The sequence below is a fragment of the Panthera leo genome, chromosome D2 (assembly GCF_018350215.1).
Source record: "Panthera leo isolate Ple1 chromosome D2, P.leo_Ple1_pat1.1, whole genome shotgun sequence".
Taxonomy (NCBI): domain Eukaryota; kingdom Metazoa; phylum Chordata; class Mammalia; order Carnivora; family Felidae; genus Panthera; species Panthera leo.
In genome coordinates this window covers 77,852,711-77,996,889 of record NC_056689.1, presented here as the reverse complement: position 1 = coordinate 77,996,889, position 144,179 = coordinate 77,852,711, and the positions used below count along the sequence as shown (strand labels likewise).

General features: G+C 48.8%; 2 protein-coding genes across 2 annotated transcripts; one reads left to right on the top strand and one right to left on the bottom strand.

Moving 5' to 3' along the window:
• The first annotated feature begins 41,082 nt into the window (after positions 1-41,082).
• Positions 41,083-42,758, top strand: CD2H10orf120 (chromosome D2 C10orf120 homolog). The gene is made up of 3 exons (XM_042909241.1): positions 41,083-41,325; positions 41,521-41,596; positions 41,986-42,758. The coding sequence occupies exons 1-3, from the start codon at positions 41,141-41,143 to the stop codon at positions 42,727-42,729; spliced, it is 1,005 nt and encodes a 334-aa protein (XP_042765175.1). The 5' UTR covers positions 41,083-41,140; the 3' UTR covers positions 42,730-42,758.
• Positions 42,759-65,999: 23,241 nt separating this feature from the next.
• Positions 66,000-136,361, bottom strand: DMBT1 (deleted in malignant brain tumors 1). The gene is made up of 38 exons (XM_042907807.1): positions 136,230-136,361; positions 129,250-129,306; positions 127,287-127,316; positions 122,023-122,052; positions 119,575-119,886; positions 118,268-118,315; positions 116,492-116,530; positions 114,419-114,448; positions 113,531-113,572; positions 112,480-112,803; positions 111,644-111,673; positions 111,027-111,053; positions 108,081-108,404; positions 105,240-105,563; positions 104,411-104,440; positions 103,763-103,789; positions 100,811-101,134; positions 97,970-98,293; positions 97,141-97,170; positions 96,493-96,519; positions 93,520-93,864; positions 90,700-91,023; positions 89,865-89,894; positions 89,217-89,243; positions 86,262-86,585; positions 83,415-83,738; positions 82,586-82,615; positions 81,938-81,964; positions 79,928-80,081; positions 79,444-79,646; positions 78,718-79,038; positions 78,046-78,066; positions 76,885-76,914; positions 76,522-76,672; positions 75,056-75,264; positions 74,043-74,227; positions 69,191-69,579; positions 66,000-66,620 (listed from the first exon to the last, which is right to left on the bottom strand). The coding sequence occupies exons 1-38, from the start codon at positions 136,330-136,332 to the stop codon at positions 66,323-66,325; spliced, it is 5,874 nt and encodes a 1,957-aa protein (XP_042763741.1). The 5' UTR covers positions 136,333-136,361; the 3' UTR covers positions 66,000-66,322.
• Positions 136,362-144,179: the final 7,818 nt, after the last annotated feature.

Sequence of the window (144,179 nt, the reverse complement as noted above, 5' to 3'; positions counted from 1 at the left end):
CTGGAGTTAGAAGAGAGATGGAAATCATGGTGCACAATGGAATTGTATTTAATAAATAAGTGTAGGAGGCAGAATTGCCTGATAAGTGGTATCTTCCAAAGGGAGTTATTGCCTTTGTTTGAGGACCACTGAGCATGTTAGTGACTAACACTTTGTCTTCAACAACAACTATATAGCAGAGGCAGAGTGCTAGCGTGTGTCTTTTGTTTTTCCCTCAATAGATACTTGTTGAGAACCTATTATGCACCAGGACCTGTCCTTGGTTCTGACATAAACTTGCTGAAAGTTCCTGCTTTCACAGGACTTACATTCTGGAAAGTGGGATGGGAGGGACATATGACAAGCAGGTGAACAAAAGAAAACTATAAAGAGAATCTCAGATGGTGTAAGTACTGTGAAGAGACAAACAAGAGGTTGACAAAATAGAACATGACTGAGAGGGAGTCTATTTTGGATTGTGTAGTGAGAGGAATCCTCTCTGAAGCAGTGATATTTTAGCTGAGACCTGATTACAAGGAGCCAGGTAGGAAAACTCTGAGAGAAGAGCTTTCCAGACAGAGGGAAAAGTCAGTGCAAAGGCCCTAGCAGGAGCACTCCCTTGTCAGTTTCAAGGGATGGGAAAAAGGCGAGTGGGGAGCACAGTGCTAGATGAGGTGTTTTCTCAGTGGTCAGAAACCCAGACAAGGATTAGATAATTTGCAGTCTTACTGAAAAAGACCTGGACAGTATTCCAAATATAAAGGTAAAACTTTGGAGGGTTTTGAGTTAAGAGCAAAGGTCTGATTTATGCTTTATCAGCCAGTTCTAGATTCTGTGCCAGGAACAGGTTACATGTGTGATGGAAGGGAAAGAGCCAATGCAGAAGACCCCTTAGAAATTTGTTGCAATAGTGAGGGTGAGATGCTGAAGGTTTGGAGACAGAGTAACAGCGGAGTTGGGAGATGCTAATGGGTTTAGCATACATTTTGGGAAGTGGAGCAGAATTTTCTGAGCGTTGGTTGTGATCATTGAGGGAAAGGGAGCAACAGAGATGGCTTTTGGTTCAAGAAACTAACGGAATGGGAAGACGAAGTCTGTTTTTTAACATCAACCCTCCATAAAAGCCAAGCAAGGTATCAGAGTCTAACAGATCTATGACCCTTGCTAACTTCATGGCCTTGGGCAAGTTGATTAACTTTTCTATGCTTCAATTTCCTCATCAGTAAAATGGGAATTACAATAGTACACACTTCATAAGATTGTTGTGCAAATTAAATGGGTCGTGCATGCAAAGTGCTTGGAATTTATTTGTCAAAGCAGGGGTCAAATCTAGCCCAGTGCCTGTTCTTGTAAACAGTTTTTTTTTTTTTTTTGAAACACAGGTATGCCCAGCAGTTTACAAATTGTTATGGCTGTTGCTTTCATGCTGCAGCAACAGAGCTGAAATGCAGCAGCGACCATCTTTTCCACAAAGCCCAGAAGATTTACTATCGGACCTTTTACAGAAAAGGTTTGCTGACCCCTGAATTAGAGAATCAAATAACTAATAACTACGCAGGCAAAGGTCTTAGAAAAATGCCTGGAATATCCTTAACACTCAATAAAATTTGGTTTTTGTTATCATTCTGCATACATGACCTCCTTTTAACCCAAACGGAGCTTTACAAATTAAGTGTTTTTATCCCCTTTAAATAAGAGAGTCAGTGGCTTGCCCAAGATCTCAGAAACTTAAATCTTCTGTTGCCAAACCCATTGTCCTTCCCTCATCCCAAAGCCCACCTGGGCTGGTACTCAGGCCTATCTCGAACATGTTGCCACTGGGCTTACTAATTTCAGATCTCATCAGCTTCCTAGTACACCAATCCATGGATAGTTTATGTATACAATATGTAATATGTTGCCCCCTCCAAATCTGGTTCAGCAATCCCAACAAAACACCTTTTGGTTTAAAACCAAAATTGCATTAAAAATTTGCATTAAGTAAGGACAAATACTACAAAGTCAACATGAAAATACTTCCTACCTTGTGGCATTGGCAGTGATTCCTGTGCCTTCTCTGCAGGGAGAAAGGGTGGACAATTCAAGTGACTGTTAGGATGTAAAAGTATTCATTCCCTTCTCCAGCCACAAGAGCCACCCAGTGGGAAAGAACATACGTTGAATAGTTGTGTAAGCTCTACAAATAATTTACCAAGGTATTTCCTTAACGTGGTGCATTTAACAGCAATTCCACTGGATGAAAAGATCAATACCAGAGAATAACTTAAAACCCACACAACTGAAATGAAAATAAAGCTAACTCTTGTGGAAGGAAGAAAGTGGCCCAGCCACATTTGCAACTTAATGGTACGATCATCTTAATGGCCCAAGAATGTGGAAATGGCAAATAATTGTCAGAATATGGCTATCTGAGCACCACCCCCCCCTTGATTCCCTTTATTCCTTCATGATCTACATCCTACCTGCCCAGGTAGCACTCAAAATGAAAAATGTCATGTCATGGTAATCCTCAGATCAATCTCCTAGGTGTTCAAAATGGTTTGGTGCTGAGCTAGCTGTGTTTCAGGAATGAGACAAGCTCAGCGTCCCCATGCTGCTCCACCATCTTAACTCTTCCCTGCTTTTCTGCTCGAAAAATGTCATGTCAATAAAGCAAAAGCATGCCGTTAACAACGCAGGCTTGAAATGCTCAGTCTCTGTCAATATGTGGGAAAAGAAAGATGTAACGTTGGAAAAGGGCGGTTGTTTCGAGAGATGCTTCAACTCAAAATGAATTTTAAAATGAAGGAATGGGGTTCTTAGAATGAAAATGTTGACTCTCTCTGCCTTAGCTCAGATGACTTTAATTAACCATCACATGCAAAACTGTTTATTAACAGTGTGTCTAACAACACACGTTCACCTGGCTGTCACTGTGCTGTGTCCTGTAACCCCTCCACGTGAGAGGCAAACATGTGTCACGTGAGACAGATGCGACCCTGTGGCTTTGCAGAATAGACTGGATTGAATCCCAAACCAAAAACCCAACTAAACGACTAAAATAAAACAAAGGCATATCAAAGGGGGGTTAAAAAGAGAAACAAAAATAAATGAAAGCAAACCAGAACACTTTCCACCCCTCCTCCCAGTATTTTATTGTTTGAATTGACTTATTAATTACCTTACTGGCATATGGATCCAGTCTTTCTAGCTGAATACAATTGGGATTTTTAGCAAGTGACCAAGTTCACTGCTCTAGACCCACTACATTATTTCCTTTATTTCCCACTGGCATAGACATTTATGTCTTTAGTGCTGGTAGTATAATGAAAACTAGTCACATATTTGGTGGATATTCATCAGTTTGTCTAGAGAGTGGTTCTCAGTCAGGAGCAAGCCTCTACCCTCCAAGGGACCTTTGACCATGTCTGAGGACATTTTTGGTTATCATAGCTGGGGGTGTCATTCACTATTCTTAGATGAGGGATCCTGTTAAACAGCTTATATTCACAGGACAGCCCCCACCACAAAGAATTATGTGACCACAAACATCAATTGTGCTGAGACTGAGAAATCTTGCTCTAGAATAATCACATAATCACTAATTGGGTGAAGACTTATGATTAACAATAGAGGGCCCAGACTCACAATGGGCAGGACAAAACTCAGTGCTGTTCTAATCTATAAACTCCCACTTTCTTTGCCTTCATTAGACTGCAAACTTGTAGTGGGAAAAACTTTATCTTCAGTGTCCTGAAGAAAGGTAGATTGCATTCAGTGATTGATTAATGTCGCTGTTGACTAATGTTGTCTTTTCCCAGTCATTTTGAAATCTAGTCCCTGTAATGGAACCACTAAGGTCTTCCATTCTTCTCTATAAAAAAAATTCCATTTCAACATCTTGTGGCTAGAAAATTCCTGAGCTCCAGGTGAAGCTCTCAAATTACCAACGTCTCTTTACTTTTGGCTCATACACATGGCCAGAGATGGGCTATGATTACACAGGTGCAAGCATCGCTGAGGGAATTAGTGAAAATGCCATCTGCTTAATGAGATGTGGACCCTCAGAGGGAGCGGTGACCATTACCTGAGCAGATGACACTGGCATCTTCTCCAGGACCGCAGTTATGGAGAGACCAGTCAGTATGAGGACACTGTCCCAGGAAGCTCTCTCTTCCTGTGCAAGCCACATCATCCAGCAGAAACTTGCCCTCCCCTTCACCAAAGTGGGCCTCAACTGGGGCTGCGAGGGCACGCCCACAGTTCAGCTGCCGGCACACCACATCAGCTTCGTTCATGTCCCAGTGGTCATCGCAAACCCTGCCCCACTGGCCATGGTAGAAAACTTCCACACGTCCAGAACATCTGCCTGACCCATTCACTAGCTGTAGCTGCGGCCAGTCTTTCAAAGACACAAAAATATTACATGTTAAGAGAAGGAACACATTCTGTGTTAACCCATTTGTTCAACCCTTCAACACGTATTTGTTGTGTTGTTCAACCCTTCAACACATATTGTTGACCCCTGCGGGGTCACAGCAGATAGCACTCCAGGTATTGTGGCTCACCAAACAGACCTGGTTTTGCTGTCACAGAGATGAGTCTAATCTGAGGAGACTGGAGGAAGTAATCACATTAATCCAAAATTAAGTTTACATTTACAACTATGGTAAATGCTAAGAAGCAAAGGGGGAGACGTCTGTAATGTTTGAGAATGCATAAGGGGCTACTCCAGGATATCTTTTCTAAGAAGTGATTACAGACCCAAGGCTTGGACAAAGAAGAGAAAAGAGCTAAGTAGACAAAGAAGGAGGCAGAGGCTTCCCCAGTTCATTGAAAAACAGGAGAGGTTTATGAGTGAGGTGAGTGCATAGAGATCCCCAGTTGGAATTGTTCTGTTGGGTAGCACGTGACCCACCAAGTCATATGAAATGAAGAGGTAAAAAACCTTGACTCACCACCAGGGAATGGTGTTAGGATCTCAGCATCTAAGAGCAGAGAGAAAGAAATGAGGCATCATTGCCATCCAAAGTGGCCCACCCAAGTTTATTGGGGGGCATCACATGTACTTGGTGGGCTCACAGGGCAGACACTGAGCTAAGGGTGTGCTTTGGGGACTGGATTCAGCAGGTTCATTCCGACCAGTGGCAAGTGAGACCTGACAGTGTATTTGAGTAGCTCAGAGTCCCTCACACATTATTTTAAACTGGGTTCTTTCTGGGAACATGGCTTCTGCCAGAAAGGTAGGGGGTCAGGTGCTTATAGAAGTGTATTCCTATGGCTCATAAAGGGACTTCTAAGGAAGAAAGGTGTTGAAGGGCCCAGGTTAACCAGAAACAGTGGGCTTTTCTCCATTCATTTCTGAATATGCTAGAAGTCTGAAGTTAGGATTTTTCTTTAGTACAATTTTGGCTCACTTATGCCTTTGAATGCTAACTTATTAAATCATATTCATATCCATAATTCTCTGAAATACATTTAGGCAACAAGAATGAAACAGTTTTGGGAGAAAACGTTTCCTCCATAGTTAAAGGCAGAGAAGCTACCTTTTTTCCCCCCTTCCTCTGTTGAGCCCTTTGATTAAATTCACTATTTGTCTTCTGCTCTCCCCCACCTCCATGATGAGTTCTGTTATACAGTCAGAGGATTGGGGTCATGTGGGGACGTTCCCTTAAAGATATACTGCAGGGTGATTCTTACCCAAAGCTCCTGATGTCTCATGTTCATATTCTGCGAGAAAGAAAAGAAAGTCAAATATAACTGGAGTCTATCAAAGATGATAACAATTCTGGAATGCCCTGTGCTTTTGGAAGGATCAGCAGCTGTCCCACTGCTATGACCTCAGTGAGAAAGTTCAGCCTGGAATTTGTTCTCTGTGTGATTATTCCAAAAAGTATGATTGGAAGGAAAGACTTTTTTTTTTTTTTTTTTACTATTTTCAATATTCGTTGAAATACAAACATCTTAGTCTAAACTCCATGCTCAGGAATAGCCCAATACATCCAGTCAGGGTTGGTTTGTCTGTTTCCTGCCCTGAGACTGAGACTGGGGACACCTACAGGTGGACAGGGACATCTTTCTATGGTGCGTCTTAGGTCACCAGTGTTACCTTATGTGAATGCTTTTATTTTTATTTTTTTTATTTTTTTATTTTTTAAAAATGTTTATTTATTTTTGAGACAGACAGAACATGAACAGGGGTGGGTCAGAGAGAGAGGGAGACACAGAATCTGAAGCAGGCTCCAGGCTCTGAGCTGTCAGCACAGAGCCCGACGCGGGGCTCAAACTCACGAACCATGAGATCATGACCTGAGCTGAGCTGAAGTCTGAGGCTCAACCGACTGAGCCACCCAGGTGCCCCTGTGAATGCTTTTAAACATTGGTTTTCATATTGTGATAAATATGATTGTATTGTAACCTGGAAATAAAACTCGGAGTGACTGTTGAAGACAAACAGTTTCCAAGGAGAGTCTGTGCTCAGGGCAAGCAACCCTGGGCTGTGCTGTTTGGGGCATTTGTTTGAGGGACATAGGAGCTGATTAACACCCGGACATTTGCTCTCTCATCGTATTGTTAATTGTTCATTTCCCCAGTTGACATTCAGTTTTGATAATCAGGGAAGGTGGGTCTGGAGGCTTTGGTTTCAATAACTTAGGGCAGCTCTACTCGAGGAGTACCGGGTATCCGGGGAAGGTGCCAGGGCTTGGGGTACATGGGTGGGTGGGGAGCCTAAATTATGAGGAGAGGGTAGGGCGGCTCACAGGGCAGCAAGACAACTTTGAACATTTGCAAATTTTGTCGAGATTCAGGGCGCTTTTCCAGCAGGTAAGGCATATTTGGTGGAGGGGACAGAGTACCAGAGGTGAGGTCCAGAAGCGTGGATATTTGCCATGTGACTTTGGTCAAGTTACTTGACCTTGACTTAACCTTGTCATTGAAGCTCAGTTTACTTATTTATGAATAAAACAAGCCTGTTTGAATTGTGTAAGGATGGGATGTGATAACAGACAGAAGACCTTGGAAAGCTGGAAATTGCTCCATGACCCGATGGGATTTGCACTTCGAGGCAGCCTCTATCGAGTGACTCAGTATGCCCAGACTTGGAATACATGGCATGCTAAGATTATAGTGAAATATCATACCTGAAAGATTTTAGGTTTTCTCTGCCCCCAAATGACAGTAAACGTAGTCAACTGTAATCAGTAGATAGGACAATTAGAGGAAATTATCGGAAGAAAGCTGGACTAAGGTTGATACTTGAGGAAGAAGCTACACCCAACTTTGTTTTCATTAGTAAAACAATTATTCATTGATTAACTATCAATTATTAATTAGCACACACTTGTTAAAACGAGCAAAGTCAACTTCATATGCTTAATTCCAAAGCAAGCTTTCTTTCTTTCTTTTTTTTTTTGAAGATTTTATTTAAAAAAATTTTTTAATGTTTATTTTTGACAGAGAGAGACAGAGCATGGGTGGGGGAGGGGCAGAGAGAGAGGGAGACACAGAATCTGAAGCAGGATCCAGGCTCTGAGCTGTCAGCACAGAGCCGACATGGGGCTCGAACCCACGAACGGTGAGATCATGACTTGAGCTGAAGTCGGATGCTTAACTGACTGAGTTAAGCATAAACTGAGACACCCAGGTGCCCCTTGAAGATTTTATTTTATTTTATTTATTTTATTTTATTTATTTTATTTTATTTTATTTTATACCTAATGTGTGGCTCAAACTCAAAACCCTGAGATCAGGAGTCACATGCTGTACCGACTGAGCCAGCCAGGCGCCCCAAAACCAGAGTTTCTTAAACTCAGCACTACTGATATTTTGGGCTGGAAAATTCTTTGGGGTGGAAGGCTGTCCTGTGCGTTGCAGGACGGTTAGTCCCTGACTTCTAAGATGGCAGCAGCACCCCCTAGTTGTGACAATCAAAAGTGTCTCCTGGGGCGCCTGGGTGGCTCAGTCAGTTGAGTGTCCGACTTTGGCTCAGGTCATGATCTCGGGGTTCATGAGTTTGAGCCCCACGTCGGGCTCTGTGCCTGGAGCTTGCTTTGGATTCTGTGTCTCCCTCTCTCTCTGCCCCTCCCCTGCTCATGCTCTGTCTCTCTCTGTCTCAAAAACAAATAAAACATTAAAAAAATTTAAAAAAAGTGTCTCCAGACATTGACAAATGTCCCCTGGGAGACAAAATCATCCCCATTTGAGAACAACGGTTTAAAACTGTGCTTACAAAGTGTTTTTAAATTTCCCTGAAGTCAGATTGTTATAATAATGTGTTAACTGGACTATTAGCCTCTCCTTCCCGCCAAGGTGCTGGACCAAAGGACGTACGACCTGAGACTGGCCGTGTCCTCCTTCCAAAGTCCCAGGCTGCCTGGAGCACCCAGGTAAGGCAAAGATGACTTCTGCCCAATCCCATCTGTCCTGGGGACTCACAGGAAGCAATTTGAAAAGCATCTGGAATGGTTCAACCACAGGTGGGTTCCAGGTGTTCAGGAAGTCAGGGGGGCTGGGGCCGCCTTTCCCCTGCAAGCCAGTGAAAGGGCTTGGGAATGTGATTTAATGGACCGAAACTCTCCTTCAGCCCTTTAGCCAGCTGTCGAGATAGAGCCACCTGCAGTGGGAAAGGTCCCAGCAGGGCAGGCTCTGGTCCCCGCCATCACCAAGAGAGGCGAGTCTGCTGCTTTGTGGCAGAAGCTGGCATGTGAAATAGTTTAGAAGTCAATCCAATGGGAAAGGGACATTGTGTTCACTTTCACTGCTGGATCTCCAAGCCTTCCTCAATAATATTTTCTGAATGAATGAGTGCTTGGCTTTTGGCTAGCTGATAATGTTAGATCCTGCTTCCTGGCGTGTCAGATTTGGGAGGAATGATCTGCGTCAGATCTCCTCTGACTCTGCCGTAGCCAGCAGCTGAGGATCAAGGAGGGGGCTGCCTCTGGCTTCTGACTCCAGAACTTGCCCCATCAGCCAGAGATGGTTTATTGGACACATGGCTACTTGGTCTCTAGGAGGTGGATGTCCTCAACAAGCAGAAATATCAGGCACAGCATCGTTGGCTATGAAATGACATGTTAAGGATAATAATGATCAGGTGTCTCCCTCACAGCAGGGAGAGAGGGAGGAGAGAGGGAGGAAAGCCATTGTTTTGGTTGCTATCATTATTATTTCCACTGTGTTAGATAAAAGTGAACTGTGGGGCGCCTGGGTGGCTCAATACATTGAGCATCCGACTTCGGCTCAGGTCATGATCTCACGGTTTGTGGGTTTGAGCCCTGCGTCGGGCTCTATGCTGACAGCTCGGAGCCTGGAGCTTGCTTGGGATTCTGTGTCTCCCTCTCTCTGCCCCTCCCCTGCCCATGCTCTGTCTGTCTGCCTCTCTCTCAAAATACATAGGCATTAAAAACAATTAAAAACAAATTTAAAAAAAGTGAACTAATGTACAAAAAGCCACATGAAGAGGAAGAGGAGGTGGGGGGGGGGGCGCATCGGTCAGGGAGGCCAGATGCTCCTGCCTCACTCAGGGCCCCCGCTCAGAGCTCTAACGCTCTGCTTTCACAGGTCTGGAAATTCTTAATAATTTCTGAAAGAGGAGACCCACATTGTCATTTTGCACCAGGACCTACCGCAATGTAGCCCATCCTGGGACCGGACGAAGACTTTTTGCTTCAAGCCTAGCATTCTTTGCGATATGATGACCTTTGGCTTCTCGAACGGACACAAGCAGACGGGGGTTAGATTTGGGGTGTCCAGCTGTGCTGGGGAGAAACTGAGGACACAACTGGGGGGGAGAAAAGGAAACTCAAGTCCCAGAGAAGTGAGCAAGACATTTACCCGAGCAGGTGACACCAGCATCTTCCCCATGCCCGCAGTTGTGGGTGAACCAGCCGGCGTGGGAGCACTGTCCCAGGTAGGCCTCGGTCCCAGAACACTGCACGTCGTCCAGAAGGATGGGGCCGGAGCCCTGGCCGAAGTGGGCCTCTCCGGGGGCGGACACGGCTGACCCGCAGCCCAGCTGCCGGCACACTGCCTGTGCTTCCTTCTCGTCCCAAAGGTCGTCACACACCGTGCACCACACGCCTTCGAAGTACACCTCGACGCGGCCAGAACACCTGCCAGAACCTCCCACGAGCTGCACAGGGAGCCAGTCTTCGGGAGAAAGGCATCCCAGTTGAGAACAGTTGTTTAAAACTATACTTAAAAAGTGTTTTTAAATTTCCCTGAAGTCAGATTTCTATAATAATGTGCTAACCGGACTCTTCTCAGCCTCTCCCTCCCGCCAAGATGCTGGGCCCTGGGACATGTTGCCTAAGAGACCGGCAGAGTCCTCCTTCCAAAGTCCCAGGCTGCCTGGAGCACCCAGGTGATTACCATGTCCCCCAACACTTTAGAGCACCTGACATAGGGGCCCTTAAGTCAGTCCTTCATGTATAAGAACCAGGAAATTAGATAAAGATCCCGGTCTTGTTAAATAGAAATGAAAACGGGGTGTCTTTATTTCCAAAGGTGAATGACTCATCCACGCCAAGGGGCGTTCACAGCTTCTCCACATCCTCAGCCCTGCAGGTGCCGCCTCAGGTGCCTGCAGGTGACTCTACCCTCAGCTCCACCTCCTCCAGCCCAAGGGGATGGTCAGGCTCTGACTCACCATCCGGCTGCTTCCCGGGTGAGCCTTGCACGGTGCTTCTCTTAGAATGGGCCTTCCACAGCCTTTCCCTGGGTCCTCTGACATCCCTCCTGGAGCAAACTGAGACGTACGGCCATGTTAGAAGCCGGGTGTTCATTTTTTTAAAAATTCTTTTTAAGTGTTTATTTCTTTTTGAGAGAGAGTGAGAGACAGAGCGTGAGTGGGGGAGGGGCAGAGAGCGAGGGAGACACAGAAGCCGAAGCAGGCTCCAGGCTCTGAGCTGTCAGCACAGAGCCCCATGTAGGGCTCGAACGCACAAACCGTGAGATGGAGACCTGAGCTGAAGTCAGACGCTTAACCAGCTGAACCACCCAGGTGCCCCAGAAGCCGGGTGTTCAGAACAGAGGGAAAGTGTCCTCCCCAGTGCGGCTACCCAACAGGGCCCAGCCCCAGACAGTGGCTTCCACGGCCCCCCTCCAAGCCCACTGACTCAGGCTCAGCAGAGAGAATCTGAGAGTCTGAATGTATAATCCAAATGATTCTGTTGTGCTGCCAGGTTTGAGAACCCATGTTCTGGAATCACTTTCCCTTAAACGCTTGCTTTGAGGCATATTGAATGTTATAACTTCCTTTTAATCAGATAAATGTTTATACTGGTTATTCCTACTATTTTCAGCCAGTATATTTTATCAGGCACCTTCGGCAATCTAGAGCTGATCTTGAAGCATTTTCTTTAAATTAAACTATAGTTTACATGTAAATTCAAATACACGTAAATGCTTTTTTAGTTTTAATGTGGTATTTTCCAGTATCTCCTGAATTTGTCTTTTTAAAACAAATTCCCCTTGTTTGTCTTTTATTTGTTTTTCTGTTTTTTTCATTACTGTTTTTACCTCTGGAAGGTTATTTAATGAATACTAGGTAATTAATTTTACCTGTTTGGATTTGTTGTTTAAAGATAGCTTTGCTCAGGGTGCCTGGGTATCTCAGTCGGTTAAGCAACCAACTCTTGATTTCAGCTCAGGTTGTGATCTCATGGTTTGTGAGATCGAGCCCCAAATTGGGCTCCACACTAACAATGCAGAGCCTGCTTGGGATTCTCTCTCTTCCCCTCTGCCCCTGCCCCTGTTGCGTGCATGCTCTCTCTCTCTCTCTTTCTGTCTCTCTCTCTCTCTCAAAATAAATAAACATTAAAAAAAAAGTTAGCTTTCTTGAGGGATGAGATGTTTGGGTGCCTCTCAATGGCTGCCCACAGCCGTCCTTTATTTCCTGGTTCCCAAGTCTTTCTGGCTAGGCATGATAACTTTTATCTAAGCATTGTCTTTGAGAAAACAAATAAGTGATATCCTCCAAAGCAACCCCTGTGGTAGATTTTGCACTGTGAACCTCTGTACCTTTCAGCTCGCACCTTCTTTCAGCCATTATAAGTGGAGCCATGCTTAGTAGACAAATCCTCCAAGAACATGGGCCATGAAGCTGTTGAGTAGATTTGCAATAGTCCATTTACACCTGGCGCTGTTGGGAGGGCCTGATGTTCCTTGTCATTGGATAAGGCCCTGGGGACCTAGCAGAGACACCCAGAGCCTGGTATTTGTGGCTGGAAAAAAAAATCTATGCTCAGTACACAGATTGAACACTAGACCAGACAGGATGTAATCCAGCGACTATATGCGTGATCTGGGCTGCAAGATGGAGGAGAGGTCCACCTGGGTAGAGGGGAGGCTTCTAGAAGTCAACTAAGTTGGCGTTGTTAATAATAATAGCTGACTTTTATTCTGCACCTTCTGTGGGCCGATCACAGATCGAACTGACTTGCAACAATTTACTTGACCGGAAAAGACTCTATTGTTGTTTCCATTCATATTTTAACAGATCAGGAAGTCAAGGCACAGGGAAGACAAGTAACTTTCCCAGACCCCACAGCTCATAAGAGGCCATCCTGGGATATGGTTCCAGAGTCTGAACATTTGGCCACTCGCTCCTTCTCCTTTTTTTTGTCCTCCCATACCTCCTACATCCTCCCACCATGTGGCTGAACTCTTCCACTTACAACGCCATTTCTGCCCATTTCTGCCCATGAACAACAATTCTGATGCCTACATACCCAGCTCTACACTCTTCCAAGCAGGCTCACAGCCATTAGCTCATTAGATTATCTGAGAAGCCCTGTGATGTGTGTTGCTCAGGCCCATTGAGTAAAATCTCTACGGCTGTCGTCCAAATCCACTGGGACCAGGACCACCCTAAACTAGGTTTGTTTGTTTTGTTTACTTTGTGTGTGGACTACCATGACCTTTTCTTGTCTTGTCTTGTCTTTTTTTTTTTTAAATCAACCTTCTCTAACTCAACCTTTCCTCACTTTAGTGCATGTCGCCTGACCACTTAGCTGAAAAACCACTGTGGATGTCATCCCCCTGCCTACTATGGCTCTTCATCATCTATTGGCTAAAGGCCCAAGTTCTTGAGGTGAATTTCAAAACCCTCCTTCTTCAGAGTCACAGGCTCCTCTCCCATGGGCAGCTGGCTTTCCTCCCCCAGAAGGAAGCTTCAGACTTTCCCATGACTCTGTGGGCTTTTCTTGAGTTCTTAAAATTCCTGGGATGTCATAACCCCTTGGCTATGCAACATGGTATCTTAGGCACCCAGGCAAGACCAATTCCCCATTGGAATCTTTTGTAGTTCCCCCTGCCCCCCCACAACTGGGAGCCTGAAGTCTTTATGTTCAGTTCATTCAAGTTCAAAGAACGTCACTGAGCACCCACTATGTGCTGAGCACTGGGAATACAATGGCAAATGATAGTGTCTCAATAGCTCGTTGGATATTTACGGGCTCAGGCTACCTGCTCATGTCTTGTCTCCCCAGTCAGACTGAAAGGTCTGAATGGAAGGGACAATGTTCCCTGCACAGTGCCTGGAATCTGCCGGGCACTCAGTAAATGACAGGAAAAATGAATTAATGCTGTGGGTATCAGATAGGCCTTGAAGAATGGGTGGGCTACATTTAGAGGAAATGGATAAATAAATAAATAGGAATGAGCCCGTTTCTTGGAGGGCTCGGTAAGGGGGCCATCTGGACTACAACAGCAGCTCTGTGCTGGAGGAAGAGTTATAAAGATGAATTGACACGAAAGATTTTTTTTAGGGTTGCTAGGAAGAGAGGCCTAGGCTTTTCACGTGACAGTGGAGGTGCCATTTGGGGTTCTTGCTCAGAGAAGGGACATGACAGACAGCCCAGCACAGGCAGAGCTGGAAATGAGTGCAAATTGAAGGTAGGGAGGGAACTGGGGTGCAGACGACTCCAGGGAAGAAGCCAAAAGATGCCATGTACTTGGCCTGTGACAGCAGCTCCAGGCACACAGAAGGGGGGAAATAAGATGTTGGATGATGTTTCTCAAGGTTGGTCTCCCAGCTGGCTTCATCAGAATTGCCCGAGTGTATAAGGGAGTATGGGTGACATAAGGAGCCCCGATGACAGGAAGACTTAACACTAGAGTAGGGACATAGTGGATGCCTTTGTGAGCGGGGGCGGGGCACTTGGGGACAGGGCATGTGGGTGGACAGGTGTCCTTTGGGCTGGAAACAAGGAAGGAAGAGTGGGGGGAACAGGCTGGTCCTGAGAGTGAGAGGGTGTGGGTGCACATGTGTGTATCAGTGTGCATGACTGTGTGAGAGAGCTCATGTGTATGAGAGTGTGTGTGTGCGAGAGTGTTTGTGTGTGAGTGTACGTGAGTCTGTGTGCATGAGAGGGTGTTGAGTGTGTATGTGTGCGAGAGTGCATTTGTGTGTGTGTGAGGCTTTGTGTGCATGTGTGTGAGTTTGTGCTAGAGAGTATGTGTGTTTGTGTAAAAGGTGTGTGCATGAGAGTGGGTTTGTGTGTAAGTATGTGTGAGAGACTTTGTGCACAAGAGTGTGCGAGTGTGTGTGTGTATCAGTATGTGTGAGAGTGTGTGCACAAGAGTGTGTATGAGAGAAAGAGCATGTGTGTGAGCGCATGTGTGTGGGGGAGGGGAGGCTGGTCCTCAGAGCCGTAAGACCTGTGAGCAGCATCAGGTGATGTGATATCTGCTGAGGATCTCACCCGAGACAACAGGGCAGCCCTGGTGGCTGTGGGGCTCTGCTGAGATGGGATATCGCGGGTTGCCCACCCACTATGGTGCTGGGGTTGGAGCTCGGGGGCCTGGGAAAGGCTGAGCAAGACCATGTGGTGCAGGGGCTGAGGTGTGAGGGCACGAGAGAAGGTTGTGGTCGGGGTGTCCGGCCTGCAGGCCCAGCACCACAGCTGAACGGATGGTAACTTGATCAGAATGTGGTTTCAGAGACTATTTTAACTATTGAACTTGGATTGTGTTGATCAGATAAATTCAACACCAGGGAACAACCACAGTTTTAGCAATAGTCTTCCTTTCTTTGGTTGTCAACAAACTGTCCTTTGTCCTCACATTTTCCGTGTGAGTTGCCCTAATATCAGCTGAGCTCCTGTGGCCCGCAGGTTCCCCAAATCCCTGCTGATGTCCAGGAGACCTCAGTGAACTGTGGCCACATTTCTGGGTGCTCGTTCCCAGGAGGTCTCACTGGCCTCATTGTCTGTAAGGCTCTTGTGCAATCAGCATGAGGAGACTAACAAAGCCAATGGGCCAGACTGTATCCCTAATCCACACACTCCTGGAAGCTCAGAAACACTCCCCTAGAAACTGTGGGGTGACACACTCATCTCGGGGGACAGGGGAGGTGGCAGTATGAAGTCTAGACAAAAGGATTGCAGAAGGGGGCAAAGAAAAGGAGGAGCCAAAGGGTCAGGGAGAAAATGGCCCCAGTGATAATTGATATTTGAAAATCATGTTGGGATGAGCAGCGGGTGTTGTATGTAAGTGATGAATCATGGGAATCTACCCCCAAAACCAAGAGCACACTGTATACGCTATATGTTAGCCAATTTGAAAATAAATTGTATAAAAAAAAAGAAGAAAATCACGTCTGTAAGATCTACTGAACCTTTCAAATATCCTTAGATTTAAGCAATCAGGAGACATAACCCTATGATCCTATTGTCTTTATTTTGAGAGGAACCAGTAAGCATTCATCAGTCAATGGTGTGATATTCCTGCTCCTTGATTTTTCACTCTCTGATTCAGACTATTTATAAAGGGCCCTCTATTGGGCCAGGAACTATGCAAAGAAAACAGGTCCCTAGGTCTTACACGGTGTGCCTTTGGTGGGCAAATAATGCTGGGATTTGCCAGTAATTTTACATTTTTCAAGGAAAGCAGGATAAGGCAGAGGAAGAAGGGAGTTGAATATTGGTGTAACTGGATCAACAATGTGATAAATAGCCCTTATTTTCTCTGATTTTCTTCACTGGGACTCGGTTTTTCAGTGTGATGAGAAGAGGGGGTGAGTCCAGAATTGAGGTTGGTCTTTGTTATCAGGAACATGCTGTCTCCAGCATATTATCAAGTAGTTATCACTGTGTGGTCCTAGGAGAATCGCTAAGCTTCCCCCCTTCCCCCATTTCCCAGAAATCATGAAACTCATTTATCCCAGACTGAAGTTTGTCTCCATTTTCTCCCCTCACATCTGTCCCAAATCCTTTGAACACCTAATTCCAAACAGATGAAGTCATAAGGCCATTTTCACTTAGCAAGAGTAGCAGTACACTTCAAATAGAGCCTGGGGCAGGGCTCATTACGATTCCCTCCAGATTGTTCCAGGGGTCACTTTCAACCACACCTAAAGCCCATTTGCTACTGGTGGCTTTCAGCATCCAGTCAGCAGCATGTCTGCCACAATGGGAACAAATATGACAAAATTTGAATTTTGAATTCTCTTGGGAATCTCCAAAAATGTTATGTTTCAGAAAGCCGCATCAATTTCCTACATATATTCAGTATAATTCATAAATCTCCAGAGTACCCATCTGCATAGTATTGATAGGCTAGAAGAAGAGAACTTCCCTGTTACACACGTTAAAAATATTAAGTCTATTACTTGAAAACTCCTACTGAAGTATTGAAAAATATCTTGGTTTCTTGGGGAATGGAAACATCATGATAAGATGTTATAATCTGAATCTGATAACTTTATTTTCATTTCTTCTCAGTTAAAAATACACAGTTGGAAATTTACAACATGTACAATAACAGTTGACATTGAATGAGCATTTCGTATGCCTAAGGTACTCTTCCAAGTACTGTACAAACATGATTTCATTAAATCTCCCAACAATCCAATGAATTATCCCCTGTTATGTGAAAGGAAACAGCAGCATGCAGAGATGAAAACACTTGCCCAGGCCCACATGGCCAGAAGGCGTGGAGTTAGGACCAGCTTTATGCAGACGTTTCTGGAGCTAAAGCCATATTCCCAAGCTCATATCTCATCGGACGTACAGATGAGAAACAAGGGGCAGAACCCAAAGGATTCAAGAAGTCATTTAAACCCTTCTTAACACCTTACTATGTTTTAATACAGCATATGTTTAATATGTTTGAGTAGCTGACATAAACATATCTATACAATTACAGAATGAAAGAAAGAGTTTGAGTATAAATTTGTAACTGAACATTGTTTTGTGGTTGGTGAGTTAAGTTTTTCTTGATTGCTAATAAAAATTATAGTCAAACTATTTTTTGGCTAAGAGTATTTCCAAATTTTCATTTGTCAGTATAAGTGGGAAAGCTATGTAACAAAAGACTTTACCAGTTTTCTCTGAAGCGACAAAATAATGACAGAAATAATTGAAATTGTGTAGATATTTCAGTTAGTTTAGTTTCAAATTAAATTAAGATTTCCTTAAAAGGTCTACAGATGAAGACTAAACTATCAAACTGATACCTTTTTTAATGGAAAGGTATGGATTTTCAGATTAAAAGACTTCATGAATCAAGTCTAGATAATTGTATGATATGCCAAATATTTCAGGCTAAGATATTCTCTTACTGTGCATTTTACAACTCTGTTCAGCAACAGTGAAGAAATCATGTCAGTGGGTCAATACCTCTAGTGCTAAATATCGATATCTAAGCCAAAGAGCATTTTCAAAACTCTTATTTAATTATCCTACAGCCAAATGTTCATTCTTTAGCCATCTCTCTCCACAATCCTAAAAACAGAGCCATGTTTTGAAAGAGCAATAAACTGGCTAATGCCTTGTTCTCAGATAATAAGTCTCACGGAAAATATTTGACCCAGCTCCCCTAAATTGATCATGATCAGGCATTCGGTGATTATCCGAGCAACACCTCGTCAGTGGTTGGGTTGCATTAAACACAGTAAAAACTCTATTCGTCTGGATTTAATCTTAAGCTTTCCAAGAGTGAGCTGGTGAACTATGTGCAAACATTCATCTTTCCCTTTGAAGCTTGGAACAAGGCATAAGCAAAATGGTGCTGGGATGTCAGCTGTGGTACCTGCTTTATGTAGAATAGTCGCGTGGGAGAGCAGCAGCCAAAGGAGGAGGCCTGGGCAGCCCATGGCGGGAAGGCTTCCAGCTACAGGGATACATGGGTTTCCCCACTTTATATGCTCTCCAGGGTCCCCTGTGGGGGCGGGGCCCGTGCAACCTGATGCTGTATTCAGGCTGGGCTTGGCAGGCATTCAGAGCAGGGGACAGCTCATTTGCTTTGGCATTTTGTGTAATATATGCTACTGGGAAAGGGTAAGAGTGCTTGTTAGAAGCCTTCCATGGAGTAGTCGGAAGGTGACGTCAGAGAGAAGGGACAAATTGTGTGCTGGTACCTGGCTAGGCAGGTGGGACCCTCTAGCTCCTTAGGGGGAGAGAAAGGCCACCAGGAGCGCTAGATTTCACTAAAGGCATCATTTCCCTTAGTGTGAGCGCTTCCTAGAGGAAGAAGCTGCTGACATCTACTCATTCTTCAATGCCCACACCTGCCTCTCCTCCCCTCTTATTTTTCTTATTCCCCAAGTACGTTCTCTGATTCCTACAGCACCTTCGTGGTACCCCTCTTATAACACTCAATACATTCTGCCATGCTTTTAGCTATTGGAGTTCTAGTCTTATTTCTCCATTAGCTTATAAACTCTTTGAGGGAAGGGCTTCTCTATAGCATTTATAGTCCTATTGATAACATTGCTTACTTATAATAGACTTAGATGATGCCTTGTATTTAAATATTTGTTGAATTGGACTTTGAAGGACTCACTGACATCTGATGCTTTTCAAATGATTGTTTCCCTAATGGATACTTTTCCTCAACTTAGATCATTGGCTTGTGGTAGCAAATTGCCCCATAATCACAAAGAATTCTCTGCTCTGAGCCTTGTTCCCTCCATTGTGATTTCAGGTAATGCACCTAGCTTCACTGAGCCTTCTTTCCCTCATCTTAAAAAGTGAGATAATACTATCTGTCCTGCTTACTTTAGAGGGCGATTGGGAGGATTTGATAAAATTAGGCGTATATAAGAGATTTGTACATTTTACAAGCAAGATTACTCTTTCTCAATAGAAGTCCTCATAACAGAGACTGAGTTTTTCTGACAGTCTCAATACCATTAAACCATAGAATAAATTTGGTCAAATTTAGCAAGGCAGGGAAAAGCAGAGGTATAGAGAGAGAGTGTGTGTTACAGAAATGATAGTAACTGGAGTTGGTATAATTCTTCCCAGGCCAAAAGTGAATCTCTGTTTGTTCTCCCACAACCCACCTCTCTTTGGAGCCCCCATTCTATCTAAGGTAAACTATAGAATTTAGTTAAACTAAGTTCAAATAAGCTCTGTCATTTCAGGTTTATTTTTAGTAAGTCTAGCGTTTTTCCTCCCCTCTTTCTAAGTCCCTGGAGACCTACCTCAAGTCAGGCCTCCAGTGGGGCATCCCTGGTTCCTGGATGTTGGCTTTTATCCATATCAGCATCTATTGTGTCCCTCCACAGTGGTGGTCAATACGATGTCCATGTCCTATCTGGTCCCAGGTTGTAGGGTCCTCATTGCTCTCCCCAGTCTCCCATCATGACCATGACCACGACCCAGGTCCTTCACTCATACTGTCTCTCTCCCTCTTCTAACTTCTACAGGGATGTGAACCATTTCAGAGCCACCTCAACCCTCTTTGCCTTTGGCTAACCACGCAGCTCTCTCTCCTCTTATCAAGAGGAGTCTTCCCAGTGGGGGAACTTCAACACGGGTCCTGCCACCCAAGTTTCCAGATGGTGGGAGAGACAGAAGTCCCTACTCTCCCAGACCCTAAAATCTCCCAAATTGTCTGGGGAGTCTCATCCCATGGGCATCAGGGACCCACCAGCATCAACCTCCTTTTTCACTTCTGTACTCTTAACACTTTGGAGGGCTTTTACCCAGATGGGTCTTCCTCCAAATATTTCTTATCTTACATCTTTTGAAGAAAAAGTCAGTAACATGTTTTTCCTTTCTAGTGCCACTGCCCTGCGTAGAAGCCAAAGTGAGGTGTATGAGAGACGGTAGGTGAGTACTTCACGACATTGTCTCATTGTAAAGTGAAATAGGCGGATCTTCCACCTGGAAACCGTCCTGCTGGTGAAACGGAGTGAGGCTGAGACACCAGAGTCCAGGTCTGATTGCAGCCCAACGCCCCCCACCCCAGCCGTTACTGTTCAGCTCTCTGCACCTCTGTTCTCTCACATGGAAATAACAACATGTACCTCGCAGGGTCGTTGTAAATAATCAAGAATGTGTATGGGGAACACCAGTAGAAGGCCTAGCACACAAACGGTAGCTGTTTCTAATTGTTATTAAGAACCATAGCCCTCCCTACCCATGCAGTTGATATAATTTTTTTTTAACGTTTATTTATTACAGAGAGACAGAGAGAGACAGAGCATGAGCAGGGGAGGGGCAGAGAGAAGAGGAGACACAGAATCAGAAGCAGGCTTTAGGCTCCGAGCTGTCCACACAGAGCCCGACGCGGGGCTCGAACTCATGAACCGCGAGATCAGGACCTGAGCCGAAGTCGGACGCTCAACCGACTGGAGCCACCCAGGCGCCCCACCCATGCAAGTGATATAAAACTACTTGACCTGATACATGTGGAAGAGATCTGAACTATCTGTATTACAATAAGCCTTGAGCAATTGCATTTACAAATAACAAACTGACCTGAGTCTTTGACATTCCAACCGTGAATTGAGAGTTTTGGATAAATTGGACAAAGCAAAAAGTTTGTGAGGAGAAACTCCCGCTTGTAAGGAGAGTCAGTTCTGGGGATCCAACATACAGCATGGAGACCAGAGCTCACAGTTGCTAGGAGAAGAGTTGAGAGTTGCTAGGAGAAGAGATCTTCAACGTCCTCACCGCACACAGACACATAAAAGGTAGCTGTGCGAGGCGATGCACGTGTTAACGAACTTATTGTGGTAATCATTTCATAATGCATACGTGTATCAAATCATCACATTGCACACTTTACACTTACACACTGTTGTACGTCATTTATACCTCAGAGTTGGGGCAATTTTTAAAAAGTTTACCAGAGGTGGTGATCCGCCACACCGTGTATTCACATACTGTGATGAGTCGTCTGATCACTTGCGATCTGGTTGCAACCAAGCCGCTGTGGAGGGCCTGGAATCTTCCCTTCAGAGACTCTCTGGGGGGCCGCAGTGGCCCTCTGCCCGGGGCTCTGCAGGCCCACGTGGCCTCTGTGCTGTCACGTGCTGGGTGGGCCTGGTTCCTCAGAACTTGATGAATCTGGAAAAGCACCAGCTCAGAGAAGTGAGGGGAGACTACACCCTCAGGGCCAGGGCGAGGCTCCACAGTGTCTGGAAGTGGCTCTAAGAGGACAGCCATCTTCAAGTGAGCAGGGAGGCATGCGGCTATTTACTGCGTTGGAAACGGGGAAGATCCTACCCCACCTCCCCTCTTTCCCTCTTCCCCTCCCCTTCCTTTCTCCTTCCCTTCTTTGCCCCTTTCCTTCTTCCTTCTAATAAATACCTACGGGGAACCTAGCTACTGAGCTGTAACCAGACCCCATCAGTCAACAAAACAGACAACACCCCCTGTGTTGTGAGCCCCAGGTTCTAGGGCAAGACGGACGATGCTGACCAACTAAGGTTGCGTCATTGGGTAAGCTCTTTGGGGAACAATAAAGCAGGGCAGGGAGAGGCAGCATTGGGGGAGAGGAGGGAGTCAACGAAAGCAGGATGGTCAGGGGAGGCTTGGTTGAGAAGCTAACATGTGATCAGGGACAGCTGGATGGGGCAGATGATTGGCCTTCTCTGCCTGGGGGGAGACCATGCATCCAGGCAGATTGATTCTGGACCTCCCTGGTGCCAGGGCTCTACAGGCATCCATGGGGCCAGGTCAGGTCGCGGATCAGGACATGACATGGGGTAAGGAAGACTAAGGCCCCAAGAGGCCTCCATGGCCTGGAAGGACAGAGCTCCAGTGTTCTTTGCAATATTGACAACGACAGGATATACACAAAAATGACAAATTCAAATGAGATAACGAAAGTCTTCCAATTTGCTCCTTTTAGATACCGCATTATCCCAGGGAGAATATAAATTCTAGGTTTCATAAACTTTGGGGAGTACTGACATAATAGGATTCTCACAATAAGAATATCTGAGTTCTAATCTGCCCTTCTGCTACTAATGACCCATATGACCTTGAGCCAGTGCCTTAATCTCACTTATTAGTTGCTCCTTCTGTAGAAGAGGGATAACAATGTTGCACCTGCCTGATTCAGGAAGCCATCCAAGTATATGACACTGGAGAACTTCCCCAGGACTAAACCCGTACCTTGTGTTCAGCAGTTTGTGTAAGGTTGTGGAACTGAATCAGGGTTGAATTCAGTCAAAAGCTGATATGTGTGTTATAACTTTCATTTGTTGGCATAAAGAAGGTTAACACATGTTCTCTAAAGGAAAAGTGTGTAAAGTACCTGAAAGCTTGCAGAAGAAAATAAAATCACCCCACTGAGCTACACATTGTCAGTGTGTTAGAATATTCACCCCTAAAGCTTTTTAGGGTGTATAATAAGCCTTTTGTTGTGCTGTTTTTATTAAACACAACAAACGTCACCAGTTTTGTGTTCACACGCTATATATGGAGGTATGGTTTCGTATATTGCTTAAAAAAAAACCCTTCCATTGTGCCATGAGAAATTTCTAGTTTTGAAAACATGATTCTGAATAGCTGTGTAAGATTTCATTCAGAGAATACCCCATAGTTTATTCCACTCACCTTTCATTGTTGGCAACTGGCATCATTTCCTATATTTGGCTAAACTGGATGCATTTGGAAGCATTTGAAACCTAAGGCTGTTTGTCTCAGATCAGCAGGTTGTCTCCAAATGGCCCCTGCCCCACCCTCTGCCCTGCACTGGATCCTGGGCAGCTGCCCCCCCGGCCCCCATCTCACTCTGGCTTCTCCCTGGGCCTCGTGGGTCTTCTCCACCTGTCTTGGCTAGGGCTGGGGCTGGGGCTCCAAGGAGCGGGGTGCGTTCATCACTGACATGGGGAAGGGGGAAGGGTCACTGGCGGAAGAGCTGCTCCTTGAAAAGTGGCAAGAATTAACAGAAACTCCTATTATGTTGTGTTCACCGTGTACAAAAGCAATAAATTCTCTCCTTGGAATAAAACGCAGCCAGGTTGCATTATGCGGACAGTTGAAGAAATTGAGACTTCCTGTGTTTCACAGGTGTTCAGTCAGTTCCTATTTCAGACCAAAGCCACATTTACCCCACTAAGTTTGTGCCCACCTTGCAAATATCACCGAACTTTCAGAAAGTTAGACCCAGGGAGAGGCAGAGATCATGGATGAAATCCTACGGGAATGGCCAGCCTCTTGGTTCCTGAGTCTCCAGTTGCCTGAGGAGGCTCGAGCCTCCTGAGGGGCTCACCTGGAAAACAGCTGACATGTGCCGAATGCTCCCTCCGTCCTCACGCCGAGCCTTGTTTTATGTGCATGCCACTCAACCTTCCCAGCCCACGGGGGAGGTAGACGCGGTATATCACCCATGTTACGGATCGCCTGTTCGTTACTGTCTCCGTGGTGCCTGGATCAGTAAGACTCAGTTAAGGCTTATCTTAAAAATGAAGTGCGTTTGTAGAAGGTCACAGCACTAGCTAGAGGTGTAGACAAGATTTTCATCCGGCGATCTTGGATTTGTTTGGCTGCATCAGCACAAGCTGCAGCCTGCATCTGGAAGACAATATGCACCCCAGGGCACCTGGGTGGCTCAGTTGGTTAAGTGTCCAACTTTGGCTCAGTTCATGATCTCAGGATTCATGAGTTCGAGCCCAATGTCTGGCTGACAATGCAGAACCTGCTTCAGATCCTCTCTCTCCCTTTCTCTCTGCTCCTCCCCTGCTCATGCTCTCTCTCTCTCTCAAAAACAAATAAACATTAAAAAATATATATGCGCCTAAGGGAACCTGGGTGGCTCAGTTGGGTAAGCATCCAACTTTGGCTCAGGTCACGATCTCATGGTTCATGAGTTCAAGACCCACGACGGGCTTTGTGCTGACAGCTCGGAGCCTGGAGCCTGCTTCGGATTCTGTGTCTCCCTCTCTCTCTACCCCTCCCCCACTCATGCTCTCTGTGTCTCTCTTTCAAAAATAAACATTTAAAAATTTTTAAAAATATGCACCCCAGAGACTGGTCAGGGCTAACACATTTGGACACGGAGAACACATCTTTAACCTGAAGGCGCTGGGGCTAGTATTTATTCGTGTGTGTGTCACCTCCTTCCAGAAGAAGAGTTCAAGGCAGTTATAAAAATGCATACAATCTAAAAAGATAAAATTCAAACAAATAAACAAATGGAGTGAGGAAGATGGGAGAAAATAAAAATAAGAGTAGGAGGGGCGCCTGGGTGGCTCAGTCGGTTAAGCGTCCGACTTCAGCTCAGGTCATGATCTTGCAGTCCGTGGGTTTGAGCCCCGCATCCGGCTCTGTGCTGATAGCTCAGAGCCTGGAGCCTGTTTTGGATTCTGTGTCTCCCTCTTTCTCTGACCCTCTCCTGTTCATGCTCTCTCTCTCTGTGTCTCAAAAATAAACAAATGTTAAAAAAAATTTAAAAAAAATAAGAGTAGGAAAAACAAATCAATATCAAGAGCAGTGTTGGAAGCAGGAAAATTGACTAAAAGTATCAAAGTGAGTTTGAAAATGGCATTTGCTAGGAGAATACAGTGACATCTGGTCATGAACCTCTGGCTATTTGTCTAGTTCTTGTTTATCGCTCAGTTTCTGGTTCATGTCACCGTGATTCTTCTAGTGGTTCTGTGAGTAAGCAGAGCAAATTGTCTTGTGTCCATTTGAGACTGAGACTCAGAGAAAGGACTGTCAGGCCGGTGGCGAGCCGGTGCGAGAAAGAAGTGTGGGAAGGGGGAAGGGAGGTCAGGCTGCTTCTTAGGTTCTCTGTCTCTGTGCCCTGGAGAGTCACACGAGACGGGCGAGGACTCTGTCTTTAAGGCATGTGAGCATTCTATTCTGATATCTGGGATTAGTTCAACTTCAGGTCTGTAAGTCTAGGGGAGGGACAATTGCTGCTCAAGCTTTGCGTTCTCTTTCACCCCCTCAAACTGCTCCCTCCTCAACTCTTGGATTCTTTTTAACCCACCTTCTGCAGGCTCTTATTCGACACTGAGGGCTTATCTAACAGAGGTCGATAGAGACAAGCATGCTCATTTGTCAAGATCAACAGTTTCCCTCTAGAACGTGGGTTTTACCTGGGCACTTCCTTCTGGAATTTTCATGATGTTATCAGTCTGTTAGGGTTTCCGTAACGGAGGGGTTTAAACTTCAGACATCTAGTGCCTCACCCTTCTGTAGGCCAGACGTCTGAGATTAAGCTGTTGGCGGGTTGTTTTTTTTCTGAAGACTGCAAGGAAGAATCCATTCTACGCCTCTCCCATAGATGTTGGTGGCTTGCTGACAATTTTTGGTGTTCCTTGGCATGTAGAAGCACAACCCCTGTCTCTGCCTTCAGCCTTACTTGGTGTTTTTTCCCTGTGTGCCTGTCTGTCCCCAAATTTCCCCTTTTCATAAGGACACTGTTCATGTTGGGTTAGGACCTGCCCTTATAACCTTATTGTAACCCAATGACCTCTATGAAGATCCTATCTCCAAGAAAGTTCACATTCTGAGGTAATAGGGGGTTAGGACGTCAACGTGTGAATCTGGGGAGACACAATCCAGCCCATAACCTATGGCACTAACTGGATGTTCAGCCACCACAGGCAAGGCTGAGGTCTTTCCATCAGCAAAGTCAGCACGCACGATCGCAAACTCAAAATCCTCACTTCCAGAGAGAAAGCCGTCAAAGGCACAGCGGAGAGCTCTGAGTCATGCGCCTCCTCACCACTGTGTTCTAGATTCTTCATCCCCATTTCTGCCATCCCATCCCCTCATCGCTCCTCCCGAGATGTGTTTGGCTTTCTTGGGATCATCTAGGTCATGAGTGCACTCAACTGCTTCAGCATTGACTTGTGTCCCTTGACATGCTGCTCTCAATGCTCTCCTCTATTGTCCTTGATGTTTCACAAATAGTGGACCTCCCTGGACAAATGTGTCCACTTCCTTCACACCACATCAGACATGTTGAAAGAGTGCCTGCCTGATGCCTCCATTGTCCACCCACAGTGGGATGCAGGACAGCAAAGACGATGGACACAACAGTGCCTGCTGCTGAGAAGACCACAGTCGACCAAGGAGATGGAGCTGAGACGAGGGTGGCGGTCGTGGTGGTCGCTGCCTCGGGGGGACCACGATGGGTGCTTGTGGCTGAGGCCATACAGCTATAAGAACCTCAAGCCTTGCTTGTGACTGAAAGGATGGGAGATACAGAGCAGCAGTACATGGTGAACCCAGCAGCCGCTGGAAAGTTCCACAGGTTGCTGTTTTTGTTTTGAATACCACTATTAAAAATATTAGCAATTGATTTCCCATTTATAGAACCAATGGACTCTTGAACAAAAAGCAGGCAAAGCATGGCACAACCGAGTTGTGCTCAGCCTGCCATTTTGAGTTTTTCAGCGATGGCCACTCAGGTCTCTTCCCAGGACTCTGTTCCAAGGCACACAGTTGAAAGATCATGAAAATACACTCTCCTTGGGGTTAGATCGCAAATAAGATATACTGTAACTCCCTCCCTCTTACCCCATGGAGTTCTAGTACCTGTAGGAAATGCTTTGCCAACTAGGGTTTTAAGATAAGGTGGTTTCATGTTTGCATATCGTAACTCACAAGATCTTTTTATGCATGCTCAGTTGGGTTTGGCCTTCTCCAAAGAACACAACTCCTCCCCAGGTGAGTCCCAGTTGGGGCAAGGGGTCTACAGGGGAAGTTCAGAGAGAGACAGCGCTCTACATTATCCTCTCATGATATGAAGGGCAGCCCAACTCCTCAAAAACACTCTTAAACTCCTCAGTTTGTGGAAAAGGACAGGGTTTCGTATAGACAATTGCAAACCCAAGAAAAGCATGCAGCAAGCATGCTTCCCGATAAAGAACACATCACATTTCCAGGTAGGAAGAGATAGTTGCTGGGGAGGGGTACTCTCCACATTGTATGAAACATATGGGAGATTCCACCACAAGATAAAGGAGATACCTGCTAAAGTTTCCTGAAAAACTGAAGGTGATTCAGGATTGACACTTGCCAGGAGTGCTGGTATTCAACCAGTACAGGTGGCTGTGGTTGCACAATTGTAAAAAATTACAGGTCTTTCTTACTGGTGGTCAGTGAGCCTCCTGAGTGCCCCCTATAACTACGTGGAGCCCCAGCCTCTTTCCTCAACTCAGACCTCCTCAACATAAGTATAAACACAGCACTAAGTCTGATCAGCACCCGGTGATGTGCCTGGTGCTGGGGCTCCGATATTTCTAATGCCACCTGCCTATCACATCAGATTATTAAGGCAGTTAATCTGGTTTGTTTTGGAAGCACATGCCTTCTAGAACTTTTGTTAATATTAATTTGAATATATATGTATATTCAAATGAGTTCAGGCATGGATAACTCATAGACTGGTGCCTGCTCATAACAAACGTTCAATGAATATTACATTTTATTGTTAATTTTGGTGGCATTCTCATTTCAGACCAAACCTGTTATTTGAGGGTGGTGACAGTGGGCACCGCTAAGCCTTGTCGCTCCGTGTTTTCCTGTGTGAATTTCCCCACCCCATATTGAGTTTCCATCTCCTTATCAGACCGATTTGAATTGTTCAGTCACCACACCATTTCCTGGGGAATCTAACCTCAGATTACATTGGGATTGGTGGTTTTTGGTTTTGTTTGGCTTTTTCTATTTATAAATAGTGTGACCTTGGGCAAATCATTGAAACTTTCCGCAGTACACTGGCTTCTTTGTCTGCAACCGCTCTGTAAATAGACCTCCGGAGAGAGAGTGAGTAGGAGGGCCCAGAGAGACCCGTGTCCTGGCAGCAGTGGGTCCTGTTGGGAGGGACAGTGCTAGCGGCCCATGACCTGGAGCTGTGGCCTGCCCTTCACACAGGTTCCCCGGTGAAAGGCAACTTCTGCCTTTTGCAGATTCACACATGGAACCTCCTGGAAGCAAAGACCTTCTAAATGCAAAATCTCTCTCATTTGCGACTTCTGTGCGAGGGAGGTGGTGGGAGTTGTTCTTGCTTTTGGGCGTCTCTCTTCCCTGTAATTTGATTCCAGTACAGTCTCCCCATTCATTAATTTCCTGCTGCATCACTTTGACTAAGCTCCCACAGATCTGGAATGGCAGAGCTGAGACTGGAATCCAGGACAAACCCCTTCACCGAGAGGCGATATACCTCTTCTCAAAATGAAAATGCCTGGGTGGGCTCTTCCTCTTCCTACTTCCTCACTGTGTGTCATTTGTATGGATCACTGTTGGTGTGACCAGGGCTCTGAGCTGACTTGTCAAGAGTCTTGGTCCCATCGGCAGCACAGAGTTGCTGCTGCCAGCGTGAACAGCCCCTAGTTAGGGGACTAAAATGTTTGTCTTCCTTATTTGCACTTAGAGTTAATCACCTTTATTTATTTGTTTTAAAAAACTGGTTTGTGTCTTTGGGTTTAGTCTGTAAAACAGATTATCTTTTGTTCTCACTTCCTGGAATACTATATTTTAATTAGACGTTAGAGAGAAGTATGTATGGATCTTGAGGAATTACAAGAGCACTTTATTCCGAAGCATAATGTAGCAAGTCTTGGTAGACAAGGACAAAAGTCTATATCCCAAGTGTCCTTCTGGCAATTTACATTGGCTCACCCTCAGATTGACTTCTGTCTTCCCTGACTCCATTCAGATTTGGCAAACACGTTCCATATCACTTTACGATACTGGTATTTGGGTGTTTTAAGATTTATTCAAAAATTAAGAATTAAAAAGACCCCTTGGAGTTGCAGAAACTCTCTCAGAAGTATTGCAGAATCAGATCAACCGACGTTGCAGAACAAACGAGGAGCCGTGGCCCCAGGAGCCACGAAAGTGCAGTGATTAATGCTACTCTTCTGTGCGTGGAATCTGAACTAAAACTTGTACATGAAATATTTAAGTCTAGCTAGAAACGCAGAGTAGGTAAAGTTACTGTTCGGTTTTCCCATGTACTTGAAAAAAACCTATATTGCTTTAATTTGCCTAATACTGATACCCTTTAAACTATAGCTGATCTTTTAAATATCTGGGAAGGAATTTACTAACCCTCCCAAGACAAAAATTTGTACAAATTGTGAAAGTTTGGAGAACACCATCTATATATTTTTCTTGGCATATATATAGAGAACAGTCTTTTCTGTGTCCTTCTATGTCTATTCTTTTTTTTTTTTTTTTTAAGATTTAGAGAAACAGAGTGAAAAAAGGGAGAGGGTCAGAAGGAGAGAGTGAGAGAGAGAGACTGAGAATCCCAAGCAGGCTTCATGCTCAGCACAGAGCCCAGCACGGGGCTCGATCCCACCACCCTGGGGTCATGACCTGAGCCAAAGTCAAGAATCAGACACTCAACCACCTGAGCCACCTGGGCGCCCCAAGAAATAAGGGAAATTAAAAAAAAATCAATTGTATATATATTGACTAGCAATAGTAATTGGAAAATGAAAAACAGTTACCATTTAAAATAGCATTGAGAGGGGCACCTGGGTGGCTCAGTCGGTTAAGCGTCCGACTTCAGCTCAGGTCACGATCTCGAGGTCTGTGAGTTTGAGCCCCGCATTGGGCTCTGGGCTGATGGCTCAGAGCCTGGAGCCTGCTTCCGATTCTGTGTCTCCCTCTCTCTCTGCCCCTCCCCTGTTCATGCTCTGTCTCTCTCTGTCTCAAAAATAAATAAAGGTTAAAAAAAATAAAAAAAAATAGCATTGAGAGCCCATAAAATTCATAATGGTAAGTTTAACGTAACACGTACAAGAACTACACATGACAAACCGTAAAACGCTGCTGAAAGAAATTAAAGGTCTAAAATGGAGAGATACACCATGCTCACCAATTGGACAACTCAGTATTATTAAGGTATCAATTCTTCCTTAAAGTGATCTATAGTTTCAATGCAATACATCAAGAAAATTCCTGCAGGCCTTTTGTAAAATTGACAATTTGATTTTAAAGTGAATACAGAAAAGCAAAGGGCCTAGAATAGCCAAAGCATTTCTGAAAAAGACTTTATTTAGAGCTAAATAGTCACGGCCGTGCGAGATGGATGTAAACAAGACGTATAGATCAATGGAATAAAGTCCCCAAATAGATTCTTGCCCACACAGCCATCGGAATTTTGGAAAAGGCACCAAGGTAATTCAAAACCTGGTGCTAAAACAACTGAACACCAAAGTGCAAATAACAAAAATAGCTCAACCCTTACCCACCACATCCAAAATTAACTTGAAGTGGATCACAGACCCAGGTGGAATTTTTGTGCATTTATTATTATTTCTTAATTTAATGTTTATTTATTTTGCAGGGGGGTGTGCAGAGACAGAGGGGGTGAGAGGATCCGAAGCAGGCTCTGCATGGTCAGTGGAGAGCACGGGGCTCCAGCTCACGAACTGTGAGATCATGACCTGAGCTGAAGTCGGACGCTTAACCGACTGAGCCACCCAGGCGCCCCTTGTGCCATTTAAATGACTGTTGTTGTTATCTCCTTTCACTGAGTGTCAAAATCTGAATTCACATAAATTATGTGCCTGATGGGTGAGTGTATACTTTAAAAAAATTTTTTTTTTTTTTAAATTTTTTTTTCAACGTTTTTTATTTATTTTTGGGACAGAGAGAGACAGAGCATGAACGGGGGAGGGGCAGAGAGAGAGGGAGACACAGAATCGGAAACAGGCTCCAGGCTCCGAGCCATCAGCCCAGAGCCTGACGCGGGGCTCGAACTCACGGACCGCGAGATCGTGACCTGGCTGAAGTCGGATGCTTAACCAACTGCGCCACCCAGGCGCCCCTAAAAAAATTTTTTAATGTTTATTTATTTTTGAAAGAGAGAGCGTGAGCAGGGGTGGGGCAGAGAGAGAGGGAGACACAGAATCTGAAGCAGGCTCTGAGCTGTCAGCACAGACCCCGACGCGGGGCTCGAACCCTCGAACTGTGAGATCATGACCTGAGCCAAATTCCGGAGCTTAACCTACTGGCGCCCCATGGGCGTGTATATTTTTTTAAATGCCTGTTTCTATTTGCCATTTCTCTGCCGTGTCACATTTTTTTGGGTGCCGCCTTGAAAGATGCCATCCGAGTTTTCTCTACACGACAGACCTAGTTTTAGATACCACCCACCATCTTGAGCCACAGGGACAAAGAACACAGGACAAAGTCCTGCCAGGAAAGGCTGGTAGTGATGTTTGCATTGAGAGGAGCTGATAGTTTGTCCCACCTTCATCGTCTAATATCCCAGGCCTGCTGGACCCTTGCCCTTCTCTTAAGTCAAAAACAATTTTCAAATGTCTCTTTGAAGGAAACTTTCATGGGACAATGGCAGATTTTACTTTCTTTCTCCTGTTGGCAAATCTCAGTCCTGCCTTTGTTCCACTGTAGGAGGGGCATGTGTGTGACCAGCCCTCCCTGGCATATCCTTCGGCAGCCAAGCAGAGACGTATCCTGCTTGGAAAATGCCTTCAACCTGCTTCTCTTGTCCACTGAAGCTTCCGGATGTGCCTCCCAGAGATGGCCAGTTCTCTACTTCCCACATTCTTTTTGGTGGTTTACTTCTCAGATGGGGCTTGTAGCAGCCCAGATAGGGGACAGAGCTGAATCAGAGGTCAGTGGGGCACGGGGCACAACGAGACAAGAATGGAATCCAAACTCTGCCTAATCCTCCCCATCAAGGGAGGGCAAGTGACACCACAACCCTTCTATCTTAACTTGAGATGGCTTCAGGGGGAAGGGTCTTTTCTCCTGTTTTGTTTGTATTCAGATGTCACAGGGACCGACAGGCTGGAAGGAACATTCCGAATATGGGAAATTTGCCCATCCCCTGTCTCCTGCCTTGTCTGGTTGTAGCAGGCCCAGCAGAATCACGGTTGGGTTTGCCTGGCGCCATTTTTGTGCCAGACTAACACAGGAAGTTGTTATTTAGAGATAAGGGAAACCACAGTTAACACCCTCCCTCTATAATCTGATAGAATCTCAGAACTGCAAAGTCATTTCTGTGTTAGCCTAGGGAAAATTAAGCAGATCTCCAGCTCTACTCTTTGGGGAAGCCACTAAGCCAAGAGAGCCCAGCCATTATCCCAGCTACAAGCTCAGGAAGCTGCAAGCTTCCGGCTTCATAAGAAGAGGGCAGGGTTCATGAGCATGGACCCAGTGGTGCCTCTGCTGTGACAAAGGAACAACAAAATGCCCACTCACTCCACAGCAGAGCACCAAGGAAGAGAGGGTCATTTAAAGCTAGAAAGGAAGGAGCTGATTTAAAATAAGAACACTTGAAGGCAAATCTATAGAGACAGAAAGGAGACTCGTTGACTAGAGTCTCCTGGTACTTGCCAGGAGATTAACTGTAAATGGGCACAAGGGATCTTTTTAGGGTGTTAGAAACATTCCAAAACTGAATTGTAGAGAGAGTTGCACACAACTCAGTAAAGTTACTACAAATCATTGAAGTATGATATCGAAAACAGGTGAATTTCATAGTAAGTAAAGTTTAAAAAAAAATTGTTAATGTTTATTCACTTTTGAGAGACAGAGCATGAGCAGGCAAGGGGCAGAGAGAGAGAGGGAAACACAGAATCCAAAGCAGGCTCCAGGCTCTGAGCTGTCAGCACAGGGCCCGACGCGGGGCTCGAACTCACAGACTGGGAGATCATGATCTGAGCCAAAGTCGGACGCCCAACCGACTGAACCACCCAGGTGCCCCCATAGTAAGTAAAGGTTACCTCAATAAAGTTGTTTTTAAAAAATTAAACTGTTTTGGGGTGCCTGGCTGGCTCAGTCAATAGAGCGTGTGACTCTTGATCTCCGGGTTGTGAGTTCAAGCCCCACACTGGGTGTAGAGCCTACTTAAAAAAAAAAAAAAACAAAATTAACAGGTGAGTAAGCCACCTCCTTCAGAGAAAGTTGTGATGCATGTCTCACTCTTCTGAGGGAAAGTGCCAACTTTTCAGTGTGGCCTAACAGGCTCTTCCCATTGTAGCTGTCTCTTTTTCTGGCCTTTCTCCCACCACATCCCCACACCCGCTCTGCTCCTACAAACCCACAGTGCTCTCAGCTCCCCTTCAAGGAAGGAGGAGCATTGACTCTTTTACGTGCATGTTGCACAAAGCGATGTCCTGCCAAAGAGTAACCTGGGTAAAATAGTTACTTTCCAGGGCAGAAACCTGACAGACATAATGAGAATGAGCACCAAAATCTGGGGATCTCTTCTCAATTCCATATTCAGTGACTTCACATTGGCAGCTTGAAATCAGCCATGGTGGGTGTTTTAACACCAAGGAAATTGGTAAATGCTTCATATCGAGGCTTTTATTTTTTTCCCCAGAGATAGGGTTGCCAGATAACATACAGGACACCTAGTTAAATTTGAGTTTTCAATTGAAAACCAATAATTCTCGAATAAGTAGGTGGAACATATCTGAAATTCACATTTAATGGGTTTCCCGTATTTTTATTTGTTAAATCTGGGAACTCCCCCCCGCCCCCGCCCTGGAGCCAGTTATTAAAATTTCTAGCATACCCACAACCATACTCTTGACCACTATACTCGAGCACATCTTTATCGTGAACATTTTATCAAAACCCATCAAAACAGTTAACCAATGCATTAGGGTCTTTACCTCTATGACCTCAACTGGCCACATTCTTAAAGAGAAATCTCTGTCTTGTAGAGCCATCTTTTTGGGAGTCTATTTGTTTGTTCTTAGCATAAACATCCCTTGAGATTTCCTTGAAGATGAATGCTTGCCATGTGACCTCTCCAGAGCCAAGAACCCAGGCTTTCCTACACTTCAGAAAACAATTTCTCATGCCCTGTGGTGAATATTAATAGCAACACAGGGAACCACAGGGGGATTCTCAAGCTCTCTTTTCAGAACCAGAATGTGGTGTGGACAATGGTCTCTATTAAAGGGTTAGCACTGGTCCCCGTTCTTGGACCCTGGTGTCAGTTTGATCCTCTTGTCCTCCAATGGGACAGATTCTATCAAAGATGGGGAATCCTCCTAGGTGAGTCTGCAAAGAACTCAGCAGAAATTCTGGTGGAGAAAACTAAAAACAACAACAACAAAAAACCCCGTCACCTTAGCCTAGATTCTCAAGATGGATTAAAACACCCTTCTGGGACTTTAACTTTTTTTTGTTATTTAATTTAATTTTTTATTTTTTAAAATTTACATCGGAATTAGCATATAGTGCAACAGTGATTTCAGGAGTAGATTCCTTAATTTCCCTTACCCATTTAGCCCATCCCCCCTCCCACACTCCCTCCAGTAACCCTCTGTTTGTTCTCCATATTTAAGAGTCTCTTCTGTTTTGTCCCCCTCCCTGTTTTTATATTATTTTTGTTTCCTTCCCCTTATGTTCATCTGTCTTGTTTCTTAAAGTCCTCATATGAGTGAAGTCCTATGATTTTTGTCTTTCTCTGACTGACTAATTTCACTTAGCATAATACCCTCCAGTTCCATCCACGTAGCTGCAAATGGCAAGATTTCATTCTTTTTGATTGCCGAGTAATACTCCATTGTATATATATACCACATCTTCTTTATCCACTCATCCATCGATGGACATTTGGGCTCTTTCCATACTTTGGCTATTGTCAATAGTGCTGCTATAAACGTGGGGGTGCATGTGTGGGACTTTAACTTCTACTGATAATAATCTATTGCTCTCCAGACAAAGTCAGCAACTCTGCTTCTTTTTTTAAATTTTTTTAATGTTTATTCATTTTTGAGAGACAGAGAGAGAGAGCATAAGTGGGGAAGAGGCAGAGAGAGAGGGAGACACAGAATCTGAAGAAGGCTCCAGGTTCTGAGTTGTCAGCACAGAGCCCTCTGTGGGGCTCAGACCCACAAACTGTGAGATCGTGACCTGAGCCGAAGTCGGCCACTTAACCAACTGAGCCACCCAGGCGCCCCAGCAACTCTGCTTCTGACATGTTTCCAGAGGTCCAACCATTTCCCAAAGGTCTAAAGGTGAAACAGTCTTCTCCTTACCCTTCGGCTCCACCATTCTGGGTGGACTTCCCAAAAAGCCTCCAAAAGGGCCACAGCTGACTCCATTCCTAAGAAACTGTTTGTAACATTTCTGCTTGAGCCACCGTCTCCCCAGTCCTTATGCCAGAAGGAGACTGGAGAAGCGGGGGGCTGGATTTTAGAAGCAGGGGGGTGTGTAGCAGTGTGAGTCCTGGCCACAAGCCCTCTGGGTGAACCCCACCAGTGACAGCGTGGAGGTTGTACAGCATCTGATTCCTCACAGGTGCCAACCAGCTTCCTTTTTCACTTAACCGTGCATGTGAATCACCGGGGGAACTTGCTGAAATGCAGACTGGGATTCAATAAATCTGGAGCAGCGCCTGAAATTCTGCATTTCTAACACGCTCCCAGGTGATAGCATGGCTGCCGGTCCACGGACCACACTTTGAATAGCACCTCATGTTGAGTGGTCCACGTTGAGTCACTACTTTGTGTCTCTTTAAACCAGCAGCGTTGGTGTCACCTGGGAACTCGTTGGGGGTGGTGGTGCAGATTTTTGAGTCCCTCCCCAGATCTACCAAATAAGACTGCATTTTAGCAAAATATCCAGGAGATTTACTTGCACATTGACGTTGGAGAAGAACTTCCCAGGGCTCTGATCTGCCTAGAGCTCATCGGGAAACCATGATTTTAAAGCACTCAGCTTATACAAAGACTGTATCTTATGCATTGTTAAAAAGGAGCACCATTCCCATAAATGAGGGGGCTGGCTATCGACATAGAAAATCTTAGCGCTGGAGAGAGGAGATGGCTGAAGGTCTTTGGAAAGCCACCTTGCAACGGGTGGCAAGATCCATCAGAGGGAGCCAAAGCCCACACGGTGACTGCTGGCAAGGATGTGGGGAGGAGGAGGAAAGTCCTCTAGGTTTTTGTGTGTGTTTCTTGAGAGGGCGCTCCGTGCGTACATAGGCACGGACTTCTTGGTAGCCATGTAAAATTCGGCTGGAAAATATACTTAAAGAAAAAAAGATGGGAAATAATTGAGCATTATAGCTAAAAAACTGAGAGTAGGAAGAAAGTTAAAGGAAAAAGAGAATATAGGAGAATGTGATTATGAACATACAAGCCACATAATCTAGGAGAGCATCATTTCCCCCTGGAGTAGGAAATGATTTCTTAAACAAGGCATGGAAAGCACTAACCAACCAGGGAAAGACTGATAAGTTGGAGTGCAGCTGGCACAAGTAATACCTTTGAGAAAGGAGAGGGCCGGGGTGCCTGGGTGGCTCAGTGAGTTAAGCGTCTGACTCTTGATTTTGGCTCAGGTCAAGATCTCACGGTGTGTGGGTTCAGGCTATGCACTGTGTAGTGTGGAGCCTGCTGGAGTTCCTTCCCTCTCCCTCTCTCTCTCTCTCTCAATAAATAAATACTTAAAAAAAAAAAAAAGGAGAAGGCCAAGTCAACAGTAGAAACAGGTGCTGGCCACATATTGAACCAACGTAGGGCTTGCGTCAAGAATACATAACCAAGTCCCACATACCAACAAGAAAACAAAAGCTTGTTAGAAAAAATGGCCAAAAGACTTGAACAGACATGTCACAAAGGGTAAGCTCGATGGCCAATAGAAAAGGTGTTCGGCATCATTTGCACCTGGAAAAATGCAAATTAAAGCCACTGTGAGATACCACAGCATACCCACCGGTGTTGACAAGGGGGGATTATTGTTGGGAGTCTATGATGGTGGAAACTTTGGAATGGAGCTGAGAATTTTCCAGGAAATGGAAGCTACACATACCCCAGGACCCAGCACCTTGCACCCCTAGATTTGCACCCAACAGAAAAGCATGCCCATAGCCCAAAGAGGCATGTATGAGATTATTCCCCAAATCAGAAGCAGAAGGCGGCTTGATAAATCATAACAAAATCATGCTAAGCAACAACGAAAATGAGCTAAAGTCAAACATATCAGTAAAAGAGTCTGAAAAACATAATGCTGAGGGAAAAGAGCAGACACAAGGGAATATATACTGTATGAGTCTTTTACCACACAGTTCAAAAATGGGTATGATTATGCATAATAATGGAAAACCTATTAACACTCTCTAAAAACCACTCAAACTCATCTGTTTTTAGTGCTTATTTATTTTTGAGAGACAGAGCACAGTGGGGGAGGGGCAGAGAGAGAGAGAAGGAGACACAGAATCTGAAGCAGGCTGTCAGCACAGAGCCCGACGTGGGGCTCGAACTCACAAACTGCGAGATGATGACCTGAGCCGAATTTGGGCGCTTAACCGACTGAAGCACCCAGGCGCCCAAATCTCATCTTTTTTTTTTTTTTTTAACGTTTATTTATTTTTAAGACAGAGAGAGACAGAGCATGAACGGGGGAGGGGCAGAGAGAGAGGGAGACACAGAATCGGAAGCAGGCTCCAGGCTCTGAGCCATCAGCCCAGAGCCCGACGCGGGGCTCGAACTCACAGACCTCGAGATCTTGACCTGAGCTGAAATCGGATGCTTAACCGACTGAGCCACCCAGGCGCCCCCCAAATCTCATCTTTAAAAACCTGGTAAATGTAAGTAGGTTTGATGGTTAATTTTATGCATCAACTTGGCTGTGCCCAGCTGTATTTTGGTCTGATCCATTATTCTGGATGTTTCTGTGAGGATGTTTTCTGGATGAGATTAACATTTAAATCAGTGGATTTTGGGTAAAGCAAACCCCTTTATGACATGGGTGGGCCTCATCTAATCAGTTGAAGCTATGACTAGAAGAAAGACTGACCTACCCAAGCAAGAGGAAATCCTGCCAGCATGTCTGAGCTGCATTAAGTGCTCTTCCCTGAGTCCCCAGCCTGTCAGCCCACTCTGCAGATTTTGGACTTTCCGGCCTCCCTAATCCCATAAGCCAATTCCTTAAAATCTCTCTCTCTCTGTACAACCCTGACTAATACAGTAGGTAAAAATAGAGATGTATGTAAAAGGCACAGGCTACGGGGCAAAGACATAAAATAAACATGAGAGTAAAAGATAGAGGATTAAAATGACAGGCAATGGAAAAGGAAACATGGACAACAAGCCAGCATATGAGGTTGATGACTGAATAAAAACAAGCGCAGGGGTGCCTGGGTGGCTCAGTTGGTTGAGCGTCTGACTTCGGCTCAGGTCACGATCTCGCAATTAGTGAGTTCGAGCCCCACGTCGGGCTCTGTGCCGACAGCTCGGAGCCTGGAGCCTGCTTCCGATTCTGTGTCTCCCTCTCTCTCTGCCCTTCCCCTGCTCATACTCTGCCTCTCAAAAATGAATAAATGTTAAAAAAAATTAATAAAACCAAAAAAGCAAGCACAAAAGCAGGTACAAAGGTAACAGGAATGCAACCTAATGTAAAACTGATCATGGAGAAATATCTTCAAAAAAAAAAAAGAAAAGGAAAGGAAAGCTTGGGAATGGCAATGAGAGAGGGGGTGGGGAGAAGGAAGTGGGCTAAAAGCCAGTTAGTGGAACTGAGTGCAGGAAGAATCAGTGTCCCAGTGTCAAGACCTGTTGCCATGGTGACACCCTCCCAGGCAGAGTGGCAGGGTCCTGACGTCTCGAGAAGCTGGATCCTGGCTGTGGTACCCTTTCCTGTCCGACCAGGCTGCTGGTACATGGGCAGACCTAGCGTATCCCCCATCAGCCCACAGCCCAGAGTAACCCCTGCTGATGTCTCTGCGTATTTCCTGCTAGTCCTTTCCCCTCTTGTTTATTTGTGCATTTATAGTAGCCATATCCTATTCTATGTAAATTTTGTATTATGCTTTTTTTTTTAAATTTTTTTTCTTAATGTTTTTATTTATTTTGAGACAGAGACAGACCATAAGCAGGGAAGGGGCAGAGAGAGAAGGAGACACAGAATCGGAAGAAGGCTCCAGGCTCTGAGCCATCAGCACAGAGCCCAATACGGGACTCGAACTCACAGACTGTGAGATCACGACCCGAGCCGAAGTCGGACACTCAACCGACTGAGCCACCCAGGCGCCCCTATGCTTTTTTTTAAAGCTCACATTGCATCAGAAGTACGTTATTGGAAATCCTGTCAAAGACTTGCTTTTTGATAGCTACGTAATATTCCAGCATGTATCACTCATTGGTGGTTTCGCAAATATTTGTTGAGTGTGTATAAGGTGTCAGGCTGTCGTGTGGCTTGTGCAAAGCCACTGTTCATCCGCAGCTAGTGTGGAGCAAATGGTTGAGCCACTGCACTGCAGGAGGTATTCGCATTACTGCTAAGAGGCGCTCCTTGCTGGTTCCTGGGTCTGGAACAGCTCCAGGTAACTGAACTTGCCTGTGCGAACAGGAGGAGCATCACTGTATCTTAGATGGCGCCCATGGGTGTGAGCACCAGCCCACGTTCTAAACCTCCCCACTCCGAATTTCCCGGCGGAGGCAAAGGCAAGTTTTATGACCGATGCTTGTCAGGGACCAACGATACTCTTCCGTGAGCTTCTGTTTTCCATTTTTTCAATGGGTAATGCACTCACGTGGTTCGGAATTCAAGACAGAATAATGTGCACAATGAAAAGGCTCATTTCACTACTTCCTCATCTGCCGGATACCCACCTCAGGTAACCATTTTTATTAATTTTTTGTGTGTATTAATCTAGATTTTCTTCATGCAAATTTGAATGCACATGCTTATTTTTTTTTCCTTTCCAACTTAAAAGGCAGTCTACAACTTACATAGTTTCGCACGTTGCTTTTTGCATTTAACCATATTTCTTGGAGATATTTCCATATAAATACAGACCTTCCTTCCTTGATCTTTATTACTCTTGCGTAGTATTCCAGTGTATGGTTGGCCATAACTCTAACCGATCCTTATTAATGGACATTTGAGTTTGTCATTAGGTTTTTTTTTTTAACTTTTAAAAATATTTATTTTTGAGAGAGAGAGAGAGAGAGACAGACAGAGCATGAGCAGGGGAGGGACAGAGCACAGAATCCGAAGCAAGCTCCCGGCTCTGAGCTGTCAACACAGAGCCCCGACTCGGAGCTCGAACTCATGGACCTCAAGGTCATGATCTGAGCCAAAGTCGGACGCTTAACCGACTGAGCCACGCAGGTACCCCTGAGTTTGTCATTAGGTGTGTTGTCCCAAGCAGGCTGTGTTGACTAACCTTGAGCATATTTTGTTATATACACATACTGCTGGGTCAAAGGGTAAACGCATTCGGAACGCTTATGTTGCCAAATTACCTTTAGTAGGGGTTGTGCTAAGGTGCATTCTCACCAGGGACGCTTTTGACCCAAGAGGATTTCTTACTGAGTCGGCAAGCCGAGCGTCTGCTCTACACGAGGCCCCGTGCTAAACAACAGCAACACACGAATAAGATGCCTCTGGGACTTCCTTTTGAGCAGAGGGAGAGACAGGCTTAGTGGACAACCAAGTCAGTTTGTGATAACGTGCTGGAGCATGGCACCGGGACCGTGAGAACGCGGACAAAGGAGTGATTTATCCCGCAAGGAAATCTTCAGGGGAGGCACAGGTGAGCCAGGCCCTGAAAGCAAGTTGCCAAGGGAGGAGAGAGCTGTCTGAGATACGGGGGAGAGGGGCGGCGGCGGGGGGGGGGCATGAACATAGCTGAGAAGCTCATTCCAAGAGCCACGGATCGAGCGCTTTGATGGAGCTTGAGGAATTAAGATTGCAGAGGCAAGCAAGGACCTGAGAGAGGCCGAGTCTTCACCCTGAAGGCACTGAGCAGTCTTTGTGGGCTCGTAAGCAGCAGCGACGTGGTTAGAATGTCCCCCCGCCACGTGCTCTGCCCACTCTGGTCCCCTGGATTCCACCCCTCCAGGCACATGGTCGTGTGTGTCCATTTCACCCCAGGGCTTCACCTGATACCTAAACTCAGACCTCACAATAGGCCCCAAGTAGGCCAGTTATGATGCAGGAAGAGTTCGTAACTATCTCTTGGGTTCCCGCTAAACTGTTCTAGAAAGAAACTCCAGGCACTGACACCTCCCATCCTCGCGCATTGCCAGAGTATGATCAGGGAATGGGAGAATGGCTTCCAGAAGACTGGGAAACAGAGGCCCCAAGAAAGGAAGGCTGCAGAGGGCAGGTGGAGGATGCGTGGAGCGCCAGTCAGAATGTATAACACAAGCGATTCCTTTTGGGATAAAGCCCCCCTGTGCTGTCAGCGGGGTCTGAGTCCTACTTCGCCGTTGGGGTGAGCGGAGCCTGGGCTTCGGGTCCTGTCCTTCCCACCCCTCCCGGAACGAGCCAAGGGGAGGACCCCACCCCGGTCACCGTGGCCCTCGCCTGTCTAAGGCAGGGCCGCCCTTTGTGACGCTTCCCACCCCAAAACTAAAAGTAGTGAACCCCAGGAAGGGGGTTCTCCTACACCTGACTCTTTGCCTTTCAGGATATGGGCCAAATCCTACAAATCAGATCCACGCATCGCCCTCGGAAAATACTCCCCCTTGGAAAAAGAGATCCTAGTAAGTGTCCTGAAGCTGATTCGCAGGGAGGCCCCGCTGGAGCCAGGCAGCCAGGCTGGGAGGGGTGGAGCCAGAGGTTCAAAACGCACCAGCAACGGACATACAAGGTTCCCAGCGGCCTCGAGTCGGCTCGAGGCTTCCCACACTTGCACTGCAAATACCATCTTGTTTCAAAGTTCTGATTAGGAATAGCACTGTGAGGGCTGCTGGCTTGTAGGTAAGGAGAGTCAGGATTTGAACTCCGGCCTGTCCGACCCCAAAGCTCCCACCGCAGAGGGGCCCAGACACTCAGCGGCAGGTGGGGACAGGGGCCACCAGGCGATTCTTTCTGGGGGCACCCCCTGCTGCTGCCCCGCTGAGATTTTTGATAGTCCCCTTCACGTTGTCAGCGGCTGGGTGGTGTCCACACCGCGGCGGCAAGGAGATTTCTGACCCACAAGCAAGAGGAGGAGTGGGAAATGCTCAAGGAGCTCCAGTCGCTGTCTCCGGACTACAAGCGGGCGCTGGAGTTCGGAACACAGCATCCCCGTCCCTGTGCCGCCTGCAGGCCCCTGGAAAAACTATGGACGGCCAAGGTGATCATGCCCCCAGAGGAGTTCAGAATGCCCCAGCGCGAGAAGCTCACTATCGTCAGGCACGTAGAACGGATGCAGCTTGCTCGAGCCCTACGGAATAAGCAGCTGTTGCCCTACATCGAGAGGCTCAGGGGCTCTTCATTTCTGTCTGGAGGGGGCCTGGGCCCAACGGCAAAAGACAAGACCAGGGAAGACGAGGACAGCGAGGTCGTGGCTTTCTACGACTCTGCCAAGCAAGAGGAGAGAGGCGAGGCAGAGAACAAAGCCACAAGCAGACGAGAAATAAAAATGAACGTCATCTTCAAGTCAGAAGAACCGAAACAACGTCTCACATGCCATCCAAACGATCAGAAACCGTTCTTCCCCACCAAGAAAGCGGAACGGTCCATCACTGGCCTAACCAACCGAAATCTTTTCCGCTTAGCTGAGTTCCCTGGTGACCTAATGCTGATGAGTCAGGATTTTATTTCCCGGGGGGTCCACCCCGCTGATATGACAAAGGCCAGCCTCCTGGGGGAAGACAGCATCTGGAAAGGGTACACGCACAAAGCTCTTTAGTATTAAAGTCTTACTTATTGCCATAGTAACCAAAGACCCTGGTCCTTTTCACTCCTGCAGCTCTGCCCCCAGGGTCCTGGGGTCTCCAGGCTTCTCAGGGTAACACCTGACAGCAGAGGCTTCCTGGTTTCAGGCATCTCTTCGCTCTTGGCTCTCAGCTGGCACCATCATCCCACAGCCCAGGCCTTTCCAGCATGCAGGCCCCTCCGCTTTGCCTTATTTCCAGGGGTCCTATGTCGGTTGCCCACTCCTGTGAAACAAATCACCCTCAAATCCAGTGGCTTAAAACAGCAATCGTTAATGTAGCTTGAAATCCTGTGGGTCAGCAATTTAGGCTGGGCTCAGTTGGGTTCCTCATGTGTCCACAGTCAACCACGGGTCAGTTAGGTGACTCTCCTGAGGGTTGACAGCTATCAGCTGGGAGTGACTGGGCCACATACTTCCTTGCTGCAGCAGGCTGGCCCAGGCCCATTCACAGGGCCACTGCAGGATCCAAGAGAGTAAGTGGATGTTTGCAAAGCCCCTGAAAGCCAAGACTCAGAACTGGCACACAGTCCCTTTGTCACATTCTTTTGGCCACAGCAAGATATGAGGGTGGGCAAGTGGACTTCATCTCTGGATAGGAAGAGGAGGAGGGTCATACTGCAAAGGGCACGAACACAGGGAAGCAGGTATGGCCGGGACCATGATTGCAATCACTCCACCACTGAGTCCCTGGAGCTGGGACCAACCTATAGCCCAGATGGGGAAAAGAATGTTACTTAAGGAGAAGGTTGCCCAGCCAGAAAGTCTAGAGGTCGGTTCCATGCTTCCCACTTCTTGCTTAGGTAAGCAGCTCCTACCTATGAAGGTAAAGCCCACCTGCTCCTGGCCGCCCTGCTCTTGAATCTAGCCAGGGGACTTCCACCTTCCTTCTCAAGCCAAGTGCAGGCACGGGGCATGCACGGATGCCGTGTGCACAGTCCTCTGGGCATGTCTGCAGGTGGGTCCAGGGTCCCTGAGGTCAGCTCTTGCTGCTCCCATTAAGGCCCTGCCTGTGCCCCCGAGGTGGCAGATCCAGGAGGCAGCACCCGGGGCAGCACATTTGGCACCTGAGAAACAGAACACACTCATTTCTTATCTGCATCTGAAGCACAGAAAGGTCTTTCAGTGAATTACACTCTGTCCTCAGCAATCTGCGCACAGTTGGAAAGATGCCGAACCTGCGCCCATGGCCCGCACATTCCTGGGACAAGGCCAGATTTCTCTCTGGCTCCCTCTTCTGGGGTTGGGCATGGGGTTCTCACGTCAGCTCCTTCAGAACCCCTGCTGCCCTCTCCGCAGAGGCTGAGCCATGGGCAGGAAGGGGGCTTCTCTCTCTCCCAGTTTCCAGGAAAACTCTGTTGGTCACAGGGGCCAACTTAACCTACTTCACTTGAAGCATTGTGTAGGTAGATGCTGTGGCTCACGATTCAGGGTGTCGAAATCACGTGAGCAAGGTGCACACACCAGCTGTGTCTTTTCACGATGTCAGCTTTATTCAGTCATAAAGCAAGGTTGTTAACATTCCAACCTCAATGACGTTCCGCGAGGCATTTAACTTGGCTTCGTACACGTCACACGAGACAAAACAAGTCATACATCAAGCCATAAACAACAAGGGAGGAAGGTAACGTGTCCGTGAGCACGTCGTTGGTCTGTGGACTTAGTCTGGTCCTGGCCAGCCCTTGGCATTCTCTGCTTCTTATGTTCAAGCAGTGGAAGATCCCAGTGTTCAGACAGCAGTCGGGCAGAAACCTCGGGGGCAGTTGCCCTTCTTATGCGGTCAGACGTGGAGTCGAGGTCTGGGGAGTCTGACAGTTTCCTGCCAAAGTCCTCCCTTTTTAAAATTAATTAATTATTAATTAATAATAATAATTCATTATGTTCATTCATTTTGAGAGAGAGCATGCACGAGCAGGTGAGGGGCAGACAGAGAAGGAGAGAGAGAGAGAATCCCAAGCAGGCTCTGCATTGTCAGCACGGAGCCCGGAGCGGGGCTCGGAGCCACGATCCATAAGATCATGACCTGAGCCGGAATCAAGAGTCGGATGCTTACCTGACTGAGCCACCCGGGTGTCCCTAAAAGCCCTGCCTTTGAAAAGCTTCATCCTTCAGAGACCTCTTCTGGTTCTACCGATCATTAGTTCCGGGTTCTTTCCGGTTCTCTTGGCCTTGCTGATTATCAGTTCTTGTACCTCGAGTACACTCTGGTTTTAGCGATACCTAGTCTCAGTTACTGCTCTTTGGCTTTTTACATCACTGCTTGACATGAGTGACTCCATCTTGCTCCCTACACTGTTCCTTGTCTCAGCCTAAACATCACCTCCACAGAGACAAAGGTCACCAAGTGCTTCATATATCTGGGCTTCATCAACAAGATGAAGTCGTCCACCCTAAGCTTCCCCACCCCAACACCCGCTGGTGAGGAGGAAGTAGAAAAAGATAGTTATAACGATCTTTCAGCACAGTGTCCCCCAAAAGCAGAATATCTGATGAACTAAGCCGATTTCCTTGTTCCTTGCCGGGGAAGTCTTTTTGACCTTGAACTAACTTGGACTTTTCTAGAGGGCTCCTGGAAAAACTCCAAAGCATTTGTTCTCTCTCCTTATAAAAAGAAAGATATGAAAGTAATTAGGCTTATTTGACATGTTAAATTACATGGAAGCATTGTCTGATAAGAAGTGATGTCTGACCCCTTTAGGTTATATTGGGATGGGTACAAATTGTTAATATAAGTTTTCTAGAAACTGTATGACATCCCTTGACATCTGTCCTAGCACAATGTTATCAGTCATTAATTCTAGTTGTTAACTTAAAATGTTCTGTGTCACAGAAATAATGAAATCTCCTTGTCTGTTGCATTGTGATGAACTCTCATCGGATCTTTAACCATGGCCATTTTTGAGGCTTTTGTGTTTTACAGACCATTATTCTTTTACTCTGGTGCTTTTGCAAAAAAAGCTCCATTTTCCAAAAGATTCGTGGAAGGAACATGACAAGGGGAGGTTTCTGATAACTTTAAGATCATACCATTGATCTGGGTGAGAAATTCCAGAATTCTAGTGAAAAACCTGGGTTCATAAAACCACTAACAAAAGACCAAAATCAACAAGAATTAATTGCGTAGGGCTGAATAAACTCCTGAGGGTGATTATGACTTTTGCTTTAAAACATCACTAATTTTGGGCTACCTGGGTGGTTCAGCCAGTTGAGCGTCCGACTTGACTCAGGTCATGATCTCACAGTTCATGAGTTCGAGCCCTGCGTTGGGTTCACTGCTGTCAGCGTGGAGCCTGCTTCGGATTCTGTGTCTCCCTCTCTCTCTGCCCCTCCCCTGCTCTCTCTCTCTCCCTCTCTCAAAAATAAATAAACCTTAAAAAAATATCACTAGTTTCTTAATGTTTTGATTTTCCAGATTTAAGAAGACATGTTTTTCTCTTAAGTTCTTTATGACTTGTAGCAATTTGGTAAAGTCTATCTTTGTGAACGAAAATGAAACAATTACTTTTTTTCCCTCCAGAATTTGGGAATTCTTACTAAATATTCTTATTTTCATGGCAATATAGTTATTTGCAGAAGTTCAATAAGAACCCAATTTATCTCCTTATAACAGGACACAATTTGAAACATTGATATGTTACCAAGGCTTTGACGGAATGCCATTTTTGACATGAATCAGATGTGACCAGACAACTTTAAAAACTAAGGTTGACTTTACGGAGCCAAAAAAGCCCCTTAAAAAAAAAAAACAAAAAACTGGGCTGGTACCTTGCTTACAGTGTTCCTGGAAGCCTGGCCATCTGACTAAGGAAGGTCACTTCCTGGGAGGCCCAGGAAACCCAGGATATCTTGGGACCTCAAGAAGAGTGGAACTGATCCAAATCTATAGGTATCATATGCAAAATCTGATCGTGAGTCCTTGGCTTAGCTTCTTAGCCTTGAGAGGCATTAAAAAAATCTAATTTCATGAAAAGTTCTAGCAAAGCAGATTAAAAAGAACAAATACGGTCCCCACTATTCTTGCTGCATTTACATAAGTAATCAGCCCATATTCAATGAGACTAGACTTATATTGCAAACCTTGTTTTGATTATCTCTGAGAGACATGGGGGTAACACTAGAGGGATGATTGTATCTTACTAGAAAACTATAGCACGCCCATATGGGTGGCAGATTCTGCCTTGTTCATTGGCTTTGAGGTTTTGTTATCTACCTGTAAACTGGACTCAACCCTGAATCCTTTTAGCCTCTTCGGATATCTGGCTACAACTCCCCAAATTAATGTTTCCAATTATTCTCCCATCCTCCTGACGTGGAATCATTCAGCACGAAAACTGCTCTTTTCCTGAAGACACTCCAGTTACAGCAGGACAACTTGATATAAACTTCAGGGAAATGCCACCGTGGCTCATGTTTAGACAATTTTTACATCTGTTGCTGTGTGGGCCACTCAGGAAGTTCACCCAGAACATCTGATGATGTTTTTCCTTGCCCTTCCTCTCTGAAACTGGTCATAAAACTCCCATGTGAAAGGGACCTCCCCTGTGCCAGAAGGAAGGAAGTATCCTTATCACCAGAGGTAAGAAACTTGGGGCCAAGGTATCTATACAAATGAAACACATTAAGATCATCCTTATCTTCCTAGTTACTTCTTCACCCTTTACTACTCCCCCCGCCCCCACCCCGACAAACCCCTTTGTCTTGTCAGATCTTCACAAATCTACTGTTTGTCTAAAAAGTGTAAAAACTTCCTGCTCTGGTAACTTCTGGTAACTTCGGGTCTTTGTTCTCTTGGGAAGGTTCCCATGTACATGTAACAACTTAGCAAAATTTGACTCCTTTTCTCCTATTAGCCTGTCTTTGTCAGTTTAATTTTTGGACCACGCAGGTATCCTAAGAAGGTTGGAGAAGTTTCCCTGCTTACCACATGCATGGCGGTCACTTTCCCTTAGTGTTTTGTCCATTTCCAAAGGCAGTCAGGGCATAGAACCTGATAAATACCAAGAATACCAAGTATACTAAATATAACGCTCGGAAAACACCCATCCTCAAGGTTTACATAAAAAAAGATTCTTACTGACTTATGTAACCTTAAACTTTATTGGCTAGACTTTGAAAAATTGCATCATGGAAACTGTGACCCTCACTAGAACAATGGCCCATATATTGCTACTTCTGGCTACAATTTCACATCCACCCTGAAAAAAAAGAACCTCACTCTCTGTTTGAACAATTATCACTCATCTTTGGTACACACTCAGAATTCTTTATATGAAACAAATCCAGAACATTCGGAAAACTTCATTTTCAGGGACATTATCTAAATTCCTATATAGATTAATTACCTGCTTGCACGTCTCTTTTTCTGTTGTATTCTGTGGTAATTGCCACCTGAGTGAGTAAGCACAGATGATGTAAAGTCCACAAAAGTACCCCCAAGCATCACTGGATGTTCACTCCCTGCCAGTTAGACTCATCACTCCCCATTTGGCAAACGCTCTTTCTGGCAAGGCGGATAGCTTTTAGCATCTAAGGCCGGCCATTGTCTTGAAATGCTTTCAATCACAGCTTCTGACGACTCAACTCATTCTCCCATGTCAGGGGTGTCCCGGTCATTTGGAAAAAGAGCGTAGAGGACATTCTTTTCTGCTTAGAGGGGAATGTTTTCCATTGAAACCTGAAACACACAGAAACCTTTACATGATTTATAAAGCATTTCGGGTTTCAAAACCATGGTGGCATTGAAGGGCTTATACTCTGGGGGGAGAAAATGTTGACCGATTTTATTTTCATCCTAATGAGTACCGGGTTCATAACCATCCAAAGGTAAACATTATAACCTTAGAACCTGATTCCTCCAGTAGCTGAAGGAAAAAAAGCGGGACAAACATGTTGTCCACATTGCCCCTGTGTCCTGGTTGGCTGTGTCCATAGTGTGCGGGAGGGAGGGTATCCCTTTTTTCCCTTCTGGGCTGTATGGTTGTTCCAAGAATTAAATTGACATAGGACAGATTAACGAGGGGGGAAAATTTGATTATGTATGTACTTATAGAGCCCCCCAAAGGTATGAAACTTGAAAGACAGCCAGATGATTGAGACTTACATACTATCTTGAGAAAAAAAAAGGGCTGGGAGTTTGGGGCTTCTAGAGAAGGGGGGGTCACGGTTTAAGGGGAAGTGACAGGAAGAAAAATATAAGAAACAAAGGTTAACTTGTGATGCAGGTAAGTCTCTCAGGTGAAACATGAAGGTGATCTCTGGTTGTAGCTCCCTTCCTGGTACAGGTACACTTTCTAACAGAAATTTCCTTTACGAATATGGTACCCTTACAGACGGGTAACCCCCGTTTCACAGCTTCTCCTGCATTTGCGCTTTCTCAAAAGTAATCAGTTCCAAATAATCCTTATACCAAAGAGGCATATTTTGTGATGGTGATATTCTGTTCCCCTTAATAGGTCTTCTGATTTTGAGTTATCTTTGCACTCTTGAATAAATCCTATTTTTGTTGACTATTTTTTTTATGCTGCTAGATTCAATTTCCTAAAAATCTATCCCATTCTATTTTGTTTTCTCTCACGGTGGCATCTATGCTCAAAATCAGATTGCACAGTTTCCTGCCTGTAATGTTCTAGCCCGTCACTCACATGAAATGATAATTGTATTATTGCAAGGTGATAAAATAAATTGAAGAGCCTTTCACCTTCTGTAAGATACTTTATTCTTTGCTAGTGTTTATTTTTGAGAAGGTGGGAGGGGTAGAGACAGAGGGAGACAGAGGATCTGAAGTGGGCTCTGTGCTGACAGCAGAAAGCCTGATGCGGGGCCCAAACTCACAAACTGCAAGATCATGACCTGAGCCAAAGTCAGACGGTAAACTGAGCCACCCAGGTGCCCCTAAGAAACTTTAAATAAGATAAAGATTATTGACAAAGATTAGTTGGCCATACTTTTGTGCGTCCAATTCTGGAGTCTCTATTCTATTCCATTGGTCTATGTGTCTGTTTTTGTGCCAAAACCATGCTGTCTTGATGATTACAGCTTTGTAGTAGAGGCTTTGACAAAGCAGGAAAGAATATCCAATGGAACAAAGACAGTCTCTTTAACAAATGGTGCTGGGAGAACCGGACAGCAACATGCAGAAGAATAAAACGAGACCACTTTCTTACACCATTCACAAAAACAAACTCAAAATGGATAAAGGACCTGAATGTGAGACAGGAAACCATCAAAACCCTAGAGGAGAAAGCAGGAAAAGACCTCTCTGACCTCAGCCGCAGCAATTTCTTACTTGACACATCTCCAAAGGCAAGGGAATTAAAAGCAAAAATGAACTATTGGGACCTCATGAAGATAAAAAGCTTCTGCACTGCAAAGCAAAACTAAAAGGCAACCGATGGAATGTGAGAAGATATTTGCAAACAACATATCAGATAAAGGGTTAGTATCCAAAATCTATAAAGAACTCACCAAACTCCACACCCGAGAAACAAACAATCCAGTGAAGAAATGGTTAGAAGACATGAATAGACACTTCTCTAAAGAAGACATCCAGATGGCCAACAGACACATGAAAAGATGCTCAATGTCACTCCTCATCAGGGAAATACAAATCAAAACCACACTGAGATAAGACCTTCTGCCGGTCAGAGTGGCTAAAATGAACAAATCAGGAGACTATAGATGCTGGAGAGGATGTGGAGAAATGAGAACCCTTTTGTACTGTTGGTGGGAAGGCAGACTGGTGCAGCCACTCTGGAAAACAGTGTGGAGGTTCCTCAGAAAATTAAAAATAGATCTACCCTCTGACCCAGCAATAGCACTTCTAGGAATTGACCCAAGGGATACAGGAGTGCTGATGCATAGGGCACTTGTACCCCAATGTTTAGAGCAGCACTCTCAACAATAGCCAAATTATGGAAAGAGCCTAAATGTCCATCAACTGATGAATGGATAAAGAAATTGTGGTTTATATACACAATGGAGTACTACGTGGCAATGAGAAAGAATGAAATATGGCCTTTTGTAGCAACGTGGATGGAACTGGAGAACGTTATGCTAAGTGAAATAAGTCATGCAGAGAAAGACAGATACCATATGTTTTCACTCTTATGTGGATCCTGAGAAACTTAATAGAAGACCAAGGGGGAGGGAAAGAAAAAAAAAAGTTAGAGAGGGAGAGAGCCAAACCATAAGAGACTCTTAAAAATTTTGAATAACCTGAGGGTTGATGGGGGGTGGGAGGGAGGGGAGGGTGGGTGATGGGCGTTGAGGAGGGCACTTGTTGGGATGAGCCCTGGGTGTTGTATGGAAACCAATTTGACAATAAATTTCATATAAAAAAATAAAAATACATAAAAAATTTCAAAAAAAAGATAAAGATTATTGAAGACTTTTTAGTTTTATTTTGTAGTATCTGGACATAACCAATTTCAGCACAGTTTGAGAGGGATGGGATATGATATTTCATCGCTTTCCTAGATTATTGTGGTGCCCACACCCATCTACAGCCCAGCTGGGTGCGGTGCGATGTCACCGTGTGCCAGGGGGTATCACTCCTCCGGGCTCCCTCACCTTCAGGACTGGCTCAGAGCCCACTGCCTGCCCCTCAGCTGCACCCGCAGAAGGACTGGCACCCACACTCCGCCCCAGTGACCAGAACAGCAAGGCAAGCTCCCCTGTCCTGAGTTGTCTCCTCCCCCATCTGCACACACAGCCCGCCTGCCAGCCCCTCCCAGACAGCAGCCTCTCCTGGCTCACACTCCTGCCATGCCTCCTGGGAACACCAGAGGGCGACACAGCTGTGCCCTGGGCCTTCTGCTTCTAGGGAACTTTGTTCCCTTTGGGTGCCTGTGATGGTCCCTCCCAGGAGGCTGTTCCGCAGTGTTTTGCTCTGATAAAGAGCCCAGTAAAGAGCGGCCTCTGCCTCCTCTCCCCACCTTTATGAAAACGGAGTCCTTCTGTGATCTCGGCAACAGCGGGGTTGATATTTCCCATTTCACCCTGATTCTCATGGCGGAGTGGGGAGGCTGCCCAGCGGCTCCCTGGATACTGCTCCCCAGACCTGTTCCTGGTTCAAGGAGCCCTGGAATGAGCAGCACAGATTCTGCCCCAGGTGGGGACGCGTTTCCAGACAGGTGTGATCAGGGAAGTTTCCACGTGAGCCCCGCGGGGACGGCCTCAGCTCAGAGCCGCTGCAGGGGCCATGGATGGACGTGATTTTCCCGTCGATTACTCTGATGGCTGGGACACAGGGTACCAAGTCACAGGTAGCCTTGCTACGTGCCAACTGGGAGGAGGTGGTCAGCTCAGGGCAGCCGGCAGCTGTGGTGTGATGCATTTTCAGAAATCGCACAAGTCTGCGATTCATCACAGCCCTTAGGAAAAACTAAGTTGTAAGGACTGAATACGCGAATTCATTCAGTTGCATTCACAGCAAAGGTGATGAATGCTCAAGCTCATCATTTCGCTGTTACTTAGCTCCATTCTGTTATAATCTCTCCCTCAGGGTGTATCTATGATTGTATCTGGTGGATATTGTTTGTCCGGGGGGGGGAGGGGAGGGGTGACAGCACATCCTTCCCAACTGCGTGCTCAGTGATGTGACGCTGGTGGGAGATATTGGCCACAGTGGCAGATGAGACACCACAAAAATCCTGCCACGACTCAGGACCACACCCATTGCCAATCATGAAATGTTTCCCAACTACCGTGCCCACATTCACCGGGAATGGGCCTCGGGGAGCTTGAAAGCCATCCAGGGGTCTCCAGGAGTTGAGATTCCTTCTTTAGCATTGCATCTTAGAAAAAGAAAATGCACTTCGGTAGGTTTGGCATCTGAAGTCATCTGGGTGAAGAGACTCCTGGCAGCTTGAGAAGGCGCCGGTGAAAGCAGGGCCCACATGAAGCCCAGGTGGGGTGATGGTGGTGGGCCCGGGCCTGCTCTGGGTCCCCGAGAGGGGGAAGGAGCCCAAGTAGCGGTTGGGGCAGGTCAGGGCCAGGGAGGCAGGAGGTGGGGGCTACGGCTCAGAAGGCAGGCGCCACACGTCTTGTCTCCCTGCCCGAGCCCAGCACCCCAGACCCTCTCCTGCCCTGCTTTGCCAAGGGGAAGTCTGAAGCCTCTGAGCCCCAGCTTGGGGTCTCTAGCCTGAGGCCACCTCCAGGTGACAGCTCCACGTCTCCAGGATTCTACGTTTTTGTGTGGCCGGAAGACAGTACCGTCCACGCTCTGAAACGAGGACCAGCGTGCCTGACAGGTCACAAACACGCATTTGTGCCCCAGAGGCCAAAGCCCCAACAGTGAATGAAGGCGTCCTGTGGGGCCTCCGCGTCCCCGCACAACAGTGGTGCTCAGCCCTGGGCTGCTGCTCAGAAGGAACAGGAGACAATTGGGACAATTGAGACAATTGGGACAATTCCCAAAACAAGCTAAGAAAAAGTTTAACAAGAAATGTGAATTGAGAAGGGAGAAATAAGTCAAAAAATGTAAGTAACCATAATAAAAGTCAGTGGGTTATATTAATCTGTTAAGAAAAAGATTATCGTATAAGCTGTTAGGAGCATGAACTGATACAGAGACTTGGAAACTGGTGTGGCAGGGTCTGTACAAATGAAATACGCATACCCACAAAAATGACTCCAGCCCATTGGCCCAGTGACCTGCTTTCTTCTGGTCAAAGATATGGGTTAGAATATTGATAGCAGCACTTTTTTCCAGGCTGCTGGACCTACACAAGTCCCAATGCAGAGAAAAAGGGGGAAAACCTGGGGCTACATCCACACAGCGAAATGCTAGGCACCAATGAGAGTAAACGGTGTATGGCGACCCAAAACGCAACCAGGGAACCTCAGAAACGTAACAGTGGGTGAAAGAAGCCAGACATAGAGGAGTATGCACTGACGCATCCCGTGGAGGTCAAGTACAAACCAGGGAAGCCTACTCTGTTCCCCTTAGGAGAGCGGAGTGGGTGCAGGGACGGCAAGTGGTCATGACAGGAATTCTTGAATGCTGAAAACGACTTGTACGCTGAAGACAGTTACACATTTATATGTACTTATGCATGTAAGTTGTACTGCAGTAAATGGTCAAATGCATGATTTACTGTGTAAACAAAGACATGCAAACGTGGAAATAACTGCTGAAAATAGCAACCCATCCCTCCCCAAAATGTGCTGAATCTGAAATAATTCTGTAAATAATATATTTATTATACAATAATATATTGCTCTTATTTAATTGAATATTTAATCTGTAATTTATAATTAAATAATTTAAATACAGTGAATTTATTTACAGTAACAATTTAAACAAATACTTTTAATTAGTTAATAATTAAAATTAAATAACTTTACTTTTAAATTATTTTTATAAAAATAATTTCAATAAATTTATGTATTTATATAAAATTTATAGTTTAAGTAATTGAATACAGTAAATTAAATCAGGATGGGATTCACCCAGGTTCCTGGCCGTTTCCATTGTCCCCTCCTCCTCTAGCTAAGGCTGAAGGGAGGCATTTTGTTGAAGGAGAGTGTCTGGGAGAGTGTCACGCATGGGGCTTCTATGAAGGCAACAAGCAGATTGCTCCCAATCTCTAAATTGAGCGGGAGAGCAGAGAGAGACCCAGGAGAAAGGGGCCTATGGACCATGGTTACCTGCACTGAGTAGCCAGGCCCACGGGAAGGCGCTGAAGAGCTCCGTCTGAGCGGTCCCAACGCCAACCTCAGGAGTGAGGGTGGCTTTGAAGGCCTGTGGTTATATAGACACAGTTCCTGAGATCTGATCCCCTGCCCTCCTCTGCTGCATCGGCCAGAAGTGTCTCAGGAGCCCCCAGAGTGTGTCAGGATTTGCTGTGTTCTATGGGGCTAAGTAAGTGTGGGGATCTGCTCATCATCCCTTGTCCCCCTCAGCCAGGTTCAGGTCCTTTCTGGCCTAGACTGAGAAGTGATGGACAGATCTCCTCCCCTGCCCTCCCCGTATCGTCCTGGATGAGACTCACAAGGTGGCCGCAGCCCAGCACGACCTCCTGATGGGAAAGCCATCCTGCTTAGGGTTAACGTCGAACATCTTTCCCTCTGTGGAGTTACGTGAGCCTCAGAACATCTGGCAGGCCCTGTGTTCTGGACAGGTAAGGAACCGAGACCAAGACATTTGCCCAAAGTCAGAGCGTGAAAAATGCAGAACCAGAGGAGGACTGACCTCTGAGGTATCCATTCTCACTAAGAGCCCTGTATTTGTCCCTTGGGGCAAAACCACCTAAATAGTCACCTGGCAGGTCCAGGTGTCAATCAGAGCAGCTGTGGGGCGGATCAGCCTCTGGGGACACGTGGCCACATGGATGACAGTGTATACTTCTCTTCATTTGGCATATATCCATAATACAGAAACACACACGGCTAGTCCCAGGCAGTGTCACAGCCACAGGAACACAGCATAGCCCTTATTGAAGACGGTCTGACAGACTCTCGATGTGACACAAGAGGTACCAGGTGGCCCAGCATCGCCACCAGGTTTATATCTCCGGAAATGAAAACACGTCCGCACAGAAACTTGATGATGAATGTTCATGGCGGCAGTATTCCTAAGAGGCAAAAAGTGGAAACAGCAGTAATGTCCATCCGCCAAAGAGCGGAGAACAAACTGTGTCTATCCAGGCAACGAGAGTCACGTTCAGCATCAAACGTCCTCACCCCTGCAAGTCCCATGTTCCCCGAAAGCAAAGTGCTTGCCCCTCAGAGGTTCTTGGAAGCACAAGACCAGGCTGTCCTCTGTTCCAGCCCCCAAGCTGAGCAGACCTGCCCCAGGTCTTCACTTTTGGAGATCCAAGCAGTTTGGGGAAGGTTTTACAAAACACCTTTCCAGGCCGTCCTGACAAAATGTCCCCTTCAGCCTCCAGGGGCCCTGAGGTGTATATGCGTATCTGCATGCGTATCTACAGTTACGTGCTTCACCCAAAACTCCAAAATCCAGGCAGAACTGTCGGAAAATACAACCCAATAAATATCAAGAGTAATCATGGGGATATATGTGAATATGAGAGTTGATAAAACACTCATCCTGAAGGTTTGCATAAAATAACTCTGAAAGACTTAGGTAATATCCAGCTCTATCGACTGGGCTTTCCAAAGTCAAATCAAGAAAATTGTGCTGCCGATCAAATCCATGACTGCGTATCACTCTCTTCAGCTATAGTTTCATGATCAAGTGGCAACCGACCACCTCAGGACTATCTGAGTAATAGGTACTGATGTATCCATACACATTATGGAATATTGTGTTACTGGTTTGGAAGTTTGGTAATAGATTTACCCTGCCAACACTTGGGGTTTCTTTTCTCAATCTGACGTCAAATTCGATGTTTATCCAGGATGATAGAAATAGCTCTATAGCCTTCATTTTAACTGCTGTAAGTGTTTCATTCCACAAAACACCTACAATCAATTCATTTATACACTTTCCTGTTAGTGAACTTTTATATTGTCATTGATCATTTGTGAATGGTAGAAGGGAACACGCTAGTTTCTTCACCTGTATATGAACATCCACTTGTCCCTCTGCCACTGGTCCAGCTGTCTCTCCTTGTGCCAATAACATGATAGGCTAATGGCCACAGTTGTAGAACTGTCCTTAATGAGCAGCAGGTGCATTTTCTCTTCGCTATGTGTGATTTCTCTTCCTTCTCAAAATTGTTGTGGCTATTCTTTTTTTTAAATTTTAATGTTTATTATTTTTGAGAGACAGAGAGAGAGAGAGAATGAGCAGGGGAGGAGCAGAGAGGGAGACACAGAATCTGAAGCAGGCTCCAGGCTCGGAGCTGCCAGCACAGAGCCCGACGCGGGGCTCGAATCCACGAACCATGAGATCATGACCTGAGCCGAAGTCAGACGCTCAACCAACTGAGCCACCCAGGTGCCCCGTGGCTATTCTTGACCCATTGTGCTTCCATACTTGCTTTGGCTTATCTTGTCAAACTCCAGGAAATTTGATATTTTTGGAAGCACATGAAATCAGTAGGTTTCTGAAAGAAGTTGACAATTTTATAATATCAAAGGTTTTGAACCATTAACATCTATGTCTCTCCATTTCACATTTTCTCTTAGGTCTTTCAATACTTCCTTCCATAGAAACCAGATACACATAGTATTACAATAAGAAGTGTTATCTTTTTCACACATGGACCCAACAACCTTAATCTTAATATTCCTTTAATTTTTTAATATTATGACACAGCCATTCTGTACATTTCTCATGCTCATCAAGTTCGATGGGTCTCAATCACTTTTCTCTCTGTCCCCCATCCCCTCTGGCAACCACCGCTTTGTTTTCTGTAGTTGAAAGTCTGATTTTTCCTGTTTGTGTACGATTTAATGTAGATGAATTAGATTTTCCATGTTTACTATACTGGCTAAAAATAATAAGTTCTTCTTTGTCAATATTTAAAGTCCCCTCGTCTTTTTCCTGTGGGGAAGTGAGCCACAGTAACTAGAGCCCCCATCACAATGTTGACTAAATGTCATGACAAACACGTACCACTCTTAATTTTAATGGAATTGCTTCCAAAGTCTCACCCCAAAATTCAATATTTGCCAGAGGTTTTTTCTAGTTGTATTTTGTGACGTTCAGCTCTTTCCCTTTAATGACTAGTCTCTAAAAGATTTTTTGTCATCATTCATAACTATTGAATTTCGTTCAATTTTCTTTATAACTGATTGAAATGTTAATAGGAATTTAGTGTTAATTCTGTTACCATGAGAAATGACATGAATAGATGTTCTGATTTGAAATATCTTTGCATCCTTAAGATAAATCTTTGTTTTTAAGACTTTCCACACTACTAATTTTAATTTCTGAAATTCTCTCCTATTTGATTTTATTTTACCTTATGTTTGCATCCACGTTCATAAATTAGATTTCCTAACATTTCCTCCCCTGTACTGCCCTTGCCCTTTGCTTCTGTCAGAATACAAGTATATCAGATTGTTCTAAACTTGTAAAATGAGTTGGATAGCCTTTTGGTTTCCTCTAAGATAGTTTGAATACGATGAACATGATTCAACACAGTGATGTTTCCTTGTAACACTGTCTGGAACTATGGTCTTTTGGAGCAGAAAACATTTGCTGATGAATTCCATTGTGGTAAGGCAATCAAGAAGTATGTACTGAATCAAGGAATTGATGCACGGATGAAAAAATTATTATTAAGGGAATCTGTGGCATTATTCGTGCTTCCTTAAGACTCATTTCTGAAAGCAGTTTTAGGTTCACAACAGAACTGAGAGGAAAGGACAGAGATGTCCCACATCCCCCCTGCCTCCCACCTACGCATCAGCACACCCCCTTTATCGTCAGGACCGACCAGAGAGCTCCATCTGTTACAAATGGTGAATCTACGTTGAAACACTGTGATCGGTTGAAGTCCACGTTCACAGTAGCACTCACTCTGGGTGTGTACGTTCTGTGGGTTTGGGCAAAAGCACCATGACATTTATCCATCCCTGGAAAATCATACAGAGTGTTTTCCTTGCCCAGAAAGTCCTCCATGCTTTGTGTATTCATCCCTCACCCCCGCCCCTGGCAGCCCCTGATCTTTTACTGTCTCCATCATTTTGCCCTTTCTAGAAAATCACACAGTGACTGAGAACAAACTGAGGGTTGGAGGGGGGTGGGAGGGAGGGGAGGGTGGGTGATGGGTATTGAGGAGGGCACGTTTTGGGATGAGCACTGGGTGTTGTATGGAAACCAATTTGACAATAAACTTCATATATTGAAAATAAGTAAATAAATAAATAAATAAATAAATAAAATAAAAATTAAAAAAAAAAAGAAAATCACACAGTGAAATTGCACAGTCTGTATCCTTTCCAGATTGGCTTCTTTCACTTAGCAATTTGCATTTAGCTTTTCCCCCCATGTCTTTTCATGGCTTGATAGCTCATTTCTTTTGAGTGCTGAATAACATTCCACTGCCTGGAAGGAAATTCCATTATCCAAAGTCCCTTTACTCATTCACCTGCCCGGGACATCTTGGTTCCTTCTGAGTTTTGGCAATTATGAATATAGCTACTGTACCATCCAGGTGAACACATGTATGAGCAAAAGTTTTCAACTTCCTTGGGTGTCTATTGATTATATTACCATGGCTTTCCCTGAAACATCCATAATTCAGAAATCAGGTCCACACATTTTTAGGAGCTACAATGGACGTTTTGGAACTGATGCTTACACAACCTTCATCAAAAACCAAGCCTGTTACTTGGCTTACTGGGTAAGAAAGGTTACTTCTTGGTAGGATATTGGGGGACCATGAAAAGAGAAGAATTCACCCAAATCCATGGGTATGGCAGGTGAAGTCTAATGACCAATCCTTGGCTTGGCTTGGTTTTCCCTTTCATGCTCTGAGTTTTTGCTTTGCAGTTATGTGGTTAGGTAGGCAACTGATGGTAGTGATTGTGTCTTCTTTATTATTGCTGTTTTCATTATTTTAGTATCTATTTAATTGATTTGTATATTAAATAGCATATTATTTTGTATCATTATTTCAAATTCATCACATTTTGGAAGGGATGGGTTGCTATTTTCAGCAGTTATTTCCAACCTTCCGTGTTTTTGTTTTAGGTTGATGTCACGGAAAGTAGAATGTAGCTAGATTTTTACAAGTTCCTACTCATGCGTTTGACCATTTACTACAGTACAACTTACGGGCATGAGTACATATAAATATGTAACTATCTGAAGTGTACAGCCTGTTTTCAGCATTTAAGAATTCCTATATTCTTAAATGGGGAGTCCCTTTACCCTGCCCCTCCCCCAAAGGGAACAGAGCAGACTTCCCTGGTTTGTACTTGACCTCCATGGGATGCGTCAGTATGCACTCCTTTATGTCTGGCTTCTTTTACCCACTGTTACGTTTCTGAGGTTCCCTGGTTGCCTTTTGGGTCGCCATACACCGTTTACTCTCATTGGTGCCTAGCATTTCGCTGTGTGGATGTAGCCCCAGGTTTTCCCTCTTTTTCTCTGCATTGGGACTTGTGTAGGTCCAGCAGCCTGGAAAAAAGTGTCGCTATCAATATTCTAACCCATATCTTTGACCAGAAGAAAGCAGGTCATTGGGCCAATGGGCTGGAGTCATTTTTGTGGGTATGCGTATTTCATTTGTACAGACCCTGCCACACCAGTTTCCAAGTCTCTGTATCAGTTCATGCTCCTAACAGCTTATACGATAATCTTTTTCTTAACAGATTAATATAACCCACTGACTTTTATTATGGTTACTTACATTTTTTGACTTATTTCTCCCTTCTCAATTCACATTTCTTGTTAAACTTTTTCTTAGCTTGTTTTGGGAATTGTCCCAATTGTCTCAATTGTCCCAATTGTCTCCTGTTCCTTCTGAGCAGCAGCCCCGGGCTGAGCACCACTGTTGTGCGGGGACGCGGAGGCCCCACAGGACGCCTTCATTCACTGTTGGGGCTTTGGCCTCTGGGGCACAAATGCGTGTTTGTGACCTGTCAGGCACGCTGGTCCTCGTTTCAGAGCGTGGACGGTACTGTCTTCCGGCCACACAAAAACGTAGAATCCTGGAGACGTGGAGCTGTCACCTGGAGGTGGCCTCAGGCTAGAGACCCCAAGCTGGGGCTCAGAGGCTTCAGACTTCCCCTTGGCAAAGCAGGGCAGGAGAGGGTCTGGGGTGCTGGGCTCGGGCAGGGAGACAAGACGTGTGGCGCCTGCCTTCTGAGCCGTAGCCCCCACCTCCTGCCTCCCTGGCCCTGACCTGCCCCAACCGCTACTTGGGCTCCTTCCCCCTCTCGGGGACCCAGAGCAGGCCCGGGCCCACCACCATCACCCCACCTGGGCTTCATGTGGGCCCTGCTTTCACCGGCGCCTTCTCAAGCTGCCAGGAGTCTCTTCACCCAGATGACTTCAGATGCCAAACCTACCGAAGTGCATTTTCTTTTTCTAAGATGCAATGCTAAAGAAGGAATCTCAACTCCTGGAGACCCCTGGATGGCTTTCAAGCTCCCCGAGGCCCATTCCCGGTGAATGTGGGCACGGTAGTTGGGAAACATTTCATGATTGGCAATGGGTGTGGTCCTGAGTCGTGGCAGGATTTTTGTGGTGTCTCATCTGCCACTGTGGCCAATATCTCCCACCAGCGTCACATCACTGAGCACGCAGTTGGGAAGGATGTGCTGTCACCCCTCCCCTCCCCCCCCCCGGACAAACAATATCCACCAGATACAATCATAGATACACCCTGAGGGAGAGATTATAACAGAATGGAGCTAAGTAACAGCGAAATGATGAGTTTGAGCATTCATCACCTTTGCTGTGAATGCAACTGAATGAATTCGCGTATTCAGTCCTTACAACTTAGTTTTTCCTAAGGGCTGTGATGAATCGCAGACTTGTGCGATTTCTGAAAATGCATCACACCACAGCTGCCGGCTGCCCTGAGCTGACCACCTCCTCCCAGTTGGCACGTAGCAAGGCTACCTGTGACTTGGTACCCTGTGTCCCAGCCATCAGAGTAATCGACGGGAAAATCACGTCCATCCATGGCCCCTGCAGCGGCTCTGAGCTGAGGCCGTCCCCGCGGGGCTCACGTGGAAACTTCCCTGATCACACCTGTCTGGAAACGCGTCCCCACCTGGGGCAGAATCTGTGCTGCTCATTCCAGGGCTCCTTGAACCAGGAACAGGTCTGGGGAGCAGTATCCAGGGAGCCGCTGGGCAGCCTCCCCACTCCGCCATGAGAATGGCGTGAAATGGGAAATATCAACCCCGCTGTTGCCGAGATCACAGAAGGACTCCGTTTTCATAAAGGTGGGGAGAGGAGGCAGAGGCCGCTCTTTACTGGGCTCTTTATCAGAGCAAAACACTGCGGAACAGCCTCCTGGGAGGGACCATCACAGGCACCCAAAGGGAACAAAGTAAGTTCCCTAGAAGCAGAAGGCCCAGGGCACAGCTGTGTCGCCCTCTGGTGTTCCCAGGAGGCATGGCAGGAGTGTGAGCCAGGAGAGGCTGCTGTCTGGGAGGGGCTGGCAGGCGGGCTGTGTGTGCAGATGGGGGAGGAGACAACTCAGGACAGGGGAGCTTGCCTTGCTGTTCTGGTCACTGCGGCGGAGTGTGGGTGCCAGTCCTTCTGCGGGTGCAGCTGAGGGGCAGGCAGTGGGCTCTGAGCCAGTCCTGAAGGTGAGGGAGCCTGGAGGAGTGATACCCCCTGGCACAGGGTGACATCTCACCGCACCCAGCTGGGCTGCGGTTGTCTGTAACATCTGAAAACCCCTCAGGCTGCACCTGTTTCCTTAAAGATCTTGGGTCCACCCCACAGCCCTTTGCATCTTTGCAGCAGAAGATGCAAACCCTTTTGAGGCCTGTCCCCCTGGGGCTGAGGACACAAGAAGGAGGAGCACCTGAGACTACTGGTCTGGGGATGGGGCTCTGCAGCCAATCTGGAAAGCCCTGGCCCTGTCTTGCCTGGATTCTGTGCTGTCACCTCTCTGAGCCGTGGTGTCCCTCCCTGCCAGGATAGCTGACCCGCACAGCTCTCGGGGGGATTGTGTTTCACTCCGCGTCCAAAGTCAGCGCCGGTGAGAGATGCGGAACTAACATCTCCACATAGGTTTTTTATTAAGCGGATAGGCTGAGGCCACATGAGGTACTTCTGGAAAACGCCGTTTCAGATGTTCTCTTTAGAACAAATTGAGTAGCGGGGCGCCTGGGTGGCTTGGTCGGTGAAGCGTCCGACTTCGGCTCAGGTCATGATCTCACGGTCCGTGGGTTCGAGCCCCGTGTCGGGCTCTGTGCCGACAGCTCAGAGCCTGGAGCCTGTTTCAGATTCTGTGTCTCCCTCTTTCTCTGACCCTCCCCTGTTCATAGTCTGTCTCTCTCTGTCTCAAAAATAAATAAACGTTAAAAAAAAAATTTTTTTTTTTTAAATAAAAAAAGAACAAATTGAGTAGGTATCTAGTCAAAAGGCGTCTGGGAGTAGTTAGGGCAAGGCTTTAGGCCCAGCCTCCAGATTCCCCCCATGTGGATGCCGAGGACCTTTCTACCTCCTCAGTAGCAGGGCCCCAGCTGGCCCCTTCAGAGGCACTTAAGGACACAGTTCTTCTCGATGTTCCTGGTTAGGAACTCCCTGGATATTTGAAACCACCAACGTCAGGCCCACCCCGCGGAATTCTGATCTAACGGGTCTGGGTGCACGTTGGCAGTAGAAGCTTGAGCGCCCGGGGAATAATCCTCATGTTCAGCCTGGAGTGAGCACCCTGCCCGAAACCAGTCTGGGTTGCCGGAAAACACAGCAGCTCATTTCCACTCTGCCCCAGCGGTGGCGCAGACACGGGGTGCCTGACTGCCCAACAGACTGGCTGGAGGGCTCTGGCCTCTCCTACGGCCTCTGTCCAGAGCCTGGGGTCTGGCTCGATGTCCCCGTCACCAACAGCCATACCTTCTGCCTCTCTGTCCCTCGACCTGTCTCTTGTTCCCACATTCCTCTGTCCACATTAGCCGTTCACCGGTATCTGTTAAGCTGTCACCTACCCACCTATATAGCTGCCATAAAATTTGGCTCTGCTCATGTCCTATATGCTCCTCGCTGGAGATGCAGGGGTTCTCCTGTGCTGCTCTCTCTGCCCCAGCTCTACATAGCCAGAGCCCTAGCTCCAGAGGAGACTTGCTCCCCACTAGCCACATCCACACGACTTCGCTGAAATATACAGAGCCCAACCTTGTGCTGAGGAAAGGGCCATTTCCTCTTCCCTTGATGGCTGCTAAGAGCCCATGGCCAAGAGTAAGTCTGGACATGGCATCCAGGAAGGATGGCTCGTTCCTGAGTGGGAGGGGATATTCCCAGGGAGAGAGAAGAATCCAAGAGGAGTCTGGTGTAGCATGTTTCCGCTTTACAAAGGACCATTTCTAACCCCTCTCTGTATCTCCAGGGCCAAGCACAGAGCCTGGCTTGGGGCTGGTGTCCCACGGAATGAACAAATGAATGATCTGTGCTGCTTCCCAGGCTCTGATCCTTTCAGCAGTTCTTAGATGTCCCGCTTGTTGCTTTGCTCCTCTGATGTGATGCTCTGATGCCCCCTGGCAGAGCTCACGGAGTGGGGAGGTGGGAGTGGGGGGAAGGGTCACCCGCATCCCATGGAACTGAAGATTTCTCCCTGTGGCTGCTTCCCACCTCTCCGTCAGCCCGAATCCACTGGTAGCTGTGGCCACAACTCTGTTGGAATTCTCCTACCCTCGTCCTGAATGTTTGCCTACAGCCGCTGCCCTTGTGGGTCTCACCCTGCTCAAGTCACATGCTTGGAGTTAGGCTCCCCCTAGCAGTCCCCTCTCAGGGCCGGGGTCCTCGGCCTGGCTCAGAAAGACAAACATTGGCCTTGCCAAGGCAATATGCGAAGGCTCCCGCTCTTACTAAGCCTGATCGAGGTGCCCAGGGTATGGTTGCTCTCCCAGTTTCCGTCAAATTTACTGCCTCCTTGGAAGGCATCCCATCCTTTTGTTTCTTCTGACATCCTAGGGCCACCTGTCAATCAATTTTTTCCTTGGAGATCACAATGCAAACAGGTCCCAGAAATCTAGGGGCCCTGAGGAGTTTGCTCTCTTGCCTAATCTCTCTCCCCTCCCGCACCTTCTGCCCCACTCACTGTACTGGATGTCCGGTCAAAAGCTAAAAGATGCAGATCCCTGGAAAATTGAAGCAACAATGTTTTAAGTCTCAGGCACTAAATGTGATGCTGCATTAGCATTCTGATCTTTCTCGAGCCTTTACCCTGAATTTCTGCCTTTGGGCAGAACCAAAACATGTCAAGGACAAAGGAAGACACATCTATTCCTTAGAATTGTGGAAGCCACAAGGCAGAGCCTGTAACCTTTGTCATTCCTTTTGACAGCCCACCCTATCTGTTTCCTGAATTCGAAAGGATCCAGTGCTTAGGTGAGCCACTAGAAACACTGAACAAACCAACACTTGCTTTGAAAAAAGATCTTTATTCAGCTTTTCTATCATAAGTAAAGGCTAAGAAGTATACCACATCCAAAGAACCTAGCTTATGATAAGTAAAAAAGAGAGACAGAGAGATTCCATCTAGAAAGAGCTCTCCTGCTTTTTTTGTTCTCTGTTGGCTCAGAGCTGCCTGCAGGATTTGAAGATATTGGCACCTGCTTGCCTGACATTTTGTCCCAGCATCAAGCCTGTGTTTCCAGGAAAACCGGCCACTACCTGTCTGCACTTGCCCTTCACCTTGTGCCCGTGACAAGGTAAACAGAGTTGGGGTGCTGCTGGGCGCCAAACTCTGGGGCCCCTTTTCTTCCTTTCTCACATGGGTTCCAGAGCTGGTGGGGCCAACGTTTGAGCACCACATAAGTCCTCCTGGTTTCACATCCTAGGGCTCCAGGGCCAACCACTGGCCATGAGGGTGCCATGAGGCCCTGGGGTGAAGACTGCCACAGCCAGGAAGACTCCAGCCGAGAGGACAGTGCCTGCGGCGTCCCTGTTGGCCCCCCGTCACCAGTCACCCTGTCCTGTGTCCTCTCCATAGCTCCCACCCCACTGGAAGTACCATGCACTCAACTTATCTCTGAATAGCATCCCCTTCCCATGGAATGTAAGCTCCACGGGGGCAGGGGGCAGGGGGCAGGACTTTGATCTCTTTCTGTTTGTCTCCTGGCACATAAGAGTCCCTCGATGAATGGTCACGGAATGAGTGCTTATGTGAGGTAAGAGCCTAGAATCAGCTGGACACGGGCGCACCAGGACACATGACACGAGGAGACAGAGCCGCCAAAGATGCCACGTGGGGTGGAACCCAATAACCCAGAGGAGGGTTTGTGATGACTACCACTACCCCACACCTGTCCCTGTCACCGGTGCTACCACAGCTGTTGACCTGTCTCAGCCTGGACCAGAAAACCTGGGAATCAGTCTGGTGATATGTTGTCATCCACACCGCCAACAAAACAGCAGAGCAGGAAATGCGATCCCTGTTCTAGAAGAGGAGGAAAGTGGGATGGCCGACCCCCGAGGAGACATCAGCCTTGTGAGCAGCGGGAATAAACCGATCCTGCCTGCATCCCCACGGCCTAGACCCCGATTCCGCCATGCCCGGGGACACGGGCCCCTGTTGTTATTACTGTCATGCGTCATAATGTTATCATTAATGTTGTGTTGTTGATATTGGTGACAATGACCATAGTAACAAAAGCCACCATTCATCACCCCCAAGAACTTAAACCAGGTAGAGGCCAAGGCAGTTTAACATTATTTTATTGTAGCTCCTCAACAGTCCTAAGGGAAGTATTAACATTTTTGTGTTACAGATGAGGAGTATGAGGTTCTGGGAGTTCAGATCCCAGAGGACAAAGGTATCGGTGTCGCGGGGGGGAACTCTCTTGCCCAAGCACTACACATGGTCCCCCGTAGACCGGGAGCCCATGGAAGAAGGCGGGAAGCAGATCTAGCGAACTCCGCATCGCCCAGTGTGGCACGGCAGGCCTGGCACACGGTGGGTGCCCGATTTGAGGTGGACCACGACACCGACAGAATCATCCCGGGTCCCCGCGGGCCGCAGGCCTAGGGGCGGGAGGGCGGCCACCTGGCCAGGCTCCTCTTCACAGCCTGCGGGGCCTGCAGCTGGATGGGTCCCAGGACGACGTCCACCTTCTCCTGGTAGGAGCCCACGTCCCTCTTGGACCTCACGATGCAGCCTCTGCGGCAGCGGGAGAAGTAGTCGTCCGCCCGGCACACCACCATTTTACACCGCAGGTACACGGAGGGGAAGCGCTTCAGGAAGTAGAAGGAACTGAATTTGAAGCGGGCAATGCGAGGCGAGGGCGGAGAGAAAGATTGGTAGGTTCTGTCCTTGGCACACCTGGAAGAGGAGAAAAGCCGCCTGTCAGCCCTGGGTGCGCTGCCTTTCTCAGGACACGCCCGGGCCGGGCGTGGAACCCCACGGCCTCCTCTAGGCCCGCGTTCCCGGCTGCACCTTCCTGCCCTCAGTACGCGTGGTTCACACATGGCCTGGCAGCCTCCAGGGAAATCCCAGTTCTGGTACCTCAGCAGCATCTTAAAGCGGGAAATCAGCCCAGGGTTGCCGCACGGACAAGCAGGCCCCGGATTGCACAACGGGTGCCCAGTGACCATGTGCTCGGCGGCCCTGGCAATCCAGGTGATCCGGGGAGGTCGCGGGGCCCAGAGAGAGGGCAGGCAGGCAAGAAGATGGCATTCCCTTTCCTTTCCTGGTCTCAGGGCCAGGCAAGATGACACTCGGCTACTCTCCAGTGTCTCTGGTGCCGCCCTCTCTCCGGGGCTGTGTCTGCTGACCTGGCCCGGGTGGCTGTACTTTCCACACGAGCCTGACTACCCTCGGCGTCCCCTACTCCAATATCAGCCACCTCCTTCTTCCCTCAGTCGCCTCATCTCCACTGTGTTAGAAGGAACATGACCAGAATCCCCTGAAAGAAACTGTACTATGATATGGATGAGGAGTATCTCCCAGCTCCACCCCGAGCTGAGGAAGGAGCTTGCCTAACCCGTGAGTGTCTCCTACGGTAGGATTTGGCATGACGTAGCGAAGAGGAGAGCAAAGAAACTGGCCCGTGGGGTTTTAGGCGGAGATTTTTGGTGGTGGACGGGAGCTGTCCCTAGGGCGGCCCTGACTCCGCCTGCGAAATGTGACCCGGGGTCTACTCGCTGTCTTCCTTCTGCCTTCCAGAAGTTCCTTCCTCCACTTTCAACACACATTCTCTCAAATACCACGTTCTTTTTTCCCACAGGGGTCACTTTAGCCGCAAAGGTGAGAGGGAAAGTACCCAGAGCCTCGTCAGGAAGTAGGACAGTTGTAAATGAGGTCAGGGTAGCTCAGGGGCTGCCGGGAAATGATTGCATTCCCCAAAAAACCACACTAGTCATGGCGGTCTGTGTAGGCCAGAGCTCCAGAACCCAGGCTGCACTTCAGAATCACTGGGGGAAATTTAAAAAATACGGATCCCCAAGCCCCACCACAGACCAAATAAAGAGAATGTGCAGGTGGGGCCTGGGCATGGGTGTGTTTAAAGCTCCAGATTACTCTGAAGGGCCCCCAGGTGGGTGATCTGGTTGATGGCCAGATGTACTCCAGGGACAGCTGGGCCCACATTTACCCCCACATGCACATCCCCCTTTCCTGAGGACACTGCATTATCTTATATACATATATGCCAGAATTTGGCCAGAAAGAATCTTTTAGCAGAGAAGAGCCAAATCACTCATTCGTGTTAATCTCAATCGTTTGACATAAATTCCAATGTCACCGTGTTACTATTTGTAGAAAGAGAATTTGGGTAAGCTTCTCTCCCATCTTTGCTGCCAAGGGGGTGGGGGTGGGGGGGTGCCGTGAACGGAACCAACTGCATAGATGGAACGAGACAGGCCTTAACACCTATTTACCAAATTGACACATACTCAAACTGCCTGGAAAGAGATGCTGTTTTTAGTATCTCAGGGAGGTGTAAGATTTAACCTCCCAACCCTGATTCATAACAGAGCCCCTTAGCCTATCAGCACAACCTCTAAATTGTGCTTCTATGTGATTGTTACTGAGGTGCCAAAGGGCGCCTGGGTGGCTCAGTCGGTTGAGCGTCCAACTTTGGTTTAGGTCATGGGTTCAAGCCCCGTGTTGGGCTCTGTGCTGGCAGCTCGGAGCTTGGAACCTGCTTCAGGTTCTGTGACTCCCTGTCTCTCCTACCCTCCCCTACTCATGCTGTCTCTCTCTCTCTCTCTCTCTCTCTCTCTCTCTCTCTCTCTCTCAAAAATAAATAAATAATCCAGGGAAGCAGGACTGTAGTAGAGAAGCGCAACCTGGGTACCAGTAACTGCAGTCTGGCCACCACTGGCCACCAACTGGCTTGGTTGGAACCACCATTCTCAGCTTCTAGGTTAAGGGACCCTTGCCGACCCCTGCTACTCACCCACAACCTTCCTTGTGGACCACCTTCTGTGCCTGCTCTTTGCCCAGGGCCGCATCTACTCCCTCCCATCTCATCCTCCCAACAGCCTATGATGTGGGCATCACTATGAGCATCTGATGGGTGGGGAGACTGGCTCAGGATAGATGCCCTTGCCCGCCCACAGCAATGCAGCTGGTCCACGGCAGAGCTGGCATCTCAACCTCTATCTGCTGCAGAACCAAGGCTTTCCCCGCCACACATATGTCTTCTTATGGAGTTTGGTCACCTGGGTCAGATCCCAGTTACAGCTAACCTGCTTGGTGACTGCTGGTGACTCATTCACTTCTCCACCATCTCCACACATCTGTCTCCCTATATGTGAACCAGGAACGACAACCTGAATGGTTACGTTGGAACCACTAGAACCCAAATCTGCATTCCTTGAGACTTTGGGCTACTTGGGTTTGAATTGTCAGGTGAAGGCTAACATTCACTCCATGAAGACACTCCTTACCCACTCCGGATAAGATCGTAAGTCAAAGATGTAAAGTCATTGGAATATGGGGACGCCACACAGGTATCCACAAACAAGGCCAAGGAGGCATCAGAATGGAGGATCTCAGCTTGAAGGTACAAGTTCTGGTTCAGGTCCACATAGTACGGACTGCTGGTCACAGGATACAAAAATGAAGATGATGTATAAAAGGAAAGGTTCACGTTGAAACTGCTATACTGCACTTCCTTGACATCGACGGTGTCATTAGCAATGTACATGGTGTCGATCCAGGTGTTCTGGAGCATCCTGCAGCTGATATGAATGCGGAAGTCCTTATGCCTCTTGATGATGGCATTTGAAGCAGCTGCTTCGAGGAAGTTGGAATAGATGATGGTATCGTTATTGGCCTGGGAGAGGAAGGCGGGAGAGCAAAGTCAGGCAACTGTCACCTGCTAAGGGAAGCTCATTGCTGATTTGGGTGACAACGAGGGGAAAGTGACTCAGCCAGACTTCAAAACCCTCCCAGGACCACACAGAGAAGGCACGCGGCTGCTACCATGGCTCCCACGACCTGGGCTGGGCATGCTGCTACACCAGCAGGACTCCTTCCTTTCACACAACTCCCTTCCTCTACCATGTGATGGGGACCACAGTGTGGGCCAGGTGTTAGGGTTTCCTGGGAGCCGCTCCTCTTGGGAAGACGGGCGTGTCTGGATGACCCCTGGCCGTGCTGCACAACTAAGCTGCCCGGACTCCGTGGCTCAGGGCCCTCTGTGCTGGCTTTGCCTCCTTCTCACCATGGCTGGGATAAACCAAGGGAGGTGGCTATGTATTTGATGTATTTGGGGGAGAGGCTGGTGGGATCGGTTGTCACTGTGCTGTTCGGATGGCTCAGTAGCTATTGCAGCTTGGTGTCTGAGGCTGCCGGGACGGGAAGCGACCTCAGGGGTGGGGGTTTCCCCAGAGGCTCAGGTGGGCAATTGAATGGGCTGCAACAATGCTGGCGTCCTTCCCGTCACACTCTGCTTTTCCACTCCCCCTACCACGGGACCGCTTCCTACTGTGCCTTTTACAGCAAATTCATAGGAATGTTGATCTCTCATGCTGTTCGATGTGCCTAAGAGTGACCTTCTAGGGATGAGAGCCTTGCACTCCATGGTCTGTGAGCATCTCAAGGAAAAAATGATGTCATCAGGACTTGGCATGGTGTCAACAGTTCTATTAGCATCAATAAAAACCGTGGAATGAATGAAAGGCACAGGGGACAGGGCTCAGCAAAAGTACTGTCATGAATGAAAAATGGGGCCCAGATGGCCAAGAAGACACAGATAAATGCGGCCCTCTGGCAGCTTCATGGTCATGATCACCTGGCCCCAAGCGAGGTGAGCCCAAGCCAGTGGTTGCCAGGCAGAGGCAGGGGTAACACTCCCCCTCCCAGTGTTACGATGGCCAGAAGCAAACTTCTTTTTGCTAGCCAAGTATGAATTTTCGCAAGCAACTGGTGCTTTTGCAAGAACAAGAACGAAAATAACACCACGGTGGTGTCCTAAAATGTGAAGCTAAATTACTCTTAAAAAAAAAAAAAAAAAAAAAAAAAAAAAGCAGTTTGCCATGTCATCACATTTCGTTGTGTGCCCTGTCCAGAACAAAACCCAGTTCCTGACTATTTGGGAGTCTAGACAAGTTCTCTGCTGCAGCCAGCACCTGTATGTACACCTAAACACCACTGTTCTTCAGAACAGAGTGTGCTGGGGGCCAGCTGGTGGCTCAGTTGGTTAAGTGCCCGACTCCTGACTTTGGCTCAGGTCATGATCTCAGGGTTTGTGAGTTCGAGACCCACATCAGGTTCTGTGCTGGCAGTGGGGAGCCTGCTTGGGATTCTGTCTCTCCCTCTCTCTCTGCCCCTCCACCACTTGTGCTCACTCGCTCTCTCTCTCTCCCCAAAATTAAAAACAGAGTTGTTCGAAAGGCTTTCACTTCATGCCTGCAGTTGCAGAACTCAACTGAATTTGTCCCTTCCAGAAAAACACGTGGAAAGAGAACATTTTAACAAGTAATTATAATGTTTTTGCCAGCCCTATGACCCTTCCTTCCCCTCCTTTTCCTTTTCTCCACTGGGTGGCTGGGGAGGTCTCTGCAGCCCCAGACAGCAGGGGAGTACCAGAACCTTCTGGACTCAGGTCTGGGGAAGGCATCCTTCTGGTGGGGTTGGGAGACCTTATCTCTTCTATGCCCACCATCCATGCATGGAAAATACACTATATTTTCTAAAACGAATTAAAGAAAAAAGAATTGCTTTATGTTTGAGTGAAAGTGGTTGTCAAAGGCAACCATATAGATGTCATGTGGTTACTCCTTCAGAGACCAGCGGAGGTGCCTTCAATGTCACTCCAGATACTGAAACCAAAGTTTTCTTAGAATTCACATTTGTCCCTGACTTCTGCGGTCAAGCTAAATTCTGAATCCACTCCAAGCAATGAATGTGGCGTGAAGGTTTATTTGTTGATCATAAAAAGCAGTTCTGATTTTATATTACAATTCATTATCAGATGTCTGCTCAGTCTGGAAGGAACTCACTATGTAACGGGGAGTCTTGGCACATAAGTCAACTGCTATTCTCATGAAGTCTCAGACTCGGGATTCCACTTGGCGTCCCTCCCCTGTGGTGGGGGGACCTCACCTATTCAGACACACCAGCCAACACTTGTCAGACGCTGCGTGCCGTCCAGCCTTTGAATCCTGGCTCTGCAGTTCATGACCAGGTGGCCTCAGGCAAGTGGCTTAACCTCTGCAAGCCTGCGCTTCCTCACGATTACATGGGAATAAAAGTTGCCCCGAGAACTTCGGAAGTCATGTAGAACTTATTTAAGTTGCTGGCATACAGATTAGTGGTTAATAATATGATTATAAAGGGTTGGGCACCACTGGGAGCTGCAAAGACGAATAAGACGTTGGCTCTGCCCTGAGGCCCTCAGCCCGGTAGGGGACGCAGCCATTTAAATAAATGGAGGAAGGACAACGTAGCATGTGTTGCCCACCACCAGCCAAGTTAGGAGAACCAGCACCGGCACGTTGCTTTGGTGGCCCCTAATGGAGACGAAGGAACATCGATGAGGTGACCCAGATGTCAGAGTCTCCAGGCTGCACGTTTGGAACCAGGAGGGATAATCACCTTTGGTGCACTGACTCCCACTGACTAAACTCATGGCACACCAGAATCCAACAGAATTAAATTATAGGGCAAAATATAAAAAAGCCAGGTCGACTAAAACGTTTGCATGGTGTGAGTGATACGCTCCCTTCTCTGCGTGTAGGTCTCCCTGACCCGCTCAGTTCATCTCAGAAGGAGAGCTGGTGTCTGTAGGGACTGAGGAAAAGGAGCCAGTGTCTGTAGGGACTGAGGAAATGGCCACAGTGGCAATTTAGACCCTCAGGCCTAGGCGCCCACTCATGGCCGACAGACCAATCTGTTTGGCTAAATGACCATCCCCTTCGTCTCCCGTTGTTTCTTACGTGTCAAAGGATCAGGAATGACCTTGCCAGGTAATGAACAGCATCTTCCTGGCACCTGACCCAGTGCTGGGTCACGGCAAATGCTCAGTACGTCTTTGGTGAGTTGACACCCTCTGAACGTGTGTGTGTGCTGCACACATTGTATATGTTCGAGCATTTCATGTTGTGTGTTTACTGCAGTCCTAAGCCACGTAAAAACATTTGCACTGCGCCTGTTCCCCGAAGACGAAATCTTGAAATGATTACTTAGGTGTCAGCCAAATGTTCAGAACTTAGAATAGATAATTTAAAGTGAGTTTACATAAAATTAAATGCCACCATTGTAAGGATGCCACTCAGCGAGGTTTGACAATCAGCACTACCACAAGAGACAGAACACTTCCACGAACCAAAACAGCTCCTTCCTGCCCTTTTGCAGGCAATCCCCTCTGACCAGGTTGGCTTGCCATCACTCACTTGTTCTCCGTGTCTGAATTTTACACACAGGGGATCGAAGAGTAAGTACTCCTGTGTGGCTGGCTTCTTTCACTCCGGGGAAGGCTTTTGGGATTCCCAGAGTCTGGCATTTGCCCTCCTGTTTCTTGGCCAAGTGGTGTTGGGCAACCTGCTTGACCCCTCGAAGCCCAACCTCCCTATTTTTAAAGTGGGTTGATAATGAGAGAACACTTGACGGGGATTTGGGGAGAGTGACACCGGCTAATCCCAGTGTCTGGTCCCCAGTAGGATGAGCAACCGTCCAGTTCGCTCAGGATCGAGGAGTTTTGTGGGATATGGGACTCTGCCATGCTGAAATCTGCAAAGTCCCAGGCAAGCCAAGACGGTTGGTCACCCTAGATGGTGACAGCTCAGCAAATGGTAGCTGCAGAGGCTGATTTTCTGTGAAGCTAATGAAACTTAAGCCTCAGGGCTTCCCACATGCATGGTTTTGTCCAAGGCCTAGCGGTGTGTTGGCACAGCCATATATTTTTATGAGATTTATAAAAGGTCGCATTGTTCTCTTTAATGAGGCACCCCCCCCCCCCCACCTCACCAACCCTAATCCCAAACTCTATAAGCTTCAGGCCCTGTAAAACCTGGAGCTGCCCCTGGGAGGCGCTACGGTCACTGCTGATGTGAGTGGCAGCCTGCCCTGCACCCTCTATGCCCGACAGGGTGGGGAAAACTGGGTGCGGAAGGCAGCCTCCTTCCTCATCCTTACATTTGGAAGTGGCTGTAGCTACATCATAGCACCAAGGGACAGATTGAAATCTTCACCCTGATTACACTGACTGTAGCATCATGAATTCAAGAAACACAGCATACATCACTTTAAGAAAGATCACTCAGTAGGAGAGAGAGTAGAAAGCCTTAGGCTTACCTGCTTGATGGTGCCACAGCCTGAGTACGGAATCGTGAATGTCACCTGACTGGCCGTTATCTGGGGCTGACACCGGTAGCTTTCATTCCAGCTGGGAATGAAAAGGTCCCGGGCAGAGTAGCCCAAGGATTGGAGGTAGCTCCTGCTCACGCTGGCTTGCATGTGATCCGGCAGACAAAGCAGCTCTGGTGGCCAAGGGAAAACAACAGCGGCAGTCAGCACCCCAGCAAGCCTGCCAGGCACCCCTCCCGTAGAAAGGCGCAGAGGCCAAGATGGCGGATGAAGACAGTCCACATCGGAACAGGCTCCAGCCCAACCCCCCACCTGCCCCCTGGCTCGGGTCAGCGTCATTCTCACAAGGCCCCTTTGAGGGCACAGGAACTGAGGATTCCCCTGATGGAGAAACGGAGGCAGGACACGAAATGGGTAAAATGTTTTGCCAACCTGCCATTTACCCATAAAGTAATGCTCCAGTTGAAGGGTTAGGAAATTGTAAAATAAAGTCCTTTCGCTACGGAACAAGTCAATGCTTAAAATCCTGACTGTAAGAGAGAGCTTGGATGTCACCTTGCCCAGTCCCCAAGCCAATCTGTAAATCAGTCCATTTAACAGCTCAAATCGTGGCCATTAGCTGGAAGCAGCTGAGTGAATGGTTCAGTCCATCTCTAGATCACAGCCAAACGTGCTGTCTCAGGACACAGTCTCAGTGGCCCCAAGGTCACCTGTGTCCCCTGGCGCGGACATCTCACCATGTGCTGAAAGTATGACCTCACGTTTAGTCTCTGATGACCACAGTAAGGCCACCACACTGCCCATCGGCCAGTTCTGGCCCTTGACCTCATTTCTGGGCAGCCAGAGTCCAAGACCACTGCTCTTGGCCCCTCCCAGCACCAGATAAGCCTCGGTGACCTGACAAGGTTGCCCTAGTTTCTTACTTCACAACCACAGAAGGGTTGGGCGGCAGAAGCCTCTCAGAGGTGCCCTTGACAACGAGCTCTCACGAGGGGACTTACGGGTGCTGTCATTGGAAGGACGGGAATAGTAGTCGACCTGGAAGCCCCTCTTTGTGATGCTGCCATCGCTGACGAAGCGAATGGACATGAAGTTCGATGATGAAGTGAAGGAGCCCCTGGCTCCATCACAAACGCGGGCAATCAGAGGGGAGCTGTGGGAGGGGCCGTCAAACACTTCGATATAGTCGTAGTTACAGCCTCCTTCAAGCCTGCAGGGACAGAACACAGAGTTTTGGCTTCGATTTCAGCCAGGATTTAATGCAGGGGGTCAGACTTCAGTGACGGGGGCCACACCTCGGTGTCAGAAATGGCGACTTTCTGAAAATAATAGCTGAAGATAATACAGTGACATTCACCTTCCGGTGACCTCCATGGATCTTAGTCCTGCCTTTTGGGGTCACACATATGAATCTACAGCCCCTCTCCTGACACCCCTTTGCACCATGAAAGGAAGGGATCACAGCCTGCCTTAGACTGTTTCTTCAATCAAACAGACCCTGGTTTCCCATAGAATAATATAAATATTCATGAATTCATAGTGATAGAAATAGGTAACTGAACTAATAAATATTGGGCAAGTCAAATACCTCTCTGAAGGTTAGGTGGTCAACCTTCCTCCAGAGGATTGAATGGGCTTTAAGTACAGTCTCCGAAATCCAAATTGAATTATAATGATGAGGAAATTAAAATAATATTATATCTTTTACAAGACTCCAAATGAATTTCCAAGGCAGAGATTCGCAAGGGCACCGCAACCAAAAAGCAAGAGAGAAAACCATTCTGTTCAAGAATGGCTGTTACAGAAAAAATAATGGTACCCTCCTTCCTGGACTCTAAAATACCTCTGCATGGTCACTCCCTTCCTTGGACCAATATTATATTAATGCGGCTTTGATGTTGTCTCTTCTGCTTAAAACAGTGATTCCCACTCTTCATTGAATGAGGAACAGATAAACTAACCTCTGCAGTAGTGACTTCTCCACCTCTGCTTGACCCCAAGAACTCATCCCAAAAAAGGAAGGAGTGGAGAGAAAATTGTTTAAAAAAAAACAAACAAACAAACAAAAAAGCCACAACCGGGGTGGTTAATAAGATTCTCTGTGTTACTATTACTCCAACAATCATCCCTCCTATTGGATAATATTTTCCAAGTATTTTCGCATATTTCTCTCGTGTGACCTTCCCAGTAGCCAGAGAGGAGAGGGAAGCAGGTATTTTATTCTCTTGCTTTGACTCAGGTTCAGGAAAATTAGGTGACTTCCTGTGGTCACGTAGCAAATTAGTGACAGACTTGGGACTTTAAACCAAGGCTCTTGTCCTGGCTGCACCTCCACGGGCTGCCTCTGTGCTTGATAAACAAATTGAACCCATAAGAGAACATGTCAAGCGGGCAAACATCATTCCTGAAGGGCTAGGTGCCATTTGCTCTGTTCTGAAATATCCGTGAGGCAGCCCCACACACTTACTGGACATCTCTGAAGACAACAGTCACACGGTAGTTGTTTCGGACCTCGATGTCCCACAGGCATTTGGCATTGTTTGGATAGTTCCCAGGATAGAACGGGCTGGAAAAGTGCCCTGATGGTTGGGACAGGAAGCCTCCACAGGAGTAATTTGCTGCCGGGATGAAACAAAAATGTTGAGGACCCCCAGAGCCCACGGCACAGTCACCTGGGGGAAATTTTTAAACAACTCCCTAGACAGAAACCCAGCAGGAGGCGTCCTAGACCCAGACTGTCCAGAGAGGCTCCCCTAACCCCCGCCGCCCCACCTGGTGGCACCGTCACTGGGGAAGAAGAAAGGGATTTCTCAGAGAGCCCAGAACTTACTGTTCGGGTAGGTGACGTTGTAAACAGGGGCTGTTGATAAAGAGAAAAGATAACAATCAGTTTCCTGGCATCGTGGACACAGTTGTTGTCCTCGCTTGTGCTGTGAGGAAATGTGCCGACCCTGGGTTCAAAGCCAAATGCTGGATACTTGCCCTCAGGGAGCTCACAGCCCAGAGGGATGGATGGGAAGGAGCAAATCCCAGCATAGCAGGATGGGGCTGTGATCAGGGTAAGCCCAGGACATGGTGGGAGCCCAGAGCATTGGCTCCTGACCCAGACTAAGCAGAGGAAAGAAGGCAGGTAATTTGCTGGGGGTGAGGGGGGGTCGGGGTTGGGGGGATGGAATCAGGCAAAAAAGTACAGGGGCATTCCAGGCAGAGGGAACAGAATGTGCAAAGGGACCCAGGTCTGAGAGTACGGTGCACATTTAGGGAACATCAGTGTGGACGGAGCGAGGAGGGGGTGAGGAGGAAATGAAACAGACAAAGGAAGTGGATCATGGAGAGCTCTAGAGACTCTCCCAAGCAGTGGGGATCTGTGGCCAGATGGCCCTGGGGAGTCACATGAAGGGTGCAAGGGTGTGGAGGCTGGGACCAACACCTGCATTTCATGAGGATGCCCAGCTGCTGTGTGAAGAAGGAAGGCAGGGAGGCTGAGGGGTCGCTGCTGCGGGAAGCAGGTGGTGAGGAGGGGAGGGGTGGGGACAGAGGGGAAAGATCTCGGGAGCCAGGGGTGTGTTGGAAATGCTTAGAGCAATTTTGGCCACAGCTCTGGAGCAATCAGGAGCTCCGAAGCAATCAGGAGCTCAGTTCTCCGGGCAATCAGGAGCTTCTACTGGCCCTGCATGGAGTTCAGTGATGAAACAGGACCCCCTGGCCTGCACCGAGCAGGGTCTGGTGTCCTAAGGATAGGCAGGACCTACACGGGTGGCTGGCCTCTCCTAGGGACTGACCAGAGAGCTGGCCAGGCTGGCCAGGCTACCGATGAACAAAGGGAGCCGAGAGAGAGGCCCAGCCCTCCTCAGGTAGGGACATTAGTTGCAGGGTTGCCCCCAGTGCTGGGGAAGGCCTTGGGGACAACTCTTGTGAAACCGAGTGGGACATCTTGCGCCAGCAGTGGAGAGGGCCGGCCAGGCAGCGGGCAGGAATCACGGGTACTTACCCTGTGTTGTTGGGTAGCTTCCTGTAAAGGGATAGAAAAAAAGCATCAGTCACTGAAGTGTGTCTGGAGGAGGGGCCAGAATGCGGGAGGGCACACCCAAGTGACACAGTCTGACCTCTTCAGTGAGCGCATTGTGCTGTGGAGGCCTGTGTTAGCGGGGGGAGGCCTGCACACATCTCCCCAGCTGCTCCCCCAGCCCCATCGTTACCTGGGGGTCGTCAGTGCCACAGCCAAAGTCACACCATCACTCATTCCTCGTTTCCTACTTGTCTGGAACCGTTCTAAGGGTTCACGCGCATGAGCCACTTAGTTCTCTAATCGCCCTTGGAAGCAGGCTTATTGTGACCATCTCCTCTCCATACACAAGGAGACTGAGGCCTACAGACATGACCTCATTGCTAAAGGTCACAGGGCAGATAGAAGGGTGAGAACACACTGCACGCCAGCTGTGTGTTCAGCGCGATGGCTCTGGGGCCCAGAAACCCACCGGAGACACAGTGGCCCCTGCATGGTCTCCTGGAGTGGGAAGGCCAAGGGCATAAGCTGACAAGCTCCAGTCTGCCTCCACTTCCAGAACTGGGCCACAAATACCATCAGCCACCGGCCCTTAGCTGTCACTCTGTAGCAGGTCAGAGGTGAAAGGGGCCTTCCATGAATGACGTCATGTGGTACCTGAGCAAATGACTCCGGCATCTTCCCGGTGGGCACAGTCATGGGAGAACCAGCCTCGGTTCCGGCACTGCCAGAGAGTAGATTCTGTCCCGGAGCACACCACATCGTCCAGGGTGATGGGACCAGAGCCGGGCCCAAAATGGGCATTTCCCAGGGCTGACACTGCATATCCACACCGCAGCTGTCTGCAGACCACTTGGGCATCCTGAATGTCCCAGGAGTCATCACAAACCGTCCCCCATATGCCATTGTGGTAAATTTCCACACGCCCGGCACAGGCACCGTAGGAGGAATTTGAACTGACTAATCTCAGGCTGGCATCTGAAAGACACACGGCATAAGAAATGATGGCCACTCCCACAACAGACCTCACAGGCCAAATAACCCATGGGCCTTTCTCACTCCTAAAGTCACCAGGCGGCTGATCGGGGTACAGACGTCTCCAAGATCAAGCTGGAAGGGGCTCAGACCCCCTCACCCTCCAGATGGGAACATGTTGGTTCACAGTAAGGTCAGTCACCAGGTCTCCAGGGAATTTCGTGGCAAACCCAAGACCAGGCTGTGTCCCCCATTCCCTACATCTCTTAGCCTTCGTTTACCAGTCAACTGTGAGACAAGGAGGAGGGATGTTTGGTTTCATGTGGGAACCACGATACCCAGAAGCAGGGTCCACATAAACACACTGAGCCTCCAAGGTCAGGTCGATCGGGTTTAGTGTGAACGCACCTTGAGGAAAGGAGTTATACCAAGCAGAAAAGCCGGTGCTTTGGATACTGATGTCACTTCGAAATCGAACAGTCATTCGGTTGTAAGAAGAGGTGAATATTTGCCTGGTGCCATTACAAATTTTCCCCAGCAAGTTACTGCTGTTCAGCGGTCCATCAGAGATTTCGACATAATCGAAATTGCAATTGCTGCTCACCTCCAGCCTGTATGAAAAAGTGGATTCGTGTCAACATCGAAATCTCTATCGCTCCTGTATTTTACAGATAGTTTGGACTTTCACGGGCAACATTACTGAATCTAACATATTCTTTGAGCTGTTCCTCAATCAGATTAAAGGAATTCCCAATGTTGCCAGACACTTCATGGTAGGTTCAGAGCAATGTGACGTGGTCCATGGCATCTGAGAGTGTAAATCATCTCAGCCCCTCACACAGCCCAAACCGTGGAGGACCATCCTTCGCCAGATGACCTGGCTGTTACTCACTGCAGACTGTTGAATCCCAGATTTATGCGATAGCCGGGGTTCACTTCTATTTCCCAGACACAGTCAGCATTGTTGGGGTAGTATCCAGGGTAAGATGGGCTGAAAAATGTCCCGCTGGCATTGAATAAGAAGCCACCACAATTTGAAGAGGGTCCTATAGAGGAGAGAGAGGGACACACCAACATGGCAGGTTTCAGATGTGTGACAACAAGCAATTGTCTTTTGGGTACGAGTCCTCTGACCTTAGAACATGACTCAGTTTTTCCTCTCTTGGGCCTGGTCCTGGGCTGCCTCACATTAGGGACCTTGATCTGAGGATCTACCTCCCCCAAAGGGCCTAGAAAAGTGACTCTCTCTCCAGAGGTGACCCAAGCTTCAGAGAGAGCATGAGTCACCTTGAAGCAAAAATGCCAAGAAAGCAACAAAGTGATGATTGTCAATATTCAGGGGATTACAGGGACAACGCTGGCTGAGTGGGAGTGTTGGCCCATGCAGAGCGCTGTGTAAAGGAACTTATCCCCTAGGGTCTCATGCCAGTTGACAAGAAGCAGTGTAAAGTGGGGTCGAAAGTAGGGTTTCTGCCACAGAAGGCCTGGGCTTGCAGCTTGACTCTGCCGTTATCAGCTCCATGATCTTGAGCAAGTCACATAACTTCTCTGCCTCAGCTTCCTTATCTGAAAACTGGGAGTGATCATAACATCTGTCTCATCAGATTCTTAGGAGTATTAAATGAGACAATATGTGAAAACTCTCAGAGCATTTCCTGGCACATAAGAAGCACCCAACAGTATTAGCTATTACTATTTAGCAGAGAATGACAAATAGTATTTAGCATTCAAGTAGATACTGTGCTGGTGGCACTGCTCTGACTATCCTCAAAACTCCGGACTCTAGACCTTAGGCTGGAGAATTGTGGGGTAGCGGTTATGCCCAGAGACCCAAAGAGCAGAAAAGCAAGCACTATTTGGCCATTTGCTACAGTCCTGAGTCACACAGACCATCATCCCCGTCCTACTGTAAGACTGAAAGAAGCAGGAGCAGACACCCCTACGGTCCCTACGGAAGACGAGCTACCAGGCTATAGGGGCAAACGAGTCCCTCTCAGTTGCCCCACGGACACTGCACTGTCAGCACAGAACCGGACCTGAAACCGGAGGCCAGCTCCAGCGTAGAGTGCGACATGGCCTGACAGCCCTGGGAGAGGCAAGCTTCTGTGCCTGGACTGGGCAAATGTGGGCAGCATTCAGCAGAGACCACTTGGGACAGAACAAAGCTCTGACAGGGAAGAGCCTCTTTCGGTCAGAAACCGCTTGCCTTGAGTTGTAGGTACAGACACCATCGCTCCCATGAAGTCAAGTGGCCAAGACCCCTGTCCATGAGGGTCAAGGAGGCCCTAGTATCACATCTTGTCCCTGTCTCTGGAGGAATAAGACGGTGGCCATGGGGACCCTGACCCGGAAATCAGAGCCCATGCACATGGTTCCGGTGACTCATCTCTTCCCAAGCAGGTATCAGAGGCCTCCCAGGACATGTCAACCAGACAATGGGTGACAAACAGAGTCCTTCTCCTGGTGACACAGGGACCTGGCACTGGCATCGGCCCCTCATGTGCACAACGCACAGCCATAGTGAGCCCGAGCACATAAGAGAAAATGGTGCTAAGACAAACACTGTGAGCAGGCAGTCCTGGGACTTGTACATCCCGTTGTTCCTGAAGCTAGACCCACCCACCACTAATGTCCTCATTATGGACATTAGCATATGTCATATGCTCTCCTAGCGTAAGACAGGTGGAGCTGGGTTCCGGTCAATTGCGAACAAAAGCATCCTGACTAGTAGATCCCACAACCGGTAGGTGGCAGGAAATCATAATTCTTGTGGGGAAACAGAACGCCCCACACTGAATACGCTGGTTAGGGCGGAAGCCGAACCCACATTTAGGAATTTCACCCACGCCACTTGGTTATGGTGTTGATGATAATCTTTCGGCAGGAAATCAAGGATGCTTACCGTAGGAAGGACTTGTATACCACCAATCTGGAGAGACACAGAGAGAGAGACAGAAACAAAAAGTAGAATTAGAAAGGAGGTGGAGTCAATCCAGGTTGGCTCAAGTGACTATTAGGTGGGACCAATGGTGGTGATATCTGAGGAGTTCTGCCGGATAGAGGAGAAAGGGGTCTCTGCCGAGAGGCTGCCAAGAGCCAAAATCCCACCGTCGAATGTCCAGCACAACGGCAACGAGGTGGTGCCATGTGCAAGGGTAACTGCCGTACCGTCATGACACTTTTGTTGGGAAACGCATCACGTAGGCTCCACACGGGGAGTAGGACGTGAAAATGTCTCTATTCTCCCAACACGTGGATCATTTGGTCCAGGCAATGCAATCCGGCAGAAATGTTCCCGAGACAGCCTTCTCTGTCATCTAAGGTCTTAGTGAGGACGGTGTACCCAGAGGACTCTTATTTCTCTGAGCCAGTAAGGACAGTCCGTGTGTTGTGGGCTGTTCAACTGGAAGTGTCTACATAACCGAGAGGGACCAAGGAAGGCCCAGGAGAGAGAAAAGCTCCGGAGTCCCCCTTAGATGTAAAGTTTGGGGCCAGGGCTGGCTTTCAAGAGGAGATAGATGCTCAGGAGTCAAGAGGCAGCAGAACTCACCTGGTGCGGTCGTGGGCTGGGACTGGGCAGCTGGGAAGAGACAAGAGCACGTGAGACACCGCACAGAGCTGCCCCAACCGGACGCAAGGGGGAAGGATCTGAGCGGGTCAGATGCCATCGACGCTGGTCCCCGGCCACGGAGGGTAGGGCCCGTGACATCCACACCCTGGAAGGACGACCCTCTTCAAAGGGCCAGGCACACCAAGAACATGATTTCCCATGTCAAGGTGATTGGCCTCAAGGCACACAAACCAGACGTGTGCCTTGAGCTTTCAGCCGCCCACCATGGCAGCAACACCGAGGAGTCCAGCTCCCGCCAACATGCCACGGCTGATCTTTCAGGCCTAAGCAGGGCTCATGACAAGGTTTGTCTGGCAGTCATCGCAGAAGCAGCTGGCCCCTCGCACCACAGACCCGCCGCACGGACCGGGCGTCACCCCTCCAGCGGGGGACATGCAGCCAGGGGCTCAGGACCCCAAACCCGCCGCGGCCGTAGCCACACACATACAGGTTGGTCTGCAATCCTAGCCCTGGGATCCCCGCGAGAGACCCCCATTCAGCAGGCCGATCACTCGCCGCCACCTGCAATGTTGCAGGAGGGCCAGTAACGGCTTCGCGGGGACTGGCAGTTTGGCACGTGTCCTACTTTACCATCTCCACACCTGCCAGCCTGACAAAAACTGACACTGACACTGACACTGGAGGAGAGTTGAGGAGACGTGAGGAAGACAGGGATGGTATATAGGTAGCTTCCAACGATCGGATCAGAACATGACGTCTCTCTTCCCTAGCCAACAGCAAGAGAAACTCCCAACGACAAGAGGCTCACCTGAACAGATGACACTGGCGTCCTCACTATGGCCACAGTTGTGCGAGTTCCAGCCGTTGTGGGGGCAGCGCCACAGGTAGGACTCTTGCCCGGAGCAGCGCACGTTGTCCAGGACAATGGGCCCTGAGCCCTGACCAAAGCGGGCACTTCCCGGGGCCGACACGGCCCAGCCACAGCCCAGTTGCCTGCACACCACGTTGGCGTCATTGATGTCCCAGTCGTCGTCACACACGGTGCCCCAGGAGCCTTGGGACAGGACTTCCACGCGGCCCTGACACCGGTCACCTCCATTCACCAGCCTCAGGGACAAACCTGCCTCGTTCCCTAGAAAGACAAAGAACAAAACCCACTGTCCATGTCCATCTTCTGGCCAAAGGCTTAAGGCTTGGTCCAGACTCAAAAGCTTGCTCACGGCCAGTCTTCCCCGGGCACCGTTCCCCTTCGAACATGCCAAGAGCTGAATCTTCAGCCCACGCACCCTAAGAGCTGAGACACCTAGACAGACCTGTCCAAAGGATGCCACGATGCAGGAAAGGACGCTATGATGCAATGCATGTGAGTAGGAAGACAACCCCCATCCACGCTGGGCATGCTCACGAGGGCATCTTCCAGCCATCGCTGTCAGGCCGAGACCGCTGCCCTGTGGGGCAGCTTGTTGGCTTCTGTAGGGTCCTGCCTGGGTTCAGGCAGAGCCCCAGGACCTGCTTGCAACGTGGCAAGAAAGGTGTAATACTAGCACATGGGCCCCCTTCTTCCCAAGGCTATATGCTCCACGGCCTGCGAGCCATGAGGGAGGTCTCAGGAGACTGGACAGATCTCCAAGCATTACGTTAACCTCCTGCAGAACGGTCAGCACTGAACATCGATCCCACTGGAGTCAGGGGGCTATCCGCCTACCTCCAGACCTGGGATCTGAGAGTGAGAGTCACCTCTTTCTGCTACCAAACACACACAGAGGTTGCGGCAAAGAGAGCAAAGACACACCCCGAGTCCCCTCCTGTGACTTCCATAACCAAACTTTACGTAGAAGGAGAGTGAGCCAGGGACTTGGATAGGAATATTTATTCCCTGTTGGTCTTATAGGTGGGTAGACCGGGGGCCCGGGTGTCCAGAAATCGTGACAGAGGGAAGAGCGAGAGGTAGACATCTCGGGAAGGAGTCTTCGAAAAGAGTGTGTGGCGGGCCTCTTGACCACTGACACCTGCAATTGTCACCTTGCTGCACAGGCCTGCTGCTCGGCCAGCCCTGTTGGGATGAAGGCTCTGCGGGAGGACCACCTGGTCCGTCCACATCCATCTCGAAACCTGGCATGTCACTGTCTCCCTCACAGGGCCTTTGCATCCTGCCCACCCTGACGTATGCATGTCTGAGTGGTGCTGGGTCAACCTGAAATGAGTCAGATATCCTAGTGCCTGTAACACACCATCACTTGCTACACTTTCACCCCCAGGGCACTGTTCATCTGCTTTGGACATATGCACGGGACACAGATGAATCTGAGGGCGTTCCAAACGGCGAGCGATGGAGAGAATCCAGCATGCTCTGAGGTCCCTTCAGGAGAAGGGCAGTGGTCATCCGTGTCCATTGTTCCACCCACCGTGTCGGCCCAGATTGCATTACAGCTGAAATCCAAACACAGAGGCCAGTTCCCTGAACCTGCACGCAGCTGTCTCCTGGGACAGCCTGAAACAACTACACGAAACCTCCTGGGCCGATGGCCAGACGGGCCTCTTAGAGCTCCAGGTCTCTTTAAGAGCCACTGTCGTGACTAACTGACAAGCAGAAACACGGGATACCCATAATTTCGACCAAGAGCGGTGCTTCCCCCGAGCGCTGAGAAGAAGGATGGGAACCGCGAAAAGAGACATTCCCAGTGGGGTCACCTGACACTCACCCGGGCGAACCGTACATTGGGGCGAACAGCTGTAATAGAAAAAACCTCAAGGCAGACACAAAAGCACACAGGTGCTCCAACTGGATCAAAGGTTGAAGAAACCAGCCTAATCTCACAAGCAGATGACTCCACGTGTCCTTGGGCAGACACAGCAAGGGCCCTCCATGAATCTCTCAGTCCTCTGGGAGCCCCACCCTATGCCCCACTGCCATTGCTTGCCTTGCTGGGCCTGAGGACTGGCTTTCCGGCAGTCGGAATGCCACCAGCAGGCCCACGAACACCCTCAGAACCACTGCATCCACGCCACGTGGAAACAGCTAGAATGGGTTGAACAGTTATGCTAGGAAGATCCCAAGCCTCCCATCCCAGGTGCTATGCGCTCAGCCTTGACAAGGTTTCACAGGCTTTCTGCAGGGGGCCAAGCTCAGGCCCCGGGGTCCTCGGTGGCTCATCAGTGTTCCATGTGCCACTCACCAGCCATTCCCTACATCGATCCCCTTCTCCACTACTATCGCTGTCGCCCCAGATGCGCAATCTAGACTGCAATCCTGCTCCCTAGGTTGGCTTCATGGAGGACCCCGAAGCATAGGGCCACAAAGGAGTGAAGGTGGCTCGTCTTTCAACCACATTCCCAAAAGGTGCGCCTTGAGAAAAGGGCCCTAGGAAAACAGGTGTGGACTGAGCAGATGATCCAGCTGACAAGCAGGGGGTCATTTTGGCTGCCCACTGAAAGGTGAATGCACCTTGTCACCCACAGTGTCACTGATAATCCCAAGCAATTTCTGTCCACAGAAAGAGGGCAGCCGCCCCTGCGGTCCACCTCTGTGGCACTTCAGGGGACAGCTGCGCCCAGGAGACCTAGAGACACAGATATCCAGGAGAGGTCGGGTGGGGACCCTGGAGAAAGGAGTGTGTCGGTTCTCAGTAATCGCCATGAGAGTTTTGAAGTTCACCTGAGCAGATGACACTGGCGTCCTCCCCATGGCGACAGTTGTGCGAGTTCCAGCCGTTGTGGGGGCAGCGCCACAGGTAGGACTCTTGCCCGGAGCAGCGCACGTCGTCCAGGACAATGGGCCCTGAGCCCTCACCAAAGCGGGCACTTCCCGGGGCCGACATGGCCCGGCCACAGCTCAGCTGCCTGCACACCACGTCGGCGTCATTGGTGTCCCAGCTGTCGTCACACACGGTGCCCCAGGAGCCTCGGTACAGGACCTCCACGCGGCCCCGACACTGGTCACTTCCATTCACCAGCCTCAGGGACAAACCTGTTTCGTTCCCTAGCAGGAGACACGAAAATTATCTTTCTCTTCCTCCCCGGAGGAAAAGCCCCAGGGTCTCAGTGGACAAGAATTACTTCAGGGACCATGACTTCTGCATGCAGGTTAAGGTTGCCCAGCACAGGACTCTCTGAAGCTTGCTCACCATTGTTCACCATTGAGGGGCTATTCAGATACCCCGGAGGGTCATGAGGTTTACGCATGTGCACAGTTTGGTGGCCCACGATGTCAGCATCGGGATCGCTGACTGGTCATGGGAAGCAGGGGCGAAGGGTGAAAGCCAGCCGCCTGCCTCCCTACCTCGATGACCAACCCAAGCACCTACATCAAGCCCAGAGTTCCTACCCAGCCACCATCAAGAAACTGTCCTAGACCTAGTGCTTACAGACTCCACCCCACCTTCCCCTGACCGTCCTATGTCGTGCACCCTACTACTGGGCCTGAGGGTTCTTGTGAAGGTTCCTTTATGCTGACCACTGACTCGTGTCGCTCTTAAGCCCCGAGCTTGTACTCAATCTGAAACAGTCCGTGAGCCCTCTGAATATCATACCAGTGGGCAGGACTAACGATCACTGACTCTGAGCTGTGCACACGCACAGCAGCCCGGACCTGTGGGTGGCAGAAAAGAAACACAACATGGCAGCATTAGGTCTGCCGGCAGGAAGGTCATTTGCCACGTTCAGCACGACAGCACAGCTCATGAGTGATCGGGCTCACCTGGACCCAGCCCTTTGCACCCTGTGAGCTGGGCTGGGGCATGACCATTGCTGGTTCTCATTCTTCCAGGCATGCGTTCAATGAGAGCTCTGGTCTCCAAACAAGATGGACACATGCAACAAACCCATGAGAAGACGACCGCTTCCGCAGCCGTTAGGAAAAGGCAAATCCTATCCACAGACAGATGACTACAATGAAAGGGACAGAAGAAGTCGTGTCGTTGAGGATGTAGAGAAAGCACAACTTCCAGACACAGCTAATGGCACCCTACATTGGTGTGGCTACTGTGGCAAACAGTTCAGTGCTTCCACAAGAGAGAAACATAACGTCATCACTTGACCCACACATTCTACCCCAGGTATATACCCAGGAGATCTGTAAACAGCTGTTCAAATATCAAAATTGTACACAGCAGTCACGGAAAGCCTATTCAAATGAGTCAAAAGATTCAATTAATCAACATGGCCTTCAACCGATGAATGGTTTAAAAAAAAAAAAAGGCTAGGGATTCATGGGGCCACTGTGTACGTGTGCCATCGTGGTGAACCTTGAGAGAGTCTGCCATTGAAAGAAGCCAGCCACAAAGGGCCACATATGCACCGAATCCATTCATACGAAAATGCCAGAGTAAATAAATCCATATTGATAGAAGGCAGACAGGTGATGACCGGAGAGAAATGGGATTGGGTGTGAATGGTAACGGCATGGAATCTCCATCAGGGGCATGAACAATTCTGGAAGTAGATACTGTGCTGGTGGCACTGCTCTGACTAGCCTCAAAACTCCAGACTCTAGACATTAGGCTGGAGAATTGTGGGGTAGCGGTTATGCCCAGAGACCCAAAGAGCAGAAAAGCAAGCACTATTTGGCCATTTGCTACAGTCCTGAGTCACACAGACCATCATCCCCGTCCTACTGTAGGACTGAAAGAAGCAGGAGCAGACACCCCTACGGTCCCTACGGAAGACGAGCTACCAGGCTGTAGGTAGGGGCAATCGAGTCCCTCTCAGTTGCCCCACGGACACGGCACTGTCAGCACAGAACCGGACCTGAAACCGGAGGCCAGCTCCAGCGTAGAGCGCGACATGGCCTGACAGCCCTGGGAGAGGCAAGCTTCTGTGCCTGGACTGGGCAAATGTGGGCAGCATTCAGCAGAGAGCACTTGGGACAGAACAAAGCTCTGACAGGGAAGAGCTTCTTTGGGTCAGAAACCGCTTGCCCTGAGTTGTAGGTACAGACACCATCGCTCCCATGAAGTCAAGTGGCCAAGACCCCTGTCCATGAGGGTCAAGGAGGCCCTAGTATCACATCTTGTCCCTGTCTCTGGAGGTATAGACGGTGGCCATGGGGACCCTGACCCGGGAATCAGAGCCCATGCACATGGTTCCGGTGACTCATCTCTTCCCAAGCAGGTATCAGAGGCCTCCCAGGACATGTCAACCAGACAATGGGTGACAAACAGAGTCCTTCTCCTGGTGGCACGGGGACCTGGCACTGGCATCGGCCCCTCACGTGCACAATGCACAGCCATAGTGGGCCCGAGCACATAAGAGAAAATGGTGCTAAGACAAACACTGTGAGCAGGCGGTCCTGGGACTTGTACATCCCGTTGTTCCTGAAGCTAGACCCACCCACCACTAATGTCCTCATTATGGACATTAGCATATGTCATATGCTCTCCTAGCGTAAGACAGGTGGAGCTGGGTTCCGGTCAATTGCGAACAAAAGCATCCTGACTAGTAGATCCCACAACCGGTAGGTGGCAGGAAATCATAATTCTTGTGGGGAAACAGAACGCCCCACACTGAATACGCTGGTTAGGGCGGAAGCCGAACCCACATTTAGGAATTTCACCCACGCCACTTGGTTATGGTGTTGATGATAATCTTTCGGCAGGAAATCAAGGATGCTTACCGTAGGAAGGACTTGTATACCACCAATCTGGAGAGACACAGAGAGAGAGACAGAAACAAAAAGTAGAATTAGAAAGGAGGTGGAGTCAATCCAGGTTGGCTCAAGTGACTATTAGGTGGGACCAATGGTGGTGATATCTGAGGAGTTCTGCCGGATAGAGGAGAAAGGGGTCTCTGCCGAGAGGCTGCCAAGAGCCAAAATCCCACCGTCGAATGTCCAGCACAACGGCAACAAGGTGGTGCCATGTGCAAGGGTAACTGCCGTACCGTTATGACCCTGTCGTTGGGAAACGCATCACGTAGGCTCCACACGGGGAGTAGGACGTGAAAACGTCTCTATTCTCCCAACACGTGGAGCATTTGGTCCAGGCAATGCAATCCGGCAGAAATGTTCCCGAGACAGCCTTCTCTGTCATCTAAGGTCTTAGTGAGGACGGTGTACCCAGAGGACTCTTATTTCTCTGAGCCAGTAAGGACAGTCCGTGTGTTGTGGGCTGTTCAACTGGAAGTGTCTACATAACCGAGAGGGACCAAGGAAGGCCCAGGAGAGAGAAAAGCTCCGGAGTCCCCCTTAGATGTAAAGTTTGGGGCCAGGGCTGGCTTTCAAGAGGAGATAGATGCTCAGGAGTCAAGAGGCAGCAGAACTCACCTGGTGCGGTCGTGGGCTGGGACTGGGCAGCTGGGAAGAGAAAAGAGCACGTGAGACACCGCACAGAGCTGCCCCAACCGGACGCAAGGGGGAAGGATCTGAGCGGGTCAGATGCCATCGACGCTGGTCCCCGGCCACGGAGGGTAGGGCCCGTGACATCCACACCCTGGAAGGACGACCCTCTTCAAAGGGCCAGGCACACCAAGAACATGATTTCCCATGTCAAGGTGATTGGCCTCAAGGCACACAAACCAGACGTGTGCCTTGAGCTTTCAGCCGCCCACCATGGCAGCAACACCGAGGAGTCCAGCTCCCGCCAACATGCCACGGCTGATCTTTCAGGCCTAAGCAGGGCTCATGACAAGGTTTGTCTGGCAGTCATCGCAGAAGCAGCTGGCCCCTCGCACCACAGACCCGCCGCACGGACCGGGCGTCACCCCTCCAGCGGGGGACATGCAGCCAGGGGCTCAGGACCCCAAACCCGCCGCGGCCGTAGCCACACACATACAGGTTGGTCTGCAATCCTAGCCCTGGGATCCCCGCGAGAGACCCCCATTCAGCAGGCCGATCACTCGCCGCCACCTGCAATGTTGCAGGAGGGCCAGTAACGGCTTCGCGGGGACTGGCAGTTTGGCACGTGTCCTACTTTACCATCTCCACACCTGCCAGCCTGACAAAAACTGACACTGACACTGACACTGACACTGGAGGAGAGTTGAGGAGACATGAGGAAGACAGGGATGGTATATAGGTAGCTTCCAACGATCGGATCAGAACATGACGTCTCTCTTCCCTAGCCAACAGCAAGAGAAACTCCCAACGACAAGAGGCTCACCTGAACAGATGACACTGGCGTCCTCACTATGGCCACAGTTGTGCGAGTTCCAGCCGTTGTGGGGGCAGCGCCACAGGTAGGACTCTTGCCCGGAGCAGCGCACGTTGTCCAGGACAATGGGCCCTGAGCCCTGACCAAAGCGGGCACTTCCCGGGGCCGACACGGCCCAGCCACAGCCCAGTTGCCTGCACACCACGTTGGCGTCATTGATGTCCCAGTCGTCGTCACACACGGTGCCCCAGGAGCCTTGGGACAGGACTTCCACGCGGCCCTGACACCGGTCACCTCCATTCACCAGCCTCAGGGACAAACTTGCCTCGTTCCCTAGAAAGACAAAGAACAAAACCCACTGTCCATGTCCATCTTCTGGCCAAAGGCTTAAGGCTTGGTCCAGACTCAAAAGCTTGCTCACGGCCAGTCTTCCCCGGGCACCGTTCCCCTTCGAACATGCCAAGAGCTGAATCTTCAGCCCACGCACCCTAAGAGCTGAGACACCTAGACAGACCTGTCCAAAGGATGCCACGATGCGGGAAAGGACGCTATGATGCAATGCATGTGAGTAGGAAGACAACCCCCATCCACGCTGGGCATGCTCACGAGGGCATCTTCCAGCCATCGCTGTCAGGCCGAGACCGCTGCCCTGTGGGGCAGCTTGTTGGCTTCTGTAGGGTCCTGCCTGGGTTCAGGCAGAGCCCCAGGACCTGCTTGCAACGTGGCAAGAAAGGTGTAATACTAGCACATGGGCCCCCTTCTTCCTAAGGCTATATGCTCCACGGCCTGCGAGCCATGAGGGAGGTCTCAGGAGATTGGACAGATCTCCAAGCATTACGTTAACCTCCTGCAGAACGGTCAGCACTGAACATCGATCCCACTGGAGTCAGGGGGCTATCCGCCTACCTCCAGACCTGGGATCTGAGAGTCACCTCTTTCTGCTACCAAACACACACAGAGGTTGCGGCAAAGAGAGCAAAGACACACCCCGAGTCCCCTCCTGTGACTTCCATAACCAAACTTTACGTAGAAGGAGAGTGAGCCAGGGACTTGGATAGGAATATTTATTCCCTGTTGGTCTTATAGGTGGGTAGACCGGGGGCCCGGGTGTCCAGAAATCGTGACAGAGGGAAGAGCGAGAGGTAGACATCTCGGGAAGGAGTCTTCGAAAAGAGTGTGTGGCGGGCCTCTTGACCACTGACACCTGCAATTGTCACCTTGCTGCACAGGCCTGCTGCTCGGCCAGCCCTGTTGGGATGAAGGCTCTGCGGGAGGACCACCTGGTCCGTCCACATCCATCTCGAAACCTGGCATGTCACTGTCTCCCTCACAGGGCCTTTGCATCCTGCCCACCCTGACGTATGCATGTCTGAGTGGTGCTGGGTCAACCTGAAATGAGTCAGATATCCTAGTGCCTGTAACACACCATCACTTGCTACACTTTCACCCCCAGGGCACTGTTCATCTGCTTTGGACATATGCACGGGACACAGATGAATCTGAGGGCGTTCCAAACGGCGAGCGATGGAGAGAATCCAGCATGCTCTGAGGTCCCTTCAGGAGAAGGGCAGTGGTCATCCGTGTCCATTGTTCCACCCAACGTGTCGGCCCAGATTGCATTACAGCTGAAATCCAAACACAGAGGCCAGTTCCCTGAACCTGCACGCAGCTGTCTCCTGGGACAGCCTGAAACAACTACACGAAACCTCCTGGGCCGATGGCCAGACGGGCCTCTTAGAGCTCCAGGTCTCTTTAAGAGCCACTGTCGTGACTAACTGACAAGCAGAAACACGGGATACCCATAATTTCGACCAAGAGCGGTGCTTCCCCCGAGCGCTGAGAAGAAGGATGGGAACCGCGAAAAGAGACATTCCCAGTGGGGTCACCTGACACTCACCCGGGCGAACCGTACATTGGGGTGAACAGCTGTAATAGAAAAAACCTCAAGGCAGACACAAAAGCACACAGGTGCTCCAACTGGATCAAAGGTTGAAGAAACCAGCCTAATCTCACAAGCAGATGACTCCACGTGTCCTTGGGCAGACACAGCAAGGGCCCTCCATGAATCTCTCAGTCCTCTGGGAGCCCCACCCTATGCCCCACTGCCATTGCTTGCCTTGCTGGGCCTGAGGACTGGCTTTCCGGCAGTCGGAATGCCACCAGCAGGCCCACGAACACCCTCAGAACCACTGCATCCACGCCACGTGGAAACAGCTAGAATGGGTTGAACAGTTATGCTAGGAAGATCCCAAGCCTCCCATCCCAGGTGCTATGCGCTCAGCCTTGACAAGGTTTCACAGGCTTTCTGCAGGGGGCCAAGCTCAGGCCCCGGGGTCCTCGGTGGCTCATCAGTGTTCCATGTGCCACTCACCAGCCATTCCCTACATCGATCCCCTTCTCCACTACTATCGCTGTCGCCCCAGATGCGCAATCTAGACTGCAATCCTGCTCCCTAGGTTGGCTTCATGGAGGACCCCGAAGCATAGGGCCACAAAGGAGTGAAGGTGGCTCGTCTTTCAACCACATTCCCAAAAGGTGCGCCTTGAGAAAAGGGCCCTAGGAAAACAGGTGTGGACTGAGCAGATGATCCAGCTGACAAGCAGGGGGTCATTTTGGCTGCCCACTGAAAGGTGAATGCACCTTGTCACCCACAGTGTCACTGATAATCCCAAGCAATTTCTGTCCACAGAAAGAGGGCAGCCGCCCCTGCGGTCCACCTCTGTGGCACTTCAGGGGACAGCTGCGCCCAGGAGACCTAGAGACACAGATATCCAGGAGAGGTCGGGTGGGGACCCTGGAGAAAGGAGTGTGTCGGTTCTCAGTAATCGCCATGAGAGTTTTGAAGTTCACCTGAGCAGATGACACTGGCGTCCTCCCCATGGCGACAGTTGTGCGAGTTCCAGCCGTTGTGGGGGCAGCGCCACAGGTAGGACTCTTGCCCGGAGCAGCGCACGTCGTCCAGGACAATGGGCCCTGAGCCCTCACCAAAGCGGGCACTTCCCGGGGCCGACATGGCCCGGCCACAGCTCAGCTGCCTGCACACCACGTCGGCGTCATTGGTGTCCCAGCTGTCGTCACACACGGTGCCCCAGGAGCCTCGGTACAGGACCTCCACGCGGCCCCGACACTGGTCACTTCCATTCACCAGCCTCAGGGACAAACCTGTTTCGTTCCCTAGCAGGAGACACGAAAATTATCTTTCTCTTCCTCCCCGGAGGAAAAGCCCCAGGGTCTCAGTGGACAAGAATTACTTCAGGGACCATGACTTCTGCATGCAGGTTAAGGTTGCCCAGCACAGGACTCTCTGAAGCTTGCTCACCATTGTTCACCATTGAGGGGCTATTCAGATACCCCGGAGGGTCATGAGGTTTACGCATGTGCACAGTTTGGTGGCCCACGATGTCAGCACTGGGATTGCTGACTGGTCATGGGAAGCAGGGGCGAAGGGTGAAAGCCAGCCGCCTGCCTCCCTACCTCGATGACCAACCCAAGCACCTACATCAAGCCCAGAGTTCCTACCCAGCCACCATCAAGAAACTGTCCTAGACCTAGTGCTTACAGACTCCACCCCACCTTCCCCTGACCGTCCTATGTCGTGCACCCTACTACTGGGCCTGAGGGTTCTTGTGAAGGTTCCTTTATGCTGACCACTGACTCGTGTCGCTCTTAAGCCCCGAGCTTGTACTCAATCTGAAACAGTCCGTGAGCCCTCTGAATATCATACCAGTGGGCAGGACTAACGATCACTGACTCTGAGCTGTGCACACGCACAGCAGCCCGGACCTGTGGGTGGCAGAAAAGAAACACAACATGGCAGCATTAGGTCTGCCGGCAGGAAGGTCATTTGCCACGTTCAGCACGACAGCACAGCTCATGAGTGATCGGGCTCACCTGGACCCAGCCCTTTGCACCCTGTGAGCTGGGCTGGGGCATGACCATTGCTGGTTCTCATTCTTCCAGGCATGCGTTCAATGAGAGCTCTGGTCTCCAAACAAGATGGACACATGCAACAAACCCATGAGAAGACGACCGCTTCCGCAGCCGTTAGGAAAAGGCAAATCCTATCCACAGACAGATGACTACAATGAAAGGGACAGAAGAAGTCGTGTCGTTGAGGATGTAGAGAAAGCACAACTTCCAGACACAGCTAATGGCACCCTACATTGGTGTGGCTACTGTGGCAAACAGTTCAGTGCTTCCACAAGAGAGAAACATAACGTCATCACTTGACCCACACATTCTACCCCAGGTATATACCCAGGAGATCTGTAAACAGCTGTTCAAATATCAAAATTGTACACAGCAGTCACGGAAAGCCTATTCAAATGAGTCAAAAGATTCAATTAATCAACATGGCCTTCAACCGATGAATGGTTTAAAAAAAAAAAAAGGCTAGGGATTCATGGGGCCACTGTGTACGTGTGCCATCGTGGTGAACCTTGAGAGAGTCTGCCATTGAAAGAAGCCAGCCACAAAGGGCCACATATGCACCGAATCCATTCATACGAAAATGCCAGAGTAAATAAATCCATATTGATAGAAGGCAGACAGGTGATGACCGGAGAGAAATGGGATTGGGTGTGAATGGTAACGGCATGGAATCTCCATCAGGGGCATGAACAATTCTGGAAGTAGATACTGTGCTGGTGGCACTGCTCTGACTATCCTCAAAACTCCAGACTCTAGACATTAGGCTGGAGAATTGTGGGGTAGCGGTTATGCCCAGAGACCCAAAGAGCAGAAAAGCAAGCACTATTTGGCCATTTGCTACAGTCCTGAGTCACACAGACCATCATCCCCATCCTACTGTAGGACTGAAAGAAGCAGGAGCAGACACCCCTACGGTCCCTACGGAAGACGAGCTACCAGGCTGTAGGGGCAATCGAGTCCCTCTCAGTTGCCCCACGGACACTGCACTGTCAGCACAGAACCGGACCTGAAACCGGAGGCCAGCTCCAGCGTAGAGCGCGACATGGCCTGACAGCCCTGGGAGAGGCAAGCTTCTGTGCCTGGACTGGGCAAATGTGGGCAGCATTCAGCAGAGAGCACTTGGGACAGAACAAAGCTCTGACAGGGAAGAGCTTCTTTGGGTCAGAAACCGCTTGCCCTGAGTTGTAGGTACAGACACCATCGCTCCCATGAAGTCAAGTGGCCAAGACCCCTGTCCATGAGGGTCAAGGAGGCCCTAGTATCACATCTTGTCCCTGTCTCTGGAGGAATAAGACGGTGGCCATGGGGACCCTGACCCGGGAATCAGAGCCCATGCACATGGTTCCGGTGACTCATCTCTTCCCAAGCAGGTATCAGAGGCCTCCCAGGACATGTCAACCAGACAATGGGTGACAAACAGAGTCCTTCTCCTGGTGGCACGGGGACCTGGCACTGGCATCGGCCCCTCATGTGCACAATGCACAGCCATAGTGAGCCCGAGCACATAAGAGAAAATGGTGCTAAGACAAACACTGTGAGCAGGCGGTCCTGGGACTTGTACATCCCGTTGTTCCTGAAGCTAGACCCACCCACCACTAATGTCCTCATTATGGACATTAGCATATGTCATATGCTCTCCTAGCATAAGACAGGTGGAGCTGGGTTCCGGTCAATTGCGAACAAAAGCATCCTGACTAGTAGATCCCACAACCGGTGGGTGGCAGGAAATCATAATTCTTGTGGGGAAACAGAACGCCCCACACTGAATACGCTGGTTAGGGCGGAAGCCGAACCCACATTTAGGAATTTCACCCACGCCACTTGGTTATGGTGTTGATGATAATCTTTCGGCAGGAAATCAAGGATGCTTACCGTAGGAAGGACTTGTATACCACCAATCTGGAGAGACACAGAGAGAGAGACAGAAACAAAAAGTAGAATTAGAAAGGAGGTGGAGTCAATCCAGGTTGGCTCAAGTGACTATTAGGTGGGACCAATGGTGGTGATATCTGAGGAGTTCTGCCGGATAGAGGAGAAAGGGGTCTCTGCCGAGAGGCTGCCAAGAGCCAAAATCCCACCGTCGAATGTCCAGCACAACGGCAACGAGGTGGTGCCATGTGCAAGGGTCATTGCCGTGCCGTTATGACCCTGTCGTTGGGAAACGCATCACGTAGGCTCCACACGGGGAGTAGGACGTGAAAACGTCTCTATTCTCCCAACACGTGGAGCATTTGGTCCAGGCAATGCAATCCGGCAGAAATGTTCCCGAGACAGCCTTCTCTGTCATCTAAGGTCTTAGTGAGGACGGTGTACCCAGAGGACTCTTATTTCTCTGAGCCAGTAAGGACAGTCCGTGTGTTGTGGGCTGTTCAACTGGAAGTGTCTACATAACCGAGAGGGACCAAGGAAGGCCCAGGAGAGAGAAAAGCTCCGGAGTCCCCCTTAGATGTAAAGTTTGGGGCCAGGGCTGGCTTACAAGAGGAGATAGATGCTCAGGAGTCAAGAGGCAGCAGAACTCACCTGGTGCGGTCGTGGGCTGGGACTGGGCAGCTGGGAAGAGACAAGAGCACGTGAGACACCGCACAGAGCTGCCCCAACCGGACGCAAGGGGGAAGGATCTGAGCGGGTCAGATGCCATCGACGCTGGTCCCCGGCCACGGAGGGTAGGGCCCGTGACATCCACACCCTGGAAGGACGACCCTCTTCAAAGGGCCAGGCACACCAAGAACATGATTTCCCATGTCAAGGTGATTGGCCTCAAGGCACACAAACCAGACGTGTGCCTTGAGCTTTCAGCCGCCCACCATGGCAGCAACACCGAGGAGTCCAGCTCCCGCCAACATGCCACGGCTGATCTTTCAGGCCTAAGCAGGGCTCATGACAAGGTTTGTCTGGCAGTCATCGCAGAAGCAGCTGGCCCCTCGCACCACAGACCCGCCACACGGACCGGGCGTCACCCCTCCAGCGGGGGACATGCAGCCAGGGGCTCAGGACCCCAAACCCGCCGCGGCCGTAGCCACACACATACAGGTTGGTCTGCAATCCTAGCCCTGGGATCCCCGCGAGAGACCCCCATTCAGCAGGCCGATCACTCGCCGCCACCTGCAATGTTGCAGGAGGGCCAGTAACGGCTTCGCGGGGACTGGCAGTTTGGCACGTGTCCTACTTTACCATCTCCACACCTGCCAGCCTGACAAAAACTGACACTGACACTGACACTGGAGGAGAGTTGAGGAGACGTGAGGAAGACAGGGATGGTATATAGGTAGCTTCCAACGATCGGATCAGAACATGACGTCTCTCTTCCCTAGCCAACAGCAAGAGAAACTCCCAACGACAAGAGGCTCACCTGAACAGATGACACTGGCGTCCTCACTATGGCCACAGTTGTGCGAGTTCCAGCCGTTGTGGGGGCAGCGCCACAGGTAGGACTCTTGCCCGGAGCAGCGCACGTTGTCCAGGACAATGGGCCCTGAGCCCTGACCAAAGCGGGCACTTCCCGGGGCCGACACGGCCCAGCCACAGCCCAGTTGCCTGCACACCACGTTGGCGTCATTGATGTCCCAGTCGTCGTCACACACGGTGCCCCAGGAGCCTTGGGACAGGACTTCCACGCGGCCCTGACACCGGTCACCTCCATTCACCAGCCTCAGGGACAAACCTGCCTCGTTCCCTAGAAAGACAAAGAACAAAACCCACTGTCCATGTCCATCTTCTGGCCAAAGGCTTAAGGCTTGGTCCAGACTCAAAAGCTTGCTCACGGCCAGTCTTCCCCGGGCACCGTTCCCCTTCGAACATGCCAAGAGCTGAATCTTCAGCCCACGCACCCTAAGAGCTGAGACACCTAGACAGACCTGTCCAAAGGATGCCACGATGCGGGAAAGGACGCTATGATGCAATGCATGTGAGTAGGAAGACAACCCCCATCCACGCTGGGCATGCTCACGAGGGCATCTTCCAGCCATCGCTGTCAGGCCGAGACCGCTGCCCTGTGGGGCAGCTTGTTGGCTTCTGTAGGGTCCTGCCTGGGTTCAGGCAGAGCCCCAGGACCTGCTTGCAACGTGGCAAGAAAGGTGTAATACTAGCACATGGGCCCCCTTCTTCCCAAGGCTATATGCTCCACGGCCTGCGAGCCATGAGGGAGGTCTCAGGAGATTGGACAGATCTCCAAGCATTACGTTAACCTCCTGCAGAACGGTCAGCACTGAACATCGATCCCACTGGAGTCAGGGGGCTATCCGCCTACCTTCAGACCTGGGATCTGAGAGTCACCTCTTTCTGCTACCAAACACACACAGAGGTTGCGGCAAAGAGAGCAAAGACACACCCCGAGTCCCCTCCTGTGACTTCCATAACCAAACTTTACGTAGAAGGAGAGTGAGCCAGGGACTTGGATAGGAATATTTATTCCCTGTTGGTCTTATAGGTGGGTAGACCGGGGGCCCGGGTGTCCAGAAATCGTGACAGAGGGAAGAGCGAGAGGTAGACATCTCGGGAAGGAGTCTTCGAAAAGAGTGTGTGGCGGGCCTCTTGACCACTGACACCTGCAATTGTCACCTTGCTGCACAGGCCTGCTGCTCGGCCAGCCCTGTTGGGATGAAGGCTCTGCGGGAGGACCACCTGGTCCGTCCACATCCATCTCGAAACCTGGCATGTCACTGTCTCCCTCACAGGGCCTTTGCATCCTGCCCACCCTGACGTATGCATGTCTGAGTGGTGCTGGGTCAACCTGAAATGAGTCAGATATCCTAGTGCCTGTAACACACCATCACTTGCTACACTTTCACCCCCAGGGCACTGTTCATCTGCTTTGGACATATGCACGGGACACAGATGAATCTGAGGGCGTTCCAAACGGCGAGCGATGGAGAGAATCCAGCATGCTCTGAGGTCCCTTCAGGAGAAGGGCAGTGGTCATCCGTGTCCATTGTTCCACCCACCGTGTCGGCCCAGATTGCATTACAGCTGAAATCCAAACACAGAGGCCAGTTCCCTGAACCTGCACGCAGCTGTCTCCTGGGACAGCCTGAAACAACTACACGAAACCTCCTGGGCCGATGGCCAGACGGGCCTCTTAGAGCTCCAGGTCTCTTTAAGAGCCACTGTCGTGACTAACTGACAAGCAGAAACACGGGATACCCATAATTTCGACCAAGAGCGGTGCTTCCCCCGAGCGCTGAGAAGAAGGATGGGAACCGCGAAAAGAGACATTCCCAGTGGGGTCACCTGACACTCACCCGGGCGAACCGTACATTGGGGCGAACAGCTGTAATAGAAAAAACCTCAAGGCAGACACAAAAGCACACAGGTGCTCCAACTGGATCAAAGGTTGAAGAAACCAGCCTAATCTCACAAGCAGATGACTCCACGTGTCCTTGGGCAGACACAGCAAGGGCCCTCCATGAATCTCTCAGTCCTCTGGGAGCCCCACCCTATGCCCCACTGCCATTGCTTGCCTTGCTGGGCCTGAGGACTGGCTTTCCGGCAGTCGGAATGCCACCAGCAGGCCCACGAACACCCTCAGAACCACTGCATCCACGCCACGTGGAAACAGCTAGAATGGGTTGAACAGTTATGCTAGGAAGATCCCAAGCCTCCCATCCCAGGTGCTATGCGCTCAGCCTTGACAAGGTTTCACAGGCTTTCTGCAGGGGGCCAAGCTCAGGCCCCGGGGTCCTCGGTGGCTCATCAGTGTTCCATGTGCCACTCACCAGCCATTCCCTACATCGATCCCCTTCTCCACTACTATCGCTGTCGCCCCAGATGCGCAATCTAGACTGCAATCCTGCTCCCTAGGTTGGCTTCATGGAGGACCCCGAAGCATAGGGCCACAAAGGAGTGAAGGTGGCTCGTCTTTCAACCACATTCCCAAAAGGTGCGCCTTGAGAAAAGGGCCCTAGGAAAACAGGTGTGGACTGAGCAGATGATCCAGCTGACAAGCAGGGGGTCATTTTGGCTGCCCACTGAAAGGTGAATGCACCTTGTCACCCACAGTGTCACTGATAATCCCAAGCAATTTCTGTCCACAGAAAGAGGGCAGCCGCCCCTGCGGTCCACCTCTGTGGCACTTCAGGGGACAGCTGCGCCCAGGAGACCTAGAGACACAGATATCCAGGAGAGGTCGGGTGGGGACCCTGGAGAAAGGAGTGTGTCGGTTCTCAGTAATCGCCATGAGAGTTTTGAAGTTCACCTGAGCAGATGACACTGGCGTCCTCCCCATGGCGACAGTTGTGCGAGTTCCAGCCGTTGTGGGGGCAGCGCCACAGGTAGGACTCTTGCCCGGAGCAGCGCACGTCGTCCAGGACAATGGGCCCTGAGCCCTCACCAAAGCGGGCACTTCCCGGGGCCGACATGGCCCGGCCACAGCTCAGCTGCCTGCACACCACGTCGGCGTCATTGGTGTCCCAGCTGTCGTCACACACGGTGCCCCAGGAGCCTCGGTACAGGACCTCCACGCGGCCCCGACACTGGTCACTTCCATTCACCAGCCTCAGGGACAAACCTGTTTCGTTCCCTAGCAGGAGACACGAAAATTATCTTTCTCTTCCTCCCCGGAGGAAAAGCCCCAGGGTCTCAGTGGACAAGAATTACTTCAGGGACCATGACTTCTGCATGCAGGTTAAGGTTGCCCAGCACAGGACTCTCTGAAGCTTGCTCACCATTGTTCACCATTGAGGGGCTATTCAGATACCCCGGAGGGTCATGAGGTTTACGCATGTGCACAGTTTGGTGGCCCACGATGTCAGCACTGGGATTGCTGACTGGTCATGGGAAGCAGGGGCGAAGGGTGAAAGCCAGCCGCCTGCCTCCCTACCTCGATGACCAACCCAAGCACCTACATCAAGCCCAGAGTTCCTACCCAGCCACCATCAAGAAACTGTCCTAGACCTAGTGCTTACAGACTCCACCCCACCTTCCCCTGACCGTCCTATGTCGTGCACCCTACTACTGGGCCTGAGGGTTCTTGTGAAGGTTCCTTTATGCTGACCACTGACTCGTGTCGCTCTTAAGCCCCGAGCTTGTACTCAATCTGAAACAGTCCGTGAGCCCTCTGAATATCATACCAGTGGGCAGGACTAACGATCACTGACTCTGAGCTGTGCACACGCACAGCAGCCCGGACCTGTGGGTGGCAGAAAAGAAACACAACATGGCAGCATTAGGTCTGCCGGCAGGAAGGTCATTTGCCACGTTCAGCACGACAGCACAGCTCATGAGTGATCGGGCTCACCTGGACCCAGCCCTTTGCACCCTGTGAGCTGGGCTGGGGCATGACCATTGCTGGTTCTCATTCTTCCAGGCATGCGTTCAATGAGAGCTCTGGTCTCCAAACAAGATGGACACATGCAACAAACCCATGAGAAGACGACCGCTTCCGCAGCCGTTAGGAAAAGGCAAATCCTATCCACAGACAGATGACTACAATGAAAGGGACAGAAGAAGTCGTGTCGTTGAGGATGTAGAGAAAGCACAACTTCCAGACACAGCTAATGGCACCCTACATTGGTGTGGCTACTGTGGCAAACAGTTCAGTGCTTCCACAAGAGAGAAACATAACGTCATCACTTGACCCACACATTCTACCCCAGGTATATACCCAGGAGATCTGTAAACAGCTGTTCAAATATCAAAATTGTACACAGCAGTCACGGAAAGCCTATTCAAATGAGTCAAAAGATTCAATTAATCAACATGGCCTTCAACCGATGAATGGTTTAAAAAAAAAAAAAGGCTAGGGATTCATGGGGCCACTGTGTACGTGTGCCATCGTGGTGAACCTTGAGAGAGTCTGCCATTGAAAGAAGCCAGCCACAAAGGGCCACATATGCACCGAATCCATTCATACGAAAATGCCAGAGTAAATAAATCCATATTGATAGAAGGCAGACAGGTGATGACCGGAGAGAAATGGGATTGGGTGTGAATGGTAACGGCATGGAATCTCCATCAGGGGCATGAACAATTCTGGAAGTAGATACTGTGCTGGTGGCACTGCTCTGACTATCCTCAAAACTCCAGACTCTAGACATTAGGCTGGAGAATTGTGGGGTAGCGGTTATGCCCAGAGACCCAAAGAGCAGAAAAGCAAGCACTATTTGGCCATTTGCTACAGTCCTGAGTCACACAGACCATCATCCCCATCCTACTGTAGGACTGAAAGAAGCAGGAGCAGACACCCCTACGGTCCCTACGGAAGACGAGCTACCAGGCTGTAGGGGCAATCGAGTCCCTCTCAGTTGCCCCACGGACACTGCACTGTCAGCACAGAACCGGACCTGAAACCGGAGGCCAGCTCCAGCGTAGAGCGCGACATGGCCTGACAGCCCTGGGAGAGGCAAGCTTCTGTGCCTGGACTGGGCAAATGTGGGCAGCATTCAGCAGAGAGCACTTGGGACAGAACAAAGCTCTGACAGGGAAGAGCTTCTTTGGGTCAGAAACCGCTTGCCCTGAGTTGTAGGTACAGACACCATCGCTCCCATGAAGTCAAGTGGCCAAGACCCCTGTCCATGAGGGTCAAGGAGGCCCTAGTATCACATCTTGTCCCTGTCTCTGGAGGAATAAGACGGTGGCCATGGGGACCCTGACCCGGGAATCAGAGCCCATGCACATGGTTCCGGTGACTCATCTCTTCCCAAGCAGGTATCAGAGGCCTCCCAGGACATGTCAACCAGACAATGGGTGACAAACAGAGTCCTTCTCCTGGTGGCACGGGGACCTGGCACTGGCATCGGCCCCTCATGTGCACAATGCACAGCCATAGTGAGCCCGAGCACATAAGAGAAAATGGTGCTAAGACAAACACTGTGAGCAGGCGGTCCTGGGACTTGTACATCCCGTTGTTCCTGAAGCTAGACCCACCCACCACTAATGTCCTCATTATGGACATTAGCATATGTCATATGCTCTCCTAGCATAAGACAGGTGGAGCTGGGTTCCGGTCAATTGCGAACAAAAGCATCCTGACTAGTAGATCCCACAACCGGTGGGTGGCAGGAAATCATAATTCTTGTGGGGAAACAGAACGCCCCACACTGAATACGCTGGTTAGGGCGGAAGCCGAACCCACATTTAGGAATTTCACCCACGCCACTTGGTTATGGTGTTGATGATAATCTTTCGGCAGGAAATCAAGGATGCTTACCGTAGGAAGGACTTGTATACCACCAATCTGGAGAGACACAGAGAGAGAGACAGAAACAAAAAGTAGAATTAGAAAGGAGGTGGAGTCAATCCAGGTTGGCTCAAGTGACTATTAGGTGGGACCAATGGTGGTGATATCTGAGGAGTTCTGCCGGATAGAGGAGAAAGGGGTCTCTGCCGAGAGGCTGCCAAGAGCCAAAATCCCACCGTCGAATGTCCAGCACAACGGCAACGAGGTGGTGCCATGTGCAAGGGTCATTGCCGTGCCGTTATGACCCTGTCGTTGGGAAACGCATCACGTAGGCTCCACACGGGGAGTAGGACGTGAAAACGTCTCTATTCTCCCAACACGTGGAGCATTTGGTCCAGGCAATGCAATCCGGCAGAAATGTTCCCGAGACAGCCTTCTCTGTCATCTAAGGTCTTAGTGAGGACGGTGTACCCAGAGGACTCTTATTTCTCTGAGCCAGTAAGGACAGTCCGTGTGTTGTGGGCTGTTCAACTGGAAGTGTCTACATAACCGAGAGGGACCAAGGAAGGCCCAGGAGAGAGAAAAGCTCCGGAGTCCCCCTTAGATGTAAAGTTTGGGGCCAGGGCTGGCTTACAAGAGGAGATAGATGCTCAGGAGTCAAGAGGCAGCAGAACTCACCTGGTGCGGTCGTGGGCTGGGACTGGGCAGCTGGGAAGAGACAAGAGCACGTGAGACACCGCACAGAGCTGCCCCAACCGGACGCAAGGGGGAAGGATCTGAGCGGGTCAGATGCCATCGACGCTGGTCCCCGGCCACGGAGGGTAGGGCCCGTGACATCCACACCCTGGAAGGACGACCCTCTTCAAAGGGCCAGGCACACCAAGAACATGATTTCCCATGTCAAGGTGATTGGCCTCAAGGCACACAAACCAGACGTGTGCCTTGAGCTTTCAGCCGCCCACCATGGCAGCAACACCGAGGAGTCCAGCTCCCGCCAACATGCCACGGCTGATCTTTCAGGCCTAAGCAGGGCTCATGACAAGGTTTGTCTGGCAGTCATCGCAGAAGCAGCTGGCCCCTCGCACCACAGACCCGCCACACGGACCGGGCGTCACCCCTCCAGCGGGGGACATGCAGCCAGGGGCTCAGGACCCCAAACCCGCCGCGGCCGTAGCCACACACATACAGGTTGGTCTGCAATCCTAGCCCTGGGATCCCCGCGAGAGACCCCCATTCAGCAGGCCGATCACTCGCCGCCACCTGCAATGTTGCAGGAGGGCCAGTAACGGCTTCGCGGGGACTGGCAGTTTGGCACGTGTCCTACTTTACCATCTCCACACCTGCCAGCCTGACAAAAACTGACACTGACACTGACACTGGAGGAGAGTTGAGGAGACGTGAGGAAGACAGGGATGGTATATAGGTAGCTTCCAACGATCGGATCAGAACATGACGTCTCTCTTCCCTAGCCAACAGCAAGAGAAACTCCCAACGACAAGAGGCTCACCTGAACAGATGACACTGGCGTCCTCACTATGGCCACAGTTGTGCGAGTTCCAGCCGTTGTGGGGGCAGCGCCACAGGTAGGACTCTTGCCCGGAGCAGCGCACGTTGTCCAGGACAATGGGCCCTGAGCCCTGACCAAAGCGGGCACTTCCCGGGGCCGACACGGCCCAGCCACAGCCCAGTTGCCTGCACACCACGTTGGCGTCATTGATGTCCCAGTCGTCGTCACACACGGTGCCCCAGGAGCCTTGGGACAGGACTTCCACGCGGCCCTGACACCGGTCACCTCCATTCACCAGCCTCAGGGACAAACCTGCCTCGTTCCCTAGAAAGACAAAGAACAAAACCCACTGTCCATGTCCATCTTCTGGCCAAAGGCTTAAGGCTTGGTCCAGACTCAAAAGCTTGCTCACGGCCAGTCTTCCCCGGGCACCGTTCCCCTTCGAACATGCCAAGAGCTGAATCTTCAGCCCACGCACCCTAAGAGCTGAGACACCTAGACAGACCTGTCCAAAGGATGCCACGATGCGGGAAAGGACGCTATGATGCAATGCATGTGAGTAGGAAGACAACCCCCATCCACGCTGGGCATGCTCACGAGGGCATCTTCCAGCCATCGCTGTCAGGCCGAGACCGCTGCCCTGTGGGGCAGCTTGTTGGCTTCTGTAGGGTCCTGCCTGGGTTCAGGCAGAGCCCCAGGACCTGCTTGCAACGTGGCAAGAAAGGTGTAATACTAGCACATGGGCCCCCTTCTTCCCAAGGCTATATGCTCCACGGCCTGCGAGCCATGAGGGAGGTCTCAGGAGATTGGACAGATCTCCAAGCATTACGTTAACCTCCTGCAGAACGGTCAGCACTGAACATCGATCCCACTGGAGTCAGGGGGCTATCCGCCTACCTTCAGACCTGGGATCTGAGAGTCACCTCTTTCTGCTACCAAACACACACAGAGGTTGCGGCAAAGAGAGCAAAGACACACCCCGAGTCCCCTCCTGTGACTTCCATAACCAAACTTTACGTAGAAGGAGAGTGAGCCAGGGACTTGGATAGGAATATTTATTCCCTGTTGGTCTTATAGGTGGGTAGACCGGGGGCCCGGGTGTCCAGAAATCGTGACAGAGGGAAGAGCGAGAGGTAGACATCTCGGGAAGGAGTCTTCGAAAAGAGTGTGTGGCGGGCCTCTTGACCACTGACACCTGCAATTGTCACCTTGCTGCACAGGCCTGCTGCTCGGCCAGCCCTGTTGGGATGAAGGCTCTGCGGGAGGACCACCTGGTCCGTCCACATCCATCTCGAAACCTGGCATGTCACTGTCTCCCTCACAGGGCCTTTGCATCCTGCCCACCCTGACGTATGCATGTCTGAGTGGTGCTGGGTCAACCTGAAATGAGTCAGATATCCTAGTGCCTGTAACACACCATCACTTGCTACACTTTCACCCCCAGGGCACTGTTCATCTGCTTTGGACATATGCACGGGACACAGATGAATCTGAGGGCGTTCCAAACGGCGAGCGATGGAGAGAATCCAGCATGCTCTGAGGTCCCTTCAGGAGAAGGGCAGTGGTCATCCGTGTCCATTGTTCCACCCAACGTGTCGGCCCAGATTGCATTACAGCTGAAATCCAAACACAGAGGCCAGTTCCCTGAACCTGCACGCAGCTGTCTCCTGGGACAGCCTGAAACAACTACACGAAACCTCCTGGGCCGATGGCCAGACGGGCCTCTTAGAGCTCCAGGTCTCTTTAAGAGCCACTGTCGTGACTAACTGACAAGCAGAAACACGGGATACCCATAATTTCGACCAAGAGCGGTGCTTCCCCCGAGCGCTGAGAAGAAGGATGGGAACCGCGAAAAGAGACATTCCCAGTGGGGTCACCTGACACTCACCCGGGCGAACCGTACATTGGGGTGAACAGCTGTAATAGAAAAAACCTCAAGGCAGACACAAAAGCACACAGGTGCTCCAACTGGATCAAAGGTTGAAGAAACCAGCCTAATCTCACAAGCAGATGACTCCACGTGTCCTTGGGCAGACACAGCAAGGGCCCTCCATGAATCTCTCAGTCCTCTGGGAGCCCCACCCTATGCCCCACTGCCATTGCTTGCCTTGCTGGGCCTGAGGACTGGCTTTCCGGCAGTCGGAATGCCACCAGCAGGCCCACGAACACCCTCAGAACCACTGCATCCACGCCACGTGGAAACAGCTAGAATGGGTTGAACAGTTATGCTAGGAAGATCCCAAGCCTCCCATCCCAGGTGCTATGCGCTCAGCCTCGACAAGGTTTCACAGGCTTTCTGCAGGGGGCCAAGCTCAGGCCCCGGGGTCCTCGGTGGCTCATCAGTGTTCCATGTGCCACTCACCAGCCATTCCCTACATCGATCCCCTTCTCCACTACTATCGCTGTCGCCCCAGATGCGCAATCTAGACTGCAATCCTGCTCCCTAGGTTGGCTTCATGGAGGACCCCGAAGCATAGGGCCACAAAGGAGTGAAGGTGGCTCGTCTTTCAACCACATTCCCAAAAGGTGCGCCTTGAGAAAAGGGCCCTAGGAAAACAGGTGTGGACTGAGCAGATGATCCAGCTGACAAGCAGGGGGTCATTTTGGCTGCCCACTGAAAGGTGAATGCACCTTGTCACCCACAGTGTCACTGATAATCCCAAGCAATTTCTGTCCACAGAAAGAGGGCAGCCGCCCCTGCGGTCCACCTCTGTGGCACTTCAGGGGACAGCTGCGCCCAGGAGACCTAGAGACACAGATATCCAGGAGAGGTCGGGTGGGGACCCTGGAGAAAGGAGTGTGTCGGTTCTCAGTAATCGCCATGAGAGTTTTGAAGTTCACCTGAGCAGATGACACTGGCGTCCTCCCCATGGCGACAGTTGTGCGAGTTCCAGCCGTTGTGGGGGCAGCGCCACAGGTAGGACTCTTGCCCGGAGCAGCGCACGTCGTCCAGGACAATGGGCCCTGAGCCCTCACCAAAGCGGGCACTTCCCGGGGCCGACATGGCCCGGCCACAGCTCAGCTGCCTGCACACCACGTCGGCGTCATTGGTGTCCCAGCTGTCGTCACACACGGTGCCCCAGGAGCCTCGGTACAGGACCTCCACGCGGCCCCGACACTGGTCACTTCCATTCACCAGCCTCAGGGACAAACCTGTTTCGTTCCCTAGCAGGAGACACGAAAATTATCTTTCTCTTCCTCCCCGGAGGAAAAGCCCCAGGGTCTCAGTGGACAAGAATTACTTCAGGGACCATGACTTCTGCATGCAGGTTAAGGTTGCCCAGCACAGGACTCTCTGAAGCTTGCTCACCATTGTTCACCATTGAGGGGCTATTCAGATACCCCGGAGGGTCATGAGGTTTACGCATGTGCACAGTTTGGTGGCCCACGATGTCAGCACTGGGATTGCTGACTGGTCATGGGAAGCAGGGGCGAAGGGTGAAAGCCAGCCGCCTGCCTCCCTACCTCGATGACCAACCCAAGCACCTACATCAAGCCCAGAGTTCCTACCCAGCCACCATCAAGAAACTGTCCTAGACCTAGTGCTTACAGACTCCACCCCACCTTCCCCTGACCGTCCTATGTCGTGCACCCTACTACTGGGCCTGAGGGTTCTTGTGAAGGTTCCTTTATGCTGACCACTGACTCGTGTCGCTCTTAAGCCCCGAGCTTGTACTCAATCTGAAACAGTCCGTGAGCCCTCTGAATATCATACCAGTGGGCAGGACTAACGATCACTGACTCTGAGCTGTGCACACGCACAGCAGCCCGGACCTGTGGGTGGCAGAAAAGAAACACAACATGGCAGCATTAGGTCTGCCGGCAGGAAGGTCATTTGCCACGTTCAGCACGACAGCACAGCTCATGAGTGATCGGGCTCACCTGGACCCAGCCCTTTGCACCCTGTGAGCTGGGCTGGGGCATGACCATTGCTGGTTCTCATTCTTCCAGGCATGCGTTCAATGAGAGCTCTGGTCTCCAAACAAGATGGACACATGCAACAAACCCATGAGAAGACGACCGCTTCCGCAGCCGTTAGGAAAAGGCAAATCCTATCCACAGACAGATGACTACAATGAAAGGGACAGAAGAAGTCGTGTCGTTGAGGATGTAGAGAAAGCACAACTTCCAGACACAGCTAATGGCACCCTACATTGGTGTGGCTACTGTGGCAAACAGTTCAGTGCTTCCACAAGAGAGAAACATAACGTCATCACTTGACCCACACATTCTACCCCAGGTATATACCCAGGAGATCTGTAAACAGCTGTTCAAATATCAAAATTGTACACAGCAGTCACGGAAAGCCTATTCAAATGAGTCAAAAGATTCAATTAATCAACATGGCCTTCAACCGATGAATGGTTTAAAAAAAAAAAAAGGCTAGGGATTCATGGGGCCACTGTGTACGTGTGCCATCGTGGTGAACCTTGAGAGAGTCTGCCATTGAAAGAAGCCAGCCACAAAGGGCCACATATGCACCGAATCCATTCATACGAAAATGCCAGAGTAAATAAATCCATATTGATAGAAGGCAGACAGGTGATGACCGGAGAGAAATGGGATTGGGTGTGAATGGTAACGGCATGGAATCTCCATCAGGGGCATGAACAATTCTGGAAGTAGATACTGTGCTGGTGGCACTGCTCTGACTATCCTCAAAACTCCAGACTCTAGACATTAGGCTGGAGAATTGTGGGGTAGCGGTTATGCCCAGAGACCCAAAGAGCAGAAAAGCAAGCACTATTTGGCCATTTGCTACAGTCCTGAGTCACACAGACCATCATCCCCATCCTACTGTAGGACTGAAAGAAGCAGGAGCAGACACCCCTACGGTCCCTACGGAAGACGAGCTACCAGGCTGTAGGGGCAATCGAGTCCCTCTCAGTTGCCCCACGGACACTGCACTGTCAGCACAGAACCGGACCTGAAACCGGAGGCCAGCTCCAGCGTAGAGCGCGACATGGCCTGACAGCCCTGGGAGAGGCAAGCTTCTGTGCCTGGACTGGGCAAATGTGGGCAGCATTCAGCAGAGAGCACTTGGGACAGAACAAAGCTCTGACAGGGAAGAGCTTCTTTGGGTCAGAAACCGCTTGCCCTGAGTTGTAGGTACAGACACCATCGCTCCCATGAAGTCAAGTGGCCAAGACCCCTGTCCATGAGGGTCAAGGAGGCCCTAGTATCACATCTTGTCCCTGTCTCTGGAGGTATAGACGGTGGCCATGGGGACCCTGACCCGGGAATCAGAGCCCATGCACATGGTTCCGGTGACTCATCTCTTCCCAAGCAGGTATTAGAGGCCTCCCAGGACCTGTCAGCCACAGAATGGGTGACAAACAGAGTCCTTCTCCTGGTGGCATGGGGACCTGGTGCTGGCATCGGCCCCTCATGTGCACAAAGCACAGCCATATTGTGAAGCCCTGGCACATAAGAGAAAATGGTGCTAAGACAAATACTGTGAGCAGGCGGTTCTGGGACTTTTATATTCCGTTGTTCCTGAAGCTTGACCCACCCACCACTAATGTCCCCATTATGGGAGTCACTGACTCTCTCCTAGCATGAGACAGGTGGAGCTGGCTTCCTGTCACTTGCGAACATAAGCATCCTGACTAGTAGATCCCACAACCGGTAGGGGGCAGGAAATCATAATTCTTGTGGGGAAACAGAACGCCCCACACTGAATACGCTGGTTAGGGCGGAAGCTGATCCCACATGGAGGAATTTAACCCACGCCAGTTGGTTATGGTGTTGATGATAATCTTTCGGCAGGAAATCAAGGATGCTTACTGTAGGAAGGACTTGTATACCACCAATCTGGAGAGACAGAGAGAGAGACAGAAACAAAAAAGTAGAATTAGAATGGAGGGGGAGTCAATCAAGGTTGGCTCAAGTGACTATTAGGTGGGACCAATGGTGGTGATATCTGAGGAGTTCTGCCGGATAGAGGAGAAAGGGGTCTCTGCCGAGAGGCTGCCAAGAGCCAAAATCCCACCGTCGAATGTCAAGCACAACGGCAACAAGGTGGTGCCATGTGCAAGGGTAACTGCCGTGCTGTCATGACCCTGTCGTTGGGAAACGCATCACGTAGGCTCCACATGGGGAGTAGGACGTGAAAACGTCTCTATTCTCCCAACACGTGGAGCATTTGGTCCAGGCAATGCAATCCAGCAGAAATGTTCCCGAGACAGCCTTCTCTGTCATCTAAGGTCTTAGTGAGGACGGTGTACCCAGAGGACTCTTATTTCACTGAGCCAGTAAGGACAGTCCGTGTGTTGTGGGCTCAACTGGAAGTGTCCACACATTGACAATGGTCAGGGAAGGCCCAGGTGGCAGAAACAGTCCACTGTTCCCCCACTGAAACTACTGACTGAGATAGTCAGGAGACAAGAAGCAGCAGAACTCACCTGGTGTGATCGTCGGCTGAGACTGGGCAGCTGTGAAAACAAAAGTACATGAGACACAGTGCACAGAACTGATATGACTGGACACAAAGGTCGAGGACCTGAGGAGGTCACAACCTTTGAAGCTTGTCCCCTGCCATGAAGAGCAGGGCACAATCCACCCACACCCTGGAAGGATGCTCCTTGTAAGAAGACCAGGAAGACCACAAATATTCTATCCAATAGTAAGATGATTAGCTTCATGTCTACATGTCATGACCATATTGAAGCAAAAAAGATCATCTCCGTAGAGCTTTTGGCAGCCTGCTGCAGAGGCAAGTTCAAGGAGTCCAGCTTCTACCAAAAGGCAATGGCTGATCTTTCAGGCCTAAGCAGGGGTCATGACAAGGTTTGCCTGGCAGGAATTGCAAAAGCAGCTGTCCTTCGCAGCACAATCCAGTGCACGGACCAGGCATCCCATTTCTCGGGTGGGAGATGCAGTCAGGGACTCAGGACCCCAAGCCCAGGGCCACCAAAGGCACACACATACAAACTCTGTAATCCTAGCCGGGATCCCCATGAGAGTCCTCCATTTTGCAGGAGGATCTTTCGCCGCCTGATGCAGCATTGCAGGAGGCCCGTAATTGTTTCATGGAGACTTGTGGTTTGGTTCTTGTCCTAAGTTACCATCTCCACACCTGGCAGCCTGAAAAAGCTAATCCTGCTTCTAGTGGAGAGTTCAGGAGACTTGAGGAAGACAAGGATGATATAAGTAGCTTCCAAAGAGCTGATCAGAATGTGAGGTCTCTCTTCCCTACCCCTACCCCCAAAAGACAAACACCGAATGATGAGAGGCTCACCTGAGCAGATGACACTGGCGTCCTCACTATGGCCACAGTTGTGCGAGTTCCAGCCGTTGTGGGGGCAGCGCCACAGGTCGGACTCATGCCCGGAGCAGCGCACGTTGTCCAGGACAATGGACCCTGAGCCCTGACCAAAGCGGGCACTTCCCGGGGCCGACACGGCCCAGCCACAGCCCAGTTGCCTGCACACCACGTTGGCGTCATTGGTGTCCCAATCGTCATCACACACGGTGCCCCAGGAGCCTTGGTACAGGACCTCCACGCGGCCCTGACACCGGTCACCTCCATTCACCAGCCTCAGGGCCAAACCTGCCTCACTCCCTAGCAAGACAAAGAACAAAACCCGCTGTCCATGTCTATCTTCTGGTCGTAGGTTTAAGGCATATTCCAGACTCAGGGGCTTGCTCATGGCCAAAGTGCCCTGAGCATCATTCACCTTTGAACATGCCTAGAGTTTAATCTTCCTCACAGGGAAAGAGTGGAAACATCCTACACATCCTAGGCCTTAGGATATTCTGATGCAGGGAAGCACCTTATGATTCAATCGAGGTGAGTAGGAAGATAACCCCAAACCCCACTGGGCCTGCTCAGGATCGAGCCCCATAACTACTGGTTGCAAGCCAAGACCACTGCTCTGTTGGGCAGCTTTTTGGCTTCTGAGGAGCCCTGACGTTTTCTGGAAAAAGCCCCAGGACTTGATGGCAACTTGGCAAGAAAGGAGCAGTACCGTCGTGTTGCCCCCCTCTTCCTGAGGCCCCACTCCATAGCGTGGGAGCCATGAGCAAGGTCACAGCAGGACTTTTGAGGGCTCTAAGTATTACATTAACTCCCTGCTGGAGACTCTTCACTGAACTTCATCCCATGATTCCCCTGATTCAGGTGGCCAGCCCCCTAAGATCAGACCTAGGGTGTGAGAGACACCTCTTTCTACCACCAAACACACACACACAGGGACAAAAAATAACGAAGGGCACACCCTGCGACTCCTCCTGTCACTTCCAAACCCAAACTTTATCTAGAAGAAGAATGAGTCAAGGGGGTCATTTACCTATATTTGGTGTTACAGGTGTGGAGGTGGGGAGCCAGGTGCCTGGAAGTGATGACAAAGGGAAAGGCCAGAGTTAGACCTCATGGAAAGCGGTCTTTTGAAAGAGTTTTTGGCAGGCAGCTGACAATGCACATTGCAGCCTGCCACCTTGCTTCTATTTGTGATACACAAGCCTCCTGCTCAGCCAGCTCTCTTGGGATCAAGGCCATGCAAGAGCACAGCCTGGTCCATCCACATCAGTCTCTAAGCCTAGCATGTTCTTTTCTCCCTTACAAAGCCTTTGCCACCTCCCTGCTCTGAGGCATGTAGTCTGAGCAGTTTCCCACACTCTGAAGCTTGGGCAAAAAGCGTCAGGAGCATAGTGGGTTGACTTGAAACCAGTCAGGTATCTTGGTACCCGAAACTTGCCATCAGTTATTACACTCCTATCCCCTGGGCACTGTCCCTGCCACTTTGGATATACATGTGACCCTGATGAATCTGAGGTTGCTGAAAGCAGTGAGTGATGAAGAGAATCCAGCCTGCTGTCCCTTCAGAGGAGGTTAATCGTCATCCGTGTCCACTCTCCCACTCATCATATCAGCCAAGATTGCCTTACAGCTGAAATTCATGTAACGCAGGGCCAGTTCCCTGAACCTTCAGGCAGCTGTCTCCTGGGACAGCCTGAAAGGACTGGATGAAACATCATGGATTGATAGACAGATGGGACTTTAGAATCCCAGGTCTGGTTAAGAACCACCTGTTGGGGACTCTATGATGGGGGTGGGGGACAAAACGTGTACATAGGTTCTCTGAAGAACAGTGGTTCTCCCAGAATGGGTAGAAGAGGCATGGGGTGGGGGGGGGATGAAGAAAAGGAACATTCCAAGTACGGTCATAAGGACTCACCTGGCTGGCTTGTGGACTGGGTGTGAGTAGCTGTGAGAAAGAAACTTGAGGTTAGACACAAAGCGACCGGTGCCCCAACTGGATCAAGCTGGAAGATTATGAGACTATGCATACAGAGCTGATGACTTCACGTGCCCTCAGTTAGACAGAGCCAGGGCCCTCCATGAATCTCTCCAACCTCTGGGGGCCCCACCCTATGTCCCATTGCCATTGCCTGCCTTGCTAGGTCTGAGGGCTGACTTTCCAGCAAGCAGAATGCCACCACCCTGCCTGCAACAGGCTGCCAAATCATTGTGTTCATTCAGCATGGGAACAGCAAGAATGAGTCTGGGCAGTTATTCTAGGAAGACTCCAATTCCACCAGCCCAGGTGCAATGCTCTCAATCTTTACAAGGTCTCTTGGGCTTTCTGCAGGGGTGAAGCTCAGGTCCCTTAGTCATATGTGGTTCTTCAGCATTCTGTGTACTACTGAGCGGCCATTCCCTGCACCTTCCCCACTTCCAACTGCTATTCACTGCCTGCCCAAATGCACAGTTTGGACCGCAATCCTGTTCTCTGAGTTTGCCTCACTGATGACCCAACATAATTTGACCGCAAAGGGGTGAAGGTGGTTCGTTTTCCAACCACACACAAGATGTGTGCCTTGAGAAAGATCGTCCTGGGAAATTGGTGGTGTACTGAGTAATAATTCCACTGAGAAGGAATAATGGCTCAATTTTTCTGTCCACTGAATAGTGGATGGTTCCTTTCACCCACTATGCCATTGTTGTTGCAAAGTCATATTGGTCCTTCTCTGTTGGCCTAATAGGGGAGGAGAACATACTCTACCCTTTCTTTCTTATTGTACATCAGTTTCCTGCTGTCTCCAGGAAACCTTAGGAGGCACAGGATATCTCAGAGAGGGTTGGATGTGGGCCTTGTAGTATGCAGTGTGTTTGTTCCCATCAAAGACCACTTCAAGAGAGAGCCAGGAATATTTGTTTCCCACCTGAACAGATGACACTGGCATCCTCCCCATGGCCACAGTTGTGTGAGTTCAGCCATTGTGGGGGCAGCTCCACGGGTAGGACTCATGCCTCGAGCAGTGCACATTGTCCAAGACAATTGGCCTTGAGCCTTGACCAGACTGGGCAATTCCTGGGGCTGACATGGCCCAGCCACAGCCCAGCTGCCTACAGACCATATTGGCATCATTGGTGTCCCAGTCATCATCACACACAGTGCCCCAAGAGCCTCAGTACAGGACCTCCACGTGGCCCTGACACCAGTCACCTCTACTCACCAGCCTTAAGACCAAACCAAATTCAGTCCCTAAATGAAGGCATAACATTTCTCTTACATGTTGCCACAAATGACAAAGTCTTAGGACTCTATCATATTCATAGTGCTTCACAGTAGGTGAAGGTCACTGAGAGTTTTAACTAGGCTGGACTCTTAAAGTATCATGAGTTAGAATTCTTCAAGGTTAAAAGGACAGTGACTTCTCTCCCCAATCTAAGCCACTAGAACTTCAAGGGGAAGTAAATGCACCTTAGTTTGTAGCCTTGAGAGGGCTTAAAGACTATCCACAAGTTTTTTGTCTGAGCAAAACAGGGACACAGCTCGACCCATGACTGTCCCATGCTGAAGAGAATCTCGTCTGATGACACCAGGATGTCTTGTGAGTTCTCATACATATCTTGGGCTCTGAGGTTGGCTTAGAAAACATTTTTCACATGCTCCTTCTGGCTCCATATTCAAGTCTTTGGGGCTAGAATGGCTGGGACCAGTGCGTATTTGTGGGATGAAACAGGTAACTCTGTAGTCTAGAGACTGATTCCACTGGTCTCTGACCCAAGGCTCCTAGAGATCCCATATTTCAACTGATTCCTCCCCACCCACTAGGGATGGACAATGAAGGAAGCTCCAACTCAAGCTGGGCCCTGGGTCACAAGGGACCTTCCTTTGTGTTATATGCATACAACACTCTTTCTCACCCCAGTTCCTAGAATTCTTCCTGAATAAGAGTGACACCCATGTATATATTTGGCATCATTACCCACCAAAAAGGAGCCAAATAAAATTAATCATTACCTATTGCACCAGTAGTCCCAGTATCCTCTGTAGTGCTATCTGCATAGATAGATTATAGAAGGAGGGGGGAAAAACATAAAATGTAAAATTAGGTCCCTTCTGAGGAGAATCAATAACTGGAAGTAAAATAGAACCTGCTAAGGAAACATCATTTCTGACCTTGATTTCATCTTGCTATGTGACTTTAGAAAAGGGAACAAACCTGTCTAGCCTCAAGCTCTTTCATTCTAAAAGACTATTTTGGAAGAAATCTCTCTTCATTAACCTACTGACCTTGATTCTGACCATCCCACATGTGACCTATGCAGGGCTCCAGGGGACAGATGTAAAAATAACTTTTCTAATCCTTATGCTTCTAACTGATTTCTCTTGTCTAATTGCATTGGCTAGTATCTCTTGCACAGTGTTAAATGACAGGGGTCCCAAAGGCCATCTTGCCTTGTTTTCTACTCTAGTGAAAATGCTTCTGATGTTTACCCATTAAGTAAGATTATGGCTTTAAACCTATCATTTTCACACTGTTTCAAGGAACTGTGGTGTTCGTCCAAGGCCCCAGCAAGATCCTACCTGGTGCTGGGACCTGAAGAAGAGATGACCTGATTACTCCTCTTAACCCACTCTCACTAAAGCACTCATTTTGTTTCTGAATTCCCTATTGGACTTCTATCTGAGGTCTTTTTGGATCTAGAGAAAGTTGACTCCCACATCTACCCCACACTGGAGGTCCTGACAAGAGTAGGTCTATGTAAGTCCTATATGCAGTCTTGTGTCATAGTCAGATATTTAAGCCCCTGAGTTCCTCACCTGCACCCCTGGGTGGACCAGTTGTACCAAAGAACTTGTCAGGCCCAGCTGTTACTCCTAATACATAGTCAGAGGAAACCACTCTAGAGAGGAGCAGGTTCTCCTCTTACACCTGCTACAAGTAAGAATCTTGGGAAGACATGGCTAAATTTAACAAAGCCAGTGTCCTCCTCAGCTCTGGTGACATCTGTGTCCTTAATCATAGGGAAGAGAAAGAGGTAAAGTCAGACTTCACCCCATGGCCTTTAGGGACAGGAAAGCATAATGCCTGAGGAACAGAAATGCCGGACATGTGTACCATTAAGATTCCCAGCTGATCCATGCTGACTCCTAGTCAGGGGCCTTCATGTGAAGGCTCTCCTTCTTTTCTCCTAGGGTCAACATTTCCCATGTGATATGGCAGTGACTTTCCTTCCCAAAGCCCAGGTTGCCAGAAACTCGAGCTGTATTGACTACCTCCCAGCTGTTTCATTGGAGGTGCCCCCAGGGGGGTGCATGGGACCTCTGATGCCCATAAGCTGAAGGACCATGGTTACTTTATACTGAGAAGGAACCAAGTTGGTCTGATATGGGCTCAGGAAAATGCACAAGCACGCAAGGATGCTACCCCAACAGGTTTGCACTTGCCTCTCCAGGCCCTGCAGCCAGAGACCCAGCACCCCAGCCTGGCCAGGCACCAACGTGCAGCGGTGAGGACCACAGGGGTAGGCCCTGAGCATGAGCAACAGGGCCTTCCTGGAGACAAGACGCCAAGCTCCACCTTGGAACTCCTTGGAAGTGCCTGTGCAGGTCAATCCCTCCCCAATCTCAGGGACATGGTCCCTTTGAGGCCTGAGGCCTTGTTCAGAGGTTCCCTCTTTGTTGCTGAGCACCCCTATCTCTTACACCTTTTGCACCTCTTCTGGATCAGAGATGGCCCTGTGAGTACAGTGAGGTAATGAGCCCATAGTGATCCCATATAACAAATGTTACCTTCTACCGCAGCTGTTGCCAGGGATGCCTCCGTGGGAGACAAAGAAGCTAGAGTGGAGAAAGGAAGAGGTAATCAGTATTGGCTCTCATTTGAGAAGGGGTGGACTTCTGTTTCCTTAGCTCTGAAATAAGGGCTGTATGCAGTGATCCGGAAACCCCACCCACTGCTGACAGGCTCCATTTCTTCCTGACAAAACAGAATTCCTCTCTCTGTCATTTCATCAGCCCTTATTCAATGCTGGAATGCCACCAGAGATCTTCTTTGTTCCTACCACCAACCCCCGCCTCCGCCTCCACTGTCTCCATCCAAAAAATAACCCAGTTGACTCACAGCCCCACCTGATTTACAAGGTCGCATTTCCAATACAAACTGCCTATTTCTATAGCTCACCCACACCCTTAAATGCCAAGTATCTACCATCACTGAGATATTCCTGAGGAGGTGGCCCCAACTAAGAATAAAGGCAGTTTTTTCAAAGATGCATCCCCAAATGCTGAAATAAACCACTCCAAAGTGACTGCTTGGAGGCCCACACTTTCTGGGGGAAGCCATTCTCAAGTGATGGATTATCTGGGTCACATCCCATGCACGAGGGCATGTGCACACACCAGTCCACATAGCAAATGCCAGAGGTCACTCTAAAGATGGATAATTTATGTAGGAATCCCCCTTTGGGGGACACATTGAGTGTTATCCTCAGGGTTTCTTTGTGGATTAAAAGACCACTTGGTGCTTGAACACCCACCAGCATTGTGTGAACAAGGAGAAACTCAGCATTGGCGTGTGCTAGGTTGAGCCAAGGAGAAGTTCTCTCTTCCACTGTGAGTGTAAATATCTTTTGCTTGTCATTTAATCCCCAGTAAAGAGAATATACTGGTTACTTCCGTGTTTGATTTTGGTATAGATTTAAGTTTTAAGGACCAGAAGTCCCTAGTCCTTCTCTCCTGACTTTAAAAGGAGGGGATAGGGCCACATAGGAAGGCATTTGGTCATCCCAGGCCAGGGATCATCAGAACGATACCACTGGGTGTTGCATTGACAAACTCTGGGAGAGCCTGTGACTGAAACCCACCTGCACCGCTTCCCAGCTTTAGGACTCCAGGCAAGTCACTTGCCTTCTCTGAGCCTGGGATCTCACCCTTTCTGAGTGAAAAGGAACCTGCCCTCTGACATCAAATAAGACATGGCTTAGAGTAAAGCAGGTAAACTGCAAAGTGCTGTGGGCATGCACCGTGATGTAGAGGTCAGCAGGAACCTCTGCCATCCAAGGGGCACAGGCGACCACACGAGGCGAGGTCAGCTCTACCTGAGCACACAACTCCAGCGTCTTCCCTGTGGCCACATTCATGGTTGTACCACCCGCTGTGGGAGCAGCTCGACAGGTAGGGCTCCCATCCTGAGCAGTATACGGAGCCCAAGAGAATGTTCCCCGAGCCCTGACCAAAGTAGGCCCCGCCCGGGGCCAACACCGCAAGGCCACAGCCGAGCTGCCGACAGACAACATCTGCATCCTGGGTGTCCCAGTCATCGTCACACACGGTGCCCCAGTAGCCTTGGTACAGGACCTCCACGCGGCCCTGACACCGGTCACCTCCGCTCACCAGCCTCAGAGGCAAACCTGCATTGAAAGAGTGGAAAGCTCTCGTCCTCTCTCTGCCCCCTTGGCTTTCACTCACCAGTACCCCCTGTTCCCCTCCTCCTTCTGACCACTTCCCCGTCTCCTTCACCCCTGTTTCTCCTCTCCCAGCACCTTACATATTGCTGCTCTGCCACACGCTGTCTTAGCCCTCTTCTCATGCTATCTTCCCCCTGAATGAGCTCATGTGCTCTGAGAGCTTTCCAGGAGGAGGGACCCCCAAAGCCACCTCTCCAGTGCTGATCAACCCCTACAAGCCCAGCCAAGCTCTAGACCAATATTCCCAGTGACCTTCTGGATAGCCGGGCCCTGCTGTCTGGTACCCAACATAGTCTCTTTTGTCTACTTCAATCATGGAGTCACCATGCTCCACATGAGCGGTGTTGGAAATCTGGTTGCTATATTGGATTCCCCCTCTTCTGTACCTCTTGTATCCAACGTATCAACAGGGTTGTCTTTCCTTTTATTCTCACTGCCATTTTGCTAGATCTTCCTTCTCCTGAACCTGGCCTACTCCAGGGCCCTGTCAGTGGACTTTCCTGCCCTCTGCCCCTCTCTCTTGAATCCATCCCATTGATGGATTCCATAAGCATTTATGGAGAGCTTACTCTATGCCCCCTCCTCTGCTGATGGGATTGATCTGTTTCCCCCTGGAATGTCCCAAGTTTTATTTTCATAAATTGTGAATATGTTCAACTCATTTTCCTGCTCAAAGCACCTCACTGTATTCTCCACTTGATCAGGGTCAAGTCTTGGACGGCATTCATCCAAGAGTGGGCCTCAGGTCACCTTTCAAGCCTCCTGACAGAGCCGGGGTGCCACCGTCGTGGGCACCTTGCTCCTGCCTGACATGATCCTGCTGAACCACCTGTGCTATGGGAGGAAAACAGGCAGCAGGGTCTGAGGAATCCAGCCCAACACTGTGACAGCAGGAGCTGGGTCTAAGGTATGCTTTTCAATGGTTGGTTTGTGGTTATGAGAAATTTATGGGGGGGGGGGGGGGGGACCAGAGAGGGTGGGATGGGATGGAAGATAAGGGGGCAGGTGGTTGCTATGGTCTTTATAAAGGAAGGAATCAGAGAAAGAGAGAGGAAATGCCAATCGGGCTGTTTCTAGAGTATTCTAGAGGTGCATTCCAGGCCTCCTCAGTCTTTCCTGCTGCCCCTTCACTGCTGTGAATGTCTCTGCAGAAGATCTCTCAGTCTCCCTACCCTCAGATGCCCTTTACTGGTGGTCAATCACCAAAAAACTCCCCTCCAGCCCCTCCAAGGCCACATTTGGACCCTTAGGGCAGCTTCTGAAAGGACAGAGATTGGTCTCAACAGAGCCAAGAACCCCATGGTAGGATCCACTGTCCTAAGTGGTCACATCAAGGACTCTGACATATCAAATTCAGTGGAAAGTGTGCACAGATGCTCAGAGGTTGAGGAAAGATGGATAGATTTAGTAAGAATAGTGAACAGAGAACAGGCACCTGTTCTGGGTTCAAATTTCTGCCCAGACACTTCCCCACCCTGTGGCCTTAGACATATAACTATTGACAAGTGACCAATCTGTGCCCCAGTTTCCTCATCTGCAACTTGGGGGTAATAATACCACTTACCTCAAAGTGTTGGAAAGATTTCATGATAATAGCACTTACTGTGTGCATTAGCTGAGCACATACTACGTGCCAAGCAATATTTTTAAATGATTTTTTTATACATTAACTCATTTGGTGTATGAAACTGATTTTGTGCAAGGCACATAGAAAGTGCTTCGGAGATGTAAGTTATCATCAAGATAACTATCACTAAGAAGAGGCACTGGCTTTTTTTCACCTATCTCTCCTGACACCAAGCTGAAGCTAATCTCACGCAACGAATGAGCGAGAAGCAGAGAGAAGGAAGGAGAATGACAGGTGAGACTGGCTGAGTGCGGATCTGGGACATGCCTAGGGTCTCAGCATCCACTGATCCTTCCCTCTCCATCCCTGCGTTCTAAAGGACAGGTGCTAGCCCTGTGGCCAAGACTGCACTCAGCCTCAACTAGCCAACAGCAGCAGCAACAGCAGCATAACTGGCTGGCTCAGCCAGTGAGCAAAACCCCAGGAAGACAAGTAAAGAAAAAATGTCTTACCATAGTCTGTAGTCAAGGGGTTCCACAGACCTAGACAGAAACAAAATTCACCTTGAAACAGAGGTTCTGCTGTTTATAAATGATGTACAGTCACAGAAATTGGCTTGAGCGTTACCTTACAACCATGCCAGGGGGCGCTGTGGCTCACTCTTGGGTCTCTGTGCCGACAGTGTTCTTGCAGTGTTTGGGGTTTTGCAAGAATAGATTACAAGTGGGCTGGATATGGAGTGTTTGATAATTTTAGATGTAATGAAGTACATGCCTCTTTACGCTGCCCACTTACGCTACAGTTTATAGCGTAATCTGTTCGCAGAAAGAAAGGCTAGACAAGAAAAGGCAGCGTAGACGGGTTTCTAGGATTCTGGATGCCAGTTGAATCCTCCTTCCAGTCTGAAGTTTGAGTGGAGTCAGCACTCAGAATAGCCACTCAGAGGCCCCCTAAAAAAGTATTTATTCTGGCAGCAGATGACCTCTTCCTTCTGATCCATACCCTGTGAAATTTCTAGTCTATCTTGAAGAAAACCGACATCTAGAGAACCCTGGATCTTTATCATCAGTGAGGCCACTCTAAAGCTCTCCATGCCCTTCGACTTCAGATTAACCCTAAGGACACCTTCAGGGGCCATCAGGCTTAATTTTAGTTTTTGAGTTTCTTTTTTTGAGCAAATCGCATTCTATTTGTGAGGATTGATAGGTCATGACCTTTCTATGTTTTTAGAGGTCTTCCAAAGGACAAAAAGAATATTTATTCATTAGAAGAAAATACGATAGGGGCGCCTGGTGGCTCAGTCGGTTAAGCATCCGACTTCAGCTCAGGTCATGATCTCACAGTTCATGAGTTTGAGCCCCGCGTCAGGCTCTGTGCTGACAGCTTAGATTCTGCTTTGGTTCTGTGTCTCCCTCTGTCTTTGCCCCTCCCCACTCATGCTCTGTCTTTCTCTCTCTCTCTCAAAAATAAACTTATAAAAAAACTTTAATAAAAGAAAAGAAAACAGAATAAAACTCATTCTTATAGTCACTATATGGGTTCACTGGATCCTTTTAGAAGTCCAAGATACATTATGGGCTCTCAGTGATCCCCTTTTTCCTATATCTTGAGACATTTTGCTATTTCATCATGTGAGAAATTGGTTCATCATTACTCATTAATTATTAACTATCATTAAAAAAGAGTTCTATAATAAAGACAAAGAGAGAATGGTGGCATTATCTAGAAGAAAAAAATGGAATGGTAGGCTTTATCTAGAAGACAAATGGAATGGGTCACCATTTCTCAGTGACCCAAATATCACCGTAGCTTTCAAGAGGGTATTTTTTTAAAGACTGGAGACACTGTCTTTGTAGGATGCTTTTGGCTTTCATTGAATTAAATTAAGAATTCAGAACGTTTCATTACTTGTTATCAATGATAAAGAGAAGAAAATTGACAAAGGAAGATGTTTCACAATAACTAGATGAGTCAGAAGAGGAACATAAAGAGATAGAGAGCAGTCCTGTAGATGCTAAGAGTAATGGTGAAAATGCTTGTACAATTGAAATCTCAGACTCTGAGCCTTCAAATTATGATAACCTAGAGGAACTTCCTCAAATGCAAGAATCAAAGAGTCAGTAATATAATTCTAAGTACAAAAACAAAATATAGTGCGCTCACTCACTTCAGTGGAAAGGATTTCATCAGTGATATTTCTCAGCAAGAACTTGGACCATCTCATTTTGCTAAAAGGACATGTGATGGTAACACTTTTACTTTTTCTAATGCTAATGTGCCAAAATCTACTTCATACAGGAGATCTGCTATGTTTAAATTCTTATTATAAATTTTAATAAATTTTCTTTCACGATCCCTTTTTTCTTAACTTCCTGGTACAGGGAAAGTTAAGGCATTTGACAAACTTCTCCAGATTCTTTGTAAATGTGAGTCCTGCTGGGAGCAGAACTCAGGGGTTCAGAGATTTGTCTCTCTCTAGCAAAACCAACAGGCCAGAGAGGGGACTGGATGCCAGAGAACCACCCCATTTGTCTCAACACTTTGAATGGGGGTTCCACACTGGACTTCTCCAGCTGCCCTGCTTCATATTGTTGATGACCCAGTAACAGGGCCAGTGAGGCCATGTAGCTGCACGCCCCTGAGGATGGAGAAGCAATCCAAAATGGAAACAAGAAGCTAGAGCATTCTTTCAACAGAGGCCACACACCTAGGAAATGTCTGCACCAGAACATCCCCACCTCATTTCTGACATGCCATCCCTGCTCCCACACTCAAGGACATGATGACAGACATGCCTGAGAGAGTCCTCTGTTGAAAACTCTGACATTTAAACACAGTACAGATGACACCACACAATTCCTATTTTCTTGTTCCAGGTATCTTTGCTTAGTCACACGGCAGTCAATAAACATCCAACTCAGAAGCTCTGAGATCCAGAGTCCTGACAACATCCAGCCATAGCACCAAACAGAACACTAAGGTTGTCTCTGGGCTATTTGTGCACAGTCTGAACAGACACTTTTCCACAAATGTACTGAGACCCACTTGCTTTCTTCCAGCAAGCAACCACAGAGCTGTAGATGATGTCAGCTGCCATTTTGGGAATGATGGTAAATCACTTGGAAAGAACAGCTCCCACTTCTTTGTTTTCCAGGAACAGAAATAGTCTGGTCTCTACTGCTGGGTACCATGTCCAAGACAGTTGAACCATCAGAATGAACCAACCGGGAAAAGCTACAAAGAGATCTCAAAAGACATTCCCCCCAAAGACCTAGTCACTTTCCAAGGGAGCTGGTCCCTTTCCATCTAGACTCAACCATTGCCCCAAATCTTCTGGAGTAATTATTGTGTACATTTGAACATGGCATACATTATTGTTCTAGTGGGGGTGAAGAGGGCCTGAAGAAGAGCTTGAGTATAAAAACAAACCGGTGTCATCAAACCAGCCCATATCTACTGGCTAGACCACTCCAGTTATTCTAGAAGGGAAGCCTAAGGGGACTGTGTGGTGACTCCAATAGCCCTCTGGAAAGTGCTCTGGACCTTAAACACATTTACTGAAGAAGTATTACATCTTCATAGTTGAGAACAACACCATGTTTTACTATTTATATGTACTATCTCAGTTCATCTTTACCCCAACCCAGTATCCCCACTTATAGACAAGGACACGGAGTCACAAACATTGAACAAATGAGTCCAAGGACATACAGACTCCACCTCTATTGTCAAGGCTTTCAGCTATCATCCTGCACTGACTTTTGTCACAGCCACTGCCTGCTACCAACCCACTCCTTGTGGTTCTTGCAAGGAAAGTGGTCCACACCAACCTACTTTCCATAAACTCAACAAAATGAGGTTTTCAATATGAAGTCACTCAGCAGCCTTGACTAAATTTCCGTATTGTTTTTGTGTAGCACCACTCCAGGATAAGAGTGCTTTCAATTATTGTGGTTTTCATCTTTAAGAAGGCTTTCATCTTACATCTGTCACAAGCCCCCAGATTAGTTCATCCTCTCAGGTACCATCTACTCTGCCGTATAGTCTGCGTCTGTCTCAGTGGAGTTAAGGACGTTGTGGATGGAAGCTGTGTATAAGCCCTCTTCATTAAGTCTCACTATCTCCAAGAAAATGGCCAACTTAAGGGGTTGGTACAGGGGGGATAGGATGACACAAAGCAGAGATCGTGCTACATTGCTCATCTTTAATATGTCAGTTCAAGATATGATCGAAGGATGAGCTTCCCAGGGATTTGCTCATGAACGCATCTCTGGCTTTGCCTTCCACCAACTCCATCCATATTTAGACAAGAATTTAGAAGGCAAACAAGAATCAAGTCCAGCTGTGGCTCTTAACCCATTTGCTCCAAAAGACAAATGGTATTCTACCACCAATGGCAGGCAACACTTCAAAAACTCTATTAACTGTAAGTCTCTCTCTCTCTCTCTCTCTCTCTCTCTTTTTTATTTTTTATTTTTTTATTATTATTTTTTTTTTTTTAGTTAGAGCTTTGGAAAATGTGTCAAGGGCAGTTTGGAAAATGGAACCTAGAGATAACCTCCCATCAGGGCAGTACCCTGGCTAGATGGCTAAGCATGGAGGAGGGGAGTATCTAAAGGCAGAAACAGGGTGGCTATCGTCCATCTGAGTCTGTACCTGTTCCTTCACATTCCTGACAGCAAATGCAGTGAAGAACAGGAAACCACTCTTCCTTCGTGCTCTGTCTGGTGAATTCCTGCACTAGCTCCAGACCTGAGTTCACCTGTGACTATCTTGGAGCTGGTCTCTTTCTCATAGCCTGATCACATCTCTCTCGCCATGTACCTCTTGCTCCAGAATTTCCCACAGCTGTACTTGTAACTGTATGATTACTGTCTATCTTGCCATTAGACCATAAGTCCCTGAGATCGGGAGACACATTCTCCTGAAACACCACACAGAGAGCCCACACTGTAGTCTCTCCTGCATAGAAGGGTCCATGGCAGGACTGGTTCTCGCCAAATGAGGTAGCAAAGATATTGAGGCCATTTGGAAAGGGGTGTAAACGTTCAATGTTAGCAATGCACTTGTTGAAAAGCCTTGATATCAATCAGTCAGACTTATGATGCAGCCATGAACCACTTGGGAAAATGTTACCAACTTAAACGTACTTGACATTGAGCAAAATACAGACATTAAGAAAAAAAAATAAGTAAAAACAGATAGAACTTAAAATACATATATACGTATCTCTGCCACGGTCTTTGGAAATTCTTAGCAATGTCATGCTTCTGGAATTACACTCCAAACATAAAAACTTAATTCAGTACTGGGCCATGCAGCATGGTTGCTCAAAGTGCGGTCTACGGACCATCTTCATTTTCAGTTACTTTGAAACTGAAGTTTCAAACTGAAACTGAAACTGAAGGAATCAGAGTTCAGATTCCTGAGCCTCAAACCGGACCCTCCAAATCAGGGTCTCTGAAGGGAAGGAAGGTAGATCCCAAGAACTGGCATTCAAAAAATATCCTCATTGATTCTGATGTACATAAAAGTTTGAGGCAAAGGCAAAATAAAATTGAAGAAGAACATAACAGTATAACTACTTGGTCCATTTATTCTATAACTGAAAGAAGCTTCTATTGTCTTTGTATTTCTACAAAGGACACAAATCATGCTTTTGTGTAGACCTCATACCATTCACTAAAGGCAGTGTTTGTGCTTAAGATGTAAATAACTGTATAGGATAATAATTAAATTCTAAACCAAATTCAGACATTGTTTTGACAGTACTCACCAGGTGTTGTGAGAAGATCTGATTGGGAAACTACAAAGGAATAAAAGAAAAATCAGACATGAGTGTGTTTCATCTACAGGGATCCTGACCAAGAAATCCACATGTGAACCATTGGTTTTCTTCTGGTTGACTCCGAAGTAGAGTTATAGCCACTGCATGTGGATCAACGTCAACAGATCTGTAATCTGTCTTTGAAACTTCATTCAAATTGATAAAGACTTCTTGCGTCTCTGGTGCGTGGAGAACAAAATGCTAAGCTAGTCCCAAGAAACATGGTGACTTAAAAAAAAATGGCTTTTTACATCTGAAGAATAAATTCACTGTAACACTCTTTAATAATGTGGGCACTTGTTTCTGCATACTTCCTGCTGCAGATATTTCTGTATTTCATTAAAATAGAAATGAACGTTTCATCCCTGAAGAAAAGCAAATTAGGCTTGTACCTAATTTCGTACAAATGTGGGACCCATTCCTTTTCTTATTTCTTTGAGGGAACGTAGCCTGGCCGGTTCGTATGAATGGGCATGAGTTGCTGAGAAGGCTGGCTTTGGCTTCTCGGTTCTTGACCGGCTGAAATCACTAAAAGCATAGATTGGCAACTGTTGGGTCCAAAGAACAGTCAAGTGGCTTTGTGTTGACAAAGACAGTGGGGAGGTGAAAATGTCTTTCCTTTCTCATAAAATGACAGAGGTGGTCACTTACTGAGACTTACTGACGCTCGATTAAATTCTCATTTAATTGGGAGAATTAAACGAGAGACGTAGATCAAATGTGTATCAGACTGGCTGGCGTGTTGTCGGCACACAACGGATGTCAGCCACCATTACAATAAGAATTACAATGATGATAATTCTACAATTTCCAACACTCACTGTCTTTAAGTACATCACCCACATTGTCTCATTTGGTCCTCATGGCAACCCATGATGGTAGGATTCCCTCCTCTTAGAGAGAAGTAAACTGAAGTTGACTTAGCGGTAAAATAAGTTGGTCAAAGCACTCCATTGTTTGCACTTTCCTGATGGACAAATCAGTTTGGAGAGGAAGAGAGGTCATTGCTATCATGATTCTGCCTTGAGCTATGTAATATGCATTATCTCTTGGAGGCCCCCTGAGCAGATGGCCCATGTCTTCCCCATGGCCACAGTCATGTGCGTTGTGGGGGCAGTGCCACAGGTAGGATCTGTTTCCTGAGCAGCACACATCGTCCAGGACAACCTGTGCTGAGCCCTGACCAAACCACGCAGTTGCTCAGATGCTATTCAAGAGCTTTCCATGTATCATCCTGGTTAGTCCTCAAAACAACCCATGGAAAAACAGAGGCTCTGGAAGGTGACCCAAGACCAACTGGCTGGTAGGCAATAAGGGGCAGGACTTGTACTCAGGCCAGTTGCTCTTACCCATGGCACAGTTTTGCCTCTTGGCATCTATATATTTAACATTGAACTATGTGACCCAAATCATAAGGTCTGCACTTTTGCACAGGCAGGCACACCCATGCACACACAGGGCTAGAAGAAGATAAAGAAACAGCAGAAGAAGTTACTATTTAAAGCATCAACCAAGGCAGAGGTATTCACTGTTTTCCCAACACTTGATAAAAATTCTAGAAAAGAAGAGAAATCATAACTGATTATATCCAGAGTCTTAGTCAGATCCTCCTGTCCACACCTGCCTCTGCTGCCTCTCTGAGTGGCTGCAACCCCCAGGGAACACCCTGAGGGGGAGAGATCTTAGGAAAGGGGTGTCACTGGGCAGAGGCCAGCATGAAGACTCAGGACCTATCTTCTGGTCAGTGTGGAACCTTATGAGGAAGAGGCCCGGGCCCTGGTAGACCCCATCAGAAGAGGCCCTTCCTTGCCCTACATCTAAAACCCAGCAAGAATCTCCATAGCAGGCCCTCCTGAGTCCTTGGGGTGGCTTTGGGCCCCACAACCACCCAATCCCAGAGTTCAGTTACCACCTGCTGTCTGTGCCTCTTCAGAAGTGGCTTCTATGGTTGATTCTGTCACTGATCTTGCTGAAAAATACAAAGAAAAAGGGCCAAATGAGAACTCTTCTGAAAACCAGCATTAAATCTCACCTCCCTGCTAATTCACGCAGAGGAGGGGGTGGCATCACACTTTACTTTGGAGGGTTAGCTGGGTCTCACTCATTAAATAATTCACTCAGCAAACATGGACTGATCTCTCACTGCCCATGAGGCACTGCACTGAAAGTTGGGGAGAAGGGAGGACTCCATCACACAGGACAAGACTCCATTCTCTGGAGCTTAGAGACGACTCAGCATCCAGTCTCGGTAGCCAGTAATCCAGTCTTACCCTTGAGAGGAAAACAGAGCACAGGGTGGGAATCTCAAAGTGAATGATATATGGGCTTAGAAGGAGGGCAGGAAAATTCCAGAGAGGAGCAGATATTTCATCTAGACTTGAAAAAAGGCAACAAATGTCAAGAAAATATGGAGCAGAAGTAGGATTGCCAGACAAAAGTTACAGGAGTCCCAGTTAAGTTGGGATTTCAAATAAACAAGCATATTTTGTAATGTAAGTATATCCCAAATACTGTATGGGACATACTATACTAAAAAATTGTCTTAAAAAAAGTTTTATTTGAATTTCAGATAAACAATGGGTACTTCTTTAGTGTAAGTATGTCCCAATTAAATTTGCATGGGACACACTTACACGCACACACACACACACACACACACAAACCAAAAATATTTTTTTATAAATCTGAAGTTCAAATTTAACTAGGTGCATTGTATTTTTATTTGCAATATCTGAATACTCTGGTGGAAAGGCATCCTGTAGGTGGCAGTAAACACATTCTCTTCACTGACCTTTTTTTTTTTAATTTTTTTTATTTTTTACATTTATTTATTTTTGCGAGACAGAGAGAGACCAAGCACAAGCAGGGGATGGGCAGAAAGAGAAGGAGACACAGAATCCGAAGCAGGCTCCAGGCTCTGAGCCGTCAGCACAGAGCCCGACACGGGGCTCGAACTCACAAACCGCGAGATCATGACCTGAGCTGAAGTTGGCCGCTCAACCGACTGACCCACCCAGGCACCCCTTCACTGACCTTTATTTAACCCCCTCTCCAAGTGAACTGATGCCCTCCATCCTCCCTGTAAACCTACCAATCACTAGGGCTGGTGCACTGTTTCCTAGCATCCTGGCAACTTCAGTCCTAACCAGCTTAGTTGTACGATCAGCTAGAGGCAGGTATGAACCTCAACCTTGATTATGCCAGTCGTCCTTGGATTAAATTCAATTAAATATTAAGTACATCGATGAAATGTGGGTAAAAAGAAAACGATGGCTTTCTATAAAAATGAGGCTGAAGGCTTTGGAAATAAAATCAAGGTACTAAAAAGAAATCAGGCGAGAGAGACACTGAAGAATATAAGAAAGACGTACAACCACAGGAAAGACGTACAACCACATGAGAATGTCTGTGTTCATACCGCTTTGCAAGTGTCTTTCATTTCACACTTCCCTTTAGAGAAATGAAGGCTAGAAATTTCAGATATGCAAAATTGGTTTGGTTTATGCAAGAAAGACATTGGAGAACCACCGGAGATCCCTACTGGGAGAAAGTCCTAAGGCAGCAAATTGGTGAGTCAAAGTGTATTTATGTGTCTTAAGTTAAAGCGAAACACTTAAAATATGTATCCTAGCTTATGGTTCCCCATTTTAAACAACATTTTTGAGTAACCAACAAACTCCCTGTTCCAGCTCCATAAGAACAAGTTCTTTTGGAGCAACGGTTCTTCAGGCAGGGGCCACGAGTCAGCAGCAGCAGCCAGCACCCGGAATGTGTTAAAAATGCAAATTGTTAGGGCTCCCCCAGACTTACGCATCAGGAGTTCTGGAAGTGGTGCCCAAATACGTGTTTACTAAGCACTCCAGGTGACTCTGACACATGGGAAAACCACTGTGCAACAGCATATGTAAAGGAAACGTAACAGCGAGTTCAACAGTATGGTGAGATACACTTCCTTAGACAACCACTTACGCAGCCCCTATGGGACGCTGGACCCCTCAGGCAGGGGATGTATTGACATTGCATGATGCCTCCACTGTCCTTTGTAAATTTGCTCTAGCAGGTGAGGCGTCCAGGTAAGCAACTGGTGAACAGGAAACTAAGGGCTCCAGTTGAGGGATGTCCAGGAGTCTAGCGGAGATCATATGTGATTCCCCGGCACAATTCCAGGAAGTACAAACAGATGTGAGCCAGGCAGAGGGGAAGACGTGGGGCAAAATGGGCTCTGAGGAGGTAGGGACACTACTTCTACACTAACTAAAGGGCTCCTTCGAAACAGTCTAATAAGAATAAGAATAAAAAACAGTATTTATAAGAATAAAATACAAACTCTAGGGGCACCTTGGTGGCTCAGTTGGTTAAGCATCCAACTCTTGGTTTCGGCCCAGGTCATGATCTCACAGTTCGTGGGTTCGAGTCCCACGTTGGGCTCTGGGCTGACAGCTGTGGAGCCTGCTTGGGATTCTCTGTCTCCCTCTCTTTCTGCCCCTCCCCCACTTACACACACATACTCTCTCTCTCTCTCTCTCTCTCTCAAAAATAGAATAAGTAAACAAACACACACACACACACACACACACACACACACACAAAATACAAACTCTATGCAAAGCTTCTTGGCCGTCTCCTGCAGAGGGAGAGATAGACGAATTAGGTTTCTGGCTGGAAGGACTGAATACAGAAGTGTCATTCACTGTAAACCAATTTGGGTTTACTTTCATTCCCATCCAAAGATTCTTCTTTGAGAGGTTCTTTTAAAAAAGGGTTCTGAGTTCATTAGGAAACATCAACAGCCTAAAACTAAGTTCTTGAAAAGGAAAGATCCTGATGGGGCAAAGTGGGGGTGCTGGGAGTGGGACCTGTACACCCAGGAGCTTGGGGGACACAGGAACGTAGGTTTAAATTCTAGTGCTGCTGCTCCTTTGCCCTCTAAACGTGAGCAATCATTAACCTCACTCTCCGTCTCCTTATCTGTATGAGGATAATTACACGAACTACTTCATTAGGTTACTGTGAAGACAAAACCAGAAAAAAAAATACACCAAGTGTTTAAAACAGTGTCTGTCATGTAGCTGGCATTCAAAAAATTAGCTTTGAAATATTCAAAATACTAGCTATATTAGCTATATTCAAAATATAGCTATACGAATTAAATATATAGGGGGAAAAAAACCCTTATTCTAAAATAAAATACTGACTTCGCACCAGAAAGCAACATAATTTTCAGAATGAAAGAACTAGATATTTAAACACACAAAAATAAGAAACTCGTTAGAGACCAGATACGCTGTTAAACATCTTAAACGCTATTAAACGTCTTAAAATACACAGGCCAGAGCCCCACAACAACACTTCAACCTGATCTGAAATGTAAGTACTGCTGAGGTGGAGAAACCCTGGGGTTGGACTAGAAAAAAATGACTTTTCTCTGAGTTCCCATTTCCAAAATACACGTCCTCATTTTATAGATTAGGAAACCGAGGTTCAGAGATGTTAAGTCGTTTACCAAAGTCACAGCTAATAGCTCCCCTTCCTTGCCTTATACCATCGATTTCAACTTACAGAAATTGCAAAGTATTTTATTCTTCCTTTGAATGTTTATTTGTGTATTTTTGAGGGGGGGGGGTGTAAAAAGGGCTGAGAGAGAGGGAGACAGAGAATCCCAAGAAGGCTCGGCGCTCTCAGCACAGAGCCTGATGTGGGGCTTCAACTCACGAACCGTGAAGATCACAGCCTGAGCTGAAATCAAGAGTCAGATGCTCAATGGACTGAACCACGCAGGCGCCCCGCAAAGTATTTTATTCTTAAACACTACTGTTCAAAGAACACCATATATATATACATATATATATATATATATATATATGTATATATATATGTATATATATAGTCTGCCAGAAATTATATTTTCTGCTTATTTGCGAGATTTAAATTTCAGCCGACACTTTCACTGGTTCACACATTCTCACACCTTCAAACATCAGTCGGGCTGATGGCATCCACATTTCTGTATCCATCCTGCTTTTTACCCTTTGCATAGGAAAGAATGTATAAGACATAAAAAGAAATAAACCCCATAAATCTTAACAAACGTATACTGTTGTTTCCTTATCACACTTCTGGCCCGGGGACGTGTCTCGTAAGAAAATGCCAAGGCCGATATCAAAAAGGTGGCTGCCTGTGTTCTCCTCTATGATTTTGATGGCTTCCCGTTTCGCATTTAGGTCTTTTCATCCATTTTTAATTTAGCGTCCCAGAAACTATATACAAGGAAACAGAAATCCTGCTCAGGACCTGGCATGAAGTTGTGCCTTTGGGGACGGCTCACAGGCACAATGGCTCTGGCCCAGCTGGCCCCACACTGGAGCATTCAGGCTGCATCACTATGTTCAGCATGAGCCAGGCACTCGATCAGGCTCTTGGAAATGCAAGATGTGGAGCCAGGTCCTAAATGAGCAAGACGCTGCCCTCCAGCGCCTCCCAGCATAGCAGGATCCCTAGAAAAATCCACAGATAATTTGGTGCAAGATGCCACGGAAAAATAAGAGTGATAACCATAGGGATGATACACTCTGTGTGTGTATCTGTATATGTGCCTGTTTGTGAGTGTGTGTGTGTGTGTTAAGAGTATATGTCAGGGAAAGATTCCTGGACAGGACAGGTATGTCTGCGGTATTTAAAATAGCAGCTAAGGGTGCCTGGGTGGTCAGTCGGTTAAGCATCTGACTTCAGCCCAGGTCACAATCTCGGGTTTGCAAGTTTGAGCCCCTCATTGGGCTCTGTGCTGACAGCTCAGAGCCTGGAGCTTGCTTTGAGTTCTGTGTCTCCCTCTCTTTCTCCCCTTCCCTGCTCATGCTCTCTCTCTCTCTCTCTCTCTCTCAAAAATGAATAAACATTAAAAAATAAATAAATAAAATAAAATTGAGATGAAATGGACAAATTACTTGAAAAAGTAATTTACCAAAACTGACACAAGAAAGAGAAAATGTGAACAGTCCTGTATCTACTGAGTAAACTGAATTTTGAATTAAAAACTTTCAACACAGGGCACCTGGGTGGCTCAATCGGTTGAGTGCCCAACTTCGGCTCAGGTCATGATCTCGCGGTTCATGAGTTTGAACCCCGCGTCGGGCTCTGTGCTGACAGCTCGGAGCCTGGAGCCTGCTTCTGATTCTGTGTCTTCCTCTCTCTCTGCCCCTCCCCTACTCTCACTGTGTGTCTCTCTCTTTCAAAAATAAACATTAAAAGATTAAAAAAAATTTTTTTAAATAAAATAAGAATAGCAGCTAGATTTAGCCAGGTGAAGGCAAGGGAGAGTGGGAAGAAGACTGTAACCAGATAAAGGGAACAGCATGAGTGTTGTCAACATGGCAGAGAAACAGCATTACTGGAGTGTGGCCACGGACTTTCTCCTTGTTCCAGAACATTCTGCACCTCAACCAGACTGAGTCACATAACTTTCACTGGTGAGTTTGTGCAACAATCGTGCTCTGAAGAAAGGAGAACTGTTCAGGATGGTGATTCAGGAGTGCCTCCCCATGTCCCACATCCACCCCCCCCCCGCCCCGCCCCCTGTCCAGATGTCACCCACATTAAACACCTTCTCATAATGTCTGAAAACCCCTTCATTCGTTTTCTCCTTATTTCAGGCATCAGTCATTGCTAAATCCCTTGCGAAGCTGTGGAAAGGGTACACACAAGGCTCAGCAACCTGCTGGAATTCATTTGTAAGCAGTTATTACTTCCTCGTTTTGCAAAACGTTGGCCTTCAAGAAATGGGACCAAAGGAAGTTACATTAAAAATTTTCTTGCAGGGGCGCCTGGGTGGCTCAGTCGGTTAAGCATCCGACTTCAGCTCAAGTCATGATCTCACGGTCTGTGAGTTCGAGCCCCGCGTCAGGCTCTGTGCTGACAGCTTGGAGCCTGGAGCCTGCTTCAGATTCTGGGTCTCCCTCTCTCTCTGCCCCTCCCCCGCTCATGCTCTGTCTCTCTCTGTCTCAAAAATAAATAAAAACATTTAAAAAAATTTTAAAAAATTTTTCTTTCAATAACTGTAGGCTTCTAGAAAAAGTTGCAGGGCTAATACGGAGATCCCACACACCCTGACCCAACTCCTCTGATGCTACCCAAAACTACCGGGGTGCATTTGTCCTGACTACCAAATCAGTGCTGGTACGTTCCCACTCACTAAACTCCAGGGTTTATTTGGATGTCACTTGCTTTTGCTTTTTCTCTCCCAGGATCCAATCCAAGACACCACTGGCCCTTAGGTAGTTAGGTTTGGATAAAACGTTAGGACAGCGCCTAGAGGCTTAAAAGTGAGCAGTTCCAAGGCGCCCTCTATGGGCCGGACACTGGGCGGTGACTTCCCGTCGATGTGACCCTAGGAGGTTGGAACACGGTCGCATATCACAAACGAGTAAAGGGAGGCTTGCAGAGGCCCCAGAGCTGGCAAACGGCAGCGCCAAAGATGTGGCTAGGAGAGGCAGGGGTTCCACGGCCCCTCCAGCCCCGCACAAACCTGGGGGCACTGAATTTTTCTCAGGAGTTTGTGCGAGGACCAAAGCTGAGGACGGTGCCCGCTGCCATGGCCGGCGGGCACCCAGCTCCCCCACGGGGGCTCCAGCCCCGAGCCAAATGCCAAGGTTTGTCTCCTGGGCTCTTTTCGAGAAGCAGCAAGAGTCGTCGGGCCAAGACGGCTCCCTGAATGCCAGCGGACCGCCTCCAGGGTTCAAACCCCGGCCCAGCCGCTCACCCGCTGCTGACCCGGCCCAAACCGCGTAACCTTTCTGAACCTCAGTTTCCTCATCTGCAATGCGCCAGTGGTGATGCTTAACTGTGGGGCTGTTGGCAGGTTTAGATCGGAAAACACAGGCACGCTCTCCACCCGAGCACCTGGTACAGAGGGAGCACGTTGCAGAGGGTCATCCCCCACGTCTAAACAGCAAGCACCGGCGCGCGTGCGTGCGTGCGCGCACACGCGTTTGCGCATGCGCATGCCTATAACACCCGCTAGTAAAACCACGAGTTGCGGCAATCCGCGATCCCTGCGGCCGTAAGCCCCTCTGCAGGTAACAATGGGGGGAACTCGCACCCTGTCCCTCAGGGGCTGACGTGGATCTAGTGTCCCTGCTCAGCCAGTCCAAGTCCAGGGATTAGTGTCCTCTAGATAAAAGCCAGAGCTAACAACACCCCCCCCCTTCATTTGCAAGTATTTTGATGGAGACGAAGTTTCCAGCCCCCAGACTGCCCAGAGCCAGTACCCACTGCCCAGAGCCAGTATCCACTGACGTCCTCCTGACAAGAAAAGAAGGTGGGCACCCTCGGTCACCATGTAGTCAGTACCCCGTTGACGTAGAACTGGCCGGTCCCCCCATCACCAGCGCGGCGAGGGCCTCATCACCGGGGTGCTGCTTTCACGAAGGCCGTTTCCCAAATGAACCTCTAGCTTGGGAGCTTCCCCTACAAAGCCTGGGGGTAGGCGTGAGAGTTCTAGAAGTTCTCTGGGAATTAGGGTTCTTTGGCCCCGTCTTCTGAAATTCACGAATGGAGCAAAAAGGTGACACCAAAGAAAGGGGGAGGGAGATAGAAGAGAAAAAGGAAGGAAGAGACGAAGGGAGGGAGGGAGAGAAGGAAGGAGGAAAGGGAAGCAAGGGAAAACGGAAGGGAGGAACTGAGGGAGAGACAGAGACAATGGGAAAAGGGAGAGAGATGGAGAGATAGCTAACAGGCAGACTGGCTAACCGGCCTGTTCACGTACTATCTCATACATGGACACCGAGATTCCGCAGTCACACTGATTTGCCTGTGGCTCTTTTGTGTCCGTTTGACCACCTGACACTCTAAGAACACAAAGATACCCATGAGTTGTTGAGCTTCTAAAGCGGTGAGTGACAGACACAAATTTCGAGTCTTAATGATCTTGTCTGTGCTCAGCTCTTTGGCCTGTAAATATTACCAAGCCAGATATACCTGCAGAAATAAGTCACGTAATGAGCATTTTCAGGGGCAGTCTTACTGCCCGTTTTTATAGTACACAAACCATGTCCTCAACCAACGATCAAAATTTTAGGGCCTCTTAATAATACACACACACTTTTCCGTAACACCAAGGATTTTTCTAAGGCCAATCAATCGTTTCCTTAGTTGAGCTACTCGCTGAAAACACTGACATAATGATCGACTTTTTCTAAGTACAACTATTGTATTTCTCAGCCAGAAACAAAAGGGGGGAAAAAAGAGCCATTCCTTCTAAGTACTCGCAATGACAATTATCAGCAAAGACTTGCCTCCTCCTTGATACAAAACTCCCCTCGAGATGGAAATTCTAACACCAGGGAATAAGTAGATACAATTTGCTATGATTTGGATTTGCAGGAGCGAAATTAATGAATATAATAATTAGATATAATACCTGTAGGTAGAACTGGACCCAGTAAAAGACATATTTGGAAGATGACCGTGGAGATCCCCATTTTGCTGGGTTCTTCTCAACTGGAAGAAAAATACCTTGACATTTATAGGTTCCCAGCTGAAAGGAGGCGTGCCCACTAGGGTGGTATAGTTCTATTGCTGCCATAAATCAGTGTAAAGGAAGTGAGGACTTTTGCTAACAGTTGATGGTTAATCTGTGGGAACAACTTAGGTGTGTTAGATTGATTGCTCTGTGAACGATCTGGCCATTCTCCAACTGCAGACACACTGACAGTGATACAATTCCCAACTTCCTTTTAGGTGAACCTGTAAGACTCTCAGGTGCTCTCTGAATACAGGCTTAAGTTTAATCTTGGAGAATTTGAATAAACTTTGGGGAAGTCAGCCCCAAGAGTGGGGCATAGCAGGATGTGGGCTGCCGGGCAAACATAGAACGTGGTGCCAAGGGGAAATCATCTCTTTGGGATGATTTGTTCTGGCAGTGCATGCCCTTGTTGGCCCCTTGCTTTGGAGAACAACATGATTGGAAAGTAGAAGGTACGAGGGGTGAGTTCATAGAGTCCGTAGAGTTCATAGGCTCGACCTAGCTTCCACCATCTTCTGGCTCTCACACTAATCCCATAGCACGGGAGCTGAGAAACCAAACCTCAGACCAAACCCCCTCCGACCGTCTCACAGGCTCTGATTTCTTGGCCCTTGACGTTCACTTTGTGTAACTCTGGGAGCTTGGCAAACCCACAAAGCCTGCCCCTGACCTCCTCCTACCTTACAAACTCATGTAGGTATCACTCTTCCCTTTGGGACCCCCAGTCTTTATCACCAGACTTTGGTAAACCGCCCACTCTCCCCAAGGTTGCCTGTCTTGTATTTCGATCAAAGTGCTCTTGGTGGTTGGTAACCGTTGGTAGAAGCATTTGCAGGACTTGCCTGTCATGCTGACCTGGAGGAGCAGTGCCCTGCTTCTCAGCTGAGACACCGAGGCTGTCAGATGACACCTTGGTTTCCTTGCCATGAGCCGATAACCTGTGGTCTCCTGCCGTGTCATTCTGGAAGGATACCATGAACTCACGCCAGTCAGGATTCAAGGCTGGGCGTCTACACTTCGCTTCATTCAGATAGAAGATACATTCACCCCGGGGATTTTGTTTTTAATCCTACACCTCTTCCCAAGTTCTACTTCTCCCCTTGATGAAAGTAGGCACGTTTCTGCAGGATAGCCTCATTGATTTTCATTCTCCTGCTGTCAGTCCAAGAATTGGTAGGTCTCAGGGGACTAGAGGGCAAGGATACACATCTCCTAGGGATGCCTAAGACCAGACAGCACATCGGATTCCTCTGCCAGGGGTTATGCTAGTTTGGATCCTGGTGGGCTGGGCCGAGGATGGTCATGAAGCCAGGTCTGGGATCATCAAAACAGGGGAGCTCTTACAGCTTAGTGATGTGTGCCTTGAGCACAGCAGAGAATAGTGGTGGTCGGAGTAAGAAATATCTGTGAGGGAGAAAGAGGGTAAATGTATCCTTCCCTCACCGAACAAAGCACACTGCCTGGTCGTAGAGACAGATGCACATGCTGACAATTACAACAGGGGGCAGTAAGTATTAATACAAGTTGTGATGGGAACGTACAGAAAATGTATCTAAACCAGATGGCAGAGGCAGTTTCTCAGAAAAGGGGACACCTAAACGTAGTGCCGAAGTATAAACAAGGGTCATCCAGTGACCACCAGTGGGAAGACCCAGCGAAGAACAAGGCATGACTTTCTGGACTGTGTGAGAAGGGAAGCAGGAGGGTATCCTGCCAGGAGCCTGGGAAGCAAGCTTCATCGATAGCTCTGCCCAGACCGGGAGCATCCTTCTTGAGAGCTTAGTGTGATTTTCCCAATGGCACAGTATCCCCATTTTCGTTATTTTGGTGACTCTGTTCTTCTTCCTCTTTGATCAGTAGTAAAGAGCCAAAAAAACAACAACAAGGGCATGTGTGCTTTTTTTTTTTTTTTTTTTCCAGAAGACTCCAGGGAGAGGGAAGTGGAGGGGACCTACCTGTCATTTCAAAGCCACTTGGGGATGTGTCCCAGGTGGGAAAATGGCTAATGTCAGCGGAGCAGGAAGAAGGTGGACGTCCCTAACGTGCAGGATGGACACAATGGGGTTGAGGGCACCACCAGGTAGGTCCTTCATCACCAGAAACCCGCCTTGTCCCAAGGCCCTTTGTTGGTTATAAGACCCTGTTCAGAGAGGCCTTCCTGTGTGTAGAGGAGGGTTCTGGGGGAACCCAGCCCTCCAGCAGCATCTGCTCCCTCTCCCTTTCCCCTGCCCACTGGCTTAGAAGCACCTGCGTGAACAGCACATCTGGATGGAAGACTGGAGCTACGGAGCTGCCATTAAGAACAACAGAACAGGGGCGCCTGGCTGGCTCGGGGGGTTAAGCCAACTCTTGATTTTGGCTCATCATCTCACAGTTCATGGGTAGAGCCCAGTTCATGCATCGGGCTCTGTGACATCAGTGCGGAGCCTGCCTGGGATCCTCTCTCCCCCTCTCTCTGTCCCTTCCTCGCTCGCTCTCTAAATAAATAAATAATTGAAAAAAGAAAAACAGGACAGAGCAGCTCATGAAAGCTCCGAGGCTCGGCACGCAGGCCCCACGTGGGAAGGGCCTTCCCCAGGCAAACCATACTGATGGCCACCTGCCTGCAGACTCCGGAGGTGGAACCAAGCTCCCCACCTCCGTCCCAGAGGGATGGCCCTCACTGGAACCCTGGAGGCGTGCACATGGCTTTTAGTTTTTTTCAGCACTAGAAACCTTTCCTAAATTGAAATTCGTGGGAAGCCCCCAAATGTAAAACGGAGGAGGAGGGGTCCGTGCCAGTTCAGACAGCTCCTCCTCCTTCCTGTGCTCACCGTCCTCCAGCTTACCACCCCCCCCCCCCCCCACCACCCTTTCCTCCTGCAGGCAGCCTGGGGCAGAGCTGGGAATCCCTTGAGGGAGCTCTGCCCTTCCTTTTACAGGACGGAGAACTAGAGGCCCAGTGAGGCTCTGGGCATTGCCAGAGGCAGTGCCCTGATGCTGAGCTGGGGTTCCAGGCAGATTCCCCAGGGCAGGCACGTGGCCTAAGCCCTGCTTTCTTTCAAAGATTGGCTCCACCCACAGGCAAGTGCCCTGCCTGCCCCTCTGGGGGGCTGGAGGCAACACAGGTTCCCATCGCCTCTGCAGGGTGTCTGATCTCTGAGCCCAGGGGCCCTGTGACTGGGACGGACCAGGGTCGCTGAGCTAAGGGTGCAAGCAGAAGGCTGGGGAGCCTGGGTGGGAAGGGGTGGGCCTCTTCAGATATTGCTGTTTGTTTCTGGCCACTGGGTCCCAGAAGTCTGTGTGACCACGGCTCTCCTTCGGGTGTCAGGCTGACCTCCAAAATCTGATTTTGCCCTTGCTAAGTAACACAGCAGAACTGCTAGCCATTGTTACCATTCTAATAACCCTTTGTGCACAATGGGTATGATGCATACAGTCAGCCTTGATCTCAGAAAGCCCGTCTTCCCAACCAGGCTACAAGGGACCCCCGCCCCATCCAGCCCCACCACGATCTGAAGAGCAAGCTGTCTCAGGGTTTCCTGCTGCTCCTCTGTAATCACGGTGCCTCAAGCAGAGCAGGTGCTCAGCAGGCATTGGCTGTTGAAGGTGGGTTATCAAAAGCAGTCCTCGCTCCTGTTTTCCAGGGTCACCAACATGCGGCCTCGAGCTGGGGACTCTGTGATCCAGAGAGAGGAAGTGACACACAGAGCCAGGCCGGTGTCCAGGACATCTCCCAACAGAAACTGCCTCCCATCAGAAGAATGGAGAGTAGGAGGATTGATACAGCTTGCTGTCCATCAGGACACAATCCAACTGCAGAATCTTCCAGAAAGAAACACTCTAATGACCCTTGAAAAATAGAAGTCTGATCATCTTACTCTCATCTTTCTCAAAATAATGCTGCAAGCCCTGGCATGGTTTATAAACCCCACAGAGCCAGCCCCCATAGCCTCTCCTCTCAGCACACTCCAGTGATAGTCCAGCCTCAGGGCCTTTGCACTTGCTGTTTTCTCTGCCTGGAAGATTTTCCCCCACAAATCTGTGAGTTCACTCCCTTCCATCCTTCAGATTTTTTCTGATACATATTTGCCCCTTGCAGCCTTTCCTAACCACCCCTATTTAGGCCTCCCTAACCCCTTCCTGGCTCACCATTCTCCACAGTGCTTCTCACCATCTGGCCTCCTTATATTTTATGTCTTTACTGTTTTGCCTATCTGCTCCCACTACAATACAAGCTCTACCAGGCAAGGATTCGTGTCTGCTATATCCCCAGAATCTAGAACAATGCTTAGCACACAGTAGGTATCAAGAAATATCAAGAAATATTTGCAGATGGAATTGACTGAATGGACATGAGCAGATCCGAAAGAAGGAGACCAGGACTGTTCACACAGAGTGACTTCTACGTTAACTGGGTACTGAGTACATGTAAAAGATAATACTGTTTATTCATCTGCTTACTTAGCAAATATGTCCTGAGTACTTACGATGTGCCAGGCACTGCTCTAGGTAATGGGGCTAAAGTCCAAAGCCAGGGAGACATAATCCCTGCCCTCATGGGCTTTATAAACTAGAGCAACACAGACAATAGACAAGAAATGAATAAGTAGAAAGAAGCATTTCAGATTGTGATAAGAATTATGAAGGAAATGAAAAAGGTGATAGAATAGAGTATCAGTGGTAGGAAGAACTACTTTGAATGAGGTGCCCAAAATATCACACTAGCTCGGTAACTGCTTCAGAGGAATCTGAGTCTCAGAGAGGTTAGGTAACTTACTCAAATCACACCACTAGAAAATGGCAGAACCAGAGCTTGAATCAAAAGTGGGACTCCAGGGCCCGGTATTTTTCCACTAAACCCCAAAGCCCTCCCCACCTACCCCTAAGAGATTGTATTCCCAACCAAATGGTGGGTCTTGGGTTTGAGTGCTATCCACCAAAGGACATCTTGATATTCGGAAACATTCAAAGGAATGGGTAGAGAAAGAAAACAAGCTCTGAGGTCCTCGGGACAGGTGCAGAATTTTTTGACACAGGTCCTATGAAAGACACTAAGTGGCCTGTCCCCAAAAGAGTGAAGGGAGAATATTTTTAAGGACAACATGAGATCTAGACCAACACAACTGGAAGCCTCATAGGCAGCTGCTGTCCAGAGTCGGCTCACAACAAAATGGGAAAATAAAAGGAAATCAAACCTGTGGCTTCCCAGTTCCTCTCTGCTACCTGTCTTTCCCTTTCTCTCCCTCCCCTTAGACACCCAGGAGCCATCTCTCCTTCACCAACGATCACCATCTTCCCCAGAGTTTTTTCCAACTCTTTCCCACTGAGGCACAGGTTAGTGAAGCCCAATGCACTGCCTCTCCAGGGGGGGGTCTATACCTGAACAGGGAACCCCTGAGGGCAAAAGTCCAAGGACAAAGTGAAGGAAGCAGGGGCAAGGAGCCTGGGGGACAGTGGGAGCACCCACACACAGGATGGCAGCATCATGGAGTGTTAGCCTTTTCAAGTTCAATTCGCCCCAGGGCGATCAGATTCTAGTAAATCCAGTTACACTAATTATACTCACCAGACACTAATTGGTAAGCCAGGGGCCAATTCATTCATTTACAATAGGAGTATACTTTGGCTCCAGAACCAGTCTGCTTGAAAGACCAAATTATATACCAAGAGTTTGTTTGGTGAGCAAAGAATGGGGACAAGGAAACTGGATGGTATCCAAAAGAAACTCTTATCAAGATAATGGAACCTGTCATTGTCCTTGGGAAGTTTCTGCACAAAGAACTATTCTGGGCACCTCTAAATGCTTGTGGTTAGGAGTGCGCCCGCAATTCCCCAACGTGAAGCCCCTGCTATGGAAGAAATACGGGAGACTCTTCAGTAGGCCACCTCCAGCCAGAGCATGCGAGAACCGGGGCCACAGCCCATTTGGTTCATGCCATTATTTGTGTTCAATCCAAGTTGCACTGGTGGTCGTTTTGCTAAATTAAAAGGCTGAGATTTAGTTATTTTAGGAGAAGTCTTGGGATCCAAAGGGGCTGATGATTGGTCAGTGTCTACCCAGAGGGCATCCTGCACCATAAGATAGTCCCTCATCCTCGTCTCCTTCAACACCTCTACCCGTGGCTGGGAAAAGACATATAAAGAGGGATGAACACAAACCAAAGATACCACCGGTATGCACAACAATCTAAAAAGACTGAGCAGCTGGTGAAGCTAAACATGATTAAATGCAGCGCAAATCAGACTTGTCCTTGAGTCTAAAAATCAACTGCACCAGTCCTGGATGGCGGGATTTTCACCAGGCATCTGTAAGGATAGCTGCAGTGTTAGAACGGACTGGAAAG

Coding starts and splice junctions, on each gene's coding strand:
- CD2H10orf120 (XM_042909241.1), top strand. CDS start 41,141: ATGATCAGGGAATGGGAGAATGGCTTCCAGAAGACTGGGAAACAGAGG. Junction 41,326..41,520: donor AGTCCTACTTCGCCGTTGGG/GTGAGCGGAGCC, acceptor TTTGCCTTTCAG/GATATGGGCCAAATCCTACA. Junction 41,597..41,985: donor CCTTGGAAAAAGAGATCCTA/GTAAGTGTCCTG, acceptor TCACGTTGTCAG/CGGCTGGGTGGTGTCCACAC.
- DMBT1 (XM_042907807.1), bottom strand. CDS start 136,332: ATGCGCATGCGCAAACGCGTGTGCGCGCACGCACGCACGCGCGCCGGT. Junction 80,082..81,937: donor GTATACAAGTCCTTCCTACG/GTAAGCATCCTT, acceptor TCTCCTCTATAG/GACCCTCTTCAAATTGTGGT. Junction 75,265..76,521: donor GTTGTCTTCAGAGATGTCCA/GTAAGTGTGTGG, acceptor CTGTCCCTGCAG/GCTTGAAGGAGGCTGTAACT.